Source organism: Mirounga angustirostris, unplaced genomic scaffold (assembly GCF_029215605.1).
Source record: "Mirounga angustirostris isolate CCGP_5_RB_7025 unplaced genomic scaffold, mMirAng1.0.hap1 SCAF_1, whole genome shotgun sequence".
In the NCBI taxonomy this organism is placed as follows: Eukaryota; Metazoa; Chordata; class Mammalia; order Carnivora; family Phocidae; genus Mirounga; species Mirounga angustirostris.
The window spans coordinates 169,365,364-169,509,542 of record NW_026991709.1 but is presented as its reverse complement, the minus strand read 5'-3'; the positions used below and the strand labels follow the sequence as shown (position 1 = coordinate 169,509,542).

The following is a 144,179-nucleotide window of genomic DNA, read 5'->3' as shown; positions in this document are numbered from 1 at the left end:
AGCACATACCCTCCCCAGTATCTATCACCCAGTCACCCCATCCCTCCCACCACACCCCCCACTCCAGCAACCCTCTGTTTGTTTCCTGAGATTAAGAATTCCTCATATCAGTGAGGTCATATGATACATGTCTTTCTCTGATTGACTTATTTCGCTCAGCATAACACCCTCCAGTTCTATCCACGTTGTTGCAAATGGCAAGATCTCATTCCTTTTGATGGCTGCATAATATTCCATTGTGTATATATATATATATATATATATATATATATATATATATATATATGACATCTTCTTTATCCATTCATCTGTCAATGGACATCTTGGCTCTTTCCACAGTTTGGCTATTGTGGACATTGCTGCTATAAACATCGGGGGGGTGCACGTACCCCTTCGGATCACTACATTTGTATCTTTGGGGTAAATACCCAGTAGTGCAATTGCTGGATCATATGGTAGCTCTATTCTCAACTTTTTGAGGAACCTCCATACTGTTTTCCAGAGTGGCTGCACCAGCTTGCATTCCCACAAACAGTGTAGGAGGGTTCACCTTTCTCCGCATCCCCGCCAACATCTGTCGTTTCCTGACTTGTTAATTTTAGCCATTCTGACTGGTGTGAGGTGGTATCTCATTGAGGTTTTGATTTGGATTTCCCTGATGCCGAGCGATGTTGAGCACTTTTTCATGTGTCTGTTGGCCATTTGGATGTCTTCTTTGGAGAAATGTCTGTTTATGTCTTCTGCCCATTTCTTGATTGAATTATTTGTTCTTTGGGTGTTGAGTTTGATAAGTTCTTTATAGATTTTGGATACTAGCCCTTTATCTGATATGTCATTTGCAAATATCTTCTCCCATTCTGTCAGTTGTCTTTTGGTTTTGTTGACCGTTTCTTTTGCTATGCAAAAGCTTTTTATCTTGATGAAGTCCCAATAGTTCATTTTTGCCCTTGCTTCCCTTGCCTTTGGCAAAGTTTCTAGGAAGAAGTTGCTGCAGCTGAGGTTGAAGAGGTTGCTGCCTGTGTTATCCTCAAGGATTTTGATGGACGCCTGTCTCACATTGAGGTCTTTCAACCATTTGGAGTCTATTTTTGTGTGTGGTGTAAGGAAATGGTCCAGTTTCATTCTTCAGCATGTGGCTGTCCAATTTTCCCAGCACCATTTGTTGAAGAGACTGTCTTTGTTCCATTGGACATTCTTTCCTGCTTTGTTGAAGATTAGTTGACCATAGAGTTGAGGGTCCATTTCTGGGCTCTCTATTCCATTCCATTGATCTATGTGTCTGTGTTTGTGCCGTACCATACTGTCTTGATGATTACAGCTTTGTAATAGAGCTTGAAGTCCAGAATTGTGATGCCGCCAGCTTTTCTTTTCTTTTTCAACATTCCTCTGGCTATTCGAGGTCTTTTCTGGTTCCATACAAATTTTAGCATTATTTGTTCCATTTCTTTGAAAAAAGTGGATGGTATTTTGATGGGGATTGCATTGAATGTGTAGATTGCTCTAGGTACCATAGACATCTTCACAATATTTGTTCTTCCAATCCATGAGCATGGAACGTTTTTCCATTTCTGTGTCTTCCTCAATTTCTTTTATGAGTATTTTATAGTTTTCTGAGTACAGATCCTTTGCCTCTTTGGTTAGATATATTCCTAGGTATCTTATGGTTTTAGGTGCAATTGTAAATGGAATCGACTCCTTAATTTCTCTTTCTTCTGTCTTGTTGTTGGTGTATAGGAATGCCACTGATTTCTGTGCATTGATTTTATATCCTGCCACTTGACTGAATTCCTGTATGAGTTCTAGCAGTTTTGGGGTGGAGTCTTTTGGGTTTTCCACATAAAGTATCCTATCATCTGCAAAGAGTGAGACTTTGACTTCTTCTTTGCTGATTTGGATGCCTTTGATATCTTTTTGTTGTCTGATTGCTGAGGCTAGGACTTCTAATACTATGTTGAATAGCAGTGGTAATAGTGGACATCCCTGCCATGTTCCTGACCTTAGGGGGAAAGCTCTCAGTTTTTCCCCATCGAGTATGATATTCGCTGTAGGTTTTTCATAGATGGCTTTTATGATATTGAGGTTTGTACCCTCTATCCCTATACTCTGAAGAGTTTTGATCAAGAAAGGATGCTGTACTTTGTCAAATGGTTTTTCTGCATCTATTGAGAGGATCATATGGTTCTTGTTCTTTCTTTTGTTAATGTATTGTATCACGTTGATTGATTCGAGGATGTTGAACCAACCTTGCAGCCTAGGGATAAATCCCACTTGGTCGTGGTGAATAATCCTTTTAATGTACTGTTGGATCCTATTGGCTAGTATTTTGGTGAGAATTTTTGCATCCATGTTCATCAAGGATATTGGTCTGTAATTCTCCTTTTTGATGGGGTCTTTGGTTTTGGGATTAAGGTAATGGTGGCTTCATAAAGTGAGTTTGGAAGTTCTCCTTCCATTTCTATTTTTTGGAACAGTTTCAGAAGAATAGGTATTAATTCTTCTTGAAATGTTTGGTAGAATTCCCCTGGGAAGCCACCTGGCCCTGGATTTTTGTTTGTTGGGAGATTTTTGATGACTGCTTCCATTTCCTTAGTGGTTATAGGTCTGTTCAGGTTTTCTATTTCTTCCTGGTTCAGTTTTGGTAGTTGATACATCTCTAGGAATGCATCCATCTCTTCCAGGTTATCTAATTTGCTGGCATAGAGTTGCTCATAATATGTTTATAATTGTTTGTATTTCTTTGGTGTTGGTTGTGATCTCTCCTCTTTCATTCATGATTTTGTTGATCTGGGTCATTTCTCTTTTCTTTTTGATAAGCCTGGCCAGGAGTTTATCAATCTTGTTAATTCTTTCAAAGAACCAGCTCCTAGTTTCGTTGATCTGTTCTACTGTTCTTTTGGTTTCTATTTCATTGATTTCTGCTCTGATCTTTATGATTTCTCTTCTCTTACTGGGTTTAGGCTTTATTTGCTGTTCTTTCTCCAGCTCCTTTAGGTGTAGGGTTAGGTTGTGTACTTGAGACCTTTCTTGTTTCTTGAGAAAGGCTTGTATTGCTATATACTTTCCTCTTAGGACTGCCTTTGCTGCATCCCAAAGATTTTGAACAGTTGTGTTTTCATTTTCATTGGTTTCCATGAATTTTTTTAATTCTTCTTTAATCTCCTGGTTGACCCATTCATTCTTTAGTAGGATGCTCTTTAGCCTCCATGTATTTGAGTTCTTTCCGACTTTCCTCTTGGGATTGAGTTCTAGTTCAAAGCATTGTGGTCTGAAAATAGGCAGGGAATGATCCCAATCTTTTGGTACCGGTTGAGACCTGATTTATGACCTAGGATGTGATCGATTCTGGAGAATGTTCCATGGGCACTAGAGAAGAATGTGTATTCCATTGCTTTGGGATGGAATGTTCTGAATATATCTGTGAAGTCCATTTGGTCCAATGTGTCATTTAAAGTCTTTATTTCCTTGTTGATCTTTTGCTTAGATGATCTGTCCATTGCAGTGAGGGGGGTGTTAAAGTCCCCCACTATTATTGTATTGTTGTCAATGTGTTTCTTTGCTTTTGTTATTTTGTTATTTTTATTTTTTTAAAGATTTATTTATTTATTTATTTATTTGAGAGAGAATGAGAGAGAGCAAGCACATGAGAGGGGGGAGGGTCAGAGGGAGAAGCAGACTCCCCGCCGAGCAGGGAGCCCGATGCGGGACTCGATCCCAGGACTCCAGGATCATGACCCGAGCTGAAGGCAGTCGCTTAACCAACTGAGCCACCCAGGCGCCCCACTTTGCTTTTGTTATTAATTGCCTTATATAATTGGCTGCTCCCATGGTAGGGGCATAGATATTTACAATTGTTAGATCTTCTTGTTGGATAGACCCTTTAAGTAGGATATAGTGTCCTTCCTCGTCTCTTATTATAGTCTTTGGTTTAAAATCTAATTTGTCTGATATAAGGATTGCCACCCCAGCTTTCTTTTGGTGTCCATTAGCATGGTAAATGGTGTTCCACCCCCTCACTTTCAATCTGGGGTTGTCTTTGGGTCTAAAATGAGTCTCTTGCAGACAGCAGATGGATGGGTCTTGTTTCTTAATCCAATCTGATAGCCTGTGTCTTTTGATTGGGGCATTTAGCCCATTTACATTCAGGGTAACTATTGAAAGATAGGAATTTAGTGCCATTGTATTGCCTGTAAGGTGACTGTTACTGTATATTGTCTATGTTCCTTTCTGGTCTATGTTGCTTTTAGCCTCTCTCTTTGCTTAGAGGATTGTTTTCAATATTTCTTGTAGGGCTGGTTTTGTGTTTGCAAATTCCTTTAGTTTTTGTTTGTCCTGGAAGCTTTTTATCTCTCCTTCTATTTTCAATGACAGCCTAGCTGGATAGAGTATTCTTGGCTGCATATTTTTCTCATTTAGTGCTCTGAATATATCCTGCCAGTCCTTTCTGGCCTGCCAGGTCTCTGTGGATAGGTCTGTTGCCAATCTAATGTATCTACCATTGTAGGTTACATATCTCTTCTCCCGAGCTGCTTTCAGGATTTTCTCTTTGTCTCTGAGACTCGTTTTACTATTAGATGTCAGGGTGTTGACCTATTTTTATTGATTTTGAGAGGGGTTCTCTGCGCTTCCTGGATTTGATGCCTGTTTCCTTCCCCAAATTAGGGAAGTTCTCTGCTATAATTTGCTCCAATATACCTTCTGCCCCTCTCTCTCTTTCTTCTTCTTCTGGGATCCCAATTATTCTAATGTTGTTTCGTCTTATGGTATCGCTTATCTCTCGAATTCTGCCCTCGTGATCCAGTAGTTGTTTATCTCTCTTTTTCTCAGCTTCTTTATTTTCCATCATTTGGTCTTCTATATCACTGATTCTCTCTTCTGCCATTTATCCTAGCAGTTAGCGCCCCCATTTTTGATTGCACCTCATTAATAGTCTTTTTGATTTCGACTGGGTTAGATTTTAGTTCTTTTATTTCTCCAGAAAGGGTTTCTCTAATAACTTCCATGCTTTTTTCAAGCCCAGCTAGTATCTTTAAAGTGATGATTCTGAACTCCAGATCCTACATCGTACTAATGTCCGTATTGAGTAGGTCCCTGGCAGTCGGTACTACCTCTTGTTATTTTTGTTGAGGTGATTTTTTCCGTCTTGTCATTTTGTCCAGAGGAGAATAGATTAATGAGAGAACAAAATGCTAACAGGGTAACAACGTCCCCAGAAAATATACTCTAAACAAATCAGAAAAGACCTGAAGTGGGGGAAAAGAAAGGGAAAGAAAGAAAAAAGAAAAAGAAAAAGATAAAAACAAACAAAAACAGAACAAAACAAAAAAAAACAGAATATGATCAAATATGATCAGGCTGGTGCATAGATCAGTGCCACACACTAGATTTTGCGTGTATTTTGGTCTGTTAGAAGAAAGTGACTCCCAAAATTTTAAAGAAAGAAAAACATATATGTACAAAAATAAGGGTTGATACGATGAAGGAATGGAATATGACTGTAAAGATGAAAATTATAAAAAATTTTATAAAAGGAATTGATAAGAAGTTGTTTGAAAAAAGAAAGAAGAGGATTTAAAAAAAAAAAGGAAAAATAATGGAGAGAAAGTGATCAGGCAGGAAAGTAGAACAAAGCCATACACTAGAGATTTAGGGTATATTTTGATCTGTTAGAAGAAACTGGATCTCAAAATTTTAAAGAGAGAACAACTTATATATATATATGCCAAAAATGAGGGTAACTATGAAGGGCTAGAATATGACTCTAAAAATGAAAAATATAAAATGTTTTTTAAAAAAGGGATTGATAAGGGGCGCCTGGGTGGCTCAGTCATTAAGTGTCTGCCTTCGGCTCAGGTCATGATCCCAGGGTCCTGCATCGGGCTCTCTGCTCAGCGGGAAGCCTGCTGCTCCCTCTCCTGCTCCCCCTGCTTGTGTTCCCTCTCTCGCTGTGTCTCTCTCTGTCAAATAAATAAATAAAATCTTTAAAAAAAAAAAAAAAAGAAAAGGGATTGACAAGATGTTGTTTGAAAAAGGGAAAAAGAAAAATTGAAAAAAAAAAAAGTTAAAAATAAAATTAACTTTGAAAGACTACAGAATCATGGTAAAAAAGCCATGGATTCTATTTGCAGTATTCCCCCAGCACTGAAGTTCTGCCGTTCTCATTGATCGGTAAACTTGGTCTTGGCTGGCTGTTCTCACTGATCTTCTGGGGGAGGGGCCTTTTGCCGTGGTTCCCAAATGTCTTTGCTGGAGGTGGAATTGCCCCGCCCTTGCCCATCCGGGCTAAGTAATCTGCTTGGGTTTGCTCTCCCGAGCTTTTGTTCCCTGCAAGCTTTCCCTTCAGCTTTGGAGGCGGAGAATGAAAATGGTGGCCTCCCAATCTCCGCCCCAGAGGAGCCGAGAACTCGGGGCCCCGCTCCTCAGTGTGCCCCCAGAGAAAAGCAGTCAGTCACTCCCATCTCCCCAGTCTCCAGCCGCACTCCGTGCTCACCTGGCCTGTGACCGCGCATTTCTATCTCTGGCACCCGACCCCATGTGGACTCTCCAAACCCAGGAGATCCCTGTGGTGCGCTCCTGTGCCGCTCCTCCCAGGGGAGGAAGGTGAGTCTCCCCGGATCTGCCGCTTGTTGGGTCCCTGCTGGAGGAGCAGGGGCCCGACTGTGCCCCGGATCACGGTTTATGGCAACCCCGAGCTGAGACCCCGCGCCTGGGCTCCGTCTCTGCAGCCGGCTTCCCTGATCTGATACCCGGGAGCTCTGCCGCACTCAGGCACCCCCAGTCTTTCTGTGACCCCGAGGGTCCTGAGACCACACTGTCCCGCGAGGGTTCCACCCCCAGCTTAGCCACTGGAGTGATGTCCCTCAGCGGAGCCGACTTCTAAAAGTTCCGATTTTGTGCTCTGCTGCTCTATCACTTGCCAGAAGCGGCCAACGAAGGCCCCCTCTCCCGCCGTCTATCCTCCCAAATATCACCTCGGATTCACTTCTCCATACGTCCTACCTTCCAGAAAGTGGTCGCTTTTCTGTTCAGAGAGTTGCTTTTATTCCCGATCTCCTGTTGAGTTAGTAGGTGTTCAGAATGGTTTGATAACCATCCAGCTGAATTCCTGGGACCAGACGAAATCCAGGTCTCCTACTCCCCCGCCATCTTGCTCTGCCCCCAGATTTTTTCTTTTTTTTTTTTTAAAGATTTTATTTATTTATTTGACAGAGAGAGACACAGCGAGAGAGGGAACAAAAGCAGGGGGAGTGGGAGAGGGTGAAGCAGGCTTCCTGCGGAGCAGGGAGCCTGATGCGGGGCTTGATCCCAGGACCTTGGGATCATGACCTGAGCCCAAGGCGGACGCTTAATGACTGAGCTACCCAGGCGCCCCATTTTTTTCTTTTTTCTCAGGTCAATTGCATATCCATCTTGATCCTTCTCTTCACTGTTTTTGATTTTCCTTAATTATATGGTCCAGCTGGTCTAATACAATTTATGGCAGTTTGTAATATTCAAAGATGGCCACACAAATATATCCCATCTCATGTACTCTTCTTATAACATGATGCTGACATTGTTCCATCAAGAGGTGGGATCTAGGGGAGCCTGGGTGGTTCAGTCAGTTAAACATCTACCTTTGGCTTGGGTCATGATCCCAGGGTCCTGGGATCGAGTCCCTCATTGGGCTTCTTGCTCAGCGTGGAGCCTGCTTCTCCCTCTCCCTGTTTCTCCCCTCCTGCTCCTGCTCACACATACACACTCTCTCTCAAATAAATGAATAAAATCTTAAAAAAAAAAAAAAAAGCATCTGCCTTTGGCTCAGGTCATGATCCCAAGGTCCTGGGATCAAGCCCCACATTGGGCTTCCTGCTCAGTGAGGAGCCTGCTTCTTCCTCTCCCTCTGTTGCTTCCCCTGCTTGTGCTCTCTCTCTCTTTCTCTATCTCTCTGTCTGTCAAATAAGTAAATACAATCTTAAAACAACAACAATAACAACAGGTGGGATCTATGTTCCCTCCCCTTCAGTTGGGTAGGGCCTGTCTACAGTGGAAATGATGCTACATGACTTCCAAAGCTAAGTCATAAAGGCAATACATTTTCTGTCTGGCTCTCTTTCAGGACATGTCCCCTTTGGTGCCCTGAGCTACTGTGTAATAAGCCCCGCTGTCCTGAAGCCACCACACTGGAGAGACCATCTAGAGAAACCACATGGAGATGGAGATGCCCAGTAAGACCTCGGGAGTCCAGTCCCCACCTTTAAACTGCTCCAGTGCTGAGAGGAACAGACACAAAATGTCCCTGCTGAATTCTGCCTAAACTGCAGATTTGTAAGCCAAATAAAAAGTCATTGTTTTAAGTTTTTGGTAGTTTGTAACAAACAATAGATAAGCAGAATACAGTTCTTAATCCCAGTCATGACCTCCAAACTACCTTTTCCTGTAAACTCCCACTCTCAAGCTTCTCTTTCTCCTTGGGAAGGGTTGCTCTTTATTCAAATGCTTTCCCCCCACTCTTTTCTCCATTCATCAAATTCTATTTCCCTTCTGCCTTTTAGAATTTCCCCCAAATTTTAATTCTGCTCCTGGCTCCCTTATTTTGTTTTCTTTCATAGTTATAGTTTCAGTTGTATAAAAAAAAATCTTTTTTGTCTTTTCAATAGGGCTTGGAAGACCAAATCCTGTGCTCATTTGACCAGAGTCTTTAAAAAGTAATACACACACATACACACACACATCCATACATATATTTTCAAAATGGAATAAAAAAATCTGAGTGGAAGAAGGGGAATGAAATAATTTAATGAAGAGAATTTTTTGGCCTATCATAAGTAATGAATTTTGAAGTTCTGGACAGAGAATTAAGGAAAGTGGACAATCAACATGATGGAAAGCAAGGTTCAGGTATGAAAAACCTCCTTTATTTTGTTCAGAACACTTAACATGAGATCTATTCTCTTAGCAAATTTTAAGTCAACAATGCATTATTGTTGACTATTGGTACAATGTTGTACTATAGATCTTTAGAATTAATTCATCTTACTTAACTGAAACTTTATGACTGTTGATAAATAACTCATTTCCCTGTTCCCCATCCCCTGGGAACCATTATTCCAGTCTCTGATGTTCTGAATTTGACTATTTTAGATACCTCATATAAGTGGGATCATGTAGTACTTGTCTGTCTGTGACTGGTCATTTCACTTAGTATAACATTCTCCAGTTCATCCATGCTGTCACATATAACAGAATTTCCTTCTCTTTAATAGTTGAATAGGGAGCACCTGGCTGGCTCAGTCAGAAGAGCATGCGACTCTTGATCTCAGGGTCATGAGTTTGAGCCCCATGTTGGGTGTAGAGATTACATAAATAAATAAATAAATAAATAAATAAATAAATAAATAAATAAATAAATAAACTTAAAAAGAAATAAAAGTTGAATAACATTCCATTGCATGTATATACCACATGTCCCCAGTCAATGGGTGAACACATGGAGAAGTCAAGAGGCCTCCATGAACTTTCAAAAGACTGCCTTTTCTTACCTCCCTCTGAGAAAAATATTCCCATGAGTGGCTTTCTTCCAAGAGCTGTCGTTACTTCAAAAGTCAACGCACATCTTAGCCCATGGCTCATTGGATCAGAGACGGTGCCCAAACTGTCTGAACATATGCAACTCGACCCTCTGAGGCTGTCTGGGGCATGAAACTGTTCAGAAGAGGCATTCCACTTTGTATGGTGGAGGGTTGACCAATCATAGCCTCTTTCATAGGAAATATATATCCTAAATGAACAAACATAAGGATGGGTACTCAACTCAGGCTATCTCCTGAGCCTCAAGTCTCCATGGACATCCATCAAAGAAACATAGGCAGAGAGGTTGTAAGGCTGGGGAAATGTACCATGCTCCTTCTAGTTCTATTGTATCCTTGCACTAACTTCCAATCTCAAAAGAAATCTCTGGGCATATTTGCCACAGATGACTTAAAAGGAAACAGACTAATAGAATGAAACATAAGAACCAAAGTCAGAGTTTGTAATTTATTCTCTGTTCAGCATTAAGGCTTTGGAAAGGGCAACACATCTGCCATTGCTTTGCAAAAAAACAAAGTGATTTATAAATGGAGCTGAAATCCTTGCTAATGACCAACTGGTATTTGTTCCTGTCTGACCATCTGCATCAGATCTACTGCTCAATACCTAAATAACTAGAAACTCTGGGGATGTGGGAGAGAAATCCCTGGAAATCTGCATTTTAAGTTTCCTCAAGTGCCCCTCTATGCACTGAAGTTTGAGAACCCCAGGTAGCTTTCTTTGGATGGTGTGTGTGTGTATGTGTGTGTGTGTGTGTATGTGTAGGGCATATGCACAACCTGTGTGTCGAGGGTTTTTGTGGTGGGGCCAATGATATTGCCTAGAAAGGAGAGCGAAATCAGCAAATTCCTGCTGAGCCCACACAGAAGCAGCCCCTTTGAGGAGGGATTGCCTTTTGAAGAGGATGTTTGTAAGAACTGAGTTCAAATATTGTAGAGTGTAGTGAAGGGCTCCTTAGGTCAAGGTTGGCATCAAAGGAAAAGGACCCATTGTCTAGGGCATGAAATTGGGCAAGCAAGAACCCACTCTCAAGTAAGCAGCCCCACTTAACAAGACAAGCCATGAGCAGGCTATTTAACTATATGCACAGGTATGGCAATATGAGTAGTCAACACACTGAAATACTTTTGTAATGGTTGCTCAGTAGCCACTGCCTCAATCCCCACTCGCCTCAGGTGTTCTCTCTACCTGACCACTCTCAACCGGCTCCCTCCAGTACCCATGAACTAGTGATCAAAGGCTAATGCCAGGCATGGTGGGGGTTCTAGCACCCCGCACCGGCACTACAGCTGACTTGTCTTCTGATTGGTTGGTGCCCATGTTCTACAGATGGTTTAATATTTCAGGTCACATCTGTAGTGGATGATTTGTTTCTGACAATAATATCAAAACTTAGTTTGGAACAGTAGCAGCCTGGTTAAACTCTGGACTAGGAATTCAGGATGCTTCTTATTGGAATTCCAGCAAACCTCCTTCTTAAACTTTGAGGTCCCTTCTGGAATCCTGACATGCCAAGGTAGAGAGAACACCCCAAGAGACAGATACCAGACTCCCTTTTAATCTTGATATACAAGGCCATGAGCCGGTCCTAATTCAATTTCAAAAATAAAGACATAAAATTACTACTAATCCAGGGATCATGGGGCAATACATATTGGTTAAATAAGCATAAGGAATTACTGTTTTTATTAAATTACTATGTATGCCACAGGATGGATCGTTGTGTTACTGAAAACAGATCATCAAGAACTGCAGTTTTTCTGGCCATTTGAAATTCAGACCACTAGAATGGACAGTCCAAGGTTTTCTTGCTTTCTTTCTTTCTTTTTTCCTTCCTGTTTTGTTCACTGATGTCTCATTGCCTAGAACAGTGCCTGGAACATAGCAGGTGCCAAAAAATGTTTATTGCATGAAAACTACAATTTCAAAGGATTCTCAGTTTGTTGTTTTATTTCAGCAGAGGCAAGAAGAAATTAGCAGGAGGTATCAAACTGATTTCCTACATGGAAGCAGCAGCATCCAGAATACCTACCCCTTGCAACAGTGGGAACCTCCATTGTAACTTAAAAATCAGTGATTACGATTCTCAACCCCCGCTCAAGGCCAACTGCAATTTCCTATTTCATGAAGGAATAGTCCACTAAAGATAGGACAAAAACATAAGCATGTCCACATTATTCTAGACGGTATTTGAGCTCTGTGAGGGAGGCTTCAGTTAAAGGCTCACTTGGTGATGGGCTCTGGGCAGAGGTCATCTAGACCCAGGAACTCATCTCAAGTGGCCAGAGGGATTTATAGATGAGGGGAGAGACTTCAGTCTTGATCTCCTGTTGTCAGAGTTTTTTCTCAGGATTTTGCTTGTTTTGCATTTTTCATTTGCTTCTCTGAGCCTCATTAAACACTTCCTTAAACATTCATTCCCAGATGTTTTTTTTTTTTCTCCCTTATTCCTTCTGAGCCCACAACAACCAAACCGTCAAAACAAAACACTCAGAGAGAACTGGCAGGTCATTTAAATTCAGTAGATTTTAGTTGCCTTAGCACGATCACATTAAATCAAAACAAACAAAAAGCACCTCCTTTAATGGGTGTCCCCCTGAACATTAACTAGTAATGTGAGTCGTTATATTTATAGTTGTAATTTCTTGGGCACCTATTATGTGCCAGCCAGGTATTATACATACATAGGTTAACTTTTGTGTTGATAATAACAGGGAAACTGAGGTTTAGAGAGACTGTCTTGCTCGGTGGAAGGACGCAGTCATAAATCCTGATATCAAAGTGTCTATGAGGGCACCTGGGTGGCTCAGTTGGTTAAGCGTCTGCCTTTGGCTCAGGTCATGATCCCGGGGTCCTGGGATCGAGTCCTACATCAGGCTCCCTGCTCAGTGGGGAGCCTGCTTCTCCCTCTCCTTCTGTCTGCCGCATCCCCTGCTTGTTCTCTCTCTGACAAATAAATAAAATCTTTTTTAAAAAGTGTCTATGACATATTCAGTGCAAAAAGACAAGATTCATAAAAGTATGTTATACTTGGGACACCTGGGTGGCTCAGTCAGTTAAGTGTCTGCCTTCAGCTCCGGTCATGATCCCAGGGTCCTGGGATCGAGTCCCACATTGGGCTTCTTGCTAAGCAGGGAGCCTGCTTCTCCCTCTGCCTGCTCTGCTTGTGCTCCGACAAATAAATAAAATCTTAAAAAAAAAAAGTATGTTATACTTAATCTCATTAACAGAAAAATATACATAATAAGCCCATATATATGCACTCACACAATAGATGTTTGTAAACACATGCTAAAAACATACAGAAAGCTGCACAATCTTGGGTAAGTTACCTATCTTCTCTAACCCTTGGTTCTTATATTTGTAAAGCAGGCGTACTAAAAGTATCTCTGACATAGAAAGGATATGAGGATTAAATCAAACAGTCTCTACGAAGCTTTTAGCTTGTGCCTGACACAGAAGTGAGTCCTTGATCCATTTTTTGCTATTATTATTATTATTGATACTACTACTATTATTAAAGAAAACTATTATTATTATTACTATTGATACTACTACTCCTATTGCTAAAGAAAACTAACCAAACTGTCAAGAGCAATTACCTCTAGGAAGTGAAGCTGGGATGAGGGAAGGAATAGTGATTGTATTTTCTACTTCACAGAACACACATCTGAGGTATTGGAAGTATTTTACACCAATCAGACGCTACTACTAATATATATTATGTAAATTGTTTTATAGAAAATACCTCTCCTGCCAAAACTTATTTTCCCAACTCCTTTTATCTCCCCCTACAAGCAACCAGTAAAATAATAATGAACTCTTTAAAAAATGAATCTTAAAGGTCTGTTTAAATGCTTCTGTTCCATCGCATATTTTTGGGCCCAAAGCATTGTGCAGAACCCGATGTTATTAACAAAGTTTTCTTTGGATGCCCTGATTCAGTCCTCCCCCAGAACATGGGCAGAGCAGACCACCTGCCTAGGCCTGGTCAACGCCTGGGGTATTCTGGACTGACGTGTCTATCCTGAAAGCTTGCAGGCCGCCTTTGAACTTGCTTTGGCAGCGGATGAAACCCTCCCCCCGCCTCGCAGACGATCCCGCGGCGCGTCAGAACATTGCTCCCGCTTCTTGCAGCCAGGAGGAGCCCCTGCAGCGCGCCCTGCAGCCGTCAGCTGGAGCTAAAAGGCTGCGGCGCCGGCGCGGAGACCGTGGGAAGCCTCGCCGCGGGGGCGCATCCCTTCCGCCGCACTGGCTGCCGGCGCGCGCCGGCCCGCGGAAATGCGAGGCGTCCTTCGCGAAGCTGGACGGAAGTTCACGTACATCTCGCTTTTCTACCCCTCTCTTTATTCCACTATCAAAGGTTGATTTAGGAGTTCAGTAAAACCAAACTGAAGCATTCTCAAGGGAGAGAGATCACACTGTTGAGAGGACTGGAAACTGGCTGTCACTTCACTCATTGGGAAGCACTTACAGACCTCCCTAACCAGATGTCAGACCCGGAGCTAGACTCTGGGATGCCAAGTTGAGGAAGATAATGCCAGCCTCAGTCTGGTCAATAATAATGGGGTACAAGATGGTTACGATGAAACCATTTTGTTCTGCTTTTGCCCGAAGTACTGAAGTAATAAATGTCACATCTCAATGTGCAGCGTGAGGTCGCCTTGAAGTACTTGCCCAAGGAATGGCTTTGAGATGACGAGCCCTTCACCCCAAAGAGGGTGGGAAAGGGGCCCAGATGGGGAAATTAAAGGAAAGGACAGTGTTTGGAGACAGCTGTTGGTGAGTCGAGCCCTTCCTCAGCCCTCACCTCCCGTGAGGGGGTTTGTGGGGGTACCTAATTGTCACCTTAAAGCTGGGGAAAGAGGTTTGAAATGAACCCCTCAGAGAAGCTGGGCGATGCAGTGGACTCCTGCATGTGTAATCTAAAACATGTGGCTTGGGGTTGGCTAGCTGTTCTGACTGAGGAGAGAAAAAAACACTACCACACTAGGGACAATCTTGTGCCCACGGTTTGTGAGGCCAAGTATGGTTGAGTGTTTCCAGGGGAACAGATGTGGATCATCTGTGGAGGGAACTGGGATGGGACTGTCTTAGGTTTCATCCTTGGAGGCTTCCTGGTGGGATGAGGAGACCTCAGCAGAAAACAGACTCCTGGATCCTCTGATTCTAAAGGAAGGAGTCCTCAAGCCACCTGCTAGAATAGAGATGCATTGGCCCCAGTCCGGTGAATTGATGAGCTACTGCCCGTGGTCCATGAGAGTAAGAGTCAGCATGAAACATTTGCCACACCCAGAAAGTACCAGCATCTATCATGGCAACGAAGGTTGAATCAACACTTCCTGGTTCACATACCCCACTCTCCACCTCCACTAGGTCTGATACTTCATGGGTCAGTAGATCATGTGGCCCAGTTTGACCAGGATAGTTCTGATTTACATCTGAGGTCCTGGTATAATTATCAACAGCACCCCTTCACTTTCAAAAGGGTCTCATTTTGGATAATAAATTACATTTTCATCCTACTGATGGAAGAATAGGGGTAGCTGCTTATGGACTGAATTGTGTCTGCCCCCCCGCCCCGGGGGGGCAAAATGATATGTTAAAGCTCTAATCTCCAGTGCCGCAGAATGTAACTGTATTCGGAAATAAGATATTTACAGAAGTAATCAAATTAAGATGCAGTCATTAGGGTGGGGTCCTTATAAAAAAGGGGAATTTAGACACAGAGACAGACACATACACAGGGAGAATGAAGCCATGTGAAGATGAAAGCAAAGATGGGGAAGTACATCTACAAGCCAAGCAACACCAAAAATGGCTAGCAAATCCCTAGAAGCTGGGAGGAGAGGCCTGGAACAGAGTCTCCCTCACAGCCCTCAGAAGGAACCTGCCTGTCAACACTTCTAGCCTCCACGCTGTGAAACTATACATTTCTTCACAGCCATACAGTCTGTCGTCCTTAGTTATAGCAGTTCTAGGAAGCAAATACACCAGGAAATAGAAGTAGCCAATCTTGCCCTATGTCCCTTCCCAAAGGTCCAGTCTGCAGTTGGCGTAAACTGTAATAATTTTTTTTTTCCAATTTCTTAAGACTTGATATATTGGATTATGTGCAGTGATTTAAAGGGACAGCAAGATGTTTTTGTTACGTAAGAGTGACAGGGGCAGGAGAAGAATGGGCACATAGAACAATGGTATACCAAGGGGACACTGGTTGCTGCAGTAAAGGGATGCATTGTCTATAAAGGAGGTAACACAATAATAAACAACAACAGTTTATCTGTTTTTTATTATCCCCATGCTGGCAAAATGGAACAATGTCAGTGATAAAACACTCCTTCTTTGTGGGAGGTGGGGGACCACTCCCACCTCTTGGTATGTGGTTGCCCTAGGGTGGATTTAAAGGACAGGACAGTGAGAAATGGGGAAAACAAAACAAAACAAAACAATTATTGAATCCAGTGGATTTCAATTGGAGGCAATTTTGCCCCTCCAGGATAGCTGGTAATGTCTGGAGACATTTTTAGTTGTCACAACTGGGGGCCAGTGTGCGCTACTGGCCCCTAGTGGAGGGAGGCCAGGGATGACGCTAAAGATCCTACAGAGCACAGGATGGCTGCCCCAAACACAGAATGAGTGGGTCCCAAATGCCGGTAGTACTCGAGATTGAGAAACACTGGTCTTAACACAGCAGCCACAAGATGTATATACTAAGTGTTCCTAAAGTGTTTGTGAGAACAGCCCAGCAAGGATTCCCACGGCATGCTGTTACAGAATGTGAACTCTTAGAAGGAGGGGATTAGGTCAGTCATTTTCTGGGTAGCATGCCTGGCACAGGAACACCCAGGAGGGAATTTCCACATTAGGCATTGGAATCCTTTTTTTTTTTAAAGATTTTATTTATTTGACAGAGAGAGACACAGAGAGAGGGGGAACACAAGCAGGGGGAGTGGGAGAGGGAGAAGCAGGCTTCCCGCAGAGCGGAGAGCCCGATGCGGGGCTCGATCCCAGGACCCTGGGATCATGACCTGAGCCGAAGGCAGACGCTTAACCGACTGAGCCACCCAGGCACCCCAGGCATTGGAATCTTGAATGTGAGAAGAATAGTGGCATTTAATGAGCGCTTTCTATGGGCAGAGCACTGTGCTAAGAGATTTTATTATATTATTGCGTTTGACTCTCATGACAACCCTGAGAGCTAGATATTATTGCCATTTTAGGCTCAGAGAGGTGAAGTAATTTGCCAAAAGTCAGAAGTGAGAGAATGGGGATGCAAATCCATACCTGCATGACACCAAAATGCATACTTTTATCCCTGAAATTATAATACTGACTAGTAATCAAATCCACCAAAAAGTAATGATGACTTAGATAACAAATTTACTTTCTTGGGGCGCCTGGGGGGCTCAGTCGGTTAAGCATCTGCCTTTGGCTCAGGTCATGATCTCAGGGTCCTGGGATCAAGGCCCGAATCGGGCTGTCTGCTCAGCGGTGAGTTGGCTTCTCCCTCTCCCTCTGTGATCTCTCTTGCTTTTGCTCTCTCTCAAATAAATAAATAAAATCTTAAAAAAACACAAATTTAGTTTCTTTTCTTTTAACAAAAATGCATCATCACATCTCATTTTTTCTTACCCTAAAACACATTCTACCTTCCTTGCGTATGGAATTGCTTCCTTTATTTCTGATAGTTTTAATTATGTATAAGAATTATAAGAAATAAAAATAAATGCTATTTGACTTTAAAATCTCACTGTTGAGAAATGTGAAAAAGAAAAGCTGTTTTCACCACTATCATTTTTGTTTTCCTGGATATCCTAGCTGATGTAATTAGAAAATAAAACTAAATGAATTTTTATAATATGACTTCCTTACCTGTATGTTAATTAGAACTCTTATCACTTGGAAACCTTACTTTCTAGCAAAAACTAAGAAGAAAGCTATCATGTTGGGGTGCTTGGGTAGTTCAGTCAATTAAGCACTTAACTCTTGATTTCAGCTCAGGTCATGATCTCAGGGTCATGAGATTAAGCCCCGCCTCAGGCTCTGCGCTGGGTGTGGAGCCTGCTTAAGATTCTCTCTCCTTCCCTCTCCCCCTCACCCTACCCCTTGCAAAAGAAGCAAGTTATTGTGAACTGTTACATCAATATTCTTTAGACTGGCAAATTTTTGAATACACTTTATAATTCCTAGAAGCATATGCTTCTTTCTTTTTTTTTTTTTAAAGATTTGTTTGAGAGAGAGAGTGCAGTGGGGAGGGGCACAACTCAAAGGTTTCAAGTTACCAGAATGTAGAGGCCACTTTTAGGCAACAGGCTTGAGCACTGAAAACCTGAGTGAGGTAAAAGGACCCACGGTGGACACTGAGCTGAATGCAGGCTCAGTAAGTGACCCACCTCAAAATAGCCATAGACCCTAACTGACCAATTACAACCAGCCACCTTAGGTGGATCTAAGATTCCTAAGATTACCAAAAAAGGGAAAATTCAATATGTTCTCATACCACCTCACTCTGCCCTATAACTGCAGCCCCTCACCACCACCTTGTGGCAGTCTGTCCTTTGCTGTCCTGCCCACCTTGCTCCCTTCCGGTGTATTCAATAAACTTCTATCTCCTTTGTTCTGCCTTGAGTGAATTCTTTCACTGCGCACACCCCATCGGCCTCCACCCAGTTGGGATGCCCCACATTTGGTGGCCCCTTATCTGATCGGGACATCCCAGATAAAAGATTTTTGGAAGCTATTTTTATTTTATTTATTTATTTTTATTTATTTATTTATTTATTTTTTAAAGATTTTATTTATTTGACAGAGAGACACAGCGAGAGCAGGAACACAAGCAGGGGGAATGGGAGAGGGAGAAGCAGGCTTCCTGCTGAGCAGGGAGCCTAATGCGGGGCTCAATCCCAGGACCCTGGGATCATGACCTAAGCCGAAGGCAGACGCTTAACAACTGAGCCACCCAGGTGCCCTTGGAAGCTATTTTTAAAGACATCTACCAGGGGGTCCCTGGGTGGCTCAGTCGTTGGGCGTCTGCCTTCGGCTCAGGTCCTGATCCCAGTATCCTGGGATCGAGCCCTGCATTGGGCTCCTTGCTCCTCGGGGGGCCTGCCTCTCCCTCTCCCACTCCCCCTGCTTGTGTTCCCTCTCTCTCTGTCTCTCTCTGTCAAATAAATAAATAAAATCTTAAAAAAAAAGACATCTACCATAACCATAATTACTGCTCCTAAAAACTCTTATCGCACTGACATCTATTTTTTTTCACGTTTATAACCAGCTTTTATCATTTAATGTTATGTTTTATTTCCCCCACCATTAAATACCCTTAATAAGTATTTTTTTTCCTACAAAGTGATTTTTAATTAGTGATATTCCTACCTCAACTACCCCTATGCATGCATGCACATACACATTCAAATCATAGATGGATCTAATGGGGAAGGGGCGATATTGTTCCTCTGGGGGAAAAAATCCATTTTAATAATAAAATAAACCTCTTGAAACTCAGGTTTTTAAAGAAAATTGAGAGACGCCTGGGTAACTCAGTCAGTTAAGTGTCTGCCTTCGGGTCAGGTCATGATCCCAGGGTCCTGGGATTGAGTCCTGCATGGGGCTCCTTGCTCAGCGGGGAGCCTGCTTCTCCCTCTGCCTGCCACTCCCCCTTCTTGTGTGCTCTATCTCTCTGACAAATAAATAAATAAAATCTTAAAAAAAAAAATTGAAACATATTAATAACCAAGAGTTTATTAACACAAACATGAAGTTATTAATACAACCTCATGGTTATTACTACTATAATATGCTCTAAGAGAATATGAACACCAGGGAAACTTTGTTGTATCACAATTGTTTCTCTCATGTTGTTTATATTTAGTCTTAAAAGTACTAGTGCTTTTTTAAAAAATTTTTTTTATTAAATTCAACTAATTAACATATAATGTCTTATTGGTTTCAGAGGTACAGGCCTGTGATTCATCAGTTTTATATAATACCCAGTGCTCATTACATCATGTGCCCTCCTTAATGTCCATCACCCAATTATCCCATCACTCTATCCCGTCCCTCCAGCAACCCACAGTTTGTTTCCCATGATTAAGAATATCTTATGGTTTGTCTTCCTCTCTGGTTTCGTCTTGTTTTATTTTTTCCTCTCTTTCCCTATGATCCTCTGTTTTGGTTCTTAAATTCCACATATCAGTGAAACCATGTGATAATTGTCTTTCTCTGATTGACTTATTTCACTTAGCATTATATCCTCTAGGGGCGCCTGGGTGGCTCAGTTGGTTAAGCGACTGCCTTCGGCTCAGGTCATGATCCTGGAGTCCCTGGATCGAGTCCCGCATCGGGCTCCCTGCTCGGCAGGGAGTCTGCTTCTCCCTCTGACCTTTCCCCCTCTCATGTGGTTTCTCTCATTCTCTCTCTCAAATAAATAAATAAAATCTTTAAAAAAAAAAATTAAGCATTATACCCTCTAGTTCCATCCATGTTGTTGCAAATGGCAAGATTTCATTTTTGGATGGCTACATAGTATTACGTTATATCTATCTATCATCTATCTATCTATCTACACCGCATCTTCTTTATCCATTCATCTGTTGATGGACATCTGGGCTCTTTCCACAGTTTGGCTATTGTGGACATTGGTGCTATAAACATTGGGGTGCAGGTGCCCCTTTGGATCACTACATTTGTATCTTTGGGGTAAATACCTAGCAGTGCAGTTGCTGGGTTGTAGGGTAGGTTTATTTACAACTTTTTGAGGAATCTTCATACTGTTTTCCAGAGTGGCTGCACCAGTTGCATTCCCACCAACAGTGTAGGAGGGTTCCCCTTTCTCCGCATCCTCACCAACATCTGTCGTTTCCTTACTTGTTAATTTTAGCCATTCTGACTGGTGTGGGGTGGTATCTTGTTGTGGTTTTGATTTGTATTTCCCTGATAACGAGCAATGTTGGGCATTTTTTCATGAGTCTGTTGGCCATTTGGATGTCATCTTTGGAGAAATGTCTGTTCATGTCTTCTGCCCATTTCTTGATTGGATTATTTTTTCTCTGGGTGTTGAGTTTGATAAGTTCTTTATAGATTTTGGATACTAGCCCTTTATCTGATACGTCATTTGCAAATATTTTCTCCCATTCTGCCGGTTGTCTTTTAGTTTTTTCAGCTGTTTCCTTTGCTGTGCAAAAGCATTTTATCTTGATGAAGTCCCAACAGTTCATTTTTGCCTCTGTTTTCCTTGCCTTTGGAGACGTGTCTAGCAAGAAGTTGCTGTGGTTCAGGTCGAAGAGGTTGCTGCTTGTGTTCTCCTCTACGATTTTGATGGATTCCTGTCTCACATTTAGGTTGTTGATCCATTTTGAGTCTATTTTTATGTATGGGTAAGAAATGGTCCAGTTTCATTCTTCAGCATGTGGCTGTCCAACTTTCCCAACACTATTTGTTGAAGAGACTGTCTTTTTTCCATTGGATATTCTTTCCTGCTTTTTTAAAGATTAGTTGACCATAGAGTTGAGGGTCCAGGAGTGTCTGGGTGGCTCAGTTGTTAGGTGTCTGCCTTCAGCTTGGGTCGTGGTTCTGGGGTCCTGGGATCGAGCCCCGCATCAGGCTCCCTCCTCGGCGGGAAGGCTGCTTCTCCCTCTCCCACTCCCCCTGCTTGTGTTCCTCTCTTGCTATCTCTCTCTCTGTCAAATAAATAAACAAAATCTTAAAAAAAAAAAAAGAGGTGAGGGTCCATTTCTGGGTTTTCTGTTCTGTTCCATTGATCTATGTGTCTGTTTTTGTCTTAGTACCATACTGTCTTGATGATTACAGCTTTGGAATAGAGCTTGACCACTGACATCTATCTAAATCATTTGCTCCCAACAAGTATGTTTAGACTACTCACAAAAACTTCATGAGACGTTAGACAAAGTAAGCCATCATCTCAAGCTAATTTCCTTGCTGACAAATTTTGCAACAGAGATAACATGAACTTATTTGACCTGTGAAAATTGGTAATGAGAAAGTCATTAAAATGAAGTTGTGAGGTTTGGGCAGGGGGAGCTCTCACTCCCTACCACTCGTTGTCAATTGCAGACCCAACAGGAAGAGATAGACTTGACCTTGCACATGGATACTACTCCAGCCAGAGGAAAAGAGGTTTTCCTCATCCCCCTGGGCAACAGCTCTGCCAGTGAGAAGCCACCACACTGTGAACTTCCAGTTTACTCCAATGGTCTCTTAGTTCATAACAGCCTTCCCAACTTACCCATTTTCTCCTCAAAAAACATGCCTCTCCTTGGTTCCCTGGACTTACCTGTGGTTTTGCTGCAGCTTGTTTGTCCCATGCAGCAATTCTTCTTTTCCCCAAATAAACCCATCCTTTGCTGGTTAAAATAACTGGTAGTGTCTATTTTTAAGGTTAACGGACTTTTAGTAAGCCTATGTAGAATAAAAGTACTCTATTTAATGCTAACTCTAAAGACACATGTTTGGGGCGCCTGGCTGGCTCAGTCGAAGACAGTATGACTCTGGATCTCAGGGTTGTGAGTCGGAGCCCCACGTTGGGTTTAGAGATTATTTAAATTTTTTAACTTTTTTAAAAAGACACACCTGTTTTAATTAAACCAACAAAACAGAACTAGCTTTAATATTGAATATTTTCCCAGATCATGTAAATCTGAAATCATCAGAGCTAGTTTCTACCATATTTTTGAGAATTCAATTTATATAAGCACTTCATTTTCTTTAAGCCAACTAGATAGAGCTCTTTTACAAATTAATTTCAGCAATACCATCTGAAGGTAGAAAATACCATATATCGGGCGCCTGGGTGGCTCAGTTGGTTAAGCGACTGCCTTCGGCTCAGGTCATGATCCTGGAGTCCCTGGATCGAGTCCCACATCGGGCTCCCTGCTCGGCAGGGAGTCTGCTTCTCCCTCTGACCCTCCCCCCTCTCATGCTCTCTGTCTCTCATTCTGTCTCAAATAAATAAATAAAATCTTAAAAAAAAAAAAGAAAATACCATATATCTACAACACATATATACACGGACAGCCACAAACAGATGTAAACAGAGGCCTTTTAGCTTCCATTTCAAAATTACTGCCATGAATTAAGTACAATAATACAAAACTCACTAGTTAAAAAAGAAGTTGGATCTAAATTGTTTTTCTGGTAGATAGGCTAGATTAAGGTGATCTGCTCAGATGATTAAAGCTTTTTGTATTAATATTTGCGGTGAAGACACTTAAGATTTGTCCTCAACAAGTCAAGTTCCAAATGACCTTTCCCCCTTTTGTTTTTTCTTTTGATAAGAATTACCTCTGAAGACTACCATCTACATAATGACACTTGACTCTTCCGTTTTCTTTAGTTCCTATAAAATAGAAAATAAAATGAACTGTTTTTCCAATGAATGAAAAATGAGCCCCTTCCAAGGAACTTGCTTATCCCATTAGAATTTTTCTTTTGCCTCATCTCATATTATCCATATTGAGGAAATCTTCCCACAAAGTATCTCCTCTGTCTTCAATACCTACCATCTCATATTATGTACTTTGTTGCATTGTAGTGTATTGCATATTTTTATACTGATGCAATAAAAGTAATTCCATCAAAAAAAAAAAAAAAAGAATTACCTCCATAAGTTTGGGTATCAAAGAGATGGTCTAGATAAGAGTTCTGGATAAGATCCCAGGAGAACATTTACATCACAAAGGCACAGAAAAAAAGTTTCTACACACCTTTTGAGATAAATAGGGGGAGTGTTGGGGGGTTGGTAAAAAGGACTGTTAGACTTTGAATTGTTTCTAGAGCTGCCATCTCTGGTCCTGTAAAGACTAGATTTGTAAAAAAAAAAAAAAAAAAAAAGACAGCTGTCTTTAATTCCTCAAAGAATTGTGTTGCCACCTAAAGGATATCAAGGACTAACATACCCACTCACCTATGTTAGAATGTTTTCCTTGCCCACTGGATACATTTAGCTTAGGGGAGGTGGCCTTAAAAAAAAAAATTCTTATCAGGCTCTATATATCAGCTTCCAATTTGGCTACATTTCTGGTCATAGAGTTATTAAATCCCTCCAAATATCTTTTTTTAAAAAAGATTTTATGTATTTATTTAAGAGCAGAGAGAGAGAGAGATCATGAGCAGGGGGGAAGGGCAGAGGGAAAAGCAGACCCCCCGCTGAGCAGGGAGCCCGCTGTGGGACTTGATCCCAGGACCCTGGGATCATGACCTGAACCAAAGGCAGATGCTTAACCAACTGAGCCACCCAGGCACCCTAAATCCCTCCAAAAATCTTGTCAGTTTTCAGTCAGCACAAACAGTCAATATTTCTGGCAGCATTGCACAACCATTAATTTTAGTTTGCTTCCCCTTGGCTATTTAAGGAAATAAGGTAGCATCTGACCAGTAAAATCCTTCAGAATCCCATTAACTTTGGGAAGTGCCCTCCTTCCAGGATAGATATGGGGGTATAGAAGTGGATGTTAAAGAATCTGCATAGGACCTTTGAGACAGTCTCTTTTCCAGTGTCCCAGTTGATTACAGCTGGGATATTGATCCTTGGACCAGCATTTTGACAATGGACCCCTAGGAGGGTGCAATGGGGGAGGCCCAGCTGTTATTCCAAGTGCCTTGTGATGTGGGAAACAAAGGCAGAAGAAAAACTACTAAATTCCCTTACTATCTACAGTCTATTGACAAGTCCTTGAAACAGGCAGAGTGACATTCCTCTAGGGACCCAACTGCCTCGAGTTTGCTAAGGGCAAAAGGCAATCTTAGCCCAACCCCCAGGATCCTGTAAGTCTATTTTAACATATAAAAAGTCTTTTGGAAATCTTCCTTTATCTCTACCCCACAAGATACATGTTGGCAATGGTCCTCCCAAGCATGTGACCCACCGATATATATCAGAAGGGTCTCATGACTCGGGTTTTATGAGTGTAATAAATGACCTTTTCCCAGCAATAGCTAGCCCCCTCAAGGTCCTGGAAACCTTGCTTCCAAAATTCCTTAGAGACTTACGCTATCCCTAACCCCCTCCCAACTTGAAAGTATATAAGGGCCACTCCTCATGACCCCAGTGCAGCTCTTTCTGCCCATGGGTCCTGTCCCCGTGCTTTAATAAAAATCACCTTTTTGCACCACAGATGCCTCAAGAATTCTTTCTTGTCCAACGGCTTCGAACCCTAACATCTCCTACATCACCTTGGAGCTGGCGTGGCTCTGAAGCAAATAGCTGGCAGACCTACGTTTACATTGTTGTTCCAAAGTCCTTTCAAAGTACTCAGCTATGGCCATGACTTGAGTCAGGCTGGTGGCCTCCCATCTCATTTTCTGCCCTTTTACCAATCCACTAATCTCAGGAGTTAATCCATTTACAAGTAGGGCAGCTAGAGCAGGTTGGATGACCTTCTTTGTTGTATGGAACCCAGAATACCATCGGAAGAGAGCTTCCAAACAGGTCTTAAAGTCGGCCACAGATTCATCTTTCTTTTGTTTGCATGTGTGGATATTAGATCAATCAATGCAGTTAGGGAAGACTCTCTGAATGGTTTATAAAAGATCGATTGCTCTTTTGCCAGGTTTGGCTGGTCCATGAGGGAAACCTACTGAAGATCAAGGATCTCAAATATCATCCTTGGGGTTTTGCCATTTTTGCTTCCTGCATCCATTTTTGGGCTTCACCAGGTCTTACCAACATGTACATGCACTGATAAAGATCCGGCAGCCTGGGAGCGTAAGTCCGATAATGACTCAAAGTTCTTCCAAAAACTAATGGGATCCACCCTAGGTTTAGAAAATGTTTTCCCTACAGCCCTAAGTTTCACCTTTGACCAAGGAGTGAGAGGTGTCTAAAGAGGGCCTCCTGCAACCTCAGGTGTTTTTATTTTAAAAGGTAACTATTTAATAGTCTCTTTAGAGTGGAAAGGCAATTCAGAGAGAGGATTAGGGGACTGGGAGCACTCTGGTAAAGGATAGAGGGAGTAGAAAGTGTCACATGAATCTCAGTCTTCTGTCTTAGGTACCTCTTGTGTCTTTAACTTTTCATTAGCCTTTTGTAATGACTCTTTCAATGAGATTCAAAATTTCAATTTTGAAATCTTGGAAGCTTCTGCATACCAGTTAAAATAGGTATTCCATTCAGTTTAATTCAGGAACTTCTCAATCTTACCAATTGGCATATTCCCCATAATGACCATTGTAAATTCTAGGTTTTTAAGTAAGATTTTGCCACTTTTGTAGATATCTACAGCTTTCTGGGATTATCATTTTTAGACATAAAATGAGCAGGCATGCTGGAAGTAGTATGCTTAACATTTTATTTATTTATTTGAGAGAGAGAGTGTGTATGAGCAGGAGGAGGGGCAGAGGGAGAGAAATAAGCAGACTCCCCACTGAGCAGGGGAGCCCGATGCAGGGCTCGATCCCAGGACCCTGGGATCATGACCTGAGCCGAAGGCAGATGCTCAACCAACTGAGCCACCCAGGCACCCTGTGCTTAACTATAGATTTAAAAAATCCCATTTCTTTTAGCTAAGAGTTTCTGTGTTTCTTGAAGCCAGATTAATACTTCAAACAGATGTGCCTCTGGGTTGGGGATTGTGTGTACCTCATTGCACGCAAATTTTACCTAGTATCTGTCTAACCCATTCCATGACCAACTTATCATAACACAGGACTATTGGAGTTAGGTGGCCAGTACTCTAACAGCTTTTAAATGTTTGGCTCATGACCACCAATTTTGTGGCTCTTTTGGCTTCTGAGATTCCCATTAGCAATAGCCTATACTCACTGGACCCAGCTTAAGTCAGACTCAGTCTGATCCCAAACCCAGTCTGGCTCTGGTACCCATGTTGGACACAGTCCATCTTCAGCCAGTAACCACCAAGTTCTCCACGTGGAATCTGGGGACTGGGAAAAGAACTGAACCAGCAGACTCCAAAGAATGAAGACTGTAGTCTGATTTAAACAACAACAAAAACAAATGGGGAACCACAGCCTCCACCAGGAGTATCCGATGTGAAATCTCGGGATCTGGGTACAAAAGCAGGGACTGGAATTTCCAACCAAATAGGGAACGGTGGAAAACCAATGAGACAGGGAGCAGAGCTGAGAACTGAGAGAACTTATCCTGAGAAACAGTGAGACAGAGAACTCACAGTGTTCCACCGGTACTATGCCCGTGTTTCTCGTTTCCAAATGCCATCAGAAGTCCGCTTTGGATCCTACTGCTGCCACCAAATGTGTTAAAACCAAAACTCAACTGAGAAAATTTAAAGATCTATTTGGCTTTTATTCAAGAACTTATGAATCTGGAAGCATACCATCTAACAAGTAGAAAGGAGCTTTGAGGACTGCACAAAATGGAAGACTTTTATAGGCAGAAACGGGGCAGGACAAGGAAGTTATTAGTAAAAGCAAAGGAAGGATTATTCCAGGTAAGGTCACCTTCCTTTGGGCCAGGGCCAGGGTCTACCTCACTAGCGCTGATCAGGAAATTCCAGATTGACCGGTTAAAGGTCTCATTCCTGCAGTTAAGTCTTGGTTTGCCAAAATGGGGGCAAGGGATTCCATTTTAGACCTGTTGTTCCCATTTTTAAAAAACAATCTTAATTACCCTATGGACTTTAGTTAATAAGGTTTCAATATTGGTTCATCAATTGTTAACTACTGTAACAAATTTTACAAGTATAATTGGAGAAAGTATGAAAGGGGAAGAGGATTATGGGAACTCTTCATACTATTTGCTCAATTCTCTGTAAACCTAAAATTCTAGACCCGTCCAAGATAAAAGCTGTTAAAAAAAAAAAATTACTTCTTCTTTCATGTAGGAATCCCTTTCTGAACATTTCAGTTGGGCTGCTATGAAATTATAAGGTTTTAGAGGTAAAAGTTTCTTAAATTTTATCTTATCCCAAACCTTCACTTCATACATAAGGAAGCTGAAGCCCAGAAAGGAGAGGTGCCTGAGATCACACAGTTATGTAGTCTTAAAGTGAAAATAAGAACTTCTTATTCAACGTAAGCCTTGTCCTTCCTAGCAGAGAGCTCTTTGCTCCACCCCACACTGCATTAAGTATGTTTTCCACCTATGGCATTCTCACATGATTGGCTTTTCTTAACCTGGGGTTGACCAGCTCAGTTTTAGAATAATGAGGAGCGTTCCTTCTGTAGGGGTGAAGGCAGACTACCCTAAGATGGACCATTTGGCATGATGGATTATTCTGAGCTGAGAGCAATTGGAATCCCACAGGCTCAAGAGAAACTTTGCCCCTCTTACAAACCTAGAAGAATCTAAATTGGGTGGCTTTCCTAGAATAAGGATTATTAGCAGAGATAAATCTTATCTGAGTGACCCATCTGTATCATAGGGTGAACATCTAATTACCAAACTTCTGGGGTGCCCGACTGGCTCAGTCAGTAGAGCCCTTGACTATTGGTCTCGGTGTTGTGAATTTGAGCCCCAAGTTGGGTATAGGGATTACTTTAAAAAAACGAAATCCTTAAAACAAACAAACATCTATTCTTCATATTGCCCTATGAATGCATTCCTTTCCTCTGAAGTCCCAGACCCCTGCCCCCTTCTCCTTAGTTCAAGATGACATATAGACCTCACTTTGCCTGACTGTCTTTGGAATTTCCACGTCTGTGTGGATTCCCTGTATGCATGCTATTAAATTTTATTTTTCTCGTGTGAATCTGTCTCAAGTAAATTCAATTCTGAGTCCAGCTAGAAGGACTTGTGAGAGGACAGCAATTCTTCCTCCCTGACATTTCTAAAGAGAACTCCCTGTTTCTTGTTTCCCTTTTCCTGAGGTCAACAGTATCCTTTTAAAAGGCAGAGCTGACCTTCTGCCCCTTGCAGATTCAGGGGGCTATCTATATGACTTGGAGTGACATACATGGGTAATGAAAAATCTTGGATCCTTGACCGACTCGGACAACATGCAGAAATATCCTGTGGATGAAGCCCAGCTGCTGTCATTTTAAGATGCTCTGAGGCTGATAATCAGGCCAGTGGGAACATATGGAATATGTCACACCTATTTTATTCTTTGGCCAAAACTATTATCCTGTTAGACAAGTGTGAAGCTAACAAAACAGATGCCTAAGAGACTAGACTTCAGAATCCCCATAGTGACTGCCTCATTTGCTCAAAATGACTTCATTGATTTAAGTAGAAATGGTCCCTGTCCTTAAGGAGATTCCAATTTAAAATCCTGTCCCTAACTGTGATATTACCTCATCTGTGCCTCAGTTTTCTGATAGCCAAAACTAGAATGGTCTTCAAAGATGCATCCAGCTCTGATGGCATAGAATTTTGTTTCTTATTACAATAGCCATAAGGCAAACATATCGGTCCATCTTATCTCTTACCCCACCCTCACAGGACACTGGGATTCCTGGCCTTTACACATGACTTTTGAATGTGTCTGAGCACGTGATCCTGCATTCCCATTCTTTTAACTTAATTTGAGACAAAGTTCAAAGGCAAGAGTGCACCCATAGGATTTAGAACACTACTAGACTGAGTTCAGCAGAAATTGCCTCTTCAATTAAAGAAACAATTAAGGGTGGTATCTTTATTTTATTTTATTTTATTTTATTTATTTTTTTAAGGATGGTATCTTTATTCCTATTTTACAGATGAGAAACTGAGTCCTGGAATTGTTAACAAAATGTGCCGAGACACTATGTCCTGGAAATAGTAACTAGCTTTTAGTGAATGTTAATAAATAGAAGCACAGAGAGGTTAAGCAACTTTGACAGTTCACACAGCTGATGGGTAGAGGAGCTGATAATCACAATCAGCCATTCTAACTACTTAGGGCTATATGTAATAAGTATAACATCCTGTGTTTTACTATCCTTACTTAGTCTAACTTAATATTATTTTAATCATCATTCTAATGCTATGATTTAGGTATTATCAACGGTGTGTTGATAAATGTCTAACAACTGGTTTTCTAAGGAAGGGTGGAATCCTGATTTGTAATGTTTGCCAATTTTCATAGTGTGACTATTCCTACTAGGGCCAATTTCAAGCTACCACTATAACATGAATGAACTCAGAATTGGGAAGACATGTACAGTAACTCCACTATATGGTATTTCCATTGTATGGATATAATATATATAAATAGCTTCAAGAAATAGATAATAGTAAATCGTAGTAAAATATTAGGAAACACTTACTTTGAGTATTTATTGCCTTCATTTTTTTTTTTCCTTTGTGGCATCTTTATTTTTCTATCTGGTACATGAACAAAGTGAACATGGTCAGAAACATCAGCTGTACTGAAACAGCCAATTGTAAAACAGAGGGCACGAGGACATGGAAGGGTGGGGTGGCAATTCCAGACCAGCTTCCCCCAAAGGGCTTATGTTCCAAGCCCGCAACCAGAGGCGGCTCTGGGCAGGACTGTGCAGTGCATTTCTGGGGAGGAGCAACAAGAAGGACCAGTCACAACAGGGACTGCAGCCGGGCATGAGTTTATTGGCTTCTGACCTCACGCTCCTGCTTGATGAAGTTGATGAGCCCTTTGGTGGAAGCGTCGTGAGAGGTCCCTGGGCTACTGCTGTCAAGCTCAGACTTGATTTTCTTGGCCAGCTGCTTTCCCAGCTCCACCCCCCACTGGTCAAAGCTGTTGATGCGGGTCCCAGATGATACCTTGAATGAAGATCTTGTGCTCGTACATGGCAATCAAGGCTCCCAGAATGAATGGCGTGAGCTTGGTGAACACAATAGAGTTGGTTGACTGATTTCCTTCAAAGACCTTGTGTGGCAACAGCTTCTCCAAGGCCTCTGGACTCTTCCCTGTGGCCTGCAGCTCCTTCTGGGCCTCCTCTGTTGACTTCCCCTTCATCAGGGCCTCAGTCTGGGCCAAAAAGTTGGCCAGGAGGATCTTGTGATGCAAACCCTTCCTTACTGGGTGCTGGGTCTGGGTGGGATGAGGAAGTCACAAGGTATCATCTTGGTGCCTTGGTGGATGAGCTGGTAGAAGGTATTGCCTTCATTTTAAATAAAATGTACTTAACTATAAGTGAACAAAGGAAGCTATAGAGTAATGCTTACAACATGTTTCTATTTTTGTACATAAGAGAAAACCATCACGCATTTGTATTATGTGTTTATTTGGTAAAAAAAGAGTAAACTGTTAAAATGGGTTACTTCAAAGATGAGGGGATTGAGGATGCCAACAGATAGACTACCTTTTCTTTGTCACATCTCTGTATTATTTGATATTTTACAAACATAATATTGTGTTTATATGACAAAAAATAATCTATAGTTTTTTTTACGGGAAACTAGAAATGGAAGGTAAGAATGACTTTTTCATTAAATGGTTTTAGAGGTGAAGGGAATTACAATAATTGCGAAGGTTGAGGAGTGTTCAATTTCTCATTTTAAAATTAGTGTTTATTGGTTCATTGTCCTTCCCACCGGAATGAAAGCTCTGTGATGGTCAGCACATAAGTACCTACAAAGTCTTGGTTCCAGCCACCATCATCCCTCCCTTAAACTAATACAACAGCTTCCTAACCATCTCACTGTTTCTGTTCTTTCCCTCTGCATTAGCTTGCTAGAGCTGCCATAAGAAAGAACCACAAACGGGATGGCTAAAAACCACAGTTTGTCTCACAGTTCTGGAGGCTACAAGTCCAAGATCAAGATCTTGGCCAAGGTGGTTCTTTCTGAAGCTCTAAGAGAGAATCTGTCCCACACCTCTCCCCTAGTGATGTGGTTTTGGAATATAGGTGAGGTTCGGTGGGGTGAGGTCTGGAGCCAATGACCAACAAAGAATTCTTGAGATGTCTTTGGTGCAAAACGGTGGTTTTATTAAAGCATGGGAATGGGCAGAGGACCCGTGGGCATAAAGAGCTGCTGCCCCTGGGGTCTTGAGGAGTGGCTGATTATATACCCAGGAGTTGGGGGAAGTAAGGAAAAGGGAGGTTTCAGAAGAACTTTCATATGCTAAAGAGAACCCACCTAAAAGATACTTATAAGATACCCAGGGGTCTTGCCATTGTCAAGTTAAGCTTGTTTTCCCCTCTAGCAAGGTATTAACATTTAGTTGGGAGATCCCTGGAAGAATGTCACACAAGTCCCACCCAGGAGTGGGGGTGTGGGGGGAGGTTGTAGGGTGTCAGCTTGTGCTTTGTCTTCAGCTAGCCTTCTGCTCCCTCATCACTAGCTCCTGGTGGCATGCTGGCCAATCCTTGGTGTTCCCTGGCTGGCAGCTGCAACACTTCAGTGTCTGCCTCTGTCGTCACATGATCTTCTCCTCTTCTGTGACTGTGTATCCTCTGCTATTCTTATAAGGACACCAGTTGTTTTGGATTAAAATCCCACTCTACTCCAGTATGACCATCTTCAGTGATTATGTCTGCAATGGCCCTATTTTCAAACAAGGTCACATTCTGAGGTATTGGGGGTTAGGACTCCAACATATCTTCTGGAGGGACACAGTTCAATCCATTATGCCTTCCCATAGCCAATTCTCCATGGAGCTACCAGAGTTCACTTTTTAAAAAATTAAAAAAAAATTTTTTTAGATTTTATTTATTTATTTGAGAGAGAGACACAGAGAGAGCACAAGAGCATGAGCAGGGGGAGGAGCAGAGAGAGGGAGAAGCAGACTCCCCACTTGATCCCAGACTCCAGAAGCTGAAGGCAGATGCTTAACCAACTGAGCCACTCAGGCGTCCCTAGAGCTCACTTTTAAAAGTATAAATTGATTCATTCACCAAGAATAAAATCTGAACTAAGGACACCATGTCCTATTTCCTCTAGTCCCTGCCTCTTTCTCCATCCACATCTCTTTCTACTCCCTGCCTATTAACGAGCTAGCCATGCTGATTGTTTTTCAGTCATGCTCCTTCCCCCTTCAGGGTCTTTGTTTTTCCTTCTGCCTGGAATGTGCTCCCATCAGATCTGTGCCTGGCTCTCTTTCTCACTTCCTCCAAGTCTTCCCATCCAGGGCTACCTCCTCTGAGAGGTCTACTCTGATCCTAACTAGAACACTGCTACTCTTGTGTCCTTCTCTTGTTCAGTTTTCTTTATAATGCTTGGTACTACATGACATGGCATTATATCTTATATTTATTATATTATATGTCTCCTCACTAGAATGTAAGCTCCATGAGGGCAAGGACTTTTTTTTTTTTAGTATGAAAGCCTTGCAGATATTTAAATTTATTTTTTAATCAAGTTAAACTTTTGAACAGGCAACTCATTTCCATGATTGAAAGTCAAAATGATACAAAAAGATACCTAGAGAAATCTCATTCCCATTCCTGTCTCTGGCCATCCAGTTTCTTCTATCCTTCCTTTTTATTGGTCTTCCAGGATTTCTTTATGCAAATACAATACATACTTGTATATATGCACATACTTTGCACTTACAGTCCTTGAAAACATTTCCTGGACATCATTCCATTATCAGTTCACAGAGAATTTCCTCGTTTGTTTTTATAACTGCATAATATTCCCTTTTGGGGCCACACTACAGTTTTTTTTAATCATTTCCCTCTTGATAAACCTTGTGGCTTCCCATCTTTATTCCATACTGAATCTCCCAGAGTCTTGAAGACTTTCTGCATACAGCCGACTGTCAATAAACAACTGCAGAAAGAATGATGAGTTAACCAAGGTAAATGAGCGAGGGAGGGATGGTAGGGAGCCCAAGGGCAGCTCCCGGGTACGCGGTGCTGCAGGGAGGCTCCAGCAGGTGGCGCTGCAGGCGGTGGGCGCGCCTGGCCGGACAGCCCACGTCGCTCTTGCCGTGGACGCCGACGGTGGCGCGGGGACGAGCGTGTGGGGCAGGGCGAGTCATATGACCCGCTCGGCTTCCTGGCTTCGGCCGCCGCCGCCCGCCCGTGTCCGCCAGTGGTGCGCCGCGGCCCCGAGGAGCCGTTGAGGGGTCCGGGCTGAGGCACGGTCGTGTGGGAGCCGTCGCTGCTGCTGTCCTCCCGCCCGCCCGTCCGTTCTCCCTCCCGGCCGCCATCATGCTGGCGCTCATCTCCCGCCTGCTGGACTGGTTTCGCTCGCTCTTCTGGAAGGAGGAGATGGAGCTGACGCTGGTGGGGCTGCAGTACTCGGGCAAGACCACCTTCGTCAATGTCATCGCGGTGAGTGCCGCCCGCTCACCCTCCCGGGGCGCCGCAGCCCGCGAGTCCGGCCCGGCGCTTGCCCGAAGGCCCCGGGCTGGGGCTGCCCTCAGCGCGATGGGGCTAATGGGAGTGGGACGAGGGGAGGAGGCAAGCCGTTCCTGTCACCTCCGCGGGGGCCGGGGTTCGGAGTTCCCGCGTGTTGGTGCCTGAGCGGTAGCGTGGAGATCGGCAGCCGAAGAGTTAATTCCATTCAGTCACCTTCTACAAAAGGCTAGGTCCTCAGCGCGGCCGGGGCTTGGAAGGGGTAACGTTGGCCTTGTCTCGTTTTTAAGGATTGGGTTTCCTTCGGGTTTGCTCTGTGGGGGCACCTGCAGGCTTAACTTCAGCCTGTCACTTCCCCGAAGGGTGGGATTTGGCGAGCTGTCAGTCCCGTGAGAAAGCGTGAGACTCCAGAGTGTCCCTCAAGTAGCCGCTCGGGACGGAGAGCCCCATCGTGAGGAAAGCAGGAGACCCGCGTGGGCTCCTTCCCGAACTCTGTGGGCAGCTTGTTCCCTGTAATTTAGTTACTGGTTTTCAGTCGTTCCCCTAGGGGCGGAGATCAAGTTCATTGCTGTTGGGCTCGCTGGTAGAAACTGGGGAGAAACCCCTCCAGCCAATCCAGTCCACTGTAGTCTGTAGTGTTTATTTAGCCAAGCAGTTACGGGTTTCTGTTTTTCCAGAGCCAGTAGTCGGAAAAGATGGATCTGTAGTCACTCAACTTCCTTGAAAAAGGAGGGGTTGATCTTTTATGAGGGTGTTTCTTACTTGCAAGGGAGGGAAGGGAAGAGACTGGGCGGGAGCATAGTTTATTTCAGGCCCAGGAAATGGTGTCTAGGAGGGAAATTGCCCTGGGAACCTGTATACGATGTGGTGTTTATTCAGCAGTGATTGAGTGGAAGGATGATTATTAAATTTTGCTTGGGTGGTTAGTTGGGGAAGGAATAAGAGAGAAAGATTCTCTTCAATCTTAATTTAGAGGCCAGGAGTTGATGTGATTCACTTTTAGCTGATAGGTGCTTGTACTTGTCAGGGACAAGCTTTAGAACTATGCTAAAGAGAGATGGCAGCAGTTCTTCATCTTTTAGATGATGGTTGAAATCCTTATTTACTAGTCTAGTTGCCCAACTGGTTTGGTTACAGGAATGATTCAAACAGCTCCCTTGTGGGATTAAATATGTAACATGTGACTCTTAGTCCTGCAGTAATGGAGCAGCAGAGTGAGTAAGACTTGAAGAAAAAGATTAGCAGAGATCCAGACTGCCTTTGAGGAAGGTTGCATATAAGTATAAAAGAAAATTTATGTACTTGTTTGGCTGCTTTGGGGATATGTTTTTGTTTTTGGCTTGAGATGACTCTCTTTGCAGCAAGTAGAGTGGAAAGTGTGTATGATAGCACTAAAATTAATAAAAAATTTTGGACTAAATATCCATACTAGAGTTTTTATTTACTTATTTATTTTTTAATATTTTATTATTTATTTGAGAGAGAGCAGGAGAGAGAGAGCACAAGCAGGGGAGAGGGGGAGAGGGAGAAGCAGACTCCCCACTGAGCAGGGAGCCTGATGCGGACCTCGATCCCAAGACCCTGGGATCATGATTTGAGCTGAAGGCAGACGCTGAACTGACTGAGCCACCCAGGTGCCCCGTACTAGAGCTTTTATATGATACAGAAAAGATCAGACCTCAGTTAACTAAATTTTCTGGTTTTCCCTTGAGATAAGAATTGGAGTCTCCTTGTAAACCCTGTCCTTTTGACAAGACTGAATTAATATATAGTGTAGGTGTAGGTGTATACTACAATTAATTGTTATATTTGTTGCAGAGTAGTTATACTTGGGAAACCTGAAAAGGTTTAGTAAATCTTCGAAGAACTTCTAAAGACATAAGCATGAAAATCATGCTTATTATGTTTTTCAAAGATGGTGTAGCTTAATGTGAGCAAGAACTTTGAAGTCAAGGAACTGTGGGTTTCCAATCTGGCTCTGCCACTTAACCTTGTATCCTCTTTCAGGCCTTGCTTTCTCATCTATTAGAGATAATAATAGGTTTCTTGAAGAGTTGTTCTGGGGAGTAACTGAAATGACAGATGTTAAGTGACTAGCACCATCCTGCCCATAGAAGGGGCTAGGTAAGTGGTAGCTGTTGTTATTTGTAGCGGATACACTTCCTTAATGCAGAAACAGCATTTTGAAAATATTCAGAAGGGAATTAGCTGGGGTAATTTCCTTTCCTGAATCTGATTTATCCAAATGTGGGCTCCAGTAGTGGAATTATGGATTGTAACAATAACATCATGTACCCCCCCATTTTTAAAAAAAAATTGTATTAGATTATTTTAACAGCAGAGCTTCTGGAACCCTGTTGAACTCAAAGTGAACTAGTGGTTCCACTATTTTTTTTTTTTATATTAGACAATTCGTTTTGGATTATAATGATGTGGGTAGGTTTGGCTTAGAAAAATTCTGGACTGTAGTTGTTACAGCCTTTAAGATACTGAGTAAAAAAGAGACCTCGTAAATTTCATACCTTTTTAAAAAAAATATCAGACTCTATGGGCGCCTGGGTGGCTCAGGTGTTAAGCATCTGCCTTTGGCTCAGGTCATGATCCCAGGGTCCTGGGATCGAGTCCCACATTGGGCTCCCTGCTCAGCGGGAAGCCTGCTTCTCCCTTTCCCACTCCCCGCTGCTTGTGGTTCCTGCTCTATCTCTCTCTGTCAAATAAATAAATAGAATCTTTTTTTTTTTTAAAGATTTTATTTATTTATTTGAGAGAGAATGAGAGAGAGAGAGCATGAGGGAGGGAGGGTCAGGGGGAGAAGCAGACTCCCTGCCGAGCAGGGAGCCTGATGCAGGACTTGATCCTGGGACTCCAGGATCATGACCTGAGCCGAAGGCAGTCGCTTAACCAACTGAGCCACCCAGGCGCCCATAAAATCTTAAAAAAAAAAAAAAATCTCAGCCTCTAACTTAACCTGTGATTATTAATATGTTGAGGGTGAGGAAAAGGTTAGTAATTAAAGGTGATTTTTACAGACTTTTAGATAAAAACAATGTTTCCAAAATAGTAAATTTAGCCTTATATTTTATTTTATTTTTTTTTAAAGATTTTATTTATTTATTTGACAGAGACAGAGACAGCGAGAGCAGGAACACAAGCAGGGGGAGTGGGGGAGGGAGAAGCAGGCTTCCTGCTGAGCCGGGAGCCCGATGCGGGACTCGATCCCAGGACCCTGGGATCATGACCTGAGCCGAAGGCAGTCGCTTAACCAACTGAGCCACCCAGGTGCCCTAGCCTTATATTTTAAAAAATTAACTATTGTTTGTATTTTGTATAAAATGTTTGATTTGTAGACTCAAATATAGATGGTTTGAGTACTTTGTGTCACTTTAGAAAGTAACTTGCCAGGTATGAAAAGCTTCAGGTGAAGCCAGTTTTCTTTTGGTAAAAATCAACTTTTTGCATAAACTGTGGCTTTATCTTCTGCCTTAAAAGTTAAGAAAAATTTCAGAAATGTCATTTAACTTACCCAAAAGGTTTGTGAAGGTGAATTAGTTATATATAGGGTTTGGTTTATTCTGAAATGAGGCATTTTTTTTTTCTTTTTTAGAATTTATTTATTTGACAGAGATAGCGAGAGCAGGAACACAAGCAGGGGGAGTGGGAGAGGGAGAAGCAGGCTTCCCGTGGAGCAGGGAGCCCAATGCGGGGCTCGATCCCAGGACCCTGGGATCATGACCTGAGCCGAAGGCAGATGCCCAATGACTGAGCCACCCAGGCGCCCTGAAATTAGGCATTTTATTTACAGAGAGGTTCATTCCTAAAATTCATATTCTTGTGGTTTTGAAAATGGAATGATACTTCATTTTATCTAATATTTTTACATAGACACCCTCAACATACTAAGTGTTCTCTTTGTTTTGAACATTAAAAAAAACCTCTCTAGTCTTTAATTTTCTCATTAGTTTTAGGGAATGAAATATTGCCCATTGCTAAGTATTCTGGCAGTTATTGCATAATAAATCATGTGCTCTATATGTGTAATGTATGTTGAGTAATCTTTATTTTTAACGGAGGCTCTTACATGGGTTGCAGGAATTAATAAGAAATGTTTAATAGGATTTACCAAAGTGTTACAGGCTAACTCTTAAAGATAACAGTGTGTTTTAGAAATGAGTAGTATGAAAGTTTGTCTACATTTTTGTGAAATATTGATACAAATTGGTTAATCCAAGGAAAAGTTTATTACTGCTGAGTATTAGGAAAAGGAGATACTTGGAACGGTTGTAGAAATTTGAATCTAGAATTTTTTTATTTTAAAGATTTATTTATTTTAGGGAGAGGGAGGGAGAGAGCATGTGCTCTTTAGCATGGGTAGGGGCGAAGGAAGAGAATTTAAAGCAGACTCCCTGCTTAGCATGGAGCTCCACCTGGGCTGGGACCCTGAGATCATGACCTGAGCCAAACAAAACCAAGAGTCAGATGCTCAACCGACTGAACCACCCAGGCGCCCCAGAATCATTTTTTTTAGAGTTTGTAGAAACTTTAATTAAGTGGTCTAATTTTACTTTCATTTTATAGATGTAGCTAGAGGATCCAGAAAAGTAAGTGAAATTCCTAAGGCTGCTAACTAGTAGAGATAAAATTAAAACCTAGGGTTAGTTCCCTTTCTACTTTTCTGGTCTACCTCTGTAAAATCCAGCTGAGACTAGAATCATAGAGCTGTGGATTAGGAGATCTTAATCCTTTAAAAATCTTTTTTTTAAAATATATTTGTTCATAAATATACTTTTTTTTTTTTTTTAAAGATTTTATTTATTTATTTGACAGAGAGAGACACAGCGAGAGAGGGAACACAAGCAGGGGGAGTGGGAGAGGGAGAAGCAGGCTCCCCGCAGAGCAGGGAGCCCGATGCGGGACTCGATCCCAGGACCCTGGGATCATGACCTGAGCTGAAGGCAGTCGCTTAACCAACTGAGCCACCCAGGCGCCCCATAAATATACTCTTGTTACGAATCTGGATAACAGTTTAAACCCAAGCATCTTAAGCATGTTGATTAACATTTGAGGACTGTGTGTGTGTGTGTGTGTGTGTGTATCTCTATGTGTGTATATATGTGTGTGTCTGTATATATGTTGGAGGGCATGAATTGGGGAAGGAATGATAATCTGTATAAAAGTAGGAGTAGTGGAATATTTTGATATTGTGTTTGGACATTTAAATAACTGGCTAACAGCATTGTTGGGTTATTGAGCCATGTTTATTTTCTTTAAAAAGCAGAAATAATTCTGGGTTTGATCAGAGTGTTTATTACCTAATTACTCTGGAGTAAGAATGGGGAAAATAGTTTTTAAAGAAACTATATTGTGGCTCAAGTCTATAGGTTAGCAAATTTGTAATTTTATTGTAGAAATAGTCTTCTAGTGAGGTGGTCTTCAATTTCACATTAGGAATTGTAGCACATGAGGCATCGTGCCAAGGAGCTTCTTTCTCTTTCAAGGTTCTTTACCCTCATCCCCATTCCCATTATTTTTGCCATGCAGACTTAAAATATCAAAAGCCAAATGTTCTCATTAAGAAGTTGTTATAGTGCAATAATCCATTTTAAATTACTGACTTAGAATGTATCTCACAACTTAAAGTGCTTTTTAACCTCAGAGATAAAGTGGATGGTCACTGAACATGGATAGAAAATGCATTGTACCTATAAAAACTACTTAAATATTATTTTTAGATTTTTTTCTGATTATCAAAATAAGATAGGGTCATTAGTAAAAATTTTAAAAGAATGATATAAAATAGAAGAAACCTTGTTATCTTCACCATCCAAGGTTAACTACTGTCAGCATTTCAAAGTATTTCCTTTTTGTCTTTTTTATTATTATTTTTTAAAAGATTTCATTTATTTATTTGTTTTGAGAGAGGATGAGCTGGGGTGGGGCCAGAGAGGCAGAGGCCAAGGGAGAAGCAGACTACCTGCTGAGCAAGGAGCCCAACTGGAGGCTCCATCCCAGGACCCTGACATCACGACCTGAGCCAAAGGCAGACACTTAACTGACTGAGCCACCCAGGTGCCCCTATTTATTTGTTTTTTTTCTTTTTGTCTTTTTTTTGTCTTTTTTTTTTTAAGATTTTATTTATTTATTTGAAAGAAAGAGAATGAGAGAGAGCACATGAGAGGGGGGAGGGTCAGAGGGAGAAGCAGACTCCCCGCCGAGCAGGGAGCCCGATGCGGGACTCCAGGATCATGACCTGAGCTGAAGGCAGGCGCTTAACCAACTGAGCCACCCAGGCGCCCTCTTTTTGTCTTTTTTAAATGAATATATCTAAACACCTTTTTAAAAAGTTTTGAGAGGATACCTAGTTTGTTTTAATTATGGTGTATGCATTTTTCTGTGTGTAAAACCATTTTAATGCTTTTTTAATTTGTTCTGTTATGGCATATCTTGTGGCTGTACCATAATATATTTGATCATTTCCTCATTATTGGACATTTGAATAATTTCCAGAGTTTATTGTACATCAATGTGTTCTGCATTTCCTAAGGATGAGTTCCAGAGTTACATCACTGGGTCAAAAGAAAGGAACATATTTCATGTCAAATGGCCAAATTGCTTTCCAGAAAGTGAAGTATGGGCTCTTACTGAGAATGTTCTCTGAACAGATTTCATATATAAAGTTGGATGTCAGCTAAGCACTTGTCCCTTGTTATTTTTAGGGCAAAACATATTTAGTTTTGTTGATAAGTAAAGTAAACCAGCAGTATTTTTAAACTATTCTATTAGGTAATTGCTCTGCTTCTGTGTTCAATGTTTAAAGAGGTATCTATGTTTTAGCAACTACTAAGACTGAGACTATAGGGAACATAATTCCTTTTTGAGTTTTCTTTTTTATTGAATTTTGTAGCCATGTCATATAAATAACAGCTTATCCCCTTTCTCTGTCCGGATCTAATTTGTTTTAAACTTAATGGTGGATTGCATTAAGAGTTGTATTCTAGGAAGCTGGCATATTTCCATGCAATCCTTACCTAATCTTGTCCTGTTAAAGTGTGATGCTGCTTTTCTTGGGCGGGGGGGAGCGTGTTAAAAAATATTCTTTTATAAATCAGAATCTAAGAAAGTTTACCAAGTAAGGATGCCTGGATAGCTCAGTTGGTTAAACATCTGACTTTTGATTTTGACTCAGGTCGTGATCTCAGGGTCATGAGATTGGCTCTGCTGGTTGTGGAGCCTGCTTAAGATTCTCTCTCTCTCCCCCCCTCTGCCCTTCCACCCCCCCACCTGTCTCTCTTTAAAAGAGAGAGAGAGAAAAGAAAGTTTGCCATGTAGACCATTTTTTGAGGCTATAGCATATGAATTTTTTAAATTAGTAACTTGAGTATCATTTATAATTATAAAAGTTGATTCATGTCTTTTGTGCTCATATAGGAAAACTAAGAAAAAAATATTAACCTAATTGCTGAATGGTCAAAATTAAATGATAATTTAAAGCATTTAGTTTTTCTAGTATGTGACAAACCAAAATTGGAATCTCTAATGGAATAATTTGAGTTAATTTCTTTCTTCAGAGTCAGCACCACAAGGCTTACATTCTATTGTGTTATTTTTTACACTCTTTCTTAAATTGGACAATTGGGTCTTATATTTCATAGTTTGTCTAGTTTTATACACTAGAGTAACATTTTTTTTTTTTTAAGATTTTATTTATTTGACAGAGAGCACAAGGAGGCAGAGCAGCAGGCAGAGGGAGAGGGAGAAACAGGCTTTCTGATGAGCAGGGAGCCCGGTGTGGGGCTTGATCCCAGGACCCTGGGATCATGACCTGAGCTGAAGGCAGCTGCTTAACCGACTGAGCTACCCAGGAGCCCCTAGAATAACATTTCATATTCCAAAAAGAAATTTTTTTTACCCTTAAAGAAATCACAGCTTTAGGGTTCATTTTAAAACCATCTCTAAGAATACTGTACTTTTAAAAAATTGTAATACTGACAAAATAATTTTAGGTTTCAGATACCGAAGTAGTGACATTTCTGCTTGAAAATTGAAGCTTTTCCTTCTAAGCTGGGTTAGGAAAACAATCATTTGTTATTTTAAAAAAAAAAAAAAAACTTGGATGATGATTGGCAAAATGATCCTAAAAATGTCTTTTTATCAGTTTACTTGATAACAATTACTTTAGCTCTACCTAAGTAGTATTACTGTAAGAATATACTTTGAGCCTAAATTTGTTGGCATATGAATGTGGTATGAATGAATTTATTTGGAATATGTTTAAGTGGCTGCATGAATTAGAATGGCATAGAGGTTAGGAACTGACAGCCACACTATTGAGGTTCAAATCTTGACTCTTCTTTGACTTGTCTTATTTTTGGCAAGTTACTTAACTCCTCAGTGTCTGTTTCCTTACATGTAAAATGAGAATAATAGTAGTTTCTACCTCATAGAGTTGTTATGAGTTAATACTTGTAAAACATTTTGAACAGTGTTCAAAACAAGGCAAATAATATGGAAATGCTTCATAAATGTTAGCTGCTAGATTACTGTAATGTGCTCTCCTTGAGGGCAAGGATTTCTGTTGCTTTTGTTCACTGATACATTCCAATTCCCTGAAACAGTGCCTGGCACATACTAGGTGCTTAAATATATTTTCAAATAGACTTACTATATTCACAATATAAAATTAAGAAAAATGCCTTTATGAACTCACATTTCCGTTTTCATATTTCAGTATGCAGAGTGTAGCATAGTGTTAAGAATGACAGTTAAGGGGGCGCCCGGGTGGCTCAGTTGGTTAAGCGACTGCCTTCAGCTCAGGTCATGATCCAGGAGTCCTGGGATCAGAGTCCCGGAATTGAGTCCTGCATGGGGCTCCCGGCTCAGCAGGGAGTCTGCTTCTCCCTCTGACCCTACCCCCTCTTGTGCTCTCTCTCTCACTCTCTCAAATAAATAAAATCTTTAAAAGAAAAAAGAATGACAGTTAAGAATGCAACTTTATGGTAAAAGGTAGAAAAATAGACTGATCCCTACAGGAAGGAAAGAGTGGCCCTTCGCAGTACTACCTGCCCTCTAGAATTTAGGTGCCCTGTACAAGTGTATGCTTAGATTGTAATTTTAAATTTGGATAAGACCATAATTTTGGTATCTATTTTCATGTATTTTAGGTTTTTTTTTTAATAGGAAAGAGGGGAAGCCCTTCTTTTTTTTTTTTTTAAAGATTTTATTTATTTGAGAGAGAGAGAATGAGAGACAGAGAGCATGAGAGGGAGGAGGGTCAGAGGGAGAAGCAGACTCCCTGCCGAGCAGGGAGCCCGATGCGGGACTCGATCCTGGGACTCCAGGATCATGACCTGAGCCGAAGGCAGTTGCTTAACCAACTGAGCCACCCAGGCGCCATTGTATTTTAATTTTTAAACCAGATTAGTGTAGGTTTTTTTTTTTTCAATTTTTTTTTAAAGATTTTATTTTATTTATTTGACAGAGACACAGCAAGAGAGGGAACGCAACCAGGGGGAGTGGGAGAGGGAGAAGCAGGCTTCCTGCTGAGCAGGGAGCCCGATGTGGGGCTTGATCCCAGGACCCTGGGATCATGACCTGAGCCGAAAGCAGATGCTTAATGACTGAGCTACCCAGGCCCCCCAAGATTAGTGTAGGTTTAATCACTGTTGACAGTCATAAATTTGCAAGCCCCAACAGGCAGTATACTGTGCTTGTAGTAGCCCATCCCCTCCTAGATGAGAAGTGGGCTCTTGAGACTGTCTGCAGTCTGGACCAGAGAGAGCTTTTGTCAGTTTGCCCTGTGAAGGTGGATTAAGGTCTGGTTTAGACAGTGATCACTAGATCTACTTTTCCTTGACAGCTCCTTTTGTATGGAGAAAGTTTGAATGCAAATATATGGAATTCATTATATTCAAATAGTTCTTATCAGAGGAAGAACTAGGAAATGGCAGAAACCCACTTTTTCGGCCTCCAAAATCGAGCTGTTTCACTCCTGGCTTTTGGTTTCTTTATTTTGATCTCACTATTTTCTTCATTCAGTGGCTGAATTTAAAAACTTAAAACATTTTGTTTCTTAAAAAGAATACGCATAATCCATATTGTTTAAAAAAACAGTATAGATAATGCAAACAAAAAGAAATCATTTTTAATACCATTAGGATTTAATGACTATTAATATATTTAGCTGTATATCCTTCCCATTTTCTCCCTGTCTTTTCACAAATATATGCTTTTTTTGTTATTGAGATGTAATTAACATATACTAATTTCAGGTATAACATGATTGCATATTTGTATGTATTGCAAAATGATCTTCACAGTGAGTCTAGTTAACATCTATCACCATGCATAGTTACAATTTTTTTAATCTTGTGATGAGAACTTCTAAGATTTACTTCTTAGCAACTTTGGAATAATACAGTATAGTATTATTAATTATGGTCACCGTGTTGTACATTCCTCTTACTTATTTTATAACTGGAAGGTTGTACCTTTTGGCACCCTTTACCTGATTCCTTCACCACTATCCTGTACCTCCTGCCTCTGGCAGCCACCAGTCTGTTCTGTGAGTACTACTTTTTTTTAAAATTGCACATATAGGTGTTTTTCTCTTTCTGATTTATTTCACTTAGCGTAATGTCCAGTATATGCTTTCTTGATAACCGTGACAGGATCATGTTGTACATTCTAAGTGATCTGATGTAGTCTATTTGACTTACCTACTTTGATGGCTAAAAGGCAACTCAAGTTCAGTTAGTTCAAGATGGAACTTTTATTCATTTTTAAATTTTATTTATTTATTTATTTATTTATTTATTTATTTATTTATTTATTTATTTATTTATTTATTATTCATTTGAGAGAGAGAGCCAGCGAGCATGCAGGAGCATGGGGAGGAGCAGAGGGAGAAGCAGACTCCCCGCTGAGCAGGGAGCCTGATATGGGGCTCGATCCCAGGACCTGAGCTGAAGGCAGATGCTTAACCAACTGAGCCATCCAGGTGTCCCAGGATGGAACTTTTGATCCCCTTCTGCCTCAATCCAGGGAACCAACCTCTATCCTTTTCTAAAAAAATGTTAAATGAAATGGATGTTAATAGGCTTTAATCTGCCTATGTATATTTTTGTTGCAGGTATTATTTTCCATTATTAAGTGATTGAAATGTTTGTGCCTAAAACTTTGTTTCTGTAATTTTCTTCAGAGTGCCTGAAGGTGGGCCAAACAGTTTGACCAGTTTTAACCTTTATATACTCCTTTCATCCTGTCTGTTGCATGTATCTTCCCAAATTAGGATTGATCGTATCACCTCCTTTCAAGTTTTCACCACACTTGCTACCTTAAGAAATTAGCTTATTATCTTTGTCTTTTTTATGAATGTAGGTTCTATAGGGGCAGAGCTTTGTCCTTTTTTCAATACTGTATCCCAGTGCAAAGCACTATGCCCTGCATATAATAAGCTCTGTAAATACTGAGTGAATGAATATAACAACAAAGTGTATCTATTTTATGTATACTTAAACTGTGTACAAGGTATTGTGATAGATGATTCATAAATGTACCAGACAAAGTTATTTGTGGTAGACTATGTGCCTTAAGATCGGCACAAATTGCTACCCTCACCTCACTAAGACATTGAGGGTATTTTAGAAAGGATGTTTTAGTGGGACCTTGGTGGGAATGGCCACTGAAGTGAACTTTTTTTAAAGATTTTATTTATTTGAGAGAGAGAGAGAGAGCACAAAGGGAGAGTGAGAGGGAGAAGCGACTCTGCTGAGCAGAGAGCCTGTTGTGGGACTTGATCCCAGGATCCCAAGATCATGACCTGAGCCAAAGGCAGACACTTAACCGACTGAGCCACCCAGGCGCTCTGAAGTGAACTTTGAGAGTAGAGTGGTTTTCATTTATTCAGTGAGTATTTGAAACAGTGTTCTAGGTGGCATAGATATAATGAGGAACAGACATGGTTCCTTCCCTTGTGCAGCTTCTGGTATAATGGAGGGAAGAAAAGATGTTCAAGAAGGAGCAGCGGGAATAGCAAGGACACAATTGAGGGCAAGAAATTTGGTTGCATTACATGTAACTTGCATGAGGGAAAAAACAAAAGACTGGAAAAGTAGATCAGTATGCATGGGGAGCCAGTGAAGATTTTTGTTTGGGGAAATGAAATAAGACCTGTTTTCCAAAGGATGAATTTAGTAGCAGTATAGAGACCAGTGAAAAGGAGCTTGGTCACAAGGTCATTACAAAAATCTGATTGAGAGAAACTGAGGGGGAGAGTTAAGGAGTAAGGAAAAAGTTAGCTTTATTATGGAAGTGGAAAAAGATAGCTTTATTATGGAAGTAGAATGAGTGCAATTTAGTGGTTGAATCAGATGTGTAGGGCAAAGGGGGATTTGTTGTTGAAGACTTTAAGGAGTTGAGTGAATGTTGGGGGATATGGTTGTGTGATTAAGTAGTGGATATGGGGTGGAGAGGGGAATGAGTTTAGAAGAGATAGGTATGAGTTGAGTGTAAATGTATTATATGATTAATGAAATAAAGGGAATTTATATTTGGGAAGTGCATTCATGCTATTTTTAGATACGGTGGGACTAAAACTGAGAATTAAAATTTCATCAATTCATGTCTTTATCTTAGTAGTAAGAAACTTAGGAAGCAGTTGAGAATCCAATTCTGGTTTCTCTGCAAAAGAATGTTGTAGAATACTTTTTCTTGTGATTTGTGTCAGTTATCCTAACCTGCTGATTACTTATTTTGCCAACATTTTCTAAGTTCTAAGAGTAAACAGAATGTTCTCCACTCCTCCAGAGCTGCAATTGGGCTATCTTGATTTGTTTATGGTGCCTGTGTACCTGAGTCTGTGCCCAGATTGCACACTGCCCAGAAGAGGTCCTAATCCACAGGCCCTTCAAGCAGCTGAATGAAGGCTGTATATTCAAAGTGACTCAGGCTCTTGTAGGCTTGGAACAAGCCTTCACTATATTGAATTTGGAGAGGAATGTTTCTATCCCTGGAAAGTGTCTGGTTCAGTTTTGTATACTGTCTTTCTACTGAAGAGAAAAGTTGGTATGTGTAATTTATTATGCTTTAAACATAAAGGATATCTGATCTCTTGGGATTTAAGTTGTGATTTTTCTTAGGTGCTGGGTAAACATGTGGATAGTATTAGACTCAAAATATTTTTCTCTCTTATAGGGTTACATTACTGATTATTTTACTGTGTGATTGAAAAGAAAGTGTGATCCTCAGTCCCCTTATCCCAGTTAGGCTGTTCGATATTTGCTAAGAGGTTCATTTAGGAGCAGAGGGAGAGGGGCAAGCGGACTCCACGCCAAGTGCGGAGCCTGACACGGGGCTTGATCTTAAAATCCTGAGATCATAACCCAAGCTGAAATCAAGAGTCAGATGCTTAACCAACTGAGCCACCGAGGCGCCCCTATACTAGGTCATTCTTAAGGATAGTTAACGCAAAGAATGTTCCTAGACATCGTATTTCTTAATTTTTTTCTACTATCTCCAACACACTAGGGGTTTTCAGTGAAAATCTTTTGTTGACTATTTTATGAAGTGCATTCACATACAAAGCATTATATAATTCTTTTAGCCCCCTTGTTAAGTAGATACTCTGGCTTATAAAAGGCAAAAAGAGGTTAAGTGACACAGTTTTGATTTTTTAAAAAATTTTTTAAAGAGTTTTAAAAAAATCTAAAATAAATATAATATAAATTTTTATAAATTTATATTTATAAAATATATTTTATATTTATTTATATTTTATAAATAAAATAAAATAAATTTTTTAGATTTTTAAAAAATTTATCAAGTAGGTCTGGAATGCAACTGTAACTCAGCGTGAATGGTGAGCTATGATGAATCCTTGTTTACAGACAAATCCTTTAGGACCTTGCTTTGCCACTTGATGCAGTTTAGCTCTTCTAAGTCCTGTGACTGACTAGTTTGGAAATTGGACATCACCTCTTGTGGTGTTCCTTAGCCGTTTTTAGCTTTCTTTAGCAATTTGTTGCCAAATTTAAGTCTACTTTACTGGTTGTTTTAATATTTCTCTATATTATCCTTCCTAGGAACATTTGTAAATTTTAGTGTATGTGTGGGGTTTTTTTTGGGGGGGGGCAGACTTTGGAGTTGGGCTTAAATTTGCCAGTGAAAATTAGCAAGATGGTTGTGGGGAGGAGGAGGAAGCAGGCTGTGAAATACATGTTAGACTGTGTTAATGATGGAAAATGAGACACCAAAGATACAAGCCATTTTTCTTTGTCTACAATACGTTATCTCCTGGTGCTCCTTTTCCCTTAGATGGCACTGTCTTAACACATACTGTTTAGATCCCAGATCTGTGGAGCCTTGCCTTAACTTTTCTCTAAGGCAAAGTTAATTGCCCTCTGCTCTCTTTTCGTAGCACTTTGTTCAAAATTATATTTATTTGGGTCTATTATCATCTATTTATCTGTCTTCACTTCCAGATTGTAAACTTTCTTATTTGTATCCCCTAAATGTAACTGTGCCTGACTCAGGAGGTGCTCATTATCATTGACTTAGTAGAGTGAAGCAGTGTAGGGTATTGTTTAAGTATATTGGGTCAGACATGCCTAAATTTGAATTCTTGATCTGTCAGAGCTTTGTGACCCCCTCAAAGTTTCGGTTTCTTCATTGGTGATTTGGGAACGAGAATAGTTGTCCCATGGGCCCATGGTGTGAGGTAAGATAAATCAGCACAGTGCCTGGCATAAATGTTCCATACTTGATAATTACCAGTGTGGTTGATGTAATATTTGGGGATTGGGGCCAGGAGTATGTGTTCCAGTTAGATGACAGATGAAATGGATCTCCTCTCAGCCCTCAAGTAAGTACTAAGTAGGGATTCAGTTTCAGAGGGGGATGAAAGGTTTCTGAGTTCCAGGATGGAGGTATGCTGGCCACTAGGGACCAGTTTCTTAATTTTTTTTTTTTTAGGATTTTATTTATTTATTTGACAGAGACACAGCGAGAGAGAGAACACAAGCGGGGAATGGGAGAGGGAGAAGCAGACTCCCCGCTGAGCAGGGAGCCTGACGTGGGGCTCGATCCCATGACCCGGGGATCATGACCTGAGCCGAAGGCAGACGCTTAATGACTGAGCCACCCAGGCACCCCTCAGTTTCTGGTTCTTGATGAAAGTTTTGTCATTGTGAGAGGGAAGTTGAAATCCTAGATTATCCTTTGCCATAATCCATTATAGATGTGCTAGGATGTTTGGGGCAATGTACTGAAAAATTTGCTGGTCTATTTGGTTTGTCTCCCTGTTGGTAGATTTGGTTGTGGTTACTAGTTTTGGTTGGTTGGTGGAAGAGATTGTGGTTGGTCTAAATTGGTATTTTACTACATATGCTTAGTATAGTATCGATTTATAACCTTTCAGTTGACCATTGAGTTTGTATATTGTTCCTGTGGTTGAGCAACCTAATAACATAGACTTCAAGCTTCTATACAAGTAATGACCTTGGCTTTTTTTTTTTTTTTAATTTATCAACCGATAACTAATGCCTGAAGAATTATACTTAAGTAGAAAGTAACAGTAGGGTTTTGAAATTCAGACCCAGGTTCAAATCCCAGTTTTGCTGATGCATTTGTGAACTTGTGATCTTAATATCAAGCTTCCTTTTCTGTAAAATGAGGCAGGTAAGGTGAATGGTATCATGTTGCTACTATCATTATTACTATTATTATTAATAGTGTAAGTCAGCAACATGTGGCCCAACTAAAAACAATGATGTATTCTTTAAAGGATTTTTTTTTTAAATTTTATTATGTTGTGGTAGTCACCATACAATACATCATTAGTTTTTGATGTAGTGATCCACGATCCATTGTTTTCGTATAACACCCAGTGCTCCATGCAGTATGTGCCCTCCTTTTTTTTTTTTTTTTTTTTAAAGATTTTATTTATTTATTTGACAGAGAGAGACACAGTAAGAGCAGGATCACAAGCAGGGGGAGAGGGAGAGGGAGAAACAGGCTTCCCGTGGAGCAGGGAGCCCGATGCGGGGCTCGATCCCAGGACCCTGGGATCATGACCTGAGCCGAAGGCAGACGCTTAATGACTGAGCCACCCAGGCGCCCATGTGCCCTCCTTAATACCCATCACCGGGCTAACCAATCACCCCTCCCCTCTAAAACCCTGTTTGTTTCTCAGGTCCATAGTCTCTCATGGTTCATCTCTCCCTCCAATTCCCCCCCCTCCCATTTTTCCCTTCCTTCTCCTAATGTCCTCCATGTTATTCCTTATGTTCCACAAATAAGTGAAACCATATGATAATTGACTTTCTCTGCTTGACTTATTTCACTTAGCATAACCTCCTCCAGTCCCATCCATGTTGAGGTAAAAGTTGGGTATTCATCTTTTCTGATGGCTGAGTAATATTCCATTGTATATATGGACCACATCTTCTTTATCCATTCATCTGTTGAAGGGCATCTTGGCTCTTTCCACAGTTTGGCTATTGCAGACATTGCTGCTATGAACATTGGGGTGCATATGGCCCTTCTTTTCACTACATCTGTGTCTTTGGGGTAAATACCCAGGAGTGCAATTAAAGGATTTTTTTTAAGATTTTATATATTTGAGAGAGAGAGAGAGAGCACAAGAGGGGGGAGGGCCAGGGAGAAGCAGACTCCCCGCTGAGCAGGGAGCCTGATGGGGGGACTCGATCCTGGGACTCCAGGATCATGACCTGAGCCGAAGGCAGTTGTTTAACCAACTGAGCCACCCAGGTGCCCCATAATGATGTATTCTTGATGCAGGAACCACATATAGCTGGAAAACATTCTTGTCACTCCAGCCTCTTCCTGCACTTCTAATTCCCTGCCAGACTCCCCACCTGGATGGTAGTAAGTGGGTTTGTAGCCAGCTACTGAATAAATAATGATGCTAGCATTTAGAAGACACAGCAGTTTGGAACCTGAGCACACTGTACAATGACTCAGTATTTCATGACTGCCCATCATTTAAGAGCTGTGTTTCAGTATGAAGCAATGCTGATAACACTGGCTGGGCGAGTGGAGTAGCTTTACAATGTTTCTTGTTTCTTCAGGGACACTCCAGAGAGAGCCAGAGGGTGAAAAACAGCTCTGAAAGAGAAATGTATTCAGACTATGCTGTATTGGCAAACTGATAAACGTAGAAACAGAGATGTCTCTGTTGATACATAAGTAAACAGATAGCTAAAAGAGTTGATGTATTCTGGTTTAAAATGTTTTTAGGGAGTTAGTAACTTTTAATATTTTAAAAAGTAAGCAGTGTTACTAAAGGTTTTACAGTGGGGGAAAAGCACAAAGCAATCCATATGGTGTTATTAGTGGAGGAGATAAGGTTGCAAATCTGTTAGAGGCAGAAAAAGGTTACAAGTTGGAGATAAAGGACTAAGAAATTCAAGTCCGCATTTTAATGTATTCTAATGATAGGTGCCAAAGTTAGTTTCCTCCAGAGTCTGACATCAGAATTCTATTTATAAACATTTTCTTGTTCTTGCTTCCACTACTGCTGTCAAGGATGCCTGGAAGGGAGTATTCCTTAAAAGATAAGGGAGTATTGCCTATCTGTTTTATGATATACCTGTGGAGCAGGGTTTCAACAGCTTCATTTATCTTCTAGTTAGAAAAGAGATCTGGTAAGAGGTCATGCATGTGCTGTCATCTGCCATGATATTCTGTAATCCTTGGTTACATTTAGAGGCTTTTTCATTCTAATATTTAAGGGTTCTGAGTAGCAGTAGAAGTTATGGGTTAAATTCTAAACTAGGAGATACTTTTTGGGTAATTTCTTAGTAATGTCTCTGACATTTGTTTAATTGCAGATCTAGATAGCCACTAATGGATGTTACAGTTTCAGTGAGCAGTGAAGTTTATTGTCTCAGAAGTAGAATGAAATAGACTCAAAATTATATAAAATGTTCATCACCAGTTAGATTTCTTAATAGCCCAGAAAAACCTCTGTATAAATTCTTTTAAAGAGGGCCCCTGGGTGGCTCAGTTGGTTAAGCGACTGCCTTCGGCTCAGGTCATGATCCTGGAGTCCCGGGATCGAGTCCCACATCAGGCTCTCTGCTCAGCAGGGAGTCTGCTTCTCCCTCTGACCCTCCTCCCTCTCATGCTCTCTGTCTCTCATTCTCTCTCTCACAAATAAATAAAATCTTAAAAAAAAAAAATTCTTTTAAAGAAATGGAGCTGAACAGGAAGCAAAAGTAGTTAATGGACGATGTTGGATCTGGGAATTCTGAATGAGTCAATTCAATTCCTACAGGGTGTCCTGTCTCAAAGAAATTAGGGCAGTATGTGATGTTAAGCTTGCAGGGCTCCCAGTGGCCTTCCTAGTTGTATTCTTTCAGAGGTAGCAGTGGTCATGGCATCTTCCCATACAAGATGATTTAGCTTGTTTTCTTACTTTGGGGACTATGCACGGCAGTTTTAAAAATAATGTTCTCTGGTTGGTTCATCAGGAAGAACTAAGCCTCATGGCTAAATTCCAGCACAGACTAATCTTCTAATCTTGTCCTTAATTCTCTATTTAGTGAGTGTTGGAACAGGTTTCCAGACTGCTTAAAACTAATCCAAGGGTACAGTAAGAAAAGACAGCCTGAGGGATGCAGCTGTATGTGTGGAACTGTGGTTTGTTGTATTCTGAAAATTTTAGGTTAGAATAAATGGTTCCTGGGTTACCGGAGAACATTGGTGGGTTTACCACTAGCAACCTCCTGATGGAGGTGGGGGTTAGTATGCCCCCACTGCCCTACCTTCCACACACCAGCATTTGGTTGAACAAAATTGATGATCTAGATCATTGAGCAAATGATAGATCTCCCTTAGTCAAGAGTTATTGTCCTTAAATGAAAAACAAATCCATGAGTTCTATAAACTGGGTGTGTATTTTCTAGCTATCCCTCTTGCTACCTGTTACTGTTCTGTGTCATTATACTTGTGTTAGGACAGTGTATCCAACTTTTTGAATATTGTAAACTACTTTTTGGTATCAGGGTAATGTTAGAGTCACAAAATGAGTTGGGAAATGTTCCTGCCTCTTGTATTTTTGGGGAAGAGATTATGTAGAATTGGTGTTATTTTTTATTTAAATGTTTGGTAGGGGACACCTGGGTGGCTCAGTAGGTTAATAGTCTGCCTTTGGCTCAGGTCATGATCCCAGGCTCCTTGCTCATCAGGGAGTCTGCCTCTCCCTCTGCCTTTCCCTTTCTCTGCTTGTGCTCTCTCTCTGGTAAATAAATGAAGAAATAAAATCTTTAAAAATGTTTGGTAGAATTCACCAGTGAAACTATCTGGGTCTGGAGATTTTTTTAAAGATTTAAAATTGGTGTTCCTGACTGGCTCAGTTGGTGGAGCATGTGACTCTTGATCTCTGGGTTGTGAGTCTGAGCCCCACATTGACAGCAGAGATTACATAAAAAATTTAAAAATCCCCCCTCCCAAAGGGGTTTAAAAATCACTAATTACATTTCTTTAATTGATAGAGGACTATTCAGTTTTTTCTTCCTGGTTAGTTTTTGTAGATTGTGACTTTCAAGGAATTGGTCCATTTCAGTGGGGTTGTTGGATTTATGTGCATAGAGTTTATAGTATTTCTTACAATACATTTAATATCTATAGAGTTTAGTGATATCCCTTCCTTCGTTATTGATACTGGTAATTTTTGTTTCCCCTGTATTCTTCTGTCCGTTTATCAGTTTTATTTGCCTTTTTAGATAATCAGCTCTTGGTTCCATTGATTTACTTCTGTGGATTTTCTGTTCAGTATTATTACTGTTCTTACTGTTTGCTTCTACTTTAGATTTATTTTGCTCTTCCCCCCCAATTTTATTGATATAAAATTGAAATATGGCACTGTGTAGTTTAAGGTACATGACATAATGACTTCCATATACTGTGAAATGATTATCACAGTAAGTTTAATGTCTACCATCTACAGACACCAAAAAAAAAAAAAATTCTTCGTGATGGAACTCTTAAGATTTATTTTTTTTAACAGCTTTCAAAATAGCATACAGCAGTGTTAATTATAGTAGTGAGTGAATTATAGTAATGATGTATTTGCTCTTTTTTAATTCTTTAAGTTGTTAGAGAATTTTCTTTTTTTTTTTTTTTAAAGATTTTATTTATTTATTTATTTGAGAGAGAGAGAGAGAGAGAGAGAAATAGCATGAGAGGGGAGAGGGTCAGAGGGAGAAGCAGGCTCCCCGCTGAGCTGGGAGCCCGATGTGGGACTCGATCCCAGGACTCTGGGACCATGACCTGAGCCGAAGGCAGTCACTTAACCAGCTGAGCCACCAAGGCGCCCTTTTTTTTTTTTAAAGATTTTTATTTATTTATTTATTTGACAGAGAGAGAGAGAGAGAGAGCGAGAGCAGGAACACAAGCAGGGGGAGTGGGAGAGGGAGAAGCAGGCTTCCCGCCGAGCAGGGAGCCCGATGTGGGACTCGATCCCAGGACCCTGGGATCATGACCTGAGCTGAAGGCAGACGCTTAACAACTGAGCCACCCAGGCGCCCTTAATTTGAGAATTTTCTAATATAAACATTTGAGTGTCTTAGTTTCCTTCTAATCACTACTTTAGCTACACCTCACAAATTTTATGTTTTTCATTTAGTTTAAAATATTTTCTAATTTTCCTTAAGACTTCCTTTTTGACCCAGAGATTATATATAACTAAATATTTATTTCCCGATACTATTGTATTAATTCTTCCCAACTTAATTCCATTATAGTCAGAAAACATATTTGTATGACTTGAATCTTTTTAAATTTCTTCAGCTTCATTTTATGGTCAGGATGTGGTTTATCTTGAATGAATATTCCATGTTCACTTGAAGAAAATGTGTATTCTCTTTTGAGTGGAGTGTTCTTTAAATTTCTATAAATGTCAGTTAGATCCACTTGATTGTTAGTGATCTTAAATTCTGGTTTTCTTGTTATTCTGTCAACATGAGAGGAATGCTGAGTCTCTAATTGTGGGTTTATTTCTCCTTTCAATTCCATCAGTTTTAATTTTTTGTATTTTGAAGCTTTGTTGTTAGGTGCATACACATTTAGAATGTTATATGCTCTTGGTGAATTGGTTCTTATCATTTGGTAGTGTCCTTTATTTTTTTTTAAGATATTATTTATTATTTTAGAGGGAGAGAATGAGAGAGAGAGAGAGAGAGAGCGAGTATGAGAGGGGGAGGGTCAGAGGGAGAAGCAGACTCCCTGGTGTGCAGGGAGCCCGGTGCGGGACTCCAGGATCGTGACCTGAGCTGAAGTAGTCTCTTAACCAGCTGAGCCACCCAGGCGCCCTGTGGTGTCCTTCATTAGACTTGGTAATTTTTTTTTTTGCTCTCAAGTCTAGTTTGATATTTGTAGAGCTACTCCCAACTTTTTTTTTTTTTTTTTTTTTTAAGATTTTACTTCTTTATTTGACAGAGACATAGCGAGAGCAGGAACACAAGCAGGGGGAGTGGGAGAGGGAGAAGCAGGCTTCCCGCAGAGCGGGGAGCCCTATGTGGGACTTGATCCCAGGACCCTGGGATCATGACCTGAGCCGAAGGCAGACGCTTAACAACTGAGCCACCCAGGCGCCCATACTCCCAACTTTCTTTTGGTTAGTGGCAGCATGGTGTTACGGTTTCCATCCTTTTACCTCTAAGCTTCCTCTGTCATTGTACTTAAAGTAGGTTTTTTGTAGATAGTGTATAGTTGGGTCTTTCTATAAAAAAAATTATTCTGACACACTAAATGAGAAAAATATGCAGCCAAGAATACTATATCCAGCTAGGCTGTCATTGAAAATAGAAGGAGAGATAAAAAGCTTCCAGGACAAACAAAAACTAAAGGAATTTGCAAACACAAAATCAGCCCTACAAGAAATATTGAAAGGGGTCCTCTAAGCAGAGAGCCTAAAAGCAACATAGACCAGAAAGGAACACAGACAATATACGGTAACAGTCACCTTACAGGCAATACAATGGCACTAAATTCCTATCTTTCAATAGTTACCCTGAATGTAAATGGGCTAAATGCCCCAATCAAAAGACACAGGCTATCAGATTGGATTAAAAAACAAGACCCATCGATCTGCTGTCTGCAAGAGACTCACTTGAGACCCGAAGACACCCCCAGATTGAAAGTGAGGGGGTGGAAAACCATTTACCATGCTAATGGAAATCAAAAGAAAGCTGGGGTGGCAATTCTTATATCAGACAAATTAGATTTTAAACCAAAGACTGTAATAAGAGATGAGGAAGGACACTGCATCATACTTAAAGGGTCTATCCCAACAAGAAGATCTAACAGTTTTAAATATCTATGCCCCTACTATGGGAGCAGCCAATTATATAAGGCAATTAATAACAAAAGCAAAGAAACACATCGACAATACTACAATAATAGTGGGGGACTTTAACACCCCCCTCACTGCAATGGACAGATCATCTAAGCAAAAGATCAACAAGGAAATAAAGACTTTAAATGACACACTGGACCAAATGGACTTCACAGATATATTCAGAACATTCCATCCCAAAGCAGCGGAATACACATTCTTCTCTAGTGCCCATGGAACATTCTCCAGAATCGATCACATCCTAGGTCACAAATCAGGTCTCAACTGGTACCAAAAGATTGGGATCATTCCCTGCTTCTTTTCAGACCACAATGCTTTGAAACTAGAACTCAATCACAAGAGGAAAGTTGGAAAGAACTCAAATACATGGAGGCTAAAGAGCATCCTACTAAAGAATGAATGGGTCAACCAGGAAATTAAAGTATTACAAAAATTCATGGAAACCGATGAAAATGAAAACACAACTTTTCAAAATCTGTGGGATGCAGCAAAGGCAGTCCTAAGAGGAAAATATATAGCAATACAAGCCTTTCTCAAGAAACAAGAAAGGTCTCAAGTACACAACCTAACCCTACACCTAAAGGAGCTTGACAAAGAACAGCAAATAAAGCCTAAACCCAGCAGGAGAAAAGAAATAATAAAGATCAGAGCAGAAATCAATGAAATAGAAACCAAGAGAACAGTAGAACAGATCAACAAAAGTAGGAGCTGGTTCTTTGAAAGAATTAACAAGATTGATAAACCCCTGGCCAGACTTATCAAAAAGAAAAGAGAAATGACCCAGATCAACAAAATCATGAATGAAAGAGGAGAGATCACAACCAACACCAAAGAAATACAAACAATTATAAAAACATATTATGAGCAACTCTATGCCAGCAAATTAGATAACCTGGAAGAAATGGATGCATGCCTAGAGATGTATCAACTACCAAAACTGAACCAGGAAGAAATAGAAAACCTGAACAGACCTATAACCACTAAGGAAATTGAAGCAATCATCAAAAATCTCCCAACAAACAAAAGCCCAGGGCCAGGTGGCTTCCCAGGGGAATTCTACCAAACATTTAAAGAAGAATTAATGCCTATTCTTCTGAAACTGTTCCAAAAAATAGAAATGGAAGGAGAACTTCCAAACTCGCGTTATGAGGCCACCATTACCTTGATCCCCAAACCAGACAAAGACCCCATCAAAAAGGAGAATTACAGACCAATATCCTTGATGAACATGGATGCAAAAATTCTCACCAAAATACTAGCCAGTAGGATCCAACAGTACATTAAAAGGATTATTCACCACGACCAAGTGGGATTTATCCCTGGGCTGCAGGGTTGGTCAAACATCCGCAAATCAATCAACGTGATACAATACATTAACAAAAGAAAGAACAAGAATCATATGATCCTCTCAATAGATGCAGAAAAAGCATTTGACAAAGTACAGCATCCTTTCTTGATTATAACTCTTCACAGTGTAGGAATTGAGGTTACATACCTCAATATCCTAAAAGCCCTCTATGAAAAACCCACAGCGAATATCAAACTCAGTGGGGAAAAACTGAGAGCTTTTCCCCTCAGGTCAGGAACACGGCAGGGATGTCCACTATCACCACTGCTGTTCAACATAGTACTAGAAGTCCTAGCCTCAGCAATCAGACAACAAAAAGAAATCAGAGGAATCCAAATTGGCAAAGAAGAATTGAAACTCTCACTTTTTGCGGATGATACGATACTTTATGTGGAATACACAAAAGACTCCACCCCAAAACTGCTAAACTCATACAGGAATTCACTAAAATGGCAGGATATAAAATCAGTGCACAGAAATCAGTAGCATTCCTATACACCAACAACAAGACAGAAGAAAGAGAAATTAAGGAGTCGATCCCATTTACAATTGCACCCAAAACCATAAGACACATAGGAATAAATCTAACCAAAGAGGCAAAGGATCTGTACTCAGAAAACCATAAAATACTCACGAAAGAAATTGAGGAAGACACAAAGAAATGGAAAAACGTTCCATACTCATGGATTGGAAGAACAAATTTTGTGAAGATGTCAATGCTACCTAGAACAATCCCCACATTTAATGCAATCCCCATCAAAATACCGTCCACTTTTTTCAAAGAAATGGAACAAATAATCGTAAAATTTGTATGGAACCAGAAAAGACCTCGAATAGCCAGAAGAATGTTGAAAAAGAAAAGCAAAGCTGGTGGCATCACACTTCTGGACTTCAAGCTCTATTACAAAGCTGTCATCATCAAGACAGTATGGTACTGGCACAAAACAGACACAAAGTTCAGTGAAACAGAATAGAGAGCCCAGAAATGGACCCTCAACTCTATGGTCAACTCATCTTTGACAAAGCAGGAAAGAACGTCCAATGGAAAAAAGGCAGTCTCTTCAACAAATGGTGTTGGGAAAATTGGACAGCCACATGCTGAAGAATGAAACTGGACCATTTCCTTACACCACACACAAAAATAGACTCCAGATGGTTGAAAGACCTCAATGTGAGACAGGAGTCCATCAAAATCCTAGAGGAGAACACAGGCAGCAACCTCTTCGACCTCAGCCTCAGCAACTTCTTCCTAGAAACATCACCAAAGGCAAGGGAAGCAAGGGCAAAAATGAACTATTGGGACTTCGTCAAGATAAAAAGCTTTTGCATAGCAAAAGAAACAATCAACAAAACCAAGGGACAACCGACAGAATGAGAGAAGATATTTGTAAATGACGTATCAGATAAAGGTCTAGTATCTAAAATCTATGAAGAACTTATCAGACTCAACACCCAAAGAACAAATAATTCAATCAAGAAATGGGCAGAAGACAGGAACAGACATTTTTACAAAGAAGACATCCAAATGGCCAACAGACACATGAAAAAGTGCTCAACATTGCTCGGCATCAGGGAAATCCAAATCAAAACCTCAATGAGATACCACCTCACCAGTCAGAATGGCTAAAATTAACAAGTCAGGAAATGACAGATGTTGGTGGGGATGCGGAGAAAGGGGAACCCTCCTATACTGTTGGTGGGAATGCAAGCTGGTGCAGCCACTCTGGAAAACAGTATGGAGGTTCCTCAAAAAGTTGAGAATAGAGCTACCATACGATCCAGCAATTGCACTACTGGGTATTTACCCCAAAGATACAAATGTAGTGATCCGAAGGGGTACGTGCACCCTGATGTTTATAGCAGCAATGTCCACAATAGCCAAACTGTGGGAAGAGCCGAGATGTCCATTGACAGATGAATGGATAAAGATGTGGTGTATATATATATATATACAATGGAATATTATGCAGCCATCAGAAGGAATGAGATCTTGCCATTCGCAACGATGTGGATGGAACTGGAGGGTGTTATGCTGAGTGAAATAAGTCAATCAGAGAAAGACATGTATCATATGACCTCACTGATACGAGGAATTCTTAATCTCAGGAAACAAACTGAGGGTTGCTGGAGTGGTGCTGGGAGGGATGGGGTGGCTGGGTGATAGACATTGGAGAGGTTATGTGCTAATGGTGAGCACTGTGAATTGTGCAAGACTGTTGAATCACAGATCTGTACTTCTGAAACAAATAATACATTATGTTAAAAAAAAAAAAAGATAGCAGGAGGGGAAGAATGAAGGGGGGGAAATCGGAGGGGGAGAGGAACCATGAGAGACGATGGACTCTGAAAAACAAACAGGAGTCTAGAGGGGACGGGGGTGGGGGGATGGGTTAGCCTGGTGATGGGTATTAAAGAGGGCATATTCTGCATGGAGCACTGGGTGTTATACTCAAACAATGAATCATGGAACACCACATCAAAAGCTAATGATGTATGATGATTAACATAACATAAAAAAAATTCTGACATTCTCTTTTAATTGGTGTGTTTAGATAATCATTTACTTTTGCTATAATTATTGACATATTTGGATTTAGTTTACCACTTATTTTCTGTTTGTCTCCTTTGTTTTTTATTCCTTCTTTGTCTTGAGTTGGACTGTTTTTCACTAATTTATTGTGGTTTTGACTATTATCTTTCTTTGGCTTCTTTAGCGGTTGTTCTAGGGATTGCAATATACATCCTTTACCTAGTTAACTTAGAATTAATACGTTATCACTTTATGTGGAATGTAGAAACCTTACCACCATATAGGTCCCTTTACCTTCTTCCCTATATGGTGCTATTGTCATATTATACCTCCATTCATTGAAAACAGTACCAGATAAGATTATAATTTTTGCTTTTAACCACCAAACATTTTAAGTATTCAAGAGGAAGACAATAGTTACTTTAATTTACCCAGATGTTACCATTTCTGTTGTTTTCCCTTAATTCCTGAAGTTCTAGGTTTCCCTATTAGTTTCTCTTATGCCTGCAGAACTTCTTTCAGCCTTCCTTTTAGAGTATATCTGCTAGTACACATTCTTTTGTTTTCCTTCATTCAAGAATGTCTATCATCTTCAAGAATGTTTTGCTGGATATAGAATTCTAAATTGACAGTCCTTCCCCCCCCCCCAGCACTTTTGTAAAGGCTTTTATTGTTTCTGATGAGAAATTCATTGTTATTCTCATAGATTATGTGTTGTTTCTGGCTGTTTTCAAGATTTTTTTGTTTTTGGTTTAGCAGTTTAATTATGATGTACCCAGGTGTGGATTTCTTTGAACTTGTACTACTTTGGGTTTGTTGTTCTTGAATCTAAGTTTGTCTTTCACCAAATTTTGGATATTTTGTTACTTGTTTTTAAATTGAGGTATAATTCTCATATAACATTAGTTTCAGGTATACAATGTAATGATTTGGTATTAACATACATTATGAAGTTATCACCACAATAAATCTAGTTAACATCTGTCACCTTAGTACATAGTTAACAAAAAAAGTTTTTTTTTCTTGTGATGAGGTTTACTCCTTAGCAGTTTTCACATAGGCAGTACAGTATTATTAGCTGTAGTCACCATGCAGCACATTATATCCAATGACTTACTTATTTTAAAACTGAAAGTTTGTACCTTTTTACTCCCTTTACCCATTTCTCTCACCCCCCCACCCCCTTTGTCGCCTGCCTCTGGGAACCACCAGTCTGTTTCATTTATCTGTGAGCTTGGGTTTTTGTTTGTTTGTTTTTAGACTTCACATGTGAAATCATATGGTATATGTCTCTCTGTCTGACTTACTTCACTTAGTGTAATGCTCTTGAGGTCCATCCATGTTGTCACAAATGGCAGGATTTCATTTTTTTTTTTTTTAAGATTTTATTTGTGTATTTGTCAGAGAGCACACAGAAGAGGGGGAGTGGCAGGCAGAGGGAGAAGCAGGCTCCCTGCTGAGCAAGGAGCCCTACAAGGGGCTCGATCCCAGGACCAGATCATGACCTGAGCCAAAGGCAGGTGCTTAACTGACTGAGCCACCCAGGTGTCCCAATTTCATTATTTTTTATTGGTTGAATAATACATATATATATATCACATTTTCTTTATTCATCCATTGTTGGTCACTTAGGTGTTTTTATTTATTTATTTATTTATTTTTTTATTTATTTAAGATTTTATTTATTTATTTGACACACAGAGAAAGCACAAGTGGGCAGAGAGGCAGGCAGAGAGAGAGGCAGAAGCAGGCTCCTCGCTGAGCAGGGAGCCCGATGCGGGACTCGATCCCGGGACTCCAGGATCATGACCTGAGCCGAAGGCAGTCGCTTAACCAACTGAGCCACCCAGGCGCCCCTCACTTAGGTGTTTTTAATATCTTGACTATTGTAAATAATGCTGCAATGAAAATGGGGTGCATATATCCTTAGTATTTTCAGTTTCTTCAGGTTAATACCCAGAAGTGGATTGCTGGATAGTAGTTCTGTCTTTAATTCTGAGGAAACTCCATACTGTTTTCCATAGAGGCCAATATACCAATTTACATTCCCATCAACAAGGAAGGGTTCCCTTTTCTCCACATCTTTGCCAACACTTATTATTTCTTATCTTTTTGATAATAGCCATTCTAACAGGTGTGAGGTTTTGATTTGCACGTGGTTTTGCTTTACATTTCTCTGATGATTAGTGATGTTGAGCTCCTTTTCATGTGTTTGATGGTCATCTGTATATCTTCTTTGGAAAAATATCTTCAGGTCTGCCATTTTTTTTTTTTTTAATTTTTTTTTTGGACGAGAGAGACACAGCAAGAGAGGGAACACAAGCAGGGGCAGAGGGACAGGGAGAAGCAGGCTCCCCGCCGAGCAGGGAGCCCGACGCGGGGCTTGATCCCAGGACCCTGGGATCATGACCCGAGCTGAAGGCAGATGCCCAATGACTGAGCCACCCAGGCACCCCTGCCATTTTTTTAAAGTAGATTGTTACTTAGTTGTATAAGTTCTTCATATTTTGGATATCAGCCCTTTATTGGATATATGATTTGCAAATATTTTCTTCCATTCGGTAAATTGTCTTTTCATTTTGATGTTGGTTTCCTCTGCTGTGCAGAAGCTTTTTAGTTTGATGTAGCCTCGATTTTTATTTTTGCTTTTGGTGTCAAGATTCAAAAAAGCGTTCTCAAGACCTGTATCAAGGAGCTTACCACCTATATATTTTCTTCTAGGAGTTTTATGGTTATGGGTCTTAGTTCAAGTCTTTAATTTATTTTGAGTTAATTTTGTGTGTGGTGTAAGATAGTGGCAGTTTCCCCAACACCATTTATTGGAGAAACTGTCATTTCCCCATTGTACATTCTAGGGTCCTTTGTAATAAATTGACCACATGTGCATGGGTTTATTTCTGGGTCACTATTCTGTTTCATTGATCGATGGGTCTCTTTTTATGCCAATACCATACTGGTTTGACTGTTGTAGTTTGTACTAGAATTTGAATTCAGGGAGTGTAAGTAAGGCCTTCTTAAGATTGCTTTGCCTTTTCTGGGTATTTTGTGATTTCATTCTCTTTTTCTTATTCTGGGATTTCAATGATATGAATGTTAGACCTTTTAATATTCTCCTACAGATCCTTGAGGCTTGTTGGCTCTTTCTTTTTCCTATCTTTTTTTTTCTTTTTTTCAGGTTATTTTTGTTGCTTTATCTTCAAGTTCATTGACTTTTTCCTCTATCATCTCCATTCTTGTGTTGAGCCCATCTAGTGAAGTTTGTCTTGTTATTGTATTTTTTAGTTCTAAGATTTTCATTTGGTTCTATTTTATAGCTTTTATTTATCTGCTGTAACTTCCTATTACATTCATTTCATCCTTGGAGCATGGAGCGTGGTTATGATAGTCTCTGTCTCATTTCCAACATTGGGGTCATCGTGATGTTGGCATCTATTTAGTGACTTTTTCCTTTGGTAGTTGTTGAGTTTTTTTATTCTTTATATGTTCAGTTATTTTGGACACTTTGAATATTATGAGTTTCTGGGTTTTATTTACATCCTATGGAGAATGACTTGTTTTGTTTTAGTGTGTGTTTGACCCTGTTAAGTTCAGGCCAAAAGATCCAACCTGTCTTCTTCTGTGGGCTTTCTTTCTAATGTCAGTCCAGCTTTCAAAACCTCAGTAGTACTATTTGGATCATTCCTGGCTGTATACTGTGTAGGGCGCTAACCAGAAACCTGGCAAGTGGTCTACTTCGTAGTTTAGTTCTCAAGGCCTTTGATGTATTCTTTAGGGCCAGATCCACATGTCAACAGTTTAGGGATGAGCCCAGGAGTTCACGTACAACTTTGTGGGGTCTATTTTTCTAGATCTTTCCTTTGCAGATTTCCCCCTACTATCGCTCACAGCCCTTTCCCCACTTTCCTGATCCTCTGTCTACAAACCTGGGACTTTATTATCCCTCCTTTGCTGTGTCCTTCCCTCAACTGAATCTATCTCAGGGGCCAAGAGAACAGACAAAAAATAACAGGGATTCCTTTCTCTATCCATGCCCCCGCTACCCACCCTGGCACTTTTTGGATCAGAGTTCCTATGGTTAGTCTCCTTTTCTCTATAAGGAATGCCTGCCTGACCATAGCTGCCATAGATGCTCATAGCTTTCAGGCTTGGTTTTGTCTGGAGGCTATGGCAGGAGAGAGGGGAAAAAACCCAGGGGACTTTTCCCACTCCCTGTCCTCTCTTCCTCCTGCCATCATCCCCTTCCCCCTCACCCCCAATACACACACACTCCTCAGACTGAAAAGAGAAGGTGCTTCTCTTGGGAGCCTTTTCTGTTCATTCCTGGTATACATTTCTGGCACTTGGGCTGCCTTTGATCCAGCCTGGGAGATTGGGAGGAAAGACAACAACTAGGAAATAGCACCAGATGCTTGTGCTTTGAGTTCTGATTTCTTTTTCTAATCTACCTGCTTCCACTTACTTTTCAGAGCCCTCAGCTGCTGCATGCATTCTGTCCAGGGTTTTTAGTTACATTCAGTGGATAGTGTGCTTACCTAATCTTAACCAGAACCCTGTGCGCTGCTTTTTTTTGTTTTTTAATTTTTTAATTAACATATAATGTATTATTTGTTTCAGGGGTACAGGTCTGTGATTCATCAGTCTTAACACAATTCACAGCATGCACCATAGTACATACCCTCCCCAGTGTCCGTCATCCAGCTGTACATTGCTTTTTAACATTACATCACATTTATTTAATGGACTCTGTAATGATGATGGTAGCAAATATTAAATACCTCCTCCTTTGTAAGAGGAGGTAGAACCTTTGCATTCTGAGTAAGAGTGTTGTTAAAAGTTGTGTGTATCTATATGCAATTGAAAGCAGGCATTGTTGTAAATGCTGTATGTGTTTTAATTGATTTAGTTTTTAAAATTGATTTAATTTTTAAAATTTTTTAAATTTTTTTTAAAGATTTTATTTATTTATTTGAGAGAGCGAGAATGAGAGAGAGAGAGAGTACATGAGATGGGGGAGGGTTAGAAGGAGAAGCAGGCTCCTTGCCGAGCAGGGAGCCTGACGCGGGACTCAATCCAGGGACTCCAGGATCATGACCTGAGCCGAAGGCAGTCGCTCAACCAACTGAGCCACCCAGGCGCCCAAAATTGATTTAATTTTTAAACAACTCTGTGAGAGTTGTGTGATCTCCATTTTATATTTGGGGAAAGTGAGGCATTGCAAAATTAAGGAACGTGCAAGGGGGACATACAGCTAGGCAATTGGTAAGATCAGTTATAACCTAGTATAACTGTCTCCAGAATCTCAGTCATAACCACCAGACTAACACTACTTCTACTTCATTGCGTTTTAACATCCATTATGTGAGAAAATGAACGGGACCTTTTACAATAACTCCACAGCCTCTTAGAGTAACTCCACAGTTACTAAATTGAACTGAAATGATTATCAGCCATTTTACTTTTCTAGGATGGGCTTATATATACATTAAAATTTTTATTTTTTTTCTGATTCTGGCTTTAGTAGATTTTGATAAAGGGTAGGCCTGTTATTTCGTTTTAAAGAGTATGAAATTCAGTGTACTGTTTGCAGGTTAAAATTTTGTTATGTATGATGAAGCCTTTGCATACAGCAGTTTTCCTTATGACTAAGTGACTTTTGTTACATATATAACTTATTGATTTATAGCATTTGGGTGGTTCTAGGAATCCCCCTTTTAATTTAGTAATAGAAGCCTATTTTGGGATTTGAAGGAAACTTCTGTAATTTCTTTTTGAATAAGCTAACCAGGCACACAGGGCAGGGCACATGCAGCGAGAAAGGAGATCTTCTCATTCTAGTTCTTAAATACCCAGTTTTTCCCAGAAAGAGGGAAAGAAACTTTTAAATATAGAAAATCACTTTCTTTATGAAAAAGTATTTAAGTTAGCAAGAAAAGTAAAAATAAAAAAAAAGTGGTTGAAATGTCTAGAGACCAACCAGTAGAATAGTATCAAAGCCTGAAAATGTGAGAGTATGCTAATTTTTCCCACTCTCATGCTTCTTTAGAACCTGCTTTAGCTCACATGTGAAGATTAGTAGTAGTCTGAAGATTAGTAGTAGTCTTTCTATTATAAAGACACAGGTGTTAGTTAAAAGATTTATGGTGGACCCTTGATGCTTATGGGAAATACATCCAGACATATTAGTGACTTGACAGGTTAGCAAAACTATATTTGCTAAAGGTCTGTAGCACTGATTTCTTTTGGGGTCCATCTTCACATTATTACTACGTTGTCATGATTTCTGAGTATCTTTGTGAAAATGCATTGTGATGTGGTCTCTGAGTGTTTACCAGGGATGCTCACTAGCAAATTGTTTTATAGACAAGCAAGTTGAGTTTTAGTTCTTTGGATATAGATTTAGTAAAACCATTATTAAAGTGCTGTTAATGAGAGGTATAGAGAACATAGGAAATAGTCATTAGAGACCTTTTGAAATGAATTTTCTTCAGGAATAGAGGTTAGCAAAGATGAGAATTTTCAGGCTCCTAATTGAAATTGTGGTTTTGTGAGCATTTTAATCCTCAAGAGTTAATATTTGTAAAGGAGGTTGCCTCAAAGTAGCTCTTTTGGTATTAGCAAGAAGTGAGGATTAATTAGTTTAAAATGAGTTGCATTGGAATGACAGGCATTTAATTAGTTGTTAGAGAATTCCATTTGCCATTATGCTTTAAAAAAGTTCTTATTTAGAGAATTTTTGTCTGTTATATTTAGTTTTCATGCCCTCTAATGTCAAAGAAAACATAATGTTTTTCACTCAGTTTTAATGTTGCCACCCAAAAAGAGTTATTTTAAAATCCCATGTTGCTACTGTGTGGGATGTTATATATCCTAACAATGTAAAAACCTACCCATAGTTTGCTTGAAAAATAAGCTATTCACCTCCAGTCCTCCCAAGGCAAACTTAATTGCTTGCCAAACTGCCATAAATTTAACAACATTAATAAAGGACAAAACAAAACAAACCAGATACTGGCAATTTTAACATGAAAACTTGGAGACTTGCCTTTCTGGACCTTTAGGTTCAGGTGTGGTCCTTGGTGAAGTCTATCTATCAAGAGCGCCTGTGTGGGCAGAGAGGCAATGTTTGAGTGGTTTGTGAGGACCAGGACAGCAGTTAGGAGTTAAATATTACATCTTGTGGGTTGGAGTGGGTCTTTTTGCCTCAGAGATGAAAGGAATGCCCTTGTTATTAAAGGCCTGCTATTTGGCAGCAGAAACTCCTATCTACAGTAGCTTTTGAGACTCGGGAAAGAAGAAAAGCAAAGGGAAGGGAGTAGTAAGCACTTGAGCAAATGAAGGAAGTGAAGTAGCTATAGACACTTAGGAGAAGCAGCTTTAGGGAGAGAGGAGGTAGAACCTTTGCATTCTGAGTAAGAGTGTTGTTAAAAGTTGTGTGTATCTATATGCAATTGAAAGTGGCATAGCTGGGACTGAAATTTAGATTTCCTTACTGATACTCAAGTAGCACAACAGGTAGGTTATCTGCAGAAGCTGGCCTATTCTATGTAGATTTTAAATTATCTTTAGATGCTTAAATGTCACTACTTCAGAGAGGTCTTCCTGGATACCCACTCATCCCATGTTATCTCCTGTGTTTTATTTTTTTTTAATTTTTATTTTTTTTTTAAAGATTTTATTTATTTATTTGAGAGAGAGAGAATGAGAGACAGAGAGCATGAGAGGGAGGAGGGTCAGAGGGTGAAGCAGACTCCCCACCGAGCAGGGAGCCCGATGCGGGACTCGATCCCGGGACTCCAGGATCATGACCTGAGCCGAAGGCAGTCGCTTAACCAACTGAGCCACCCAGGCGCCCCATCTCCTGTGTTTTAAATGGTGTGTGTTTATTGTGTGATATTTTTATGTTTCCTAGTTTCTTTTTTTTCCCTCTGCTGTTTGAAAAATGAGTGAATAAATAAACAAATGAGTAAAAGTGGAGGCAAAGTAGCTCTATGGGTTTATGGCCATAGAGGAAAGGGTGAACAGTTATAGGTGTTTGTGAATCAGTACAACACACATTCATTGTCTATGTATGCTGCCGATGATTGGGTCATGTGTGAAACAGGCTTTTATAATTGGCTTGTCTACAGCAGAACCCCTAGGCCAGAGTTCATAAATGCCAAGCCCGAGAGCTGTAACCACTTTTCCCCTTATCTGTAACCACTTTTCCCCTCATCTGTGTAGAGAAGAACACAGATGGAAGAGCACATTCTCACTGAGCCCAGGTGACAACCCATGCCAGTTGATTTGAATTGCCAGACCAGAGGAAAAACATTGGCATCCAGACTACAGTCTACACAGGGGGCCTGACTGTGCAAGAGCCTAAAGATGCTGTTACTACTTTAGCTAGTGTTTCTTGTAGAGATAAAAGTTTTTTTGAGTCGGTGTTGCAAGTTGCCTCATTTTTTTGAAGGATAATCTTGAAATCTTATGATTTTGTAGAAAGCTATTGATTTGCTTCAGAGAAATAATTTCTTAAGTTTAGTTTATTTAGAGCAGTGGCCCATTTTGAGAATTTGGGCCATTTGAAGAAAAGAGGCCTTACTTGATTATGTCCCCAAGGAATCTGAAATTTAAAATTTTGGGATGGTTCTTAATTCTCTATGGTAAGTACTAAAGAGAATCCCTCCCTCCCCAAGCAAACAAAACCCACAAACAAACCCACTGGAATTTTGAGAGAAGTTAATCTTTGGTTAATAAGATTCAATTGCCCAAACAATTTTTTAAGATTTTATTTATTTATTAGAGAGAGAGAGAGAACAAGCAGGGGGAGGAGAAGGAAGAGAGAGAACGAGCAGGGGGGAGGAGAAAGAGGAGAGAGAGAGAGAGAAGCACATTCCCCGCTGAGCAGGGAGCCCGATGTGGGGCTTGATCCCAGGACCTGGAGATCATGACATGACCTGAGCCGAAGGCAGTTGCTCAACTGACTGAGCCACCCAGGGGCCCCCGCAAACAGATTTTTTAATGTGTGCTTTCAAACTGACGTTCTTTGGGAATGAATTATGTCTGTAGTTGGAAGTAAGTCCAGATTTGCACATAAAACTGAGAACAAGTTATTGTCTTTTGGGAAATTATTAAAAAAGAGATTGTCCATAGTGTTCTAAAATTGGGAGAAAATTGAACATCATATTAATGATTATTGAAGTGCTACCAAAGTGAATGATTATCTTTTCTAGCCCCTTAAAAAGAGTGTTGTAAGGGAGGGCGCCTGGCTGGCTCAGTTGTTAAGCATCTGCCTTCGGCTCAGGTCATGATCCAGGGTCCTGGGATCGAGTCCCACATCGGGCTCCTTGCTCGGCAGGAAGCCTGCTTCTCCCTCTCCCACTCCCCCTGCTTGTGTTCCTGCTCTCACTATCTCTCTCTCTGTCAAATAAATAAATAAAATCTTTAAAAAAAAAAAAAAAGTGTTGTAAGGGAGATTGCCTCAGACATGATTTCTGTGTTTACAGTGGTAACTATTAAGTGGTTAGAAAGAAAAGAAAAGGAAAATATGTTTAGTTCCAAAAACTAAGAGAAAGCAGAAGCCTAGAAGTAGAACACACTATCTTAATTCATTTCCCAGGTTGTAAATAAATATTGAAACATTGGAGTCAATTTTAAAATACCAGTTTTAAGGCCCAGAGGAATTTACATTATACCAAAACTATGAGATATGAAACATAGATTTTTCTGTTAAAAGACATCTGTAAATGAGTGTCTTTTTAGAATATTAAAGAATAGAACAGGGTTAGCAATGACTTGTTCCTGAACTTGTTGGAATTCCTTATGATTGAGTGTATTCGTGAGTTTTGTCATATTAAAAATGTATTGTTTGGAAATAATTTCCAAATTTACAGAAAAGTTGTAGGAATAAAAAGCATTGCAAAGAACATACATATACCCTTTACCGAGATCGGACTATTAACATTTTACTTCATTTGCTTTATAGTGTCACTTTACATAGGTAAGTTTTTTGTAGCATGGCCCGTTATTTCCAAGTACCTAAGTGTATTTTCCAAGATTGGGGATATTCTCTTGACTTTATGACATTAAAAAATGATACCTCACAGATTTTATCCACTGCTATCTTGTCAGTTGACCCAATAATGTTGTTTATAGCATATTTATCCACCAGTGCAAGATCCAGTCTAGGGTCAGGTACTGCCTTTAGTTGTCATGTCTCTTTAGCCCTCTCTAGTCTGAAACATTTTCACAGCCTTCCTTTGCCTTTTAGAGCATTGACATTTGTCAGAAATATTCCTTCTCCCATTTAATAGAATGTTTCTCATTTTGGGTTTGTCTGATGTTTCAACGTTAGATTTAGTTTACGCATTCTCAGCTGAAATAGTACTATATGGGGAATATTGTTTCCTTCTCATGGTATTCTGTTCCACTTAGTAGTGAAATACAAGGGACGTAATGATGTTATTAAGTAGAAAAATTAGTACTGGTAATAATTTTATGTTAAAGGTTCTTGGAAAGAAAAATGACTAACATGTATATTTATTGGCCATATATTCTCACGTAGCAAATGTGTGAATTTTGGCAATTAAACAATTGAGTCATAGTGTGTGTTTAAAATGTGTTTTTTTAATATTTTTTTAATTTTTATTTTAAGATTTTATTTATTTATTTGACAGAGACGCAGGGGGAGTGGGAGAGGGAGAAGCAGACTTCCTGTGGAGCAGGGAACTGGATGCGGGACTTGAACCCAGGACCCTGGAATCATGTCCTGAGCAGAAAGCAGACGCCACTCAGGAGCCCCATAGTGTGTGTTTTTTTTAAAAAAACAAAAGACTCCTCTGTTTAGCATGTAAAAGTAGTCTCTTCTGGCCAAGAGAAGAAATTTTATATGAGGTATTTGTCATGCTCCTTACTGCATTCTGTTTTTCCAAAGTAGCTTGATAACCAGGTCCTTTTTTTGGAAAAAAGGTTTTGTTAGAGAATACTTGGAGATGTTTGTCAAAGCTGGTATTTTTCCATTTGTCTTTTCAAGTTTATTAAGGACTGGATTGGATTGCTACTGTAGATGGACAGATCAAGCAAAGAGAAGTTTACTTCCTCATGTGGGTAATAGCTTGCTCTCTGCATATTTATGCATTTAAAAGAGCAACTGTAGGGGCACCTGGGTGGTGCAGTCCTTAAGCGTCTGCCTTTGGCTCAGGTCATGATCCCTGGGTCCTGGGAACAAGCCCCACATCAGGCTCCCTGCGCAGCAGGAAGCCTGCTTCGCCCTCTCCCACTCCCCCTACTTGTGTTCCCTCTGTCTCTGTGTCTGTCTCTGTCAAATAAATAAATAAAGGAGCAACTGTAAAATCTAACCTAATTCATTTAGAATCCCTACTTTAGGGGCACCTGGGTGGCTCAGTTATTAGGCGTCTGCCTTCGGCTTAGGTAATGATCTCAGGGTCCTGGGATTGAACCCCATGTTGGGCTCCCTGCTCAATGGGGAGTCTGCTTCTCCCTCTTCCTCTGCTGCCTCTCCTCGTGCTCTCTCTTTCTCTCTAATAAATGAATAAAATCTTAAAAAAAAGTAATAATAATAGAATTCCTACTTTAAACCACTGAACTGTAGGAGTATTTCACTGTGTTCTCCCCAGCTGTACATGTGAGTTAGCACTAAAGGAAAACTTTCTGGGACAAGGTTTGCTTTTAGCCTTTCATATACCAAAGAATTTTGGGAAGAGAGCCACATTTTTCTGTTGTAGGCATTTATCTCTTGCTCAACTATATTTTAAATGAGAGGCATATGAATAAAACGTAATAAATGTTAGAGCTGGAAGTGACTTTGGACATACTCTTCCAATTCCCTCTTCTAGATAAGGTAGCTTCATTCCAAAGGTAAAATGATTTGCATGTGGTTAGTAAGTAGCAAAACTGGTAATAAGATTCTCAGACTTGGAGGATTAGTCTTCTTTTTACCACCTATTTTGCTTCAGATTTATTTTACCCAGCTAAACAAATTGCAGGAATATTGCTTTGAGACTTCGGCTTACAGGGTGTGTGTAGATGACTACAGTTCTATCCATCGTCACAAAATCAGTGAGTGCTGTTTGTAGAGTATTTATTAAGTGCTAAGAACGATGTTTGGTATTATTTAAATGTTAAATTTGTTTAAGTAAATAAGATGATACACAAGTAGTATTTTTTCAAGCATCTATTTGCTTCCTAAATTGTTTGTCTCAGTTTAATGGCATTTTGACAGCATAGAAATAAATTCTCAGTTACCTAGAGAACAGCTGCCAACTCAGTGGTTTAGTCATTCAGCACAAGCTTTGAAAATGAGGATTAAGATTTGACACTAGGAAAGAAGTGGAAATGCTTCCCAAGTCTATAAAGTAGTTATACCACAAAATCCATGCAGCACAGTTAAATATTTATTAAACATATTTCTGTACTCAAGAAGTTTTTGGATTAAAAACCCAAGGACAGGGCGCCTGGGTGGCTCAGTCGTTAAGCGTCTGCCTTCGGCTCAGGTCATGATCCCAGGGTCCTGGGATCGAGCCCCACATCGGGCTCCTTGCTTGGCAGGAAGCCTGCTTCTCCTTCTCCCACTCCCCCTGCTTGTGTTCCCTCTCTCGCTGTGTCTCTCTCTGTCAAATAAATAAATAAAAAATCTTTAAAAAAATAAAAAATAAAAAATAAAAACCCAAGGACTTCATTACCTAATTTTAAGCCATTGCAGATTAGCACTAGCAACTGAAATTAGAGAAAATTATAGTTTCTGCCACCAGTAAGAAGTATTGATAAAGGAGATAAAGGAACATCTAAAAGTTTAGGGTCAGTACCCCAGTATACTGCAGACCCCTACATCATTTTGTCATGGAATGGCACTATAATTGATGTTCACAATCATTAAGTTTTATTGCCAGAAGGGCCTTTAAGGGTTATCTTCGTTTTCTTATTTTACAATTGATAAAGTAACCTTGAAATGCCAAGAACACATTGAATCATGTTCCATAAATTATGTGTGAGAAGTTAGCTAAGTATGTTATTGCATTTTATTATTTTTTAATTTTTTTAATGATTTTATTTATTTGAGAGAGAGCGAGCCCCCCAGGCGCCCTAAATATGGAATGCATTTTATTTTAGAAAGCTTCCTGTGCAAGCTAGTTTAAAAGTTTTGGCCTTTAAACAGTTTAGCTACCATTTCTGGCTGCTTCCTTATGTAAAACACCTATTTCCTAATGAAAACAAACAAATGAAGCATTATCTTACATGGACCTCACCTCAGACATCAATTAAAACTTACTGTAATACATATAATTACAGTGGAGATCTTTAAGAAAAACAGAATCAGCCACTACTGAAGCTGAGTCTTAAGCAGATTCCGCTGAGTGTGGAGCACAGTGCAGAGCTCAGTCTCACAACACTGAGATCATGACCCCAGCTGAAATCAAGAGTTGTTCACTTAATTGATTGCACCACCCAGGTACCCCACCATCTTAACTATTCTTATTTTTTAAATTTTAATTTAATTTAAATAATAACATATATAATATTGGTTTCAGAGGTAGAGGTCAGTGATTTATCAGTCTTATATAATACCCAGTGCTCAGTATATCACGTGCCCTCTTTAATGGCCATCACCCAGTTACCCCATCTCCCTATCCCCCTCCCCTCCAGCAACCCTCAGTTGGTTTCCTATGCTTAAGAGTCTCTGATGGTTTGTCCCCTCTCTGATTTTGTCTTGTTTTATTTTTTCCTCTCTTCCCCCATGATCCTCTCTTGTTTCTTAAATTCCACAGCGAGATCATATGATAATTGTCTTTCTCTGATGGACTTACTTTGCTTAGCATAGCAACTTCTAGTTCCATCCACTTCATTGCAGATGGCAAGATTTTGGGTTTTTTTTTTGATGGCTGAGTAGTATTCCACATATTAACTATTCTTTTTTTTTTTTTTAAGATTTTATTTATTTATTTGACAGAGAGAGACGTAGCGAGAGAGGGAACACAAGCAGGGGGGAGAAGCAGGCTTCCGGCTGAGCAGGGAGCCCGATGTGGGGCTCGATCCCAGAACTCCGGGATCGTGACCTGAGCCGAAGGCAGACACTTAACAACTGAGCCACTCAGGTGCCCCCATATTAACTATTCTTAAGTGTACAATTAGTTCATCACCACCATACATCTGTAGAACTTTTTTTTTTTTTAGGATTTTATTCATTCATTTAGAGAGAGAGAGCACGAGAGAGCAGGAGGATGGACAGAGGGAGAGGGAGAGAATCTCAAGCAGACTCCACGCCAAGCAGAGCCCAGAGCCCGACACAGAGCTACATCCCACGACCCTGAGATCATGACCTGAGCCGAAACCAAGAGTTGAAGGCTTAACTGCCAGCCACCCAGGCACCCCTAGAACTTTTTAATCATTTCAAACAAATTCCATACCCACTAAGCAGTTACTGCCTATTTCCCCCTTCTCCCTTGCCTTTGGCAAACACCATTCTACTTTCTGTCTTTATGAATTTAACCATTTTAGGTTTCTCATGTGAGTAGAATTATATAGTATTGTCTTTTTGTATCTGGCTTATTTATATTATTATAGTAATAATGTCTTCAAAAGGTTCATTTGTGTTTTAACATGAGTAAGTTTTTTTTAAGGCTGGATCATATTACATTGTAGGAATAAACCACATTTTGTTTACCCATTCATCTGTCAGTTGTCTTTGGGTTTCTTCCACCTTTTGGCTGTTATGGATAATGCTGCTGTGAACATGGGTATACAGATAAATCTCTGAGTCCCTGCTTTCAATGCTTTTGGGTTTATAATTGGAAGTAGAATTGCTGGATCATGTGGTAATTCTATTTTTAACCTTTTCAGGAACTTCTATACTGTTTTTCTTAGCAGCTGTACCACTTTACATTCCTGCTGCAGTGCACCAGGGTTGCAATTTCTCCATATCCTTGCTGTAACTTGTTATTTTGTTTTTTGTTGTTGTTGGTGGTTTTTTTTTTTGATAATAGCCATCTTAATGGGTATGAAGGTGGTATCTTTTGTGGTTTTGATTTGCATTTCCCTAATGATTAGTGATGTTGAGCATCTTTTAATGTTCTTATTAGCTATTTGTATATTTCCTTTGGAGAAATGTCTCTTCAAGTCCTTTGCCCATTTAAAAAAAAGTTATTGTTGGGATGCCTGGGTGGCTCAGTCGTTAAGCATCTGCCTTCAACTCAGGTCATGATCCCAGGGTCCTGGGATCGAGCCCTGCATCGGGCTCCCTCTCATCGGGGAGCCTGCTTCTCTCTCTTTAAAAAAAAAAAAAAAAAAAAAAGAAAATTTTTTTTTAAGAGCAGTTTTAGGTTCACAGCATAATCGAGGAGGGGAAGGTAGAGTTATCCATATACCTCCTGCCCCTACACTCACAGCTTCCCCCATTATCAACATCCCACAGAAGAGTGGTACATTTGTTACAATTGATGCACTTACACTGACACATAATAATCACCCAAAGTCCATAGTTTACATTATTTTTTCACTCTATGTGTTGTACATTCTATAAGTTTGGACAAATGTATAATGACATATATCCATCATTATAGTATCATACAGTTTTTTATTACCTAAAAATCCTCTGCTCTGCCTATTCATTTCCTCCCCCACCCCTTCAATTCCTATCAACCACTGATCTTCTTACTGTTTCCATAGTTTTGCCTTTTTCAGAATATTGCTAGAGTCATGTTTTCATTTTGTTGGAATCAGAGTTAAGTAATTCTTTCAGATTGAGTCTTTCTTTTTTTTTTTTTAAATTTTTTTTAAATTTATTTATTCATGAGAGAGAGAGAGAGAGGCAGAGGGAGAAGTAGGCTCCCAAGGAGCAGGGAGCCCGATGTGGGGCTCGATCCCAGGACCCTGGGATCATGACCTGAGCCGAAGGCAGACGCCTAACCATCTGAGCCACCCAGGCGCCCCCAGATTGAGTCTTTCATTTAGATATGTTTTTAAGATTCCTTCATGTCTTTTTGTGGCTTGGTAGCTCATTTCTTTTTAATATTGAATAATAATCCATTTCCTGGATACGACACAGTCTTTTTATACATTTACTTACTGAAGGACACTTTGGTTGCTTCCAAGTTTTACCAGTTATGCATAAAGATGCTGTAAGCATTAATGTGCAGGTTTTTGTGTGGACTTAAGTTCAACATCTTTGGATAAATATGAAGGAGCATGATTGCTGGATTGAACGAATGGTAAGAGTGTATTTGGTTTTGTAAGAAACCTCGCCACTGTCTTCGAAAGTGGCTGTACCATTTTGCATTCCCACCAGTAATGAGTGAGAATTGCTGTTGTCCCACCTCCTTATCAGCATTTGGTATTATCGGTGTACCAGATTTTGGCCACTCTAATAAGTGTACCAGTGGTATCTCATTTTTTTTTTTTAAGATTTTATTTATTTATTTGACAGAGAGTGACATAGCGAGAGCAGGAACACAAGCGGGGGAGTGGGAGAGGGAGAAGCAGGCTTCCCTCAGAGCAGGGAGCCCGATGTGGGACTCGATCCCAGGACCCTGGGATCATGACCTGAGCCGAAGGCAGACACTTAACGACTGAGCCACCCAGGCATCCCAGTGGTATCTCATTTTAATTTGCGTTTTCCTGATGACATATGATGTGCAGTATCTTTTCATATGCCTATTTGCCATCTGTGTATCTTCTTTGGTGAAGTATTGGTTGAGGTCTGTGGCTCATTTTTTAATTGGTTTTTTTTTTTCATATTGATGTTTTAAGAGTTTTTTGTATATTTTGTCTAATAGTCCTTTATTAGATGTATCTTTTTACAAATATTTTCTCTTACTCTGTGCCTCTTTTCTAACTCTGTAACTCTTCTAAATCTTGTTCACATGGCAGTTTTTAATTTTAATGAAGCCCACCTTATTGTTGCTTTATGGATATTGCCTTTGTTGTTGCCTTTTCTCCCCTTCTAATTAGGTTATATTTTTGTTGTTGTATCATTACTAGTTTTGATACATATAGTTTTGATGTCATGACTAGATTTCCACATATAAATCATATGTGAAAGTTCTGAGAATTATAATGTTTAATATAAATGAAAGTAGTGATTGTGGTTAGCATCTTTTTTCTGAAATCAGCCTGAACACCACTGAATGTGGGGCAGGGTGGGGGGGAACAGAGAACTTTGGAGTTGCGTAGAGGAAATTAATTTGTAAAATTGGAATTCATTGTGCTCAGGACTTGTAGACAGTTTTAGAATCATGTGTGGCTAGCCTAAGGTCACAGCAAACAATCAGCCAGTCTTAGGGCCTTGAACATAGTCCTATTTGTTTAACCATTCCTTTGTTGAGAGATTTCATAATCCTGGGATGTTTACCTAAAAATAAGAGTCAGGTCAACTGAGAAATTAATATTTGGTAAATAAAATTTATAAATATGTAAATATATAAAGTCAGTATTAGCTGTGACTCATTAGATGTACTTTGTAATTGTAGTCAGAATTAAGAATATGAGGGGCACCTGGGTGGCTCAGTCGGTTGGGTGTCCAACTCTTGGTTTCTGCTCACATCATGATCTCAGGGTCATGTGATTGAGCTCTGCACTAGATTCTGTGCTCAGCGTGGAGTCTGCTTGAGGTTCTCTCTCTACCCCCCACACCCCTCTCCCACGCCCCCTGCTTGTGCTCTCTCTCTCTCAAATAAATAAAATCTTAAAAAAAAAAAAAGAACATGATAAGAAATGTGAGAGCTATTATGAGAATTATGATACTTTGTTTTTTTTAAGATTTATTTATTTGACAGAGAGAGAGAGAGATGACGACAGTGAGAGGAGGAACACAAGCAGGGGGAGTGGGGGAGGGAGAAGCAGGCTTCCCGCTGAGCAGGGAGACTGATGCGGGGCTCAATCCCAGGATTCTGGGATCATGACCTGAGCCGAAGGCAGACGCTTAATGACTGAGCCACCCAGGCTTCTGAGAATTATGATACTTTAGTGAAGGATATAAAAGATTTGAATGTTTAAATGAACAAACCATGTGCCTGGATGGAGAAACTTGATCGTGGTTAAATATAAAGAATTGATATAGGACAATCCTTCTCAAATTAATACAGTTAATATAATTCCAGTCAATTTTTAACTGAAATATGAATTTCTAAAGTTTACTTGGAATGTGAGTGATGAACTAAGACAGTTTTGAAAACATTCCAAATTCTTGATCTTCTTTATAGAATAAGAAATTGTACAAGCTGCAGTAATTCATTTAATCCTAATTTAGGAATAAACAGACTAATGGAAAAGTATTGACTCAGATATAGAAGTGTCTCTTATGGCATTTGGCATATCACTTCAAATTAGTTAGGAATGTGTAGATTTTTAAATGAGGAGTGAGATGATTGAGAAAAGGAACTTTCTTGCACTGTAAAATCAAATTCCAGATGGATGAACATTTTAAATTTTAAAGGGCATTCAAATATTATTAGAAAATATTTTAGTCTTATGAGAAGGTCATAAGCTAAAAAAGAACAGAATTGATTACATAAAAGGAAAACCTGTACAATGACAAAATATAAGTCTTGTTAAAAGACAAACTTGGAAAAGCTGTTTAGCATGAGTTGAAATTGTCAAAATAATTTGCTAAAATGGGAAAACTTTGAAGTTTTACTTCTGATTTCCTACTTTGTGTGAACATTTATGTATAGGTGGGGAAATTAATAAATTTTCATTTATAGTTGTAATATATAATATTTCTTTTTAATCTATTTTTAAGACTATGTGTTTGACAGAGTGAGAGAGCACAAGCAGGGGGATCAGCAAAGGGAGAGGGAGGAAATATGTAAAAAGTTATAATCTTATTAAAAGTATCCTTTTTTTAAAAAACGGAATGTGTTTGGATGAAGGAAATAATGTATCTCTTCAAGAACTGTGGCTAAAAGGAATGTTTTCTTTTTTTTTTTATTTAAAGGAGGGTGGGTAGGAGCAAGGGGAGAGGGAGAGAGAGAATCTTAAGCAGGCTCCACGCCCAGTGCAGAGGGGCTTGATCTCACAACCCTGAGATCATGACCTGAGCCAAAATCAAGAGTGGACTCTTAACTGACTGAGCCACCCAGGCGCACCTATAAAGAATGTTTTCTTAAGACAGGTTGTTACCGCCACTAAAAAATTAGTTATATAATACACTAAAATGGTTATAAAAGCATTGTTGATGCCTGAAGTTTATGCCGTGTTATATGTCTTAATAAATATTGATTATTCTAACTTCAGATGTTTTCTTTTGTTCAGTCAGGTCAATTCAGTGAAGATATGATACCCACGGTGGGCTTCAACATGAGGAAAGTAACTAAAGGTAACGTCACAATAAAGGTACGTGATCTTTTACGTGATCTTTTTACCATACTTGATTTAAATTGTTAGCATATACAGATACAAATTTTTCTGTTTCTTTCTCTTTTGGCATTCAGATCTGGATGATGCGTGATTCAGTACATGCTGAAACTTCTCTTAAAGATACATTTTCAGTACGGAAGTTTATTGGTTAACAAGCAAAGAAAGTATTGCACAAAATTTTCTTTAGTAGAACTGACTAGATACAGTGTAAACATATTAAATATGAATTTCAAGTTTAGAAGTGGACCCAAGAGCTTCTAGATTAAGAACTTGTTTCAGCTCAAGTTTTTCAGAAGTAGTTTGGCTCTAACATTGTGGAAATAGGCATATCTGCCTGATCTTTCTCTCCTTTTTCTACTTTTTCTTTCAATATATTACTTAAAGTACCTTCATTAAGAATTGTCTGTCTTGATTTAAAGATTTGGGACATAGGAGGACAACCCCGGTTCCGGAGCATGTGGGAGCGGTACTGCAGAGGAGTCAATGCCATTGTGTAAGCGCTGCTTAAAAAAAGTCAGTTTAGGTTTCCAGGAAAAAAGTTGTTTTTAATACTTCCAAAGGCTCAATTTTTATTTCGCCAGTAACGGTCTTTATTAGTGTAATCCCATTAATATGAAACTTTAACAAATTTAATCATAAATGAGAGATTAGTTATTTATTTATTTTTATTAAGCAGCTAAGAGCTAAGGGATATAAATGTTTTACTATCATGTGTTAGCATCTAAATAGTCTACTTAAAAGTATTTTTGGGTACTGAGCTTTTCTTTAGGTCTTTATTTTGATTAACAATTTCAGTGATGTGAATCTTTTTTTAGTTTATTTATTTGCTTATTTATTTATTTAAGTAATCTCTACACCCAGTGTGGGGCCCAAACTCACGACCCCAACATCACGAGTCGCATGCTCTTCCTACTGAGCCAACCAGGTGCCCCTTAGTAGTGTAAATCTGAAAATTAAAAATCTTTATCCCTAATTGTGACTATCAGAGAATTCGGAGACGAGATATTGAAATCGCTTTTTTTTAAAGTTACATGATAGATGCTGCCGATCGTGAAAAGATAGAAGCCTCTCGAAATGAACTACATAATCTTCTAGATAAACCACAGTTACAAGGAATTCCGGTAAGTATGGAGTTCTTGTTATTTTATATTATATGATTATAAGATTTATAATTATATTATTAAAATTATAATTATATGATTTATTATGTTTGAAATCAGTTAAATGTCTTAAAATCCTCAAAGGCTTATCTTTACTGAATACTAGCCATATACTGGGCACTGTGCTATTTATTCATTTCTTAACCAGCTATTTATTAAGCTATATACAATAGGGGCAGTGCTCAGTCCTAGGGATACAAAGTGAATAGAAGTATGCTGCCATCATGGAGCTTAGGTTTAGTAGGAAAGGTAGATGCCATGAAATCACTGGAATAATACAGCTCCGATAAGTGCTATGAAGGAGAGGTACCAGGGGCCATGAGAGTTATAAATTAGAGGGGAGATTTGATCTAGTTTGAGGGAAGAAAGGAGGATTCCCTGAGGAAGTGATGCTTGAGCTGAATTATGAGGGACATGTAGACATGTGAGGGATGGGATGATTGGAGGAAAAGAGAGTTGTAGACAAAGGCCTTTTGGTAGGAGGAAGCAAGGCACTAAGAGGAGGCCAGTCTCCCTAGAGCAAAAGCGAAGTGAGAAGGTGGGGAGAGTGGTGAGCCATGCGGCGGCTAGGATACTAGAGGAGGCTGGGCTGGACTGTGTGGGAAGCTGTTGCTAGTGTTTTAAAACTTTATTTCTGAAGTGTTTCTTTTTTCTTTCCTTTCCTTTTTTTTTTTTTTTTTAAAGATTTAATTTATTAGAGCGAGTATGTGGGGGTGGGGGGAGAGGGGGCAGAAGCAGACTGCCCTGAGTGCAGAGATCCACGCTGGGTGGGGGGGGTGGGGCACGACCCCATGACCTGAGCCAAAAATCAAGAATCAGATGCTCAATTGACTGAGCCACCCACGCACTGACTGTTGTAGTGTTTTAAGTGTCAGATTTATTATTTAAGTTATTCTGATTTCAATTTGACAATGGATTAAATTGGCAAGATTAAATTTAATCCTTAAATAAGGAGGGCAGTTTTAGGAAGCTCTTGAAATTGTCTTGACAAATTACAGTACCTTGGATTAGGGTGGTAGTAGACAAGATGGTGAGAAGGAAACCGATTTTAGTGATATTTAGGAATGCTGTCAACCAGACTTGGTAATGGGTTGGAAGAGGAGATGTAAAGAATATAATTCCTAGTTCCTGGTTCATGAAGTTAGGTGGAAGGGGTACCATTTCTTGAGCTGACAAATGTTGGAAAAGGACCATGCTTTAGCCTCGTCACAAGTTCATGAATGTCATACTTGAGGTATATTATCTCAGGTAATCCTTACAACATAATGAGGTTTGTGGTTATCCCTCCGTTATATAACAGTTGTTCTTCAGGGTTACATGGTAACATTACCTGTTGTGCAACCAGGTTTCGAATCCATGTCTTCAAAGCCTATTCTTTGTCTCCTGTGTTAAAACTTAGTTGTGTATACCTGCCATAGGTAAAAATCAGTCTTACCTTAAGGTCACCATAAGTCTTCTTAGTTGCAAGCAATAGAAAGCTGACATAAGTAGAAAGGAATTCAATGAAAGGATATTGGGTAGCTCACAGAGTCTCCGAAGAAGGCTGCACATAAGTAGGCTCAGGAAATAGGCTGGAACAAGGAAGCTAAGCAGCTGCCAGGATCACATCCAGACTCACACCACAGAGTAAGTCTGGTGACCACATGCAGTTTCTGAACACTAGACACAATTGTTCTGATTGGAAAGTCATCTAGCTGATTCCCTTTCCCTGTCAGAATGGGTTCTCTCTCCCGCTTTCTTGCATCATTGCCTCTGCATTGAAAGGTTTGGTTCATCCTAGATTAAGTGTCCATGCTCTAGCAGAAAGGAAGGCTGGGGAAAAAATTATCCATAGAAGCAAGTAGCTTATTGGGAGGCAGGTTCATAAGGTAGGAGGAGAGTTCTTAAATGTAGTAAGAGGACTAAAATGCCAGGCAACCCCCAAACTGACAGCTGATCACAAATGGCCATGATATTATTTTTAGAAAATCAGGCAGGTCCAGCTTCGGAACCTAGTATGACTTAAATAAGAATATGGAGAGGGGTGAAAGTTGGGGAACGGGAGATAGGCTTTGGTTTAACATTGTCCTATGAGCTCTCGGTGTCCCTGACTCTTCTGTGCCTCTGTCCTTGTCTCTTTGTCCTTTGTGCAAAGTAAGAATCTAGGTCCTATGAGTATAAGTGGTCAAAGTGTATGGAGTAGGGTGGGGGTGGGGGTGTATTAAGTGAAAGAAAATAGGTATGGCAAGGTAGACATGGCGTGTACTTTGTTGAGATGGGTCAAAGATTACATGTTCTTAGAGAACACTGAGAGTATGGATATTCTCAAATTTTGTTATATGTACTCATATTCTTTGCTTTCTCTAAGGCAGAAAGAACGATATTATCTGAGAAAAGATAGAGTGGTGGTTGAAAAGCCTGTCTCTTCTTCCTTTTCAAAGCACATCTAGCAACCAGATGATACCGTTTATTCGTAAAGCTTATGACTGCTATATTTATCCTGATTTCCAGACTTAACCATTGTCTTAGAATATTTATACATGATATTCTGTAGGATGGATCAGGAATTTTAAAAGCAAATTTATGTGTTCATATGATTAATGGCTAACATAAAAAGTGGTTAAAAAATTGTTCCCCTCCCCCCCCTTGGTTGTATTAAGATCATATTCACCTATGGTAGAGATTTATTTAGAAATTGCAGAATACATACCATAGACTTAAGAACATTGTAGTAGAAATTGGCAGCCACATATTGAATTAGGGGCATCTATGCGGTAGAAGTTGAAATGAATGCTAATTTGAATTACTAAATAAATGAGATAGGCCACCAGTTATACAAATACGCCTCAATATTATGGCATGTGGTAGCATTCCAATTTTAATGTCTACAGATATGACTATCATATGCTTCTGTGACCTTTTCTTACATAAAAGTTTATTGTTAATATCTTTTCTTTTTTAAAGGTGCTTGTACTTGGAAACAAGAGAGATCTTCCTAATGCCTTGGATGAGAAACAGCTAATTGAAAAAATGTATGTCTTAAGAATGAATGATGGTGTTTAAAAGAATTTAGTTCTAAATTATACTGTTTTGTTTTGTTTTTTAATATTTTATTTATTTATTTGACAGAGAGACAGCGAGAGAGGGAACACAAGTAGGGGCAGAGGGAGACAGAGAAGCAGGCTTCCCGCAGAGCAGGGAGCCCGATGTGGAGCTCAGTCCCAGGACCCTGGGATCATGACCTGAGCCGAAGGCAGACACTTAATGACTGAGCCACCCAGGCACCCCTAAATTATACTGTTTTGCCCACTGCTTTGTTTAGCATCATTATATTATTATTTTTTTAAAGATTTTAACTAATCTCTACACCCAGCGTGGGGCTTGAACTTAAAACCCTGAGATCAAGAGTCATATGCTCTTCCGACTGAGCCAGCCTGGCCCTCCTGTTATTTAGTAATGATTATAGCCATGTTTTTAGGTAAACATGGTAAATTTGGCCTACCAGAGAAGTGAATTTCTAAAATTTTAGTAGTAGTAAAATAATTTCTTCAGTATAAAAAGATAAGAAAATTGAACAGAGTGATAGGTATGATAGTTATTTTAAGCACAGACTTAATTGGCTTAATTCTGCTTCTTATAGGAACCTGTCTGCTATTCAGGATAGAGAAATTTGCTGCTATTCAATTTCTTGCAAAGAAAAGGATAATATAGGTAAGAAATGACTGTGGAAGAAATGGGTATCACTGGAAGGGATGTCTTAATGCATCTTATTCTTTATTATCTCCATTTCTGTTTAAGTGACTTCCTTTATAGAGGACTGTTTTTTTTTGCCTCAGGAAAAAGAATAGACATTATATCTTTTGACAGCAAATACAACATCCTGAATGTGCTCTATGCTCTTTAAAGAAGTAAATGAAATAGACATGAAGTTAAAACATGATGTGATATCAATTTATTGTATTAATTTTGGCAGAGCTAGTATCCAGCTGTGCTTTATAACAAAATGTTTTTGAAATAAGACTTTACAAAAATTGGTCTATAGGCACTGAAACAATTGTTCATTTATTGAACCAGTATATTACTGTAATGTTAGTACTCTCATTGGAAATACAAGCCAAAAGTATTCTTTATCTATTCAGTGTCTGTATTAATTTCCTAGAACTGCCATAGCAAAGTACCACAAACTGGGTGGTTTAAAACAGCAGAAATTTATTTCTCAAGTTCAGGAGGCTAGGCGTCCAAAAACAAGGTGTCAGCAGGGCCATGAAAGCTGTTGGGGAATATCCTTCCTTGCCTTTTCTTAGCTTGTGGTTGCCGGCTGCCTTTGGCATTCTTTGACATATCGATGCTTACTCCGGTTTTTGCCTCTGGCTTCACATAGCCTTCTCCTGTGTGTGTGTCTCTGTGTGTATTTTCTCTTATAAAGATACATATCATTGGATTAGGGCCTACCTTCATTCAGTATGACCTCATATCTGTAAAGACAATTTTTGAATAAATTATGAGGTTTTAGGTAGGTGTGAATTTTTAGGGGGACACTGTTAGTCCAACACAGTGTCCTTAAAGAATTTAAGTATATCTGGCTGAACTTTAACTAATTTGTGAGAGGTTATTTAATAAAAGTGGATTGGAATGGGTGAAAAGGATCAAAAGGTAAAAAGGAAAGATGAATAGAAACGTTTGACAAGATGAAAGGCTATTCAACCTGTTAGCTGTTTGAGTGAAAAGACCTTTCACAGTGCAATAAAACATACTCACTGGTAAAGTATACCTTCATGACAAAAAGCTACTCAGGCTAAGTCACACAGTTCTTGTCCGGCATGACAGGTTCAACCAAAGTGTGAGAGTAGAGTTTAATGCATGTACCTTGAAGCAGCTGGGTAGGAGCCTAGAGATTTTCATGGCACCTTCACCTCTTCCAGTTTGGTGGTCAGTGGTGAAAAAAAATCACTCTGTGGGCCACTACAGAAAAATGAGGCTGCCTATCATTGCTGCATAATGGGCTGCAAACAGCATGGGCTTTGGAGTCAGGCAGCCTCAGGCCAGAACACTTGGTCCTAATTTATTTTCTGACTGGCCTTGCACAAAGCATGTAACCTCCCTAATCTCCACTTTTTACTCATCTATAAAATGGTGATAATGGCAGCAATTTAGAAATTCTCTTGTGAGAGGGAATGTGAAAATGCATTGTAGCATTTGACATATGGTGGATGTCATGTGGGTGTATTAGTTTTCTATTGCTGCTGTCAGTTAGAAGCCTGTCATAATTCTCACTGAGCTAGAAACCAAGGACTAAAATGACAGGTTGTACTCTTTTTGGAGACTCTAGGAGAGACTCCATTTCCTTATCTTTTCCAGCTTTTAGATACTACCTGCATTCTTGGCACATGGCTCCTTCCTCCATCTTCAAAGCCAAAAACATGGTATCTCTGACCATTCTCCCATAGTCACACCTCCAATTAAAAAGAAAGAAACAAACAGACCAAAAACTTGTATTGGAGTAGAATGTAATACATAGTGTCAACACAGTGTGTTTAAAAGGTATTCTGTTATCTTTTTTCCTTTAGCTTTCATTCAATATGTATTGGTTCTCATCGTAGTTAACTTTTTTCCCAAGTCAGTTCTAGTCTATCAACTCTTTCCTCACCCCTCCTCAAACATGCTCTGATGAGCTCAAAGTGTTAATAGTTTTCTGGCTAATTCTGGGCTTCCTTTATTTATTTTTCATTTTTATTATTTTATTTTTAAGTAACACTACACCCAATGTGGGGCTTGAACTTAACAACCCTGAGATCAGGAGTCACGTGCTCTGCCCACTGAACCAGTTAGGCACTCCTGGGCTTCCTTTAAAGAGCACCCAAAAGCAATCTGAGCCTAATACTTTGCTGGTGGACACAAACTGTCCTCTATTAAAGGGGTAGACTAAGTGACTTGCTATATTGTGAGCATTTAGTTAATTTGAGAACAGACTCTTCAAGCACTTAGGGTTACTTAGAGTTCATCAAAAAAAAAAAAAAAAAAAAAAAATCCCCCCCACCCCCATGTTAGGAGGAATTCTTGTGTTCCCAAGAGAGCATTTACTTATACACCACTGGTTCTCATTGAAGGATCTTCCCCCAGGATACATTTGGCAATATTTGGAGACACTGCCAAATGTTGTCATAACAAAGAGCATGCTGCTGGCATTTAGTGGGTAAAGACCAGGGATGTTCTAAACATGGTACAGTCCTCACAGCTAAGAATTGTCCAGCCTAAAGTATCAGTAGTGGTGAGGTTGAAAAACCCTGTTCTGCATACATTAACCATAATTATAGGGCATTGTGCTATTCTGTAAATCCATTTTACTCCCTTATATTCTCTCTAGTATTCCATAAAATAGGGGGAAAAAGTTACTGAAAGGAGAAAAAAAAATCCTTTGTTTTACTACCTTGACAAACCAGCTGGATACTTTCCTGGAAAAAAATCTTGTGAGCTCATTTAAGAAGTAAATGCGGGAGAGTTGGTGAGAACTTCTTTTGTTATTTGAGGCTGACCTCGTAGTCTGTCATAGAGTTCCATAGTCAGTTTGTGATTGTAGAACTCCTGCTTCACTTAGTAGTATCAAGCCCAAGGAAATGGATCCACTCTTACTAGATTCAAAACAAGTAGTTTGTAAATGAGAATGTCTGTTTATTTGGAGCAAGAAATACAACTAAGGGCCAAGTAGATTAGATTTCTTGGGTAGTCAAATCAGAACATCCTCCCTAATTTCACCTTTTACAACATATTTTAGAACCAAATTTATGAATTTACTAAATTGTTCCAAAAGTATCTCAGTGCACATGGGTTGTATATTCTCCTTCCACCTTCCCAGTGTGGTATATGAAATATTTTAGTAATGTGTCCTCAAATCACACATAGAACAGATTACTTCTGTGAACATGATCTTTGCAAAGATGACTCATACTTGTGGCCCTTTTTGTCATGGAAGATGACTCCATCTGAGTATCTTATTTCTTTTCTGCTTTTTTATCTAGTCTTAAGGATTCATTTGTCTTTGGGATATAACATCTGTCCACTGTCCACAAGCTTTGTTTTTTTTAAGTGAATTTCTTAAATATTTAAACCTGGGCATTTCACACTCAGATTTACCTTTCTCCCCATTCAATTCTAATGAATGTGGCTTTGCTCTTACTACATACTGCTGTCCTCCTTTTAAAGTGCACATGATCTGGTTCAACAATCAGGTTAAATCATTTTTTCCACAACTCTGAACAGGTTCCATCTCAGCTCTAGGCTATTCTTTACATGTGTGGCTTACAGTTTCTGTAACGCATATTAGCTTGGAAATTGAATTTGCACTCATCTTCAGGTTTGGAGAATTGAGTGCTGCTTCTAATAGATGCTCACACACTCTTCATATGGATGACACATTTTTAAAGAACTCAAGGACAGTAATTCACTGTTTTGACTTAGCTGCCATCTCTTGTCAGTCTAAGTGCTTTTTTTTTGGCTAATCTCAGCTGTGATAGCTTCAGCTGCCACCTCTATGGTGACATCTTACCAGTTCCCATCCCTTTCTGAGGTCAGTATAGCTAAAGCTATCTGCTGGACATCTCCATGCCTGTTACCTTCTGCACCTCAAATCTGATGTGCTCTATAACTAAATTCTTTATCTTTTTTTTTTTTCCTCAAGTCTGTTCTTACTTTAACCACTGTGTCAACAGCTCCATGACAAACACAACTCACTGAGGCCAGAAGATTCTTTCTCTGTTCGTATCTTGGTCAACTCCACATTTTCCTTCTTCCATCCCCACAGCACTTGTTTGCTTCGTGCCTTCACATTTCCTATTCCTGCTGTGATAGTCACTGTCTGTACTGACAACTCCCAAGTTGTCCTCTTCTGTTGCCATTGATCATCCTAAAATAAGCTAATATAATTTCCTTGCTTAAAATTCTCCAGTAATTTCCAGTTGACTTGAGAATAAAACCCAAACTTAGGAGCATCTTAGAGTGGTATACAAGGTTATCTGGCTCCTTCTAGCCCGTGGTTCTCACTTGAGGACATTTTTGCTCCCCAGGGGACATTTGGCAATCCCTGGAGACATTATTGGTTGTCACAACTGTGGGTGTGTAGGGGAAGTGATAATGGCATCTAGGGTAGAGGTCATGGATGCCGCAAAATAGTCTGCCATGCACAGGAAAGGCCTTCGTCCTGTCCCAGCAAAGATTTACCCAGTTCAAAAGGTCAGAAAGGTGAAGTTGAGAACCCCTGCTGTAGCCTTAGCGATGAGTGGCAGCACCTTCCCCCATTCCTGTGCTTCATCCACAACTTACCACATATAATCCATCCAGATCTCCACACTGTTCATGCCTTTGTTTATTCTTTTGCTTTTGTTGTTTCCTTTGCCTAGAATTCTTTTTTTTTTCTTGTTAACCAAACATCTCAGTGACTTTTATTGACTAGTTGAAATTATTTTTTTTTTATTCTTATGTTAATCCCCATACTCCTTTGCCTGGAATTCTATGGGGCAGCCCTCCTCCTAGTCCAAAATGAGTTCTTCTATGTTTTCCAAGTTTGATACTAAAAGCTCCTTGAGGGGAGAGAGGGGTTCTCCCATATCTTTGCATTCCTGGCACTTCACATACAGTACTTACCTTAACAGGCAGCCAGTAAATTTTTTTTTTTTTTTTTTTTTAAATAAAAGATGGCACAGGCTGTCCTGAGCATAATTTAACTTTTAAATCAGAGACTGCTGAGTCTTTCATAATTCATTAGAATGTCCTCTTGAAGTTTAGGTAATGGAGAATAATATAGATGCAAAAAGCAGAAGAGGGCAGGCACAGCATGTATTTTGAATTAGCTGCATTTTAAATGCTGTCTCTCATGTTTAGTGTCTTAACTTTGATATCTTAATGCCTTCAATTTTTTTCCCTCCATCTTTAGATATCACACTTCAGTGGCTTATTCAACATTCAAAATCTAGAAGAAGCTGAAGCATCTCCTGAAGTCTTCCAGTCCTTCCTGGCTATAATCCTAGAATTATTGTCCGTTCCTCTGAAGTACTTCCCAGAATACGGTCCTTCCTAAACCCGAGAAATTGCCTTTTTCAGAGTTTATTTCTCTTGTGCACTGCTGAAGATGTGTATCCCTAATCCTTCATAAAGAATCAGCTAGAGTTGTCATGATAAAGTCAGCACTCACAAAAAAAGCTTCTTACACATACTTGTCTTAAACAGTGTGTAGAGCTTTTTTTTTTTTAAACACACACTTGACCATCTTAAATCAAGAAAATTGCATATTTCTGTTCTAGTCTTTCTGGGCCAGATTTTTATATTGGTTTTCAGTAAATGTCTAGCTATTTCCTTATAGAGTCCATTAGCTTAATACTGATACTGACTTGATACAGCATGAAGTTTCTAGTGCCACACACAGTATTTAGAAAACCTTTAGCCTGACTCATGTGGGATATAAACATAATGTTTACATATCTCACAAATGCATGTGAAATGTATAATTACACCTTAGGAATTTAAAAAATGGTCTGCAAAGAGTGAGCAGAGGCACCAGATCAGTGTTGTTATTGGTTCTTTATACTGGTGAGATTGTATGTGAATTCTAAAAATACTGCTTTCTAAGAATTCTTCATCACCAGATAGCAGTTGAGGATATGGGAGGAACTAAGGCATGCTGTTGTGTATCTGTCCAGATCATTACTTCTCTATTTTTTCTTTTTCTCTTTTTTGGAGAGGGTGGGGTTCAACACACTTTTTTAAAGGGTTGGGAATTGAAGATTTTCTCAAAGGCTTTCATGAATTTAGAGCATTCCAGCCAATATAATAAAATGTGTTAAGAATGTCAGACTTTGTTCAAACACCTGTTTGTTCTTTCTATCTCTAGTCATTAAATCAGTGCTGCTGCATGACACTCTAACTCTTGACTTTTTATATCCAGTCATAGACGTTCAGCACAATAGATACTTAGAAACAAATACAAATTCTTATTTTTCTCTCTTACTGATGTAAGGTTTGGCACTCTTTTGTCTGGTGCCATTAGACATCTTGATTATTGTGACAACTCTAGACCTGCCTGCTCTGTCTAGTGTAATCATGCGCAACGTCTACAGGTTGTTTAATAATCAATCACACAGAGAACTGAGGAACTGATGCTGTGTATTGTTTGCTTCTACGATATGGAGATGTATAAAAACTTAAAACAAACATGTTTTGTAGTTTAGTGATGTCCATATACATAAAGGGACACATTAATACTGGTTCACTTGTAAATTGTTATTCACATAAACCACTGTAGTAGATAAAACTTTATGCTACACCTGCTTATGTGTTGCCTCACACTGTGTGTGATTTTGTTTCTTTTGTTAAGCAGCACTCATGTAGACAGTGCGTTTCCATACATGTTGAGCACTCAAAAGTGCAGTCAACAGTTGTTTTAATGAATACCAGTTTTAATTTATAGACTGCCATGGCCTTAACAATATTCTGTACAAAATACTGCACTGTGTTGCACAGATACTACTTGTTTTCCTCCATTCACATTTTTATGAGTAGAATCTCAGCTTTTAAAATTCTGTTCTTATTCTTTGAAGCATGTTGCATACTTCCCTGGTGGGATGGATGGTTCTGTAAATGAAGGGATATTTAAACTTGCTACTGTAGCTCAACACCATTAATGGTTACTGTGAACCATTACAAAGAGTGTGGCAATTTGCTTGTGCCTAAAAGGAATTGGAACTAAAGTGTGTGACTGTGTGGGGACTGCGTTGGTTCGTTAATTGACCTATAGCTAAAACTTAATGTGTTTGTGTGTCTGGTCATTGCTTTCAGCATTTCAAGACATCCAAACTCTACTACCAACATTTTCCTGTGCATTAACTTCTGCATGTGAAAACAGTTACTGAACTTTGTAAATACGTGAATTTTTTTATTTAGGTGATGCATTTTTTTGTCTGTTTACTGCTCTTCTCAGCTTTATTCAATAAACTTGCATTTTGAGGGTTGTATTGACAATTTTAACTTAAAATGTGCATCATGATGGAAGGTGCTGACTTTTTTGGAAGGGGATGGGAGGAAAGTTACCATGAGCAAGGTCCATAGACAATGTGCTAGAAAGAAATCAGCTCACTTTTCAAAGAATTGGGTCTGCGGGCTAGTTAAAATAGAAATAAACTTTTAAAATATCCACAGGATTGATGCTGCGATTTTTTTGGGGGGATAGGGTGGAGGAGATGGTATGACTTGTAAACTGTGCTGATATACCAAATTTAGGACTTTTGTAAGTGGCAAGAGCTAGTTGGTTAGGCATTTTATAATCTGTTTTAAAAATTATAACAAATGTACTATTAAACTGAAATTGCAAGGCAGGCCTACTTCAGTTCCAGAATGAAAAGATTTTAAGTATCAAATATGGTTTGATACTTAGGTTTTCCCTAAGAAGCACATTTTTAATTTTTATTTATTTTTTTAAAGATTTTATTTGACAGAGACACAGCAAGAGAGGGAACACAAGCAGGGGGAGAGGGAGAGGGAGAAGCAGGCTTCCTGCGGAGCAGGGAGCCCAATGTGTGGGGCTTGATCCCAGGACCCTGGGATCATGACCTGAGCCGAAGGCAGATGCTTAACAGACTGAGCCACCCAGGTGCCCCAAGAAGCATATTTTTAAAGTAAAGCCATTTGGCCTTCTTTGCTAGTGTGTTAAATTTTGCATTATAAAAGTGAACATTTATCTCATCAAAGCTATTGCAGAAATGATCTTTATGTAGTTTTACTCAAGAAAAGTTCAACTTGGCTTTTCCTCCGTATCAGTATGGTTATTCTGTACAGCCAAACCTTGTTGGCCGATTGGATGTGTTATTTAGCATTTCTAGGACAGAGAAGTCCCTAGGATATCCAGTTTCATTTCTTGTATGGAATTGGTGGAGACATTTAGTCAAGCAGTTAACTTGGTCTTCTTATCACCCTCCTACCAAAGTGATTTTTGAAGGAGGAATGTGATGTCTGGGGAAGGGGTGGGGAGGATATAAGGTTAGTTTACTGTATCCTTGATTTTAAGCTTATAACTGCTTTGCTTTCAAAAATTGAGACTTCTGAAATTGGTTCCTTTGATTCTGTCAAGTAAATTGGATGTGTTGGACTGTGGCTACTTTAGTCCTCATTGTTTTAACTGAAGATCTAATTGCCTTGTGTAATTCTATCCATACAGGATCCAGTTACACTGAAATCCTGTTGATTTGGTAATTTCAGCCTCATTGTCTGGTAGATTGAGAACTGGAGTGGAAGTCTGAATTTACTGTAGCCAGCATTATAATGTAACATCCACTTGGCCAGATACTTTAAAAAATGCCATCGCGGGGAAACCATCATGTTGAGTGTTTGAAATATTTTATTCCCTTACAAACTTTAACTGTTGTGCCCTCAATAACGTATATGCTTGTGAAGATGCTTGAAAAGGAAAACAGTAAAGCAAACACTAGCCTTGCCAACTTCCCTTAAGCTTGCAGTTCTACAACGTGTGGCCCGCTGCAGGTGTTTCCTGTTGATTAGTAAATAGCCTCCATGCAATTACTGTTTAAAACGCAGCTATTAATAAAAATGGGTGCTTTTGTAATTGCTGCTGCTTGACTGTTCTTAGGGAAACAGAAGCAAGTCATTGACATGCTAGATAGATTGCAGTGGGAAGTTTCTTTAAGCAATAGCAGTAGTCATTCATTATTCCATTTCATTAACAAGCCCTCTCTTCAGTAAGGTAATTCCTATTTTAAAACTGCAAGGCAGGGCGCCTGGGTGGCTCAGTTGTTAAAGCGTCTGCCTTCGGCTTAGGTCATGATCTCAGGGTCTAGAGATCGAGCCCCACATCGGGCTCCCTGCTCTGAGGGAAGCCTGCTTCTCCCTCTCCCCTCCCCCTGGTTGTGTCTCTCTCTGTCAAATAAATAAATAAAATCTTTTTAAAAAAACAAAAAAACTGCAAGGCAGCTGGTAACTTAGTTAATGCAGATTTCCTAGCAGGAATCAGAGGGGAAAAGATCCTTTAACTTCATTTTATTGGGGTTTGCAGGTCTTGCATTTATAAAAGGGATGTGGTAGGAAAATATATATGTATATATTTTTAAAGATTTTATTTATTTGACAGAGACACAATGAGAGAGGGAACACAAGCAGGGGGAGTGGGAGAGGGAGTAGCAGGCTTCCCGCCAAGCAGGGAGCCCGATGCGGGGCTCGATCCCAAAACCCAGGGGTCACGACCCGAGCCGGCAGACGCTTAACAACTGAGCCACCCAGGCACTCCATGTAGGAAGATAATTTGTCCGTTTAAAATGCTAATGTAGTTTGGCTCTGTTGAGTGCTGGATTGACATTTGAGAAAATGGGTTCCTTTCTTTGTTGTTAACTGATTGGTGAGTTGCTGAATTCCCTCTGGCTCTGTAGTTTCCCTATCTGTAAAATGAAGAGTAGAGGATTTCTAATATAATTTCTCCTAACAGACTACTGTTCTAGCAGCAGAGACAAGGCCCACTTGGCCTGGTGACTATGTTAACTTTGCATGTTTTTCATCTTGGAAATAATCCAAAAGCACATTTACATTTTATCACTTTAACACAGTTAAAAGCTGGAGGTCACAGACATTTTACAGAATAATACAATAACTTACATTTTGTTTGAGGGAAATGCTATAAAACATACAGGCCTATAATTTGAAAGCCATTTAAAAAATTTAGAGTATCTCTCCCAGACTGCAGAAAAATGTTTATTCTGGTATACAGTGTGGAAAAAGACATACCTACTACCAAGGCAAACTATTTTAGAGCTAATGTTTAACACTTTATATAAACTGCCGTGTTACTGGGTTCTGCTAGAATTTATTTGGAGCTTGGAGAAAACTGGAGCAGTTAGAAAATACTTCTTTTCAAAGTAATGAGAGGGGAAAAAAAACCCCAACAAAATCAATGTAATCCCTTTTGAACATGGAATATAGAACATCAATAGATTGCCAATTATGGTATCTCCTCCAACCAGCTTTTATATACAGCTTTGGCCTACTCTTTTGTACAGTCTGTATCACACAATGTGCTATCTTGTTTCTACATATTAAAAGTCCACCATTTCTATCTACCAGTTACCCAATATTTGAATTAAATAACTCCTTTTTCTATTTGTATCATTTTCTAAGGAAAAAAATTGTTAATATTTATCATATCGCTAATTGATTTATGAAAGCACAAGCTCTCCTCACCCTTCAAAGAAGGTTAAGAATTTTTATGATACCTACTTTCTCTGGAAACATCAATAACCTAAAGGGTGGGCATGGCATATGAATGGTGAATATCAATTCTTGATGGATAATCACCGCATTTGATTTAGTGGTTTAGTAGACCAGGTGGGGAAAGGAAACTTACCACTTTTTTTTTTTTCTAGATTCCATTTATTTTTTGAATGATTTTTAATAGGTAAGTCACATGATTCAAAAATTGAAAATACCCAAAGAAACATGCCAGTCGGTCTGACCCATGACTGAGTAACCACCCTTCCTTCCACCACCACTCTGGTCTTACAGGTAATCCTTACATCACTTTCTTATTTTTTTTCCTAGTGTTTTCCTTATACAAAATACAAAAAGCCAATAGAAATATATATTTTTTAATCACTTTCTTACACAGAAAGTAGTATACTGATTTGAACATGACTTTATCCAATTACTCTGTCTTAGCAATCTTTCCATATCAATATATAGAGAGTTCCTCATTCTCCTTCATAGCAGCATGGTTCCCATTTCATTATGTATGTGGTTTTCACTGGTCCAGATTCCATAGTTTACCTAACTGGTCTCCTTTTGATAGATATTTGGGTTGTTTATAACCTTTTGCTTTTGTGACCAGTACTGCAATGAATCATGTATGTATGCAGCAATTCACAGAAGCATATCTGTGTCAAAGGGTAAATGGGTTTGTACTTCGGCTAGGAGTTGCCAAACTTCCCTTCACAGAGGATATGCCAGTTTTTATTTCTACCAGTTCCTGTCCCCCATGTCTTGTCAGCAGAGTGTGTTGACAAACTTCTGGATATCTGCCCATCAAATAAGTGGGAATGATAATTACATACAATTTTAAACATGAAATTTAGCTTTTCTTACCCTGCTGAAGAGACAGTATTATCTTAATTCTGGAGTTGGATTTCCACCAAATTAATGTGATTTTTTTTTTTTTAAAGATTTATTTGACAGCGACACAGTGAGAGAGGGAACACAAGCAGGGGGAGTGGGAGAGGGAGAAGCAGGCTTCCCACGGAGCAGGGAGCCCGATGTGAGGCTCAATCCCAGGACCCTGGGATCATGACCTGAGCCGAAGGCAGACGCTTAACCACTGAGCCACCCAGGTGCCCCAAATTAATGTGATTGTAGGTAATTTCCTCCTTGTCCCCCTTAAGTCTCCCCCCCCACCTTTTACAAAGTAAGTATATATTGCTTCAAAAAGAAGCAGTACTCAGTTTTAAATGTCATCATTTTGTCACTTGTTTTACATTGTTGCTTTGGATAATAAATCCCTTTTAATTCCTTAAAGCAGAAAGATCCTCCTTTTAAGAGACTATTTTAATCCTGATATATAACATAGGAATCTCTGGAAGTATCCTTATACCCTTTGCGGTCATTATAGGGCCAGAGCTATTTTCTGGCTTTGCAGTTTTAGGAACTTAGTGCACTGATTCACTCAGACTCACAAGATTGATTCTGAAAACTGGAATGTCCACCTATTTATTTACAATGGCGGATATCTTTAAATTTTTTTTTTTTTAAGATTTATTTATTGAGAGAGAGAATGAGAGAGAGCATGAGGGGGGGAGGGTCAGAGGGAGAAGCAGACTCCTTGCCGAGCAGGGAGCCCGATGCGGGACTTGATCCCGGGACTCCAGGATCATGACCTGAGCCGAAGGCAGCTGCCCAACCAACTGAGCCACCCAGGCACCCGTGTAGCGGATATCTTTAAACACCAAAATACACCTCCTAGGTCACTTCTTTCAGCTATCTAAGAGGGAGATTGAATTTGGATCACCTTGTGGGATATAATTTCAAATCACAGATTTAGGACCATGAGGTATAGAAGCTAGAACAGGTTAGGTAGAACTGGAATTAGACGTGAGGATTCAAAGCTCTTTCAGCTGATCTTGGACTGTGGTGAGTTTTAGTCCTTGTCCAGTCTCATACTTGGTTTCCTTAGACACATTTTTCTCCTAAAATAGTGCTTTGAAAATAGGCGGCTTACTTGTTTAATTCATCCAACAGACCTCAGGTCATATGAACCAGGTACTTTTACTAAATGCTAGTCAGTTCACATAGTTCATGAGTAGTAAAAGGACTTACTATGGAACACTGTTGTAGGTAATACATTCAATAATTTAGTTCTCACAACTGCCATATGTTCTAAGTACTGTTCTTATTACCCTCATTTTACAGATGGGAAAACCAGGTCCAGAAAAGTTAAGTAACTTCCCAAGGTCACTCCGAGGCCAGAGCTATGATTTGAACATCTGGCAATCAGCTTCTGAGTCTGGGTTCTTAGCTGTCATCTCTTTGGCGTCCCCCAGAGTGAAGCCGTTTTTACCATAGTACATTTCATTCTTTTTTTATCAGTCCCCTGATGCTCTTGTGAGACTGTGCAGAAAAGCCTATCAGAAAACAGTTTCATAAAGTTGATTTTTAAGGTTGAGGTTTTCTGAATGGATAGGGGTGTTGTCCCAATCTTAACAGCTGCATTTACCTTGAGGGGAGTCCTAGGCTAATCCAAAAGGCTAGCACAAGATATTCCGTGTTCTTTTGGTTCAATTTAATTCAAGACAAAACACTTTCTGAACCTGGCCCCCAAATCTTTGGCTGTGCTTGCAGGGCGCTAATGTCAACAATGTTGCCTGTGGGGTGGCTTGGGAAGAGTAGAAAAACCAGTTGCTTTGAGGGCCAGCTAGTTTTGGTAAATTCCGCTAAAGTTCAGGAGACCTGGGTGGTAGCCCTTTTTCTGCCTACAGTAAGTAGCTCAGAGAACTTGAACCTTCCAACCTGATTTCTTCCCTTAGGGCTTGTGGAATAGGCCTAACAGTGCTTTCTGTGAAGATTAAACAAGAACACATTTTATTTTATTTTTTAATTTATTTGGCAGAGCGCGAGAGAGGGAACACGAGCGGGGGGAGCAGGAGAGGGAGAAGCAGGCTTCCCAACAAGCAGGGACCCCGATGTGGGGCTCAATCCCGGACCCTGAGATCATGACCCGAGCTGAAGGCAGAGGTTTAACCAACTGAGCCACCCAGGTGCCCCACAAGAACACATTTTAAAAACCGTAGGACTTACACGACTGTCAGCTACTGTCAGTTTTACCAGGAAAAGCATCTCTCAGAAGTTGGTTTTCTCTGGTTATGAGAAGAAATTTGTTTTTGTTTTTATTAGAGCTTGTCTCCAAATGTGAGGACAGGAGCTGTCATTAATGTGGACTGCACTTGACCATGGTGCAAGATCAAATTTAAAACTTTTAAAATTTGCAATAAAATAGATTACGAAGGGAACAACACATACCTTAATGTTCACATTCAGTTTTCAAGTCCTTGGAAGGCAGACCTGAAAGTCCAGGATCAAGCCCTAAGATTGGATTTCTAGCAGGGTTCCCAGCTGCCTTTCACAGAGGAGTAAACGAAATAGGCAAAAGACCTTGGTTCAAGCTCTCTTTATACTCTGATGCTTGGGCAGGCCTCTCTCTCAGGATTTTGGGGGGAGGAATAAGACTCAGCCAAAAAAAGGGGGGTCTTACCAGGTGCCAGTTATCTTGAGTTGTAATAAAATGTTTCTTTGGGCTCCTGCGTCCCCATTACATACACCTCCTCTGTGTTGCAAAAAGGGTCCTGAAGGTCCTGGGATCTAGCCCCGCATCGGGCTCCCTGCTTAGCGGGAAGCCTGTTTCTCCCTCTCCCACTCCCCCTGCTTGTGTTCCCTCTCTCACTGTTTCTCTCTGTCAAATAAACTCTTAAAAAAAAAAAGTCCCCTGACTCTGAAAATGTGATGATTGTGCCACATGACAAATTTATCATCCTCTTAATCACTCCTTTGGTCAGTCAGCCAATCTCTGATTTGGGCCATCCATCAGGCTTTGCTTGCCACGCTTTTCAGAAACCTTAGTGTAACAAGCACATGGTCTAACTTTGAGGAACACCTTAACAGACATCTACAAATGTAGCAAACAAAAGAAAACAAAACCTCTAAACTGTTGAATTGTTACATGAGAGCCATAGCCCTTTAGAGCTGGTATTTGCAACCTTCTTATAGAAAGTAGATACAGAATGGATAAAGTGCTTTGACCAGGAATCTGTCCTACAACCCCAAAGGTTAGGTCACTACTGTGGTGCACAGAAGATATGGTGGAAGTAGCAGAGGCGGGAGGGGACCTGGTTAAATAGATTTGGCAAAAATAATTCGGTGGTAGCAGCCACCTTAACTCTTCCCCTCTTTTTTTTTTTAAAGCTCTTATTTCCGAGACAAAGCCAATATAACCTAATTCAGCATTTCTGAAATTGCCAGATGCTAAGAATCGCCCAGGAGCACTTGTTATACATACATTCCCAGGACCCTCCACTGGCATTTGCTAGGTCTAGTACAAGATACGGGAATATGTTTTACAATCGCAGTAAGCGATTCTTAAAATTATGGTGTTCTGATAAAGAGTAGAATTCAGGATACCTTTTTTTGTGCCGTCTGGAGCTACGAGGTAGTATCCCACCCCCCACCGTAAACAACGATCTTGTTAAAAATCCTGCCCCTGCAATGCAAAAGTAGCTCTTTTTGTAAGGAAATGCCCGTTTCCCTCCTCCTTACGTCTTTTAACTGGCACCATCCCTAACCTAGATCTGGAGTGGCGGTCCCAGCTAGGCTGGAGACAGGCTCTACCCAAAGCCGGGCGGGTTGGGGGCCACGACTCTGTCCGGCGTCCAACTGGTGCTCCCGTGCTGCGCTCCCATTGGCTGGAAGTTTCCTCCGCAAGTAGCCCGAGCCGCCCCTACTCGCCACGCCAGCCCATCTGGACTCCGACCGCCCAGGGGGCGGGTCGAGAGGATGGGGCGGGGCCCCGAGGGCGGGGCGGGGGATGGGGCGGGCGGGGCGGGGGATGGGGCGGGCCTCGCGGCGCTGCGGAAGTCCGGACGGCCTATGGCGCGGGAGGGAGTCCCCGGCCGCGCCCCACGAGGCCGGGCCGGGCCGGGCCAATCCCGGGCGACTGGGCGGGCGAACGCGGGGCCGGGCCGGCCGGCCCGAGGGACGGGAGGTGGGGGACAATGGGCCGGTTCCTGGTGCGTCACGGGGGAGTTCCTTAAAGGGGAAGTGAGCGGGGCTACGGGGCGGGGGTGGGGTGCGGTGGTCCGCGGGGGAAGTCCCCCGCGCTTTAAAATAATGCCCGCGGCGCCCGCGCGACCATGCAATGGCGAGCGCTCGTCCTGGGGCTGGTGCTCCTCCGGCTTGGCCTCCATGGAGTGCTGTGGCTCGTCTTCGGGCTGGGGCCCAGCATGGGCTTCTACCAGCGTTTTCCGCTCAGCTTCGGCTTCCAGCGCCTGAGGGCCCCCGACGGCCCCGAATCTCCTGCGTCGGGGCCCGCGGGCCGGCCCGGGACGCCCGGGGGGCCGTCGGGGCCGTCGTGGCTGCAGCCTCCGGGCCCCGGGGCGGCGGCAGCTGGACGGCGGCGAGCTCCGCGGCGGCCGGAGCCGGGCGTGTGCGGCCCGGCCCACTGGGGCTACGTGCTGGGCGGCCGGGGCCGCGGCCCGGACGAGTACGAGAAGCGCTACAGCGGCGCCTTCCCGCCGCAGCTGCGCGCCCAGATGCGCGACCTAGCGCGGGGCATGTTCGTCTTCGGCTACGACAACTACATGGCGCACGCCTTTCCCCAGGACGAGCTCAACCCCATCCACTGCCGCGGCCGAGGGCCTGACCGCGGGGACCCGTGAGTAGCCGGCGCGCCCCACGCGCTTCCTTCCGTCCTCCCGGTCAGGATGCAGCCTTCTGACCTCCGGGTCCCCCAAGGGATGCCACGGCGTTTAGGGGCCTGGGGCCACACCCTCCCGCGCAGTGCCTTGGCCCTACCCCCTGGGGGTCCCCCTGGGCTTGCGGGGTGTGTAGATGGGCCTGTGGCTGTTCTCTTTCTTGATTCTTCCGATATCTCTGAGTTACACGACAGCTGTCCAGCGCAGTCTCTTTTACAGATGGGGAAACTGAGGCTCAGAGACAGGAAGGGACGGTAGCAGTACCAAAGGGTAGCTTCCGGGGCTTTAGACTCATCTCCAACAACCCCTTCTCCAGATGAATATATATATATATATATATATATATATATATATATATAATCAAAATGAAATCCCTTGTAAACGCAGCTTCAAAAGAAGCCCTCATCCCCGCGCCCCACAGCCCCATATAAAAATTCAGGAGTTGATTCCGGGTAAGGACTTCTCCAAAGCCAGCCCGTGATCATGAGGCAGAGCGGGGCTACATTTCTCCTTCATTTACAGGGGCTGCTTTTTAGGCTGAGGAAACTTACAGGAGAGGGAGAGACACACACACAGACTATATCTGGCTCTGATTTGGGGTCTTGATACTCAGGGTTTGATTCCTTGGCCGCTGAATTGACTGTCACCTTTATCTGTCCCATAAATTCCTCCACTCTGGTGGCAGGACTGTCCAGTAAGGTCAGCCCGTCCTCCCCTTCCACCAGCCTTGTCTGTGGAGGCCAAGCTTCCAGGGTCACTGCTGTTGACATCAGAGTCCAAGAGGACAGCACACCCAGCTAAAGACCTTCTAGCTGGAGGGAATGGGTGTGTTTTGCCACGGACCCTGTTGGACCGGGTAGGTGACTACCTTCCTCTGGGGGGTGGGAGTGGAGGAGATGGGGTGCCCATTGCCTTGGCCCCACATTCTATGGGTGCTTTTGGACTTTTGGGGGATGTATCGTCCTTCATCTGGTAAAAGGAAGAGTCCAGTCCTTAACTTATGAAAAGGAAGCCCCTATATCAAAGGGGCTTGAAGAATTTAAAAAAATGGTTTGGTTATCTACAAAGTCTTTTCTTAAATGACAATTTGAGGAGCATGAGTTTTAGTGAAGCGAGGGGCACAGTCCAAGATAGTTTCAAAGGACTGGGCCTTTTTAAAATTATAGGAAACTGGGGGCGCCTGGGTGGCTCAGTTGGTTAAGCGACTGCCTTCGGCTCAGGTCATGATCCTGGAGTCCCAGGATCGAGTCCCGCATCGGGCTCCCTGCTCGGCAGGGAGTCTGCTTCTCCCTCTGACCCTCCCCCCTCTCATGTGCTCTCTCTCTCTCTCATTCTGGCTCTCTCAAATGGATAAATAAATCTTAAAAAAAAATTATAGGAAACTGATGAGTTATTTTTCTTGCTTCATTATGTCAGGCTTTATGCATATAAATATTTTCTATCTCACTTTTTTTTTTGAGAAAAATTTTTATTAAGTTTTGATTACAAATTACTGTGGCCTTTCCAGATATTAGGAAATTAATGAGTTAATTGTTAGTCCTTAACTGTATAGACTTTATACCTATGTATTTTCTTTGGATCTCATTTTTTGTTGTTTGTTATTGGAGGAAAAAAGATTAAAATTTGAAAAAAAAAAAAAAAGCCTAAACCCCACCAGTTTTTTTTTTTTTTGAAGATTTTATTTATTTATTTGACAGAGAGAGAGAGAGCGAGAACAGGAACACAGCAGGGGGAGTGGGAGAGGGAGAAGCAGGCTTCCCGCCGAGCAGGGAGCCCGATGCGGGGCTCGATCCCAGGACCCTGGAATCATGACCTGAGCCGAAGGCAGACACTTAACGACTGAGCCACCCAGGCGCCCCCAGACAGTTATTTTTAATTTATTTTTCCTGCCAGCTCCCGCCCATATGCCTACACATATTTTACATTGTTGAAACCAAAGTGTGTGTACATATTTTGGATCTTACTTGTATTTTCTCACTAATGCTCATGGTATTATAAAGAGGGAGAGAATACTTTTTTTTTTTTTTAAGATTTTTTATTTATTTATTTGAGAGAGAGAGAATGAGAGACAGAGAGCACGAGAGGGAAGAGGGCAGAGGGCAGAGGGAGAAGCAGACCCCCTGCCGAGCAGGGAGCCCGATGCGGGACTCGATCCCGGGACTCCAGGATCATGACCTGAGCCGAAGGCAGTCGCTTAACCAGCTGAGCCACCCAGGCGCCCCGAGGGAGAGAATACTTTGAGTTAAGTGCCCTATTCTCTGTCACAGACTTTTTCCTCAGATTTCCTTTTATGGTGTGGATCTAAGGAAAACAGTTTAATGAGGACTTGTGATAACGCTTTCAATTGGGAATATGATAATCAGGAGAGTGAGTTGATGACATTTTGATGCTTTTCTTAATGAACCTTAGGAACCCTTTGGTGAGTTGGAGCCCCTCTCCAGCAAGGTGATGTGGCACTTGGTTAACTTGCTGGTGCCTGTGGTAGTTCCTGGTGCCATAGGCTTTTGTTTCAGGATGAGGTCTGCTGATGAGTGTCTTGGTTTGATTGTACAGTGGCGGTGTGGGTAAACTGAGGTCAGGTTGCTTTGAGACAGATGTACTGATGTTGGAAAGATGGAGTTTGAAATATTGGGGGGATGGCATTTGGGAAGGGTTGTGCCCAGAGGTTAATAAACCTTTCGGTTGATAAACCTTTGGTGTCTTTGAGGAGGTGAAAGAACTCTGGGGTTATGATGGCCTTGAGTAGACCCTCACACTGGCTGCTTCCAAAGAGTGGAAAGGTTAATTTTTTTTTACTCTCCTTTCTTTAACTTAACTCCTTTCAGACTAGTATTTTCAAGGAATAGTTTAGAACCAGAGCTTTGTCATTCTGGCTGTGAAACAATAGGATATGTTTACATCCCCAAAATAGATAACCTGCAATAAAAACTTCTCAGATTTTATTTTTTTAGTATCTTTTTTTGGGGGTAAAGATTTTATTTATTTACTTGAGAGAGAGCAAGAGTGAGAGTTAGAGAACACAGAGGGAGAGGGAGCTGAGCAGCCTGACATGGGGTCCATCCCACGACCCTGAGATCCTGACCTGAGCTGAAGGCAGATGCTTAACTGACGGAGCCACCCAGGACCCCCCAAATTTTTCAGATTTTAAAAAATCAAATGTATTCTAATGATATTTGTCAAGTGTATTCTAATGATGCATTTAAAATATAGAGGACAAAACCATTAGAATATTATGTAGGAAGTACAGAAACAAAATATGGGCACTCAACCTGTGTATCTTTTCTTTTTAGTCACATTTACTTGAGGCTTGTCTTGCCTGTCTTATTTGACTGTAGGTAGGGTGAGGAGTTAACATGAAGTAAATGAAACCTGAATCCTTGATAGTAGCAAATCTTTTGGCCTAGCTACAGATTAATATTAATATTAATAATAATATCCTCAATTTGGATTGGAGGATCCGAATTCAAAACTTTCTTTTCTTTCCCTTTTTTTTTTTTTTAAAGATTTTATTTATTTATTTGAGACAGAGCACCCAGGAGGGGGTAGGGTCAGAGGGAGAAGCAGACTCCCTGCTGAGCAGGGAGCCTGACGTGGGACTCGATCCTGGGACTCCGGGATCATGATCTGAGCCGAAGGCAGTCGCTTAACCAACTGAGCCACCCAGGCACCCTGAATTCAAAAGTTTCTTCAAATAAATTTGGAGATTATATTTTTTGTAATCTTGTGAATGATAACAGTAGTTCAGGCCTTGGGCACATGATCCTTCTTTGCTTCCTCCCCAGCCATTTTGCTGTTCAAGTAAAAAAGCAAATCTATGAACAACCCCAACCGATATTGGCCACCAAACCGACCCAGTCCTAGGCACCCCTAGCCTAAGACGGCCTCCTGTGCATTCTTCTTTCTTTCTAACCTCCTGTCCCACTTCAGAGTCAGACCTAAGTCTGTTTCTTTTTTTTTTTTTTTTAAGATTTTATTTATTTGACAGAGAGAGAGACAGTGAGAGAGGGAACACAAGCAGGGGGAGTGGGAGAGGGAGAAGCAGGCTTCCCGCTGAGCATGGAGCCCAATGCGGGGCTCGATCCCAGGACCCTGGGATCCTGACCTGAGCTGAAGGCAGACGCTTAACCACTGAGCCACCCAGGCGCCCCCCCCTAAGTCTTTTTCTATTTGAAGACGATTTTCCTTGCTTTACTTGGTTCTCCTTTCAGTTCCTTTCTTTGGTCTGCTGTTCCACATCACTTCAGAATTGAGTACTGTTGTGTGTTCACCTTCCTTTCCCTTTGTCGTGTCTCCCTGGATTATCCGTCCCTTGACACAGAGACTGTTTCTTGTATTACCTCTGTGCCTACCCAGCACCGGGTAGATTTCTAACAGCTGGTACAGGTTAAGTATATGTGGGAGATTTTTTTTTTTTTAAACCATATGTTTGATTTTGTTAGTTACATAATCAAAAATTGCCTACCAAAGGTTGTAGTTTTTTCAGCTGTGTTTTGGGGTGATAAGAACCTTATAAATTCACACTGGAGCGAATGTCATGGACAGGCACACGTGGTAAATTAAGTGGAGAGTTTAATTCTGGGTCATCGTGGTTGAGCCAGCTGGTGATGTGGAAAGATGTGTACTTGTGGGCCTAGCCCTGTACTGGGAGATTGAGTTCTTTTGGCTTGAGGCACTTAGCAGGTAAGTCAGGCTGGCCATTGATCAATCTGCAAAGAACAAGGCCACAGTCTTATACCTACATCGTGGGCTGGCATAAATGGAATCACAGTAATATGGTGCTGTTAGGCCAAGAGGGTTTTATGGAATCTACATTTCCCTTCATACCCCTCTTTCTTTTCTTTCTATTATGGCACATTTTGAAAGAGTGTATAGCAGTTACTTGGTAGAAAATAAAAGTGTTTTAATGCACACTTTAGATTTTTCAGGGGATTTGTCTGAGTAGAGAGAAGGAACCCATCCAGTTATTCCAAATTTTTATTTTTTTACTGTGGCATTTCTTTTTTCTTTTCTTTTCTTTTTTTTTTTTTTTAAGATTTTATTTATTCATTTGACAGAGACACAGCGAGAGTGGGAACACAAGCACGGGGAGCAGCAGGCAGAGGGAGAAGCAGGCTTCCCGCTGAGCAGGGAGCCCGATGTGGGACTCGATCCCAGGACCCTGGGATAATAACCTGAGCTGAAGGCAGCTGCTTAACTGACTGAGCCACGCAGGTGCCCCTACTGTGGCATTTCTTATAACTGTTCATTCTGAGTGACTGCTTGGGCACTGTATTGAGAGGTAGTGTAAAATTGGGTCCTTTTTAGTTATAGCCTAACAGGAAAGTACTATAAAACAGGTGAAGGAGTGTAGTGGTCAGAATTCGTACTACCTTCCACAGGCCTGTGCAGGTGGAGAGGGTGAGGGTACAGCTCAGGAGAGGGCAGTTGGGGTGTTTTATCCATCATCCAGCTTGAATGCTAAGTGGCAAGGGAACCATTTTCTAATGAGGTGGGATGTGGGAACCCACTCTTTGTTTCTGAGCCACAGAGCAATGCAGTTAAATATTTAAACCCAACAGAATATTCTGGAGTTGGCAGAACTGAGTACGAGGATCTCCCTGTCTACTCTGACCTTCTCCTCCAACTTCTGGCATTTCCTGTATTCTTTCTGGCTGGCACTGCCCTTGAAGTGCTTATTTTAACCCATGGCTCTCATCTTTAGAGGACCTTCTGCAATTATATAACTTTATTTAGAAAGAATCTACAAATAGAAGAAGCAGGTGCAGTTTTCAGCCATGCAGTGTGCTGGCCTCATGGCTTGTGAGGGGCGAGATAACCCTGGTTCCTAGATAACCCCTTCTATATAGCTTGTTTGAGGCAATGTATCTCAAAGTTAGCTCTAAATTCTTTGTCCTAGATTTAGTGGGGGTAACACAGCACACAACAAAGCAACAGGAAGGCTCGCACAGGATCAGCTGTGATGTGTTGAAGCTGTGTGTACCTGCGTCATGTAAGGCTGTTCACCCGACCGAGGCACATTGGAGGGTACGCTTTCAGAGAGCAGAGCGGGCCATCCAGAACAGGGGAAGCAAGACGAGGCCCCATTCGGGTGACTCAAGGACTGGCTACAGTGGTCTGCGGATGTGCTGAAAGGTGCCATCATTTCAGCGAATCTGCTGTTGAAGATAAAGTTAGGGCTTCTCACTTTGGTCTTTAATAAAAGTAAACAGGTGTCCTATTTCTCTCCTTACTTCAGTCTTTTCAGGCTTTTGCCCTTTCCTTTCTGGGCTTGTGGGAATGAGACCGGGGAATAACTGAAGTCCCCGCAGTTTGGCAAGCTGCACAGTTGCTTCATCCCTGCCCTTCCCGGACCTATTCCTTGTCCTCGGCATCGGTTTTAGTGTTGTAAGGAGCTGTCCCAGTGACTGGGGAGCTTTCTCCTCATTGCAGGCCTGAAGTCGGTGTCTTAAGGTTGCTTCAGGAAGGGAAATCGGTGTTGACTGTGGGGACAGTGGGCAGAAACAAGGGTGCAGCTCCAGTGCAGAGCAGTCCTGCCCTGGCTCAGCTCCTCAGAGTTGGTGGAGGGGATGGGCATTCTTTGATTGAGATGTGAATGAGAAAATGAGATCAAGAGGTTAATTTATTCCCCCAACCAAAGCACAAGTGAGTGGTAATCAGGCCGTCACAGAAGGTATTTGCTTTTTGTTGTGTATAACCTGCTGGAGCGGCTGATTTCTGTATTAAAGGGTCATGGTGTTGGGGGTGGGGTGGCGCGCCTGGGTGGTGCAGTCAGTTAAGCATCTGCCGTGGGCTCAGGTCATGGTCTCAGGGTCCTGGGATGGAGTCCTGCTTAGCGGGGAGTCTGCTTCTCCAGCTCCCTCTGGCCCTCCCCCCTGCTTGTGCATGCACTCTTTATCTCTCTCTCTCAAACAAATAAATAAAATCTTAAAAAAAAAAATAAAATAAAGGGTCATGGGCAGGTCACATGACAGGGTCTTTCTTTTTTTCCATTCCTAATGATTTTGAAATCAGAGCTCTTTGAAGCTGACCAGAGAGGTGATTTGTGGTGATAAAACTGTACCTCAGGGAGGGCGCACAACTCTGGTTCACCATCTCCAGACTTCCTGTTGCATGTTCTTCCCACAGTAGCGTCATCAGTGTGTCTCTGATGTTGGGTGACTTGAGTCCACTTGTAGACACTTTAGAAATGGTCACTTAGGAGATAGAAAGACCACTGCCGTACTGACCCACCTATAATCATCCCTGAATCAATAAGAGTTGCCAACAGTTTTAGTTTCTGATGGGTGTTTAGTTTTATTGTCCTTTTCTCTTTTAAAATAAAGTACCTTTCTTTAATTTTAATTTTGTTTCTTTTTCAGTTCAAATCTGAACATCAATGATGTGCTCGGGAATTACTCATTGACTCTTGTTGATGCGTTGGATACACTTGCAGTAAGTGTTTAGCCTTATTATTTTTTTCATTAATTAAGATATTTTGGGGTTGATTATCCCTAGTTTCCACCAGGGATGGGAGTTCCAGGAAAACTGATACTCAAAATGTATTCATAGCTTTCATAGCCATTGTTTATTTTAATGACCTTAATGCTGAGGGCGAGAAAAGCATTCAAGGTTAAAGGAGTGGAAATGTGATTCCCCTAAATAAAATGGAGAAGAAAGTATGATTGTTTTGGGGGAAACCTATTTTTCTCTCAGTTTCCCACTATTTTATTCGATAAAGGAATCAGTGGAGCATTCCATTCAAGTTGACAGTTACTGTAGTTAAGATCTGAGAAGTAAAAGACAAGCTCCTGAAATAGCATCTGGCTACGTGCTCCCCAAAGTGTGTCCTGAGCCCTGGTTCCGGGCCATCGCGCAAGCTCTTTTCTAGAAGAGAAGAGCTTCTTTTCACTCCTTTCTGTGTGCCACTCCATGTTTTGTCCCCACTGGGGCTGCCAACTTGGGTGCTGCCTTTTTCCCCCAGCGCCCCATGGTTTCCCTCATGGAGTCTGGGAGCTGGAGACCTCTGAACGGGTATGAAGAAGCACACTGCAAGCAGGACGCCACTGTGGTGTGGTACTTACCATCACGCCGTGCGCGCCATGCGCACAGTCTGCCTCTCGGCACTTGGCTTCCAAGGCACTGTATTTCAGCGTAACATGTTAGATCCTCCTTCTTGAAGGTGATTGCACAACCTCTTTGCTCTGCTTCATTATCCAGCATGCCTTTACCATTAGAGAATTCTTCCTGTAGTCAAGCCCAGATCCTGCATTTAATAATGTCCTCTGGTCTGTTTTAACTTCGCTGAGAAGAGTTTAAAACTGTCAGGGGTTGGAAGTGGGTAATGCTAGCTAAGTTAGTATTGCAGCTGCCCAGGAGCCCACTGGCCGAAGACTCACTAGGACTCTGTGTGCCCTCTCTCTCATCTCTCTGTGCCCTCCTGGGCCCAGGGTCTGCGGGGGCCCCGGGCTTTCATTCTGCCAGCCTGTGGCTGCACAGCATTTTAGTGGCCCAATTTCTCCTTCTGGGGTTCTTGCTGCTCCACTTCAGTCATCCATCATGGACGATCACAATGTACCTGGACAAGTCTGCTCAGCCTAATTAGAGTTATCTTGTTGAAGATACCGGAGGCTGACTCAGCCTTATAGGTGTTGATTAAAGAGTCTCCCCAGACTCATATACATTATGAAGGAGCACCTCTCTCGCACCTGACCTCTCTTTTTTGGCCTTCATTGTATCTTTTTATCCCTCCCCCATGCTCAGTAAGTACAGAGACCTCATTTCTATTACTCATTGCACTCTCCACCTAATGGTGTCTCACACATAGTAGGAGTGCAAATATGTGTTCAAAAAATGAATTTCTCCAAATTCGGCATTTCCCAGCACCGTTTCCAAGGGTATAGTCCCCCAAAGAAGAATTCTGTTCCCAAGTGAACCTTGAGAAATTCTGCATGCCCGTCCCATTATTGGAGAGCTACAACGTACCCTGACTCTGAGAAGTCCTGCAGTAAAGAAACTATTTAACTCTTTTGTTCAGTCCAGGTTTTCTTAAGCCTGAGTGAATGATTTACAGCCTGCTTACTCTGGCTGTAGCTGTGTGACTAAAATGGTAAATTAGAATATGTAATTGAAAGTTGCTAGCTTCCTTCACCATCCTCCACTTGATCTGAGATTATATCAGCCTCTGCAGCTGCTAACAGATATTGTTGCTGGTGAGCATCTGTAAGGAAACAAAGCCACTTCTGTGGTTTTCATTGTAGAATATCCGGTCTTCGGTGTGCTAGCACTTCGGGCTTATTTTTCAGGTGTTATTTCAGTTGAGGTTTTCTTGTTCTCTTGCTAACATTTTAAACAGGCTCTAACAGATGTGCTGTGGAAACTGAGAAGATAGCAGTCCCCTGACCATTGGCTGCAACTTGTAGCATTATTGCGTAACCTTTTAAAAACAAAGAACTAAAGGCCAGGAAAGAAACGTCTGTACTTAGGAATAGTAACAACGAAGAGGGGAATAAAAAGATGCGCTAGACCAATAAATACTAGGAAATAAGGCACACTTGAAAGAAATAGTGTCTGGATGAAATTATTTGTTTTTCCTTTGTGTGTGTATCATTATGATGTCCTTAAAGTCCCAGGATTGCCCTAAATTTTTGAACAGAATGAAAGCATTTTGGTTCGGTTAATCTGTAAAATTTTATTCCCAATTTGCACTTCTTATAAGAGAGAGCAGCTTAGTATGAGATCATATTCATGCACCCAAAATAGGAATTATAATTTTGGATCACTCTTTAAAAAAGGACACGGAGCTGATTATTTGTATGTCTTGTTTGATTTGAATGCCACTGGTTTTATGCTGTGCTCTAAAAGAAAATGCTACTATTTCTCAAAGTGTTTAGACATCTGGATAACCAGCAGCAAGTCCATTTTCCAGATGTTTTGGTCTCCTGGGAGCCAAGCACCCAAGCTGTCGATTTATTTGAGGAGCATAGGGGAAGTTATATTTTTGTTTCTTTGGTTTTTGGATTTATTTTTACTCATTTCAAGAATTTTAGGAACTCTAGTGCCTTGCATGCTAAATGAGATCAGACTGAAGTTTGAGGGAGAGTTTAGTGGGAAGGTGAGGGGTACTAATGATTCATGAGGAATTATTTCACAGTTTGACTATTTGGAGATAGGATTCTTGAGTTGCGGGAGATGGGCTTGCCATCTGTCCTGGAATATATTCTAAGAGATAACTGTGCTTTTCTACCTTTTGTGTTTCCGCTCCTCCCATGGGTGGCAAAACCTCGTACAGACATTTAGATTAAGCGGTCCCTCAGTGTCATTTCAAGCTGTTGTAATGGTTTGTGTTCCTCTTTTTAAAGATAATGGGAAATTCATCTGAGTTCCAGAAAGCAGTCAAGTTAGTGATCGACACAGTTTCATTTGACAAAGATTCCACCGTCCAAGTCTTTGAGGCCACAATAAGGTAAAATAGTACATGAAATGGATTGAAGGCTTCTTTTGTGTGTGTGAGCAGCAAAATTCCTGTGAGGCTCTCCCAGCTGCAAGATCCAGATAGAGAGTCTGTGGGGGACCTAATGGGCGCTGTGTCCATTTTTCCTCTCCCTTTTGGGCTTTATCAACAGTGGAACAATTGACATTTCAGAGTAATTACATTGCTGAAAAGACTCACTTGAGCTTTAATGAAGGTTGGAGATGGGTGTCCTTTTAATGCAGATTTTCACTGTCACTTGGTGTCTGGTCTCATTGCCTTCCTTCACTGTGTCCTAGGAAAACCCCTACACATTTCTGAAGGAAATGAAAGTTTCCCATCTTACCTACCACCGACTGCTTACCATTTGGGTCTATTTCCCCCTCATGTGCGACTCTCTCTTCTCTCCCCACCCTCCACCAGTGCCTGATGCCCCCCTCCCCGCCTCCCCCCACCAAGGTATTGGGTGTATGTTCCATACACAGTTTTGTATCTTGCCTCTCTAGTTGATATGTTGTGACTATTTTACTATTTAAACTTTTTGAAAACTGTGTTACTGCATACCATTCCAGATGTATCATTTATTTATTTAAAATTAAAGCTATGAAAACATTTGTGCCGACAAACATCGCAATCAGCTTGAGGTCATTGGAGTGGTGCATGATTCCTGGCTCGGTAGGTTCGTAGATCTGAGCTCGTGGCCTTCTGCCTCTGAGCAGGTCTTTTCCTCCTCCTCACCTTCTCCTCATCCTCACCTTGCCTCCTCACCAGAACGTGGAGAATTTCTCAGCTGTTTGGCAGCCCAGACTAGGAAAGCTACTTAGTGTTTGTTGTCTTGCCCTTTCCTGTTTCTGATATGGTTAAGTGTTTTCCCCATGTGAGAGAAAGCAAGAGTCATTTATTAATACTGAAAGGTAATGTTTATTCTGAGACTGGCTAGTACCCTCCCTTCCGATGAGATGATTGAGACTGCCGGCCATTAGTTAACTACTTTAAGTGAGATTATTCTTGGCGGCCTCAGGTGAATGGTTCTCTTCCCCACTCTTCAGTGATGTGGTTAATAAAGAATCAGTCATTTAGGGGCGCCTGGGTGGCTCAGTTGGTTAAGCGACTGCCTTCGGCTCAGGTCATGATCCTGGAGTCCCGGGATCGAGTCCCACATCGGGCTCCCTGCTCAGCAGGGAGTCTGCTTCTCCCTCTGACCCTCCTCCCTCTCATGCTCTCTGTCTCTCATTGTCTCTCTCGCAAATAAATAAAATCTTAAGAAAAAAAAATTAAGAAAAAAAAAAAAAAGAATCAGTCATTTATCAGGGCTGGAAGGAACTTCGAGAAGCCATTAAGCTCAGTCCCTCTGATTCCAGGCAGCTCTGAGTTCAAGGGATTTGAGGCTGCTTCTTTCAGTCTGAACCGGATTGTATGCATTGACAAGCAACATGATTGTATTGTTTTTGTGTGTTCTTCTTGTCATCCTGTCTTTTAGGGTCCTAGGAAGTCTCCTCTCTGCCCACAGAATAATAACTGACTCCAAGCAGCCCTTTGGTGACATGACAATTAAGGATTATGATAACGAATTGTTGCACATGGCCCACGACCTGGCTGTGCGGCTCCTGCCGGCCTTTGAAAACACCAAGACAGGGATCCCCTATCCTCGGGTAGGTAGACTAGTTGGACATGTCAGCATCTTCCTGAATTAAAACTCTTTTTTGATTCATTTATTTGGGGCAAGTGGGGAGGTGATGTGAAAGAGGAAAGCTGTGTCCTTGAGAGAATTTGTCCCAAAATGTGATGCAGGATGTTTTTTTAATTCATTCAGCATTTACCAAGCACCTACTGTGTGCCAGGCATACGGTTGACACATTTGATTCTTCCCCTTAAGGAACTTACTAGGTTCCTGTCCTCAGTATCCTGAAGTTCTTCTGCATGTGAGATTTGTATCCCCTGCTACCAAATAGCATGGGGAATTTGTCTTTATTTCTGACTCGAGTACATTCCCCCAAAGACCCTCATGTGTGTACTGTAGGATCCTGGCAACTGTTCTTGGGAGTGCTTCACGTGGATCTTTCAAATAAAAGCCTGCCCAGCCCAGCCCAGCCAGTGAGCTACTGATTTAACTGCAAGATCTGGAATGCGATTCTGTCTTTGTGGCACCCGATTTGCTGAGCTCAGAACTCCCTTGGGAATTGAGTCAGCCTTTTAGGTAACCAGCAGAGAATTGCCAGCCCACAGAGCCTCAGTGATGAAACAGGCTGTCACATTCTTCCTGTGTCTCCCTTGTCTGTGATTTGTTTATGTTCGCTGAGCAGGGGTGAGTTCCTAGCAGCTCACTTAAAACTGATAAGGCATTCCACAGCTGGCCTTTGTTTCTAATGCCAAAGCCTAGTGCTGGAAAGAGGTGGATTAGAGCAGAGCATTGTAACCATTCCCCTAAGACTTGCTCTTATTAAAACAAGGTGTGGTGTTCTTATTGTCTTCTTTATGTCGTTTAAGCTTAACTCCCATATCTATCTCAGGTGTGACATGGGAGGCAGTGAGCTGAGTCACACTGCAGTTAAGTTTGGTTCAGTAGTTGAGTCTAGTGGCTGTGACCTGGCCTTCTAGCCCCGAGGGTTCCTCACAAGTCTGGCCACAAATCCTTTGTCTCTTCCTGTCCCCAGGTGAATCTAAAGACAGGCGTTCCTCCTGACAGCAATAATGAGACATGCACAGCAGGCGCTGGTTCCCTCCTGGTGGAATTTGGGATTCTGAGCCGACTCCTGGGGGATTCTACATTTGAGTGGGTGGCCAGACGTGCTGTGAAAGCCCTTTGGAACCTGCGGAGCAATGATACGGGATTATTAGGTGTGGTCGCACCTTCTCAGGCCACTGGGACTGGGTACATCTGGCCCCCTTTCCTTTGCTTTTCTCTGGGGCTCTCCCTGCTCGCCACTCCTTCTGTCTGTACCCCTGAACCTGACAATGGACAACTCGGAGAGAATGGCCCTTCGTGTCTGCCATGTCTAATTTCTCTGCAGGACTTTCTGCCTAGAGTGAGGCTGTAACGTTTGATGGGAAAGAATAATGCTTTTGCTGTTTGAGGGTTCCCTTCTGATTTGAATCCCTTGGCATATTCCACTTGAAAATAATTGTTAATGGAAATGCTATAAAAAGAACCGCCTTTGAGGCAGATTATATTGTTTCAATATAAGGCATTTGGAGTTACTGGTGGAGTGGCTTTTTCCTTTAAAAAACTCTAGGCATGTGGTAGTAGGTTGAAAGGCCAGATTAAACCTATATTAGGTGGGATTTTTTTTTTTTTTCCTCTTGAGAATGTTTGGTCAAGATGTTATTAAAAAAATTATTATGGAGGGGCGCCTGGGTGGCTCAGTTGGTTAAGCGACTGCCTTCGGCTCAGGTCATGATCCTGGAGTCCTGGGATCGAGTCCCGCATTGGGCTCCCTGCTCAGCGGGGAGTCTGCTTCTCCCTCTGACCCTCCTCCCTCTCATGCTCTCTTTCATTCTCTCTCTCTCAAATAAATAAATAAAATCTTTAAAAAAAAAAATTATTATGGAACATTTCAAACCTATAGAAGTAGGGAGAAAGTATAATGAATAATGAATCCCTGTGTACTCATCATTCATCTTTAATAATTACTAGTTTTTTGCTAATTCAAGATACTATTTTAAACTGTCTTACACTGAGAAAAATTAAAAAAAATTTTTTTTAATTTATTCCTTCGGGAGAGCAAGAGCATGAGCAAGGGGGGTGGGGCAGACTCCCTGCTGAGCAGGGAGCCAGACGTGGGGCTGGGATCCTGACCTGAGCCAAAGGCAGATGCTTAACCGACTGAGCCACCTAGGTGCCCCAGAAAAATTTTTTTTGTCATTGAGAAGTGCCTTGATTAGTTGTCCTAGAGCCGTAGAGTATCACTGCTTTTTAAAGGTGATTTTTTTTTTTTTTTAATAAGTAATCTCTGTGTCCAGCATGGGGCTCAAACTTACAACCCCAAGATCAGGAGTTTCGTGCTCCACTGACTGAGCCAGCCAGGCGCCCCACAAGTGATTTTTGATTATTCCTTAAATTATTAAATTTATTTACATATTTGTTGTGTTTTGCAACACTGGTAGAAATAAACAAGTTGCCCAAATTGCCACCCCACCACCAAATGGTTTGCCAGGGTCACCACAAATTGTCACCTTTTAAATTTCCCATAGGCCCTTTCAGTCTGGCATGTGCAATGTTTATATACCTTCAACTTATTTATTTATTTTTTTATATACCTTCAACTTATAATATAAATAAGCATTTATACTCTGCCTTGCATTTGGCAGTTCAGGTTTTTCAGGTTGTTATCTTGTTTTCATAGCTACCGTCTTTAAAATCACATAGAGTCCATTAACTCTTCCAGTGTTGGACACTTGCATTATTTCTGTTTTTTCTTTTCTCCCCCCATTTTACAGATAATATAAATCATACAGTTCATAATTCTTGATGAACAACACAATACTTTTTCTTAAAAACATTTTTTTTCATCAAGGATAAATTTCCAGGAATGGCATTACTGAGTCAAAGGTTTGAACACTCCTTTGGCATTTGAAATGCACTGTTAATCTGGAAAGGCAAAATGACAAATTTACTTTTCCCTTGCCTCACGTGTTTTCCCCAGTTTTGTCCCAGTGTTTAAGCACCGTATATTGAGAAAGATTTCCTGCCTCTCTGTGCTGCTGATGGGACTGATAAAAACGCGAGGGCCAAGCATTCATTCCTTTTCTGCCAAGGCCCAGGGTGCGGGAGATCGGTGGGGCCAGAGTTGGAGGGCACCCTGGAGGAGGAGCCGTCCCCAGATACCTGGGGCCTGATAGACTTTGTTTTTGCAGGCAATGTGGTGAACATTCAGACAGGCCGCTGGGTTGGAAAGCAGAGTGGCTTGGGCGCTGGCCTGGACTCCTTCTATGAATACCTCTTGAAATCTTATATTCTCTTTGGAGAAAAGGAAGACCTCGAGATGTTTAATGCTGCGTACCGGAGTATTCAGAACTACTTAAGAAGAGGGTGTGTCTCCTCTCTTGCCCTGTAAAACAAGTAGGGTGTGTTCTCAACATGAATCCACAGCGTCTTGTGGTCTCTGCATTCATCTTCCCACTTCCTAGTTGTTGGGCAGACATTTGGGGGTGAAGATCTGTTTTAGCCTTCTACTGCGGCATAGCAAATTACCCTAGCACTTAGTGGCTTAAAACAACAAACATTATCTTCCACAGTTTCTGAGGGTCAGTAAGCCAAGAGCCACTGAGTGGACCCAGGGTCTCGCAAGGTTGTCACCAGGCTATTGGCAGGGACTATAGCCATGTCAAGGCTCGGTCAGGGCTGGAGGACCCCCTTCTAAGCTCACTCCTGTGGTGGTTGGCGGGTTTCAGTTCCTCGCCATGTGGACCCCTTTGTAGGCAGGTCATGGCAGCCGGCTTCCCCCAGAGTGAGTGATCTGAGAGAGATAGAAAGAGAGGCCAAAAGTGTGCTTTCATGACCTAAGTTTGGAATGATGAACCAACATTTCTGCCCGGCTCTGTAGGTCCCACAGACCAGCCGCGGTCTGGTGTGGGAGGGGGCCGTACAAATCACAGCCTTTGTGACTGCCAGGAGTCGGATCTTCGGGGGCCATGGTGGACACTGGTTGCCACAAGGAGTGACACGTGCCTGTGTTTCACTGTGGCTTTCATCGCATATAGAGCTGTAATACGGGACCATTACTGAGTTATTTCGGTTCTTTTACTTTCCAAAGAATTGTTCGGATTGGTCTTTATACCTCATGAGAGAAAGGACAGTTACCACATTTCCCCGCGCTATAGTTTAAAACAGCATTATTTGCTACTACCCAGTTGTACAATCAGGGGGGCAGGGAGAAGTGCCATTCAGAGCTACAGTGGCTTCTACCTCGATGTCACCCACTTCCTTAGGTCTTTCTTTGTATGCTTTTGTATATTAAATGTCCAATGCAGGTGATAACTACTGAGTTTCTGCATGTTGGGATGTTCTTGGACCCATTTCTATGGTAGCTGTTGTAGGAACCCTTTATGTGAGTGCTGTGTTTTAGTAAAGAGGCCATTTGTCCAGGGTTCAGTCATTTTTGCTTTTTAAAGTCCCAATCTAAATTGAGCAATAATCCCTAAGCATCCTGCTCTGATGTATTCCTTCAGGCCCCTGGTGTAGGACCTTAAAAGAGATTCTTTTTTTGTGTAGAAGAAACCAGGCTTTTCCACTCAGGTCAAATCCAACAAAGACCCTGCTACATACCGCATTACGTGGCAGTATTTATAAGCCATTTGGAATGTCCAAGTGCCTTCTGAAAAACACAGTGAAAGCCCTGATCAGTTACGACGGCTAAGTTCAGAACTTTTATTCTATGGCAGATGTGTCCTTATGCTAGAGTCTGGTATCCACAGGTAGAGGCAGTTTATCTCCAAAGGTTGGAAAGAATGAGTTAGGAGAAAATGTTAATGTTGATGCCATTGAAGTTAAAGGACCGGGGCTGCGGGAGGAGTAGGGCTGGAGGGCTGTCAGCGATCTTTCTTCTCACCTTTGCCTGCTCTGCTCACCCGTTAGTCGGGAAGCCTGTAACGAAGGAGAAGGAGACCCTCCACTGTACGTGAATGTGAACATGTTCAGCGGGCAGCTAATGAACACTTGGATTGACTCTCTGCAGGCCTTCTTCCCTGGACTGCAGGTATTCAGCAGCCATGTTTGCCAAGAAAACGCAATCATTGCCAAGGGTTTCTGTGTTTTCTCTTTTCTTTTTGTGATACCAGAGCATTCTCTGGCTCCTCCGGATTTGGGAGGTTAGTAGCACAGTATGTCTTGATTATTCTGTTTGTGACATTAGTCCTCAGGATCTGGAACAGAGCCATACTAAATAAGCGTAAAAGCATGGTTGAAAAGTGACCATATGTGATTTTTGGATCATCTGTCTCTTGTTTATTCTTCGCTCCTAAGTATAGTTAACCTCTTGTCCTATGCAGTTCACATGAGTTTGGCATGGACAGTCTGTTAGGGAGGGCATCCTTTTTTCTGGCTTGCTACTTCCGGGTTGGTTTTATCTCCAACCAGGTCAGATAAGAACTGGGGGGCAGAGGGAGAGCCCAGGGCCTTTGTGTCACGTCTTACCACTCTGAGAAAAGCGTCTTCTCCTTAGGTTCTGATCGGAGATGTGGAAGATGCCATCTGCCTCCATGCCTTTTACTACGCCATCTGGAAACGCTACGGGGCCCTCCCTGAGAGGTATAACTGGCAGCTCCAGGCCCCCGACGTGCTCTTCTACCCGCTGAGACCGGAGTTAGTGGAATCTACGTATCTCCTCTACCAGGTGCTAGACTTTGTGTTTCAATGCTAGCAGGACCTGTAGTGGTTGGTTTTTAGCAGACATTAGCTGATTGGGGTAGAACTGTGGTGTTTGCTAGTGACTCGGAGATGGATGCTGCCTAACCATAGGCTTGTTGGTGTTGAGTGTGATTCCTGGTTCCACAGAACAGAGAAGGCATCTGCGGTCACACATGGAGGTGTTGAACCTAACCTTCTGCAAAGCCCATCGTGCCCGCACCATAGGGCTTTTCTCTCTCACATCCTTAAACATGAAAGAGGACTTACTACTCCGTATTTTCCAGATGTGTTTGGCCAAAGAACTCTTTTTGAGTTACAGTTCTGTTCTCATGCACTGTGGAACCCTGGTCTGTGTAATCATCATTCAGACCAAAGGAATTCTTTTTCTGGGTAAAGGAAATCATCTGGGATTTATCTGAATGTCTATTTCTGTTTAACGCTTAAAAAAAAAAAAAGTACAGTGTTCATTTTCCCATGAAATTTAATGCCAGAGGGATTGTCACTTTAACTGTGAAGTCTCCCCCGCAGTCTAAGGCAGATATTTTTACCTCTGGGCATGCCCTCCATCTATACACATGGAGAGTCTGCATCCATTCACAAATACAGCAGCTTTCTGCAAAGCCGGCCTTCAGTGCACCTCAGTGGACCTGTGACAAATGCCTGCAGGGGGCAAGCCTGCACAAGAAGATACTTACTTTTATGAGTTCTCGTAGTAGGATTAGTACTGTGGTTAGGATTTATTAAAGAAAAAGTTAACGCTGAATCGTGCCATTTGCTTCTAGATGAAAAAGGGATAAATCCTATGAAACTGGTCCTAGTCCTCACGTGCAAAGAAAGACCTTGTGAGTTTTAGATAACCTCTCAGAAGAGGGCACAGATAGCCTCCGAGTTTGCTTCTCTGAGCTGGATGGACAGCCCGGCTCCAGGCGCTCCAAGGAGGCCACGCCTGGGTGCTGCTGAGTCTCCTCTTAAGCTTAGATCTGTTGTCTTTGGGTTCATACCTCTTCATTTCTGTCACTTCTTCTTTCCTATTTTCAGCTGCTTCTTCCCGTTGACTATTTTCTTAGAGCTTCCTGGCCCTGCCTTCGGAGGCCACTCCCTGTGCTCTCTTCCCACACAGATCGCTGCCCTCAGACATAGGAGTTTGCATTTGCCCCTGCAGGCGGGCACTAGGCGTGACTTCAAGATGATCCCCAGCTTTTAAATTGTTTGTGGAGTACTGGTCTCATCTTTGCAGAGAATTGGTTTCCTAGTGAAACTGTGTAAGAGCACGTGACAGCAGAGTAAGCAACCCTAAGGACTGAGTTCATAGGGCAGTTCAAGAGGAAAGTGTGGGGGCCTCCTGTTTGAAAGTCTTCCTGTTCCTCTTAGCTTTTCCTCGAAAGGCTCTGTAAGTGGAATGGGGGCAATGTCCTGCGTCCTTGGGCCTGCATCTTAAGTTTCTAGAGAGTTCGAAGGCGAGAGAGAAACTAGATTTGTTCTCACACACGGTACTGTTATTTCGCTTCTGATCATGACGGGGATCAGGAGAGCCAGAGCAGGTTATCGTTCTGCCCTGGAGTGGATTGTCTCAGCCCTGGTTACGGTTAAACAGACGGTACAGGTACTTTGACGTGAACCAACAGAACACCGTAGTTCTTTAACATTTGTGCCCCTCCAGGGTAACGTGAGCTGGGCACTGGCCTGCCCTTGGCCAGTGACTCTCCTCCTCGGGGGATTCCTGCAGTCACCGTGATGTTCGTTGATGGCATGTTTTCCAGGCCCTTGCTGGATCACGTTCTCTCATGTTCTCTCTAGGCAACCAAGAATCCCTTCTACCTCCATGTAGGAATGGATATTCTGCAGAGTCTGGAAAAGTACACAAAAGTCAAGTTAGTTTCCTAAGTTCCTTCCTTTTTCTGTTGGCCACTTTTGATTTATTTTTAGTTCTGGGGAAATATTCTGTTTTGCACTTTAATTTATAGAACAGGTCATTAATGTTAGTTCTGTGGGGAAATTGCTTACTTTTTGTGTAGCAGGACCAGTCCCTTATAGTGGGGATTGCTATTTATTTTTTTTCACCTTTGTTTCCTGTGTATTTTTTTTTAAGTAACTTATTTTTCCTAGTTGTACGAATAATACATGTACTAAAAAGTTTAGGGAGTACAGAAGATATGGAGATAGAATATTATCATTGTAATCTCCATGTGTAGATAACCACAGTCAACATTTAAGTTTATATACTTATGATCATTTTCATATATTTGTATATATAATGTGTGTATATACATATATGTTAAAAAATTATATTTCAATTTTGTGACCTGCTTTTTTCACCTAGCAGTGTATCTTAAGTATTTTCTTACAAAATAGTATTTTAGGCTATCCAATGATAAGTCACTTCTACAGATATTTGGACAAAGAATTTCTGTCCTAAATTTGTTGCCAGTCATTTTCTTGGTGTCATGTTAAGTGCTTGGCAAATACCTTCCACCAGCTCCCTCTTCTTTCCCCCTATAACTAACCTGATGATTTAGCAGCCAAACCACTTTTTCATAAATTTGCAAATAATCTAGGCTGAAAAAGGATAGCTCTTAAACCTAAACTAATTTGTTTTTCATATGCCATTTGATAATTTGGCTAATTATTCTGTTAATAGACTATTTCCGCTTCTTAAATTAATAAGCAGGTAGGAAGGCGTGGAGGCAGGACTAACCTGAAACTTGTTTTGTAGGTGTGGATATGCGACGTTGCATCACGTCATAGATAAATCCAAAGAGGACAGGATGGAGAGCTTCTTTCTCAGTGAGACCTGTAAATACTTGTTTCTGGTATGTGTGTTAGAAGGCTAACCCAAGAAATGTTGATTAGTGCTCGGAGCATGCATTCATTCGGTCTTCTGTCGGCTCTGTGCTGGACATGTGCTGGCCCAGGGACACAGTGCTATCAAAACAAGAGTGTATTGCTATTGTCCGCCGAGGTTTCTAACCTCGTAGGGGAGGCATCGTCAAGTAAACAAACAAAGGAACTTAACAGTTACAACCGGTCTGAAATGCTGGTCACGGTTCTTGGAGGACCTGTGCACATGAGTTGTGGTGGTCGGGGAAGGCGTCTCTGAGGAAGAGAGCAGTGTCTGCAGCTCTTATGTCTTCTGATGCATGTGAGTTTGGCCGAGACCCCAGCCCGTTTGGCTCTCTGTCCACGCACACATTCCCAGGTGTGTGGAGAGAGAGAGAGTCACGGAACCTGGAGGAAACCTTTAAGGGATTGTTTGTCAGCATTCATTCTTCCCCTTGTGGGAGCTGCTGTCTACATGGAGATGTCAGGTGACTTAACCTGGGTTTTCAGGGTGACAGGGCAGAGCTGAGGCTTCAGTCCTGGTCCTGACTCCTTCTGCAATGCTCTTGCCACTGCTCTGCTCTGCAGCGTGCACACATCGTGTCCGTGGCTTGTGCACACAGCTACTCTCCTACCTTCTCTACGGCTGTACTCGGTATGGCTTTGTACAACAGGATGCTTCCCAGGCACACAGGGGCAGGGCTTCCTGGTGGGAAAGCAGTGTGGAAGCTGAGGTTCAAAGGGAAGAGGGGAGTAGTGATAGGCTGCGTTATTGAGGTTCCTGGTTCCCAGGCCCGGGGGCCAGCTGGATCAGAATCACCCTAGGGCCCTTGTTAAAATTACAGCCCTCTTGAATCAGAATCGACAGAAAGTGGGTTCAGGAATCTGTAATTCTGACAAGTGACTTGTGATTCTCTACAGAGCCAGGGTTTGGAATTACCAGTCCAATCTGGTGTGACTCTTCACAGGACACTGCAGAGGAGGCGAGCCCACCAGCCGCCCACCTAGTCCAGCCCACGGGAAGCTGGCCGGCCTGCCCTCAGGTCCCCGTGGGGGCCTAGGCCTCCGTCTCGGTGTGTGCCTCCGGGCCAGGGTGGCCGCTGCAGGCTGATAGGAGCCTGGCGTGCATCCCCGTTCAGCAGCCCGTGGCGCCTGGGGTGTTCGCAGGGTGAATTCTAGAGCGAGTGAAGGAGATGTCCTAGGCTGTTCTAGAGGAGAGACCATAGTGTCTGGGGCGAGAAAACCTAGACCTCCTGTTAGCTGTGGAAACACAGACAAGTTGTGCTGAGTCACGTTTTTCCTCATCTGTACAGTACTTCAGGTGGCTGTAAGGTTTCTTCCATCACTGAGATTTCTGTTCTGAATGTTTGCTCATTTAACATTTACTAGACCCCTGGCTCCTCCCCTAACCGACCTGTCCTGTATTCAGTTAGGTGTTCTTTCTGGATGCTCCTGCCACATTCCTCCTGTTGAAGGAAAGGACTGCCCTCTGTCCTCAGAGCCCTGCCTGTGTTCTGATAGGAGTCAATGGGATGATGGCACAGTATGCTCTGTGCCAGGCCCTGGGATATGGTGAAGGAGAAAGCGTTTGCTTCTTTCCTTCCAGCATTGTCCAGTGTAGGACCTAGGTGTGTGCGAGGAGGGGATAGTTCTAGAATTCTAGTGCCACAACTCTCAGGGAAGAGCTTTTATAGACTATGCAAGTTTGGGCTCAGCCCTGGGATTTCTGACTCTTTAGGTCCAAGCGGGGTGGGATGGGATGGGGGAAATTCAGGCATTTGGATTTAAACAAAACTGGTGATTCTGCTTTGCAGCCAGAGTTGGGAACCATCTTTTCACCCATTTGTCACTGAAAAGCCTGCGGACCCAGCAAATTCTACTTCCTGAATAGTCTGGGACATACTCGACCGAGTTTGTTCCAAATGTGCTACAGTTACCAGTTGTATCTTTTTTATTTTCTTTTTTTTTCCTTTCCTACTAGCTATTTGATGAGGAGAATCCAGTCCACAAATCTGGAACCAAATACATGTTTACCACTGAGGGACACATTGTATCTGTGGATAAACATCTTCGGGAATCACCCTGGAAGGAATTCTTTTCTGAAGAGGGAGGGCAGGACCAAGAGGGGAAGTCTATGCACAGGCCTAAATCACCCGAGTTAAAAGTCATCAACTCCAGCTCCAATGTAAGTTGCTTTCTTCAGGGGTGGTTGGCATGTGGACGAGGAGAAAATAATACAAACTTGTCATCCAGAGTCCCTGACAGAAAAGTGGTGGCATCCAGACTGGGTCATTGGAGAAGGTTTCACAAAAGACCATCGACGTGGATATCGTCAGGGTGTGGGGACCCACGGGAGCAGCGCCACTGTCCGTCCTAGCTGCAGGGGCTCGTGGTCACAGGAACCTGGGTGGGGAGAGGCGTGCTGGAGCGGGGGGCTCCTGGCAGAAGCCTTGTTCCAAGCCAGCTCCAGTGAGCTTGCAGAAGGGAACCAGCAGAGTAAACACTCGACCATCCTTCTACCTTCTCCTCTGCTGGAGCTTCTCACTGGCGATGCTCACCAGGGGTCAGAGGCCACGGGGACCTTTTGGTATAATCTGTCGAGTTGGCCTCTGGGGCCAGAGCAGAATGGGGAAGGGCAGAGAGTGGATCTGGAGGAACAAATGGAAGGGATCCAGCCAAATCACCCAGCAGCAGGAGAGAGAAAAGAGCAGTCATCAGTCATTGTGATTTTTAATGAAATGCTCTTGAAAGTGCAGAAGAACGAAGTTTCATTTAAGGCAGAGTTCACTGAGCACACCTCGACTGTCCTGATAAACACTGGGAAAGATTTAGAAACAAGTCCTGGGGTTTCTGGTAGGAGTCCTAGGTAGTTGTATTGATTTGAGTCAAATAGGACGGTTTGGAAGTGAGGATGGGGAAAGAGACCCCGCATCAGTTGAAATATCAAACCGGGTTATCCCACCATGCATTGAATGCCATCTCTCTGCTCAGAAAAAGCCTCTGTTGTCGAGATGCCTGCCACCCACTTCCAAACTGCCGTGGCTAGGGGACGCCCCGTGGTCCCCGGCTGTGCTTCTGTACTTGACTGTCAGTGTCCCATTGAAGGTCTTTACCGTCAGTCTGTGAACTACGTTGACAGACCGGAGCAGAGATCAGTCCCCCAAATCTCCATAAGGCCATGCAGTGTGGACTAGGTGAACACAGCCTAATTGAGATGAAAAGGGAAGGAGGAGAGTTAGGGGCAGAGAAATAGTAATTCCAGTCAACATTTGTGTATAACACCTCCCACAGCCCAGGCCCCTTTTCCAACTGGTCATGTGCAGTAACGTCTCACAGCGGCCCCGCGAGGGTAGGTGCCTTTGGTCTCCTCATGTTATACGTGGGGAAAGGGAGGCGCAGAGAGCTTCCGGTCCCGTGTTGAAGCCGGGAGGTGGACTGGAAGGAGACACTCCTCTTAGGGCTCTAGCGATGTGGGTCCATCAGAGGGGTCTCGTGGGGAACCCGGCTCCTCGCCGGGTATTTGTCAGTAAGGCGCTGCGTGCAGTGCTGCTGAAACACAGAGGAGCGAGGAGTTAATCTGCCAGCGGAGATAAAGAGGGCTTCATTGCCAAGGTCACTTTTCAGAAGATGCGTGAGGGGATGAGGAGGAGCTTCCCAGGAAGGGCCGGGCAGCCCTTGAGGGGGGAAAGGGGCTTTTCTTTTAAAAAAAAAAAAAAAAAGAAAGCTCCGTCAAGCATTTAGGTTTTAGGTGTGGATGGAAAGAACCATAAACTCAGAAAAACCACAGTACAGTTGACGCTTGAACAATGCGGGTCTGAGATGCATGTGGATGTTTTTTGATAAATACATTGCAGTCCTGTAAATGTATTTTTCTCTTCCTTATGATTTTCTTTCTTTTTTTTTTTTTATTAAAGATTTTATTTATTTACTTGAGACAGAGAGAATGAGAGACAGAGAGCATGAGAGGGAGGAGGGTCAGAGGGAGAAGCAGACCCCCCGCCGAGCAGGGAGCCCGATGCGGGACTCGATCCCGGGACTCCAGGATCATGACCTGAGCCGCAGGCAGTCGCTTAACCAACTGAGCCACCCAGGCGCCCTTCCTTATGATTTTCTTAATTACATTTTCTTTTCTCTAGCTGACTCTATTGTAAGAATACAGTATATAATACATACAGCATACAGGGGCGCCTGGGTGGCTCAGTCGGTTAAGCATCTGCCTTCGGCTCAGGTCATGATCCCAGGGTCCTGGGATCGAGTCCCGCATCGGGCTTCCTGCTCAGTGGGAAACCTGCTTTTCTCCCTCTCCCACTCCCCCTGCTTGTGTTCCCTCTCTCGCTATCTCTCTCTCTGTCAAATAAATAAATAAAACCTTAAAAAAAAAAAATAGAGCATACAAAATACGAGTTAACCGGCTGTTGATGTTCTTGGTAAGACTTCTGGTCAGCAGCAGGCCATCAGTAGTTTTTAGGGAGTCAGAATTATATGTGGGTTTTCAGCTGCACTGGGGGTCAGTGCCCCAACCCCTGCATTGTTCAAAGGCCAGCTGTATTTTCAAATAGCTAAGGTGTTTTCTGAAATTCTGGGTGGATTAAGTTAAGAACCTGAAGGATGAGCTTCTTGTCCTGATCACTCTGCCCTTGAGTGGATGTCTTTTAGCCTGCCTGGGTCTCCATTTCTTCACCTGTGAAGTGAAGGTATTAAATGATGTCAGTGGTAAAAAAAAAAGTCAATGGTCCTCAGCTGGGGGAGTGGTTTGCTCCTCAAAGAACATTGAACAATGTGTGGAAACAATCTTGGTTGTCACGACTGGGGGAGTAGGGGTTGAGGGGGCATCTAGTGGGAGAGACCAGGGATGCTGCTAAGCATCCTGCAGTGCACAGGAGGGCCCCACCTGTCAACAGTGCTCAGATGAAGAAACCCCCATTTATTCCCTGAGCAATTAATACTTGGATTTTTAATTCAAAGTTTGTATTTTTCCTCTTTGTATTTTTCTTTCTAGTGTAATCGTGTTCCTGACGAGAGGAGATACTCCCTGCCCTTAAAGAGCATCTACATGCGGCAGATTGACCAGATGGTTGGCTTGATTTGATCTACTCTCCTCCGTGTGGCCTCATCTGAAACCGGATGGAAACAGCTGAACCCATGCTGTGCAGAGACCAGTCTGAAGCGGAAGAGGATGGAAGTCTGGCCATCCGTGATGGTGTAGGAATTCCTGTCCAGCTCCTCACACACATCTAGCAGATTCTTGCATACATTAGTGTTTCTCTTCTGTTCAATAAAATGCCCTATTTTTCTTAAGGATATAATTTGAAGTAAGAAGGTACATAGAAGTTGGCTTCTTAGGACATGCTGATTTTATAAGCACAGTGTGGATAGGGCATCTTTGGATGGAGCTTCATAGCTTCCCACTTTGGAATCCGACAAGTGTGTTCCTGTCTCCGGCACTTGCCGTGACTGCAGTATTGCTACCTCTCTGTTAGAGGACTGTGAATGAAATTTCCGTGCAAAGGGCCTGAGGTTCATCCCTATTTATTGCATTTTGTTATCCTTTCTCTCATTAGATAATTGGCTCTCCCACCCACGATTTTGGATCACAGGGGGGATAATCATTCAGTTTTTCATTTGCATCCCACATAATCTTCACAGTGTTACAAGTTAATTGCTTATGAATAATTTTTATCTGAATTTCAAAAGGCAGTTTCTTAAATTGTCACACAGATCTTTTGGATGGTATATTACATTTAATTTGAACTTACCTGAGGAACTCCCATAGTTCCAGAACCAGGTGCCTTTTAGGGAGAGAAAAATACCTAAGAATGTCTGAGCTTCCATCTATCTCATATTTACTAACCAAGGATTCTCAATTCTGACCGTGTTTGGGTTAGAATTTTGTTTTGTTTTTGTTTTCTGTGTCTAGTGCCAATTAGCTAAGTCAGGGAGAAAGAAATGAGCAGATGACTCTCTGGCATCCCTGAGCCATTTCTCTGTACTAGAGGCTTTAGCTTAGTGCCTTAGAGGATTTTGGTTGGGGCCGCTGGTTGTCACAGCTGCTGCTCTGGTTTTAGCAGCCTTGTTTTGAATTGTCACAGGGTGGGACCACAGTGAAAAAGGGGAAGGGATGAGTATTAGTAAGATTCTGGAAAATTCTTGGCCAGTCCTTGCCTTTCAGCATGGTATTTTAAGCAAACCTGCATTAGGAGGAAGTTGTGCTACATTGCCTTCTTTCTTGTTATATTCTTAGCCAGAACAGAAGCGTCTCTCTTTGAACTTAGGCTGAATATTCCTCCAGAGCAGAGGTGGATTTGAACCCTCAGCCTGACTTCCGTATAACGTCTGAGGTTGAAATGAATCCTGGTACAAAGGGTAGAAGTCTCTTAAGAACCTCCAACCTTACCTGTCTTGTTGCCCACCTGTCTCTGCTTGCACACTTCAAATGATTTCCTGTTCATCTTTTTAAAACCAGAAGTGTGGTCTGAGCCATCGCATACCAATCAAAGGGAGAAGTTTTATTCCTTCTTGAAAATTTCAGTGTTACTGTTTTTTAAAAAATAGATACAGAATTCAGTTCTTGGAGATTTTTGAAAAAGGGATTTTCAGTAATAAATGTGTCACCTCTGTCTTTTAAATATTTACTATGCAAATTGTTGTAAGTAAACAAAATCAAATGCTTCTGTTTTACCTTTTCTCTTCATTTCAGAAGCATTCTCTTTATCGACCTTGTCTCATCTCCTGAATAGAACATTTCCTTTGAGAACACTATATAATATATTTTAGGTGTTTTCATCGACTCGGTAAAATCAAAATGTTCCATTTGACATACGCATGTGCACCCAGGCGCAGAGTCCCCATACCTTTTCTCCAGGCAAGCCGAGGCGGGACTATAAATGTCCCATCTGGGGGATGAGGCACGTCAGGGAAGAAAATGGGTCCTCCGGGCATCCGTTCCGTCTCGTGGCCCTGCTGGGTTCCCTCTCCAGCTTCTGGGACAACATCGATGTGTAGCATTCCAACACCACCCTCTCGTCTGGGTCCTTAACCTGTCCCCTGCTCTGGCATTCCATCCCCCTCATGCTCAGGAATAGGGACCTGTGCCCCAGGGCCACTGACGCACACCAGGGGCCGCAGGCTGGCGTGAGATGTGTTTTGTATGAAGTCCAAACCCCCTTGACTTGTGGGCACTGACTTGTACCAGTTGGTGAGACTGAAGGTGAGGGCGTTACTGCAGACCAATCCTGGTGGTTGAGCTTCCAGACTCCCCGGTCTAAAGTCGATGCTGCCTAGTCCGTGATCTGTGGGGCTAGTAATACCGTCTAGTGCCAGTCATGAAACAAAGGTTCTTTAGAACCAAGTTCAAAGCTTGCTTGTTTTCTTTTTGGAAATCAGAATGTCAACAACTGTGTTCTCTCTTGCAGGGCTTTTGCTGTTTTCTTCTATTCCGTGTTGCAGGATGTCCAGTAGGAAGGGGTCAGGGAGGGGAGTGTTGAAGAGATTCCCTTGCTCAGTGCTTTGCCCCAGGACTGCCCTGATTCTGAACAGAGCTCATCCTTTGGAACAGCTGTGAGTCTGCGCCATCCTCTAGTTCCCCTGTATAGCCAGTGTCTGGAGTCTGCTTTGGTCGACATGAGGAATGTGGTTTTGCAAAACTCTTGTAGAAAGCTGCCCTGTAGTTAGGCCAGGCAGTGTAAATCTCCTACCACAGAGTTCTCAGTCGGTACAGGGCAGGCTTTGCTGCCTTCGGTGATGTGACCGAGGAGCTCCATTTCCGGAATAGTAGGTGACAGGGGAAGTGTTGGCTGGCGTCCAGCTGTGCTGGCCTTTGTGAAGAACCAGCTTCCAGTGTTCACATCTTGCCTGCAGTTTGTTCCAGCTCTTCTACCCGAATTCCTAATCGCAGGTTCCCAGCTTGTCCCGGATCGGGGGGCATGCACAGGTCACTAAAGTGATTATGTGGTGTCTGTGCAGGTGGATTTTAGAGGAGGCTCTGTGTGCAATCTGAGGGCCTGAACATGGCTCCCCCTCCTTCTCTCCCCTCCACCCCCCGCCCCCAAGAAAAATACCCTCTTAGCTATTTCCTTAGCTCAGTTTACTGGGTGATTGCAAACTGTAATCCTTGGCTTCAGATCTTGTGGACTGAACATCAGGCATCTTTTTCTTCTCTCTGGAGGGCCCCAGAGGTCTTCCTCTTTTGAGGCTTTCAAATTTAATGCTGGTGAAAAGGTAGGGCTGAATGATTGCTCTCACCAGAGTACCTGAGCAGGGACTTTTGAAGGAAATCTTGGTCTTTCCTTTTTCATTCCCAGGCATCCAGCTCCTTCTCTAGTGCCTCTTCCCTGCAGGGCAGGGACCCTTGTGAAAGAGGGAAGGTGGGCTGGCTGGGCTGTGTGTCCCCAGGTTTGCAGGGCTCAGGGTTCTGTTCCTGCTGGAGTTTGGATGTGAATCCGGGAAAATCTACCTGTGGACCTTCCTGATTCATTACCCCCTTTCCCTCTTTCTGAGAGGCAGAGAAATAATATTTTTAAAAGGTATTTTGTTTTAGTTTTAAATAGCAAAACACAAGCTGCATTTTTATTTATTATGCACAAGAAAGGTAAATCTGTTTTTACAAAAAAAAAATCTGGAGTTGGAAACTCTGGGAAAACCTATTGAGATAATACACATGCTTCTCTCTCTGTAATGTGCAATATGCTTTGCAACTATAGATGATATTTTGTTTAATCTGTAAATAAGAAATGTATTTAAATTAAGGGGGAGCTTTTTGTAAAAGGACCAAATGTTCTTTTATAAATGTACTAAGAAATATCTTGTTCTTTGAAATTTATTAGGATTTTTATGAGTAATTTTTATTAAAAGATTCTTTTTTTTTTGAATTGTCATTTTGTTTCTCCTTTATATACTCACACATATACATTACATTCAGGACAAACAAGGGGGAAAACTCTTTAAAGGAAACTGTAAAACTAGACAAATAAAAACTTGTGGGTTTTTGTTTTTGTTTTTTTCTACAGCTGAGCCCTGAGTAAGACTGCTCCATTTTTGTCCGTCACATGTTCCATTGAACTGTCCTCGGCAAGTGGCTGAGAGCCACATGGAACGGTTTTTGTCCTGTCCCTGCCCTCCTCCCTGCAACAGCCTCCTTTCCCCCGGGCACTGACTCATTCACAGTTGTTGTTGCCATTTATCTGAGTCTCTCTAGGTTCTGGGACCCATTCTCCGTTATCTTAAGCAAGGCGATTCATTTCTCCTGACCTCTTGCAGACTAAGGTAGGGCTAACAGCGCATGGGGTCAGTGTGGGTTGCACTGGTCTGGGGGAGGCATGTGCCAGGAGGATTTCAGCGGGACGGCCTCCATCCCTACTGCTACCTGAGTCATGATGGGGTCTGGAAGGAGATGGCTGATTCTGCTCCTGTGACACCTTGGTGTCCCACCTTTGTGTTCTAGGCAATTCTGACAGGGCTTTTAAAAAACTGAATTGCAACAAGGAGAGGCAGGGAGCCCTGGGATCGGAAGTACCTTGCTGGTCATAAAGCACACTGGCCTGGGGCACCAGGGTGGCTCAGTCGGTGAGCCTGGCCTTGTCAAGAGGGTTACAAACGCATGAGACTTCATAGATACAACCACCACCAACCCTTACAGAGGGGCAGTGTGCTTTTTTTTAAGTAGGCACAGGGCCCTTGTGCCATGGGGTCAGCTGGAGAGCCTTGAGAGTGGGAGCACCAGCGCCCTTGGTCAGCCACGGCGAGTGTCCTGGAGCATCCTGTCCAGACATTGCAGGGGAGCGCCTGGGCTGAGAGGGGGACTCTGGACCCACACTGTATGAGGTACAGCCCTAACTCCACCGATGAGCCTTGTGCCAGTTTATACAAGGTACACAATCTCATGGGACCTCACTTTCCCCATCTATTCTATGGAATGACAGCAACAGTCCATATGCATAGGGTGGATGGAGTGGATTAAGCTGTGTAGCGTGCTTAAAATGGCACCTGGTGCATAGCCCTGTGGGTACATTTCCTATAATTAGGGTCAAGTTGGATTTGATTCCTAGGATAAGCTGTAGGATTTTTACACAGGGACCCTGAGGAGGGATAAGAACTTGGACTGGCATGAAGAGGCCTGGGCCGGAGCCAGGGCTTGCCCTTCTGGATCAGCAGCTTGGATCAGGGTCTCACATTTTTCCCCATTTTGTTTTTTTGTTTTTTTATTTTTAAAGATTTTATTTATTTATTTGACAGAGAGAGAGATAGCGAGAACAGGAACACAGCAGGGGGAGTGGGAGAGGGAGACGCAGGCTTCCCGCAGAGCAGGGAGCCCGATGCGGGGCTCGATCCCAGGACCCTGGGATCATGACCTGAGCCGAAGGCAGACGCTTAACCGACTGAGCCACCCAGGTGCCCCATTTTTTCCCCCTTTTGTAAAGCCAGATACTAGCACCTACTCGCAGGGTTCTTGTGAGAGCAGAATGAGCTACATTTTCTCAGAGCCCGTTAGGTGCCGGCTGGCGAATATCTTCACATCAAAGTTTAATCAGGGAAATACACTGCTGTTCTTTTTTCTTCTTCTTTTTTTAAAATAGTATCTTACCTCTTTTTGTTGTTTAATTTGTTTTTTAAATTTTTTTAAATTAATATAGTTAATAATTAATAGTTTCAGAGGTAGAGGTCAGTGATTCATCAGTTTTATATCACACCCAGTGCTCATAACATCAAGTGCCCTCCCTAGTGCCCATCACCCAGTTACCCCTCTCCCCTCCAGCAACCCTCAGTTTGTTTCCTATGGTTAAGAGTCCCTTACGGTTTGTCTCCCTCTCTGATTTCATCTTGTTTTATTTTTCCCTCCCTTCCCCTATGCTCCTGTTTTGTTTCTTAAATTCCACATATGAGTGAAATCATGATAATTGTCTTTCTCTGATTGACTTATTTCACTTAGCATAATACCCTCTAGTTCCACCCACATCGTTGCAAATGGCAAGATTTCATTTTTTTGGTGGCTGAGTAATATATTCCATTACACAGTGGAATATTATACCACATGGATATATACCACATCTTCTTTATCCATTCATCTGTCAGTGGACATGTGGGCTCTTTCCACAGTTTGGCTATTGTGGACATTGGTGCTATAAACATTGGGGTTCACTTGCCTCTTCGGATCACTACATTTGTATCTTTGGGCTAAATACCAGTAATGCAATTGCTGGGTCATATGGTAGCTCTATTTTCAACTTTTTGAGGAACCTCCATACTGTTTTCCAGAGTGGCTGCACCAGCTTGCCTTCCCACCAACAGAATACACTGCTGTCCCGTCCCTCTTAGGATGCCAGGACGAGGTGCAGGGTGGTTAGGAGTGATGTCTGTGCCCCACAATCCCCAGGGAGGTATAGGCAAGTGCCTGGCACAGTCTGCTCCTCACTGGCACATCACACAAACAGGCCTCCAGCATGCGTGTGTGTGTGTGTGTGCGCATGCATGCACACACGGCTTAAAGCCTACCATATTCAAGCCTCACCAAAATCCTGGGAGGTCAGTTCTATTATTCCATTTCTAAGGCTGAGGCCACTGGAAGGTAAGCCCCCCTGCCTTAGGTCACAGTTGAACCACTCTGAACCCGTGACCTCAAGTTCTCTTAAGTACCAGAATGAATAGTTTGGCTCTAGTCCCAGGATGGAGAGAAGGGGGTCTTTGCTGTGGGGAATACCCTGGGCCATTTCTAGAGGGATGTTGCTCAATCCTTGGTCTGAGACCCCAGTGGCCCCTTCCACAGGTGGAGAGGTCGGGGGTTGGGACAGGGCAGCAAACCTGCTTCTGGATTCCTAGGACCCCAGCCTGAGGCACCATGGCCCTCCCAGCTTGTGAGAATCAAGACCTCTGGAAGCTGCACCTCATTCCACAAATCAGAATATTTTCTGTGCCAGTGTGGGGCTGTGAAAGAGGCAGTAAGCCTGCCCTCCCTCCAACCAATAGAAAGCCCCTTTGCAAAAAGGATTTGTTATTCAGTTGTTAGAGTCATTTATCAAATGATTATTCATTGTACCTATTATTTTTTTTTTTTAAGATTTTATTTATTTATTTGACAGAGAGAGACACAGCGAGAGCAGGAACACAAGCAGGGGGAGCGGGAGAGGGAGAAGCAGGCTTCCCGTCGAGCAGGGAGCCCGATGTGGGGCTCGATCCCAGGACCCTGGGATCATGACCTGAGCCGAAGGCAGACGCTTAATGACTGAGCCACCCAGGCACCCCTGTACCTATTATTTTTAAATTTAGAGGCACCTGATAGAAACTGAAATACTTAGAAAGTGCTATAAAATTAATATTAACTTTGACATATCTCTGATAATACATTTAAAAAATAAATGCCTTCATCTTGTCACCTCCCTTAAATATATTTACATCATGACCCTGGAGCTGTAATCTTAACACAACTTGGAGGAAATAACCACCATGTAACCTAATTGGCTAAGCCAGTCCTTGTTTTCAAGCTTTTCAGCCCTAGCAGGCTTATTTGCTGATGGGAAAAGTCTGATTTCATTTTTCAGTCCTAATAAATGTGTTCATTAACATGAGAGCCCTCTCTCTTCTGCATCCTAGCATGGAGCGAGGCAGTGCGAAGTTTTGCTGTGTTTGCCACAGGAACAGAAGGAGGCACTTGAGCCTCTGATCCAGGCACTGTTGCCAACAAGCCGGGAAGGGAAGAGACTGTTTGTTTCCTGAGAAATATTTCCCGTGGATCCTTTGGTGCTCCAGAGGTTTCTACATGCCAGGGCTGCACACACAGAGCAGTGAGATTCTGGGTCTGTGAGAGGTAGGCCCTCCCATCATGGAGAGGGATCATGGTCAAGCCTCAAGCTGAGCCATTTTCCATGAAAGTACACATGCATACTTTTATGTTGTGTATGGTGAGGATTTGGAAATTGATTCCTTTGACGATAGTGGTTCTCAGACTTTAAAGTTCCTTGGAGTCACTTGGAGTGTTTGTAGAAACACAAATCACTGGGCTCCCCCCTAGAGCTTCTGACTTAGCAGGTCTGGGGCAGGGCTTGAGAATTGCATTGCTAACCAGTTCCTGGATGAGCCTGGTTATTTTTTTAGAGCATTTTTTAAAAACTTAAATTCAATTAACATATAGTGTATTATTAGTTTCAGAGGTAGAATTCAGTGATTCATCAGTCTTATATAATAGCCAGTGCTCATTACATCACATGCCCTCCTTAATGTCTATCACCCAGTTAGCCCATCCCCCCACCCCCCTCCCCTCCAGCAACTCTCAGTTTGTTTCCTATGATTAAGAGTCTCTTATGGTTCGACTCCCTCTCTGATTTTGTCTTGTTTTATTTTTCCTTCCCTTCCCCTATGATCCTCTGTATTGTTTCTTAAATTCCACGTATGAGTGAGATCATATGATAATTGTATTTCTCTGATTGACTTATTTCACTTAGCATAATACCCTCTAGTTCCATCCATGTCGTTGCAAATGGCAAGATGTTGGCAGGGATGCAGAGAAAGGGGAAGCCTCTTACACTGCTGGTAGGAACGCAAGCTGCTGTACCCACTCTGGAAAACAGTATGGAGGTTCCTCAAAAAGTTGAAAATAGAGCTACCCTATGACCTAGCAATTGCACTACTGGGTATTTACCCCAAAGATACAAATGTAGTGATCCGAAGGGGTACGTGCACCCCAATGTTCATAGCAGCAATGTCCAGAATAGCCAAACTGTGGAAAAAGCACAGATGTTCATTGACAGATGAATGGATAAAGAAGATGTGGTATATATATATACAATGGGATACTACTTGGCCATCAAAAATCCGTGAACCTGATTGCTGCCAATCTGGGGACCACAGTTTGAAAATCTTGCTTAAAGCTTTCCCCTTGGAGCATCTTCCAGTACAAAGGACACTCTTAACTTTTCCATGTTTTGTAGGGGGTGATCTGGGTTTTGGAGGGATGTTTTTATGAAAAATAAAATTATGAATGCAAAATTAGAAATGCAAAAGTAAATATGGAGGATGAGAAAAAAATCACAACAAATCACAAATATTAAAAAGCTGACAAATACCACAATAACACACATTCCATAAAAATTATAATGGTTTAGTTAAAATTACCTGACTCTTTTCCTACATTTTTTTGGTTATATATGCTTTGATTATTCTCTATACTCCTATGAATCTATATATTCTGTGCCTCCCATTTGTATGCCCCTTCCCTGACATATACCCTCAACCCTCTGGTTATGGAACCTCAGCTTCCTGGCAGTGACAGCAAAGAAAGAAAGTAGCTGGGTTCTTGGCCTCTCATTGTCTAGCCACACCAAACCTGCTTCTTCACTAGAAGACAAATGGTTCTGAGCCTGAAGAGTTTGTGGAGAGTTGCAGAAGGGACATTCCACTATATTCCTGATTAGCTTTTTTAAAAACTAAGATCGCCATAGCTAGAGTTCATTTCTTAAATTTCATGCCTGTACCATAGCAAGCCTTTCCCAGGCATTACCTCTATTAACACTTGGACTAAGCTGAGGTGGGAGTTTTAGTCATTACTCCCATTTTGCACATGAGGAAACAGATTCAGAGAAGTGTAGCATCAGCTCAGCATCACCAGCCACTAAGTGGGAGAGTCAGAATCAGAGCCCAGGATTTGAACATCTGCCTACAGCACCTAAATCATATCAGGATCATATAGGCTCCATGTGGGGCAGTTTTTGTGTTGGCTCTCTGTAAGTTAATTAATATTGAACAGTGGTTTGTAGCTTCTTTAAAGAGCTTATTAAATTTTTCAAATAAAATATGTAGTGGCTGAATTTATAAAACAGATAAAAACAACAACAACAACACTGCAAACTTGTAGCTCTGGTTAAGTATGGGAAGGACTGGGGAACCTGAACCTCCCACCTCCTCCACCCAGCTCTGCTTTACAAGAACTAAGGGTCTGGATGGGGGCGGAGCAAGATGGTGGAGGAGGAGGAGACCTGGATTTTGTCTGGTCCCAGGAATTCAGCTGGATAGGGATCAAACCATTCTGAACACCTACAAACTCAACAGGAGATCGAAGAAAAGAACAAAAGTAGCTCTCTGAACAGAAAAGCGACCACTTTTTGGAAGGTAGGACGTGCGGAGAAGTGAATCCGAGGCGATATTCGGGAGGATAGATGGCGGGGGAAGGGGCCTCCATCAGCTGCTTCTGGCAAGTGATAGAACCACGGAGCACAAAATCGTAACTTTTTGAAGTCGGCTCCGCTGAGGGACGTCGCGCCAGTGGCTAAGCAAGGGTGGGACCGTCGCTGGGACAGTGTGGTCTCAGGACCCTCAGGGTCACAGAAAGACCGGGGGTGCCCGAGTGTGGCAGAGCTCCCAGGTATCGGAGGGGGGAAGCCAGCTGCAGAGACAGAGCCGAGGAGCGGGCTCTCAGCTTGGGGTTGCCATAAACTGTGATCCGTGGCATAGTCGGGCCACTGCTCCTCCAGCAGGGACCCAACAAGCAGCAGATACGGGGAGACTCCCCTTCTTCCCCCGGGGAGGAGCGGCGCGGGAGTGCACCGCAGGGATCTGCTGGGTTTGGAGACTCCACACCAAGTCGGGTGCCAGAGATAGAAATGTGCGGTCACAGGCCGGGTGAGCACGGAGTGCGGCTGGAGACCGGGGAGACGGGAGTGACTGACTGCTTTTCTCTGGGGGCTCACTGAGGAGCGGGGCCCCGAGTTCTCGGCTCCTCCAGGGCGGAGACTGGGAGGCCACCATTTTCACTCTCGGCCTCCAAAGTCGCACAGAAAGCTTGCAGGGAACAAAAGCTCCCGAGAGCACACCTGAGCAGATTACTTAGCCCGGACCGGCAAGGGCGGGGCAATTCTGCCTCCGGCAAAGACATTTGGGAACCACAGCAACAGGCCCCTCCCCCAGAAGATCAGCGAGAACAGCCAGCCAAGACCAAGTTTACCGATCATTGAGAACGGCAGAACTCCAGCACTAGGGGAACAATGCACATAGAATCCATAGCTTTTTCCCCCATGATTCTTTAGTCTTTGAAAGTTAATTTTTAAGAGTTTCTTTATTTTTTCTTTTTCTATTTTTTTTAGTTGAATTTTTCTTCTTTCCTTTCTCAACCAGCATCTTACCAATTCCTTTTTTTAAATTTTTAAATTTTTAAAATTTTTTTAAAGATTTTTATTTATTTGACAGAGAGAAACACAGCGAGAAAGGGAACACAAGCAGGGGGAGTGGGAGAGGGAGAAGCAGGCTTCCCGCCGAGCAGGGAGCCTAATGCAGGGCTCGATCCCAGGACCCAGGGATCATGACCTGAGTCAAAGGCAGATGCTTAACAACTGAGCCACCCAGGCACCCCTTACCAATTCCTTTGTTAAAATGTTTTTTAATTTTTCATTTTTACAGTCATATTCTATTTCATTTTATTTAACCTTATTTTTTTGTATATATGTTTTTCTTTAAAATTTTGGGATATAGTTTCTTCTTTTTTTAAAGATTTTATTTATTTACTTAACACAGACAGAGATAGTGAAAGCAGGAGCACAAGCATGGGTAGTGGGAGAGGGAGAAGCAGGTTTCCCACTGAGCAGGGAGCCTGATGTGGGACTCAATCCCAGAACCCTGGGATCATGACCTGAGCCAAAGGCAGATGCTTAACAACTGAGCCACCCAGGCGCCCAGGATACAGTTTCTTCTAACAGACCAAAATATACCCCAAATCTAGTGTATGATGTTGTCCTAGTCTCCTGCCTGATAACATTCTCTTTTTAAAAAAATTTTTTTTCATTCTTTTTTCAACCAACTTCTTATCGATTCCTTTTTTAAAATCTTTTTTAATTTTCATCTTTACAGTCATATTCCATCCCTTCATTGTATTTACCCTTATTTTTGTACATATGTAAGTTTTTCTTACTTTAAAATTTTGAGAGGCAATTTCTTCTACCAGACCAAAATACACCCAAAATCTAGTGTGTGGTTCTGTTATATTCACCAGCCTGATCATATTCTCTTCCTTTTTTTTTTTTTCCCTTTCTTTCCCCCCCCTGGTTTCAGGTCTCTTCTGATTTGTTTAATGTATATTTTTCTGGGGTCATTGTTACCCTTTTAGCATTTCTTTAGCATTTTGTTCTCTCATTCATCTATTCTCCTCTGGATAAAATGACAAAATGGAAAAACTCACCTCAAAAAAAAGAACAAGAGGCAGTACCGACTGCCAGGGACCTAATCAATACAGACATTAGTAAGATGTCAGAACTAGAGTTCAGAATGACGATTATAAAGATAGTAGCTGGGCTTGAAAAAAGTATAGAAGATACTAGAGAATACCTTTCTGGAGAAATAAAAGAACTAAAATCTAACCAAGTCGAAATCAAAAAGGCTATTAATGAGGTGCAATAAAAAATGGAGGCTCTAACTGCTAGGATAAATGAGGCAGAAGAGAGAATTAGTGATATAGAAGACCAAATGATGGAGAATAAAGGAGCTGAGAAAAAGATAGATAAACAACTACTGGATCATGAGGGGAGAATTTGAAAGATAAGTGATACCATAAAGTGAAACAACATTAGAATAATTGGGATCCCAGAAGAAGAAGAAAGAGAGAGAGGGGCAGAAGGTGTACTGGGGCAAATTATAGCAGAAAACTCCCCTAATTTGGGGAAGGAAAGAAGCATCAAAATCCAGGAGGCACAGAGAACCCCCTGAAAATCAATAAAAATATGTCAACACCCTGACATCTAATAGTAAAACTCATACGTCTCAGAGACAAAGAGAAAATCCTGAAAGCAGCTTGGGACAAGAGGTCTGTAACCTACAACGGTAGGAACATTAGATTGGCAGCAGATCCACAGAGACCTGGCAGGCCAGAAAGGACTGGCAGGATATATTCAGAGCACTAAATGAGAAAAATATGCAGCCAAGAATACTCTATCCAGCTAGGCTGTCATTGAAAATAGAAGGAGAGATAAAAAGCTTCCAGGACAAACAAAAACTAAAGGAATTTGCAAACACAAAACAAGCCCTACAAGAAATAATGAAAAGGGTCCTCTAAGCAAAGAAAGAGCCTAAAAGTAACATATACCAGAAAGGAACACAGACAATATACAGTAACAGTCACCTTACAGGCAATACAATGGTGTTAAATTCATATTTTCAATAGTTACCCTGAATGTAAATGGGCTAATTGCCCCAATCAAAAGACACAGGCTATCAGATTGGATAAAAAAATCAAGACCCATTGATAGGCTGTCTGCAAGAGACTCATTTTAGACCCAAAGACACCTCCAGGTTTAAAGTGAGGGGGTGGAAAACCATTTACTATGCTAATGGACATCAAAAGAAAGCTGGGGTGGCAATCCTTATATCAGACAAATTAGATTTTAAACCAAAGACTATAATAAGAGATGAGGAAGGACACTGCATCATACTTAAAGGGTCTATCCAACAAGAAGATCTAACAGTTTTAAATATCTATGCCCCTAACATGGGAGCAGCCAATTATATAAGCCAATTAATAACAAAATCAAAGAAATACACCAACAATAATACAATAATAGTAGGGGACTTTAACATGCCCCTTACTGAAATGGACAGATCATCTAAGCAAAAAATCAACAAGGAAATAAAGGCTTTAAATGACATACTGGACCAGACGGACTTCACAGATGTATTCAGAACATTCCATCCCAAAGCAACAGAATACACATTCTTCTCTAGTGCCCATGGAACATTCTCCAGAACAGATCACATCCTGGATCACAAATCAGGTCTTAGTACCAGAACGTTGGGATCATTCCCTGCATATTTTCAGGCCACAGTGCTTTGAAACTAGAACTCAATCACAAGAGGAAAGTTGGAAAGAACTCAAATACATGCAGGCTAAAGGGAATCCTACTAAAGAATGAATGGGTCGACCAGGAAATTAAAGAAGACATAAAAAAATTCATGGAAACAAATGAAAATGAAAATACAATTGTTCAAAATCTTTGGGATGCAGCAAAGGTGGTCTTAAGAGGAAAGTATATAGCAATACAAGCCTTTCTCAAGAAACGAGCAAGGTCTCAAATACACAACCTAACCCTACAACTAAAGGAGCTGGAGAAAGAACAACAAATAAAACCTAAACCCAGCAGGAGAAGACAAAGATCAGAGCAGAAATCAATGAAATAGAAACCAAGAGAACAGTAGAACAGATCAACGAAACTAGGAGCTGCTTCTTTGAAAGAATAAGATTGATAAACCCCGGCCACACTTATCAAAAACAAAAGAGAAAGGACCCAAATAAATAAAATCATGAATGAAAGAGGAGAGATCACAACCTACACCAATGAAATACAAACAATTATAAGAACATATTATGAGCAACTATCTGCCAGCAAATTAGACAGTATGGAAGAAATGAATGCATTCCTAGAGAAGTATAAACTACTAAAACAGAACCAGGAAGAAATAGAAAACCTGAACAGACCCATAACCACTAAGGAAATTGAAGCAGTCATCAAAAATCTCCCAACAAACAAAAGCCCAGGGCCAGATGGCTTCCCAGGGGAATTCTACCGAACATTTAAAGAAGAATTAATACCTATTCTTCTAAAACTGTTCCAAAAAAAAAAATAGAAATGGCAGGAAAATTTCCAAACTCATTTTATGAGGCCAGCATTACCTTGATCCCCAAACCAGACAAAGACCCCATCAAAGAGGAGAACTATAGACCGATATCCCTGATGAACATGGATGATAAATTCTCACCAAAATACTAGCCAATAGGATCCAACAGTACATTAAACGGATTATTCACCATGACCAAGTGGGATTTATTCCTGGGCTGCAAGTTTGGTTCAACATCTGCAAATCAATCAATGTGATACATTAATAAAAGAAAGAACAAGATCCATATGATCCTCTCAATAGATGCAGAAAAAGCATTTGACAAAGTACAGCATCCTTTCTTGATCAAAACTCTTCACAGTATAGGGATAGAGGGTACATACCTCAATATCATAAAAGCCCTCTATGAAAAACCCACAGCGAATATCATACTCAATGGGAAAAAACTGAGAGCTTTTCCCCTCAGGTCAGGAACATGGCAGGGATGTCCACTATCACCACTGCTATTCAACATAGTCCTAGAAGTCCTAGCCTCAGCAATCAGACAACAAAAAGAAATAAGAGGCATCTGAATCGGCAAAGAAAAAGTCAAACTCACTTTTTGTGGATGATATGATACTTTATGTGGAAAACCCAAAAGACTCCACCCCAAAACTGCTAGAACTCATACAGGAATTCAGTCAAGTGGCAGGATATAAAATCAATGCACAGAAGTCAGTGGCATTCCTATACACCAACAACAAGACAGAAGAAAGAGAAATTAAGGAGTCGATCCCATTTACAATTGCACCCAAAACCATAAGATACCTAGGACTAAATCTAACCAAAGAGGCAAAGGATCTGTACTCAGAAAACTATAAAATACTCATGAAAGAAATTGAGGAAGACACAAAGAAATGGAAAAACGTTCCATGCTCATGGATTGGAAGAACAAATATTGTGAAGATGTCCATGCTACCTAGAGCAATCTACACGTTCAATGCAATCCCCATCAAAATACCATCCACTTTTTTCAAAGAAATGGAACAAATAATCCTAAAATTTGTATGGAACGAGAAAAGAACCCGAATAGCCAGAGGAATGTTGAAAAAGAAAAGCAAAGCTGGTGACATCACACTTCTGGACTTCAAGCTCTATTACAAAGCTGTCATCATCAAGACAGCATGGTACTGGCAGAAAAACAGACATATAGATCAGTGGAACAGAATAGAGAGTGCAGAAATTGACCCTCAAGTCTATGGTCAACTAATCTTCAACAAAGCAGGAAAGAATGTCCAATGGAAAAAAGACAGTCTCTTTAACAAATGGTGTTGGGAAAATTGGACAGCCACATGCAGAAGAATGAAAGTGGACCATTCTCACACCACACACAAAAATGGACTCAAAATGGATGAAAGACCTCAGTGTGAGGAAGGAGTCCATCAAAATCCTTGAGGATAACACAGGCAGCAACCTCTTCAACCTCAGCCGCAGCAACTTCTTCCTAGATACATCGCCAAAGGCAAGGGAAGCAAGGGCAAAAATGAACTATTGGGACTTCATGAAGGTAAAAAGCTTTTGCACAGCAAAGGAAGCAGTCAACAAAACTGACAGAATGGGAAAAGATATTTGAAATGACATATCAGATAAAGGGCTAGTATCCAATATCTATAAAGAACTTATCAAATTCAACACCCAGAGAACAAAGAATCCAATCAAGAAATGGGCAGAAGACATGAACAGACATTTCTGCAAAGAAGACATCCAAATGGCTAACAGACACGTGAAAAAGTGCTCAACATTGCTCGGCATCAGGAAAATGCATATCTAAACCTCAATGAGATACCACCTCATACGAGTCAGAATGGCTAAAATTAACAAGTCAGGAAATGACAGATGTTGGCGAGGATGTGCAGAAATGGGAACCCTCCTATACTGTTGGTGGGAATGCAAGCTGGTGCAACCACTGTGGAAAACAATATGGAGGTTCCTCAAAAAGTTGAAAATAGAGCTACTCTACAACCCAGCAATTGCACTACTGGGTATTTACATCAAAGATACAAATGTAGAGATCCAAAATGGCACATGTGCCCCAATGTTTATAGCAGCAATGTCCACAATAGCCAAACTATGGAAAGAGCCTAGCTGTCCATTAACAGATGAATTGATAAAGAAGATGTGGTATATATATACACAATGGAATATTATGCAGCCATCAAAAAATGAAACCTTGCCATTTGCAACGACGTGGTTGGAACTAGAGGCTATTATGCTAAGCGAAATAATAAGTCAGTCAGAGAAAGACAAGTATCATATGATCTCACTGATATGAGTAATTTAAGAAACAAGACAGAGGATCATAGGGAACGGGAGGAAAAAATTGAAACAAGATGAAACCAGAGAGGGAGACAAACCACAAGAGACTCTTAATCTCAGGAAACAAACTGAAGGTTGCTGGAGTGGTGGGAGGTAAGAGGGATGGGGTCGCTGGATGATGGACATTGGGGAGGGCATGTGCTATGGTAAGCACTGTGAATTGTGTAAGTCTGATGAATCACAGACCTGTACCTCTGAAACAAATAATACATTATATGTTAAAAAAAAAATAAGAGAGTAGGACGGGTAAAAAGGAGGGGCGGAATTGGAGGGGAGGATGGACTATGAGAGACTATGGACTCTGAGAAACAACCTGAGGGTTTTAGATGGGAGGGGGATAGGGGGATGGGTTAGCCCAGTGATAGGTATTAAAGAGGGCACATATTGTATGGAGCACTGGGTGTTATACGCAAATAATGACTCATGGAACAGTACATCGAAAACTAATGATGTAATGTATGGTGACTAACATAACAAAATAAAATTCAAAAAAAAAACTGAAGAAAAAAAAAGCTGTGGCATATATGTACAATGGGCTATTATGCAGCCATCAAAAAAAATGAAATCTTGCCATTTGCATGATGTGGATGGAACTAGAGGCTATTATGCTAAGCGAAACAAGTCAATCAGAGAAAAATAAGTATCATATGATCTCACTAATATGAGGATTTTGAGAAACAAGACAGAGGATCATAAGGGAAGAGAGGGAAAAATAAAACAAGATGAAACCAGAGAGGGAGACAAACCATAAGAGACTTTTAATCTCAGGAAACAAAGTGAGGTTGCTGGAGTGGAGGGGGGGTGGGAGGGATGGGGTGGTTGGGTGCTGGACATTGGGGAGGGTATGTGCTATGGTGAGTGCTGTGAATTGTGCAAGACTGTTGAATCACAGACCTGTACCCCTGAAACAAATAATACATTATATGTTAATAAAAAAAATTAAAAAAAAACCCTAAGTGTCCCCCGAGAAACACGGAAATAGCCACTCACTCTGTAGCCTTCACTAGTCAGGTTTTTATTTTTCAGGTTTTAATATGGTCTGTGGTCTTCCATAAAACATGGCCTCAGCCTCAAGCACCGGTCTTGGTTGCCTGTCTTTTATTAGTAGGTGGATCTTTTCAAGTTCAAAGGCATGATTTGTTTTTTTGTTTTTCCCTTTTTAAAATTTTATTTTATTATGTTAGTCACCATACAATACA

The 144,179-nt window shown here is 41.5% G+C and overlaps 2 protein-coding genes across 3 annotated transcripts; both read left to right on the top strand.

The window, feature by feature from the left end:
- The first annotated feature begins 33,368 nt into the window (after window positions 1-33,368).
- On the top strand, window positions 33,369-91,444 carry ARL8B (ADP ribosylation factor like GTPase 8B). Its single transcript, XM_045861932.3, has 7 exons — window positions 33,369-33,687; window positions 79,204-79,284; window positions 79,728-79,801; window positions 80,336-80,429; window positions 83,412-83,479; window positions 84,088-84,158; window positions 89,374-91,444. Exons 1-7 carry the CDS (start codon window positions 33,565-33,567, stop codon window positions 89,421-89,423), a joined length of 561 nt encoding a protein of 186 aa, XP_045717888.1. The 5' UTR covers window positions 33,369-33,564; the 3' UTR covers window positions 89,424-91,444.
- An 8,351-nt stretch (window positions 91,445-99,795) lies between these two features.
- Window positions 99,796-129,920, top strand: EDEM1 (ER degradation enhancing alpha-mannosidase like protein 1). Of its 2 annotated transcripts, XM_045861929.3 has the most exons (12): window positions 99,796-100,398; window positions 107,797-107,869; window positions 110,776-110,879; window positions 112,366-112,537; window positions 113,540-113,723; window positions 115,740-115,914; window positions 117,460-117,580; window positions 118,046-118,216; window positions 120,028-120,101; window positions 120,944-121,040; window positions 123,029-123,232; window positions 126,047-129,920. In XM_045861929.3, exons 1-12 carry the CDS (start codon window positions 99,878-99,880, stop codon window positions 126,134-126,136), a joined length of 1,986 nt encoding a protein of 661 aa, XP_045717885.1. In that variant the 5' UTR covers window positions 99,796-99,877; the 3' UTR covers window positions 126,137-129,920. The 2 variants fall into 2 exon arrangements, with proteins under 2 accessions (XP_045717885.1, XP_045717887.1); XM_045861931.3 differs by lacking the exons at window positions 120,028-120,101; window positions 120,944-121,040.
- The last annotated feature ends 14,259 nt before the right edge of the window (window positions 129,921-144,179 follow it).

Bases quoted from the DNA above. Each gene is read 5' to 3' on its own strand.
- EDEM1 (XM_045861929.3), top strand. From the start codon at position 99,878: ATGCAATGGCGAGCGCTCGTCCTGGGGCTGGTGCTCCTCCGGCTTGGC. The intron at 115,915-117,459 runs GTGTGTCTCCTC...CTCACCCGTTAG, and splicing joins CAGAACTACTTAAGAAGAGG to TCGGGAAGCCTGTAACGAAG. The intron at 121,041-123,028 runs GTATGTGTGTTA...CTTTCCTACTAG, and splicing joins CCTGTAAATACTTGTTTCTG to CTATTTGATGAGGAGAATCC.
- ARL8B (XM_045861932.3), top strand. From the start codon at position 33,565: ATGCTGGCGCTCATCTCCCGCCTGCTGGACTGGTTTCGCTCGCTCTTC. The intron at 79,285-79,727 runs GTACGTGATCTT...CTTGATTTAAAG, and splicing joins AAGGTAACGTCACAATAAAG to ATTTGGGACATAGGAGGACA. The intron at 80,430-83,411 runs GTAAGTATGGAG...TCTTTTTTAAAG, and splicing joins CACAGTTACAAGGAATTCCG to GTGCTTGTACTTGGAAACAA.